The sequence below is a fragment of the Mus caroli genome, unplaced genomic scaffold (genome assembly GCF_978045245.1).
Source record: "Mus caroli unplaced genomic scaffold, Mus_caroli_1 scaffold_3, whole genome shotgun sequence".
Lineage (NCBI taxonomy): Eukaryota > Metazoa > Chordata > Mammalia > Rodentia > Muridae > Mus > Mus caroli.
This window is the reverse complement of record NW_028227258.1, coordinates 37,631,104-37,774,798: the sequence shown is the minus strand read 5'-3', so window position 1 is coordinate 37,774,798 and position 143,695 is coordinate 37,631,104. Positions and strand designations below refer to the sequence as shown.

The 143,695-nt window shown below is 47.0% G+C and overlaps 1 protein-coding gene across 2 annotated transcripts; it reads left to right on the top strand.

Moving 5' to 3' along the window:
- The first annotated feature begins 31,554 nt into the window (after window positions 1-31,554).
- On the top strand, window positions 31,555-142,750 carry Bcar3 (BCAR3 adaptor protein, NSP family member). 2 transcript variants are annotated; one of them, XM_021157545.3, is made up of 12 exons: window positions 31,555-31,991; window positions 38,331-38,640; window positions 66,692-66,731; window positions 117,785-117,913; window positions 120,880-121,325; window positions 124,046-124,149; window positions 125,189-125,841; window positions 131,558-131,673; window positions 135,672-135,843; window positions 137,513-137,624; window positions 137,876-138,088; window positions 142,131-142,750. In XM_021157545.3, exons 2-12 carry the CDS (start codon window positions 38,342-38,344, stop codon window positions 142,307-142,309), a joined length of 2,463 nt encoding a protein of 820 aa, XP_021013204.1. In that variant the 5' UTR covers window positions 31,555-31,991; window positions 38,331-38,341; the 3' UTR covers window positions 142,310-142,750. The 2 variants fall into 2 exon arrangements, with proteins under 2 accessions (XP_021013204.1, XP_021013206.1); XM_021157547.3 differs by lacking the exons at window positions 31,555-31,991; window positions 38,331-38,640; window positions 66,692-66,731 and adding an exon at window positions 95,492-96,219.
- The last annotated feature ends 945 nt before the right edge of the window (window positions 142,751-143,695 follow it).

The following is a 143,695-nucleotide window of genomic DNA, read 5'->3' as shown; positions in this document are numbered from 1 at the left end:
AGTCCCTGAAGTTGTGTGTCTCAGCTAGTCTCAGGATATGCCAGAATCCCAAAGAAATGGTCTCTAATGGCAGTGGAGGAATGCACTTGTCAGACACCGAGGGCAAGCAGGCAAAGAGAGCAAGTTTCTTCCTCCTGAGTCCTTTACATAGCCCAGGTTAAAGGTGGATCTTCCCACCTTTAAAGACAGGGATTAAAAGTAGCTCTTCTCACTTCAAACGATTTAGTAAAGAAAATCACTCACAGGGGTACCCTGTTAGTTCCAGATGTAGTCAAGATAACAACCAAAACTAGCCGTCACACTTACTGTATCCTATTTTATTTATCTTTAGATGCCGGCTTGTCATCTATAGAGAGGCAGAAAGGGGGTGGAACAGGAGGGGAGGTGGGGAGGAAGTGGAAGGAGCAGAGGAAGGGGAAACCATAATCAAAATATATTGCATGAAAAAAAAAAACAAACCTCACCCCATTTTCAATAAAAGAAGAAAGGGTTCACGGGATGGAGCAGCCATTGCTATATTTTGGATAAGTATTTCTCCTAGTTCTGTATGTTGAGTTTGTTCCTCAGTCAAGATATGTTGTAGGAAATGCTCAAAGGATTAATAAAAGTATTATAGGTTTTTGTTTGTTTGTTTATCTTTAAATGTCTGGTCTCTGGCTGGACCTATTGGGAGCCTGTGACATAAGAGGTGAAGCCTGCTGGGAGTTCCCTCTATCACTGAGGACAGGCTGTTGCATGGACTGAGACTCTGGGACTCCAGCTTCTTTCTCTTTCCTTTTGCCTTCTGGCCATGGGGTGAGTGACTGCCCTGCCTTCTATTTCCACCAGGGTGTGCTACTATGAGCTGAAAAAACATGGCGGCCCACGGGTCAACGTCTCCTGTATGGAGAGCCAGAATTACCCTAATCTCGGGGGTTTGTTCTTTTTTTTTTTTTTTAAGATATTTTCTTTATTTACATTTCAAATGCTATCCTGAAAGTTCCCTATTACCCCACCACCACCCACTCCCCTACCCACCCACTCCCCTACCCACCCACTCCCATTTCTTGGCCCTGGCGTTCCCCTGTACTGAGGCATATAAAGTATACCAATGGGCCTCTCTTCCCAATGATGGCCAACTAGGCCATCTTCTGCTACATATGCAGCTAGAGACACGAGCTCCGGGGTTACTGGTTAGTTCATAATGTTGTTCCACCTATAGGGTTGCAGACCCCTTCAGCTCCTTGGGTGCTTTCTCTAGCTCCTCCATTGGAGGCCCTGTGTTCCATCCAATAGCTGACTGTGAGCATCCACTTCTGTATTTGCCAGGCACTGGCATAGCCTCACTCAAGACAGCTATATCAGGGTCCTTTCAGCAAAATCTTGCTGGCATATGCAATAGTGTCTGGGTTTGGTGGCTGATGGGGGTCTGTTCTACAGGTAAAAAAACTAGTAGTCACTTTGGAAAACAGGAAGGCTGAAAACAAGAAATTAAGTGGGGTTAGAGGAACATCTGGTAGAGATCTGGCCAGCAGTCATGAGTTACGGGACTGAAAGGCCCTAAGCTCACAAGCCTCCACTGAGGATGCTGTGAGCTTACAGCCTGAGGGAATTTTGTGAGCTTTGGGGAGGAATGGTGAGCTTGGTGGTTAGAGTGCTGGCAGTGTGTTGGGTGTGGGGAAATGCTCAGTAGGATCTCTGAGGTACTGAGTTTTCTGATTACTCTGGGCTAAGATAAAGCCTCTCCTTGCCAGGGTTCCAAATGAGTATCTGCTGGGCTCTAGTTTTCCCCTCTTAGAGGTATCCTTCAAGACCTCTGAGGAAGGGAACAGAAAGGGTCAGTAGTAACATAGCAGGAGCAAAGCTTCCCCCGCTCTAGCTGTGTGCTGGGAGGAGCAAAATTGTACCTCCCAGGCTTTCCAGATCCAGGGACTCCAGGATGCAAAGGCAGAAGGAAAAGGCTGCTTGTTTAGAGAAAGAGCCTGCCCCTTGGCCAGCCTTTCTTGGTTTCTGTCTTCCCACTTCCCAATCCCTATCCTTCCAGGAATGCATGTGTATGGTTTCCTGAATTCTGAGACACTTAGACTGTTAATTAAGTTGGCCTAGCTTTGCTTTTCTATCTAAATGTATCTAAAGCTGCACGTATAACCCTCAAGGCATCCAGCAGGTTCACTTACTCTGATTTGACCATAGAAAGATCATTTATATATAACCCCCTTTCTCAAAACTGCATTACTTATTTAAAGTAGATATGTGAGTTAATTACACAATGGCCCATCAAGGGAAAAGAGTCTACTGTGATGTCATGGTCCCCTTCTAAAAAGAAACAGAGGGGAGGGTTGACTACTGAGCCATTAATCCTAAATTAATACCACTAGTTTAAGACATCCACATACAGGATGCTTTCATCTGTTTTCTGCTACCATCACTGAATACCCCAAGGCTAAGAAATTTATAAAGAACAGAGACTAACTTATCTCACAGCTCTGAAGGTGGGCAGGACAAATGCCTCTATCTTCTTGCCATGTTATGATAGGGCCGGAGGCATCACGTGGGAAGAGAGCGCTTGTGCTAGCTCAGGCTTCTCTTTCTCTTCTAATGAAGTCACAGAAGCCTGGTCCTTCACTACTGCACCTATTTCTAATTACTCTCAAGTGCCCTCTATTCAGATACCATTAACAAATGAATGTGAGGCTCAACTCCCCAACCCAGTGTTTGGGTAGACACATTCAAGCCAAAGCCCGAGGTAAGCTATTCTAAGAGAGACGGTTCCATGTTCAGGGCCACGGGTGAACACCTGTGTAGACCACAGCCTGGACTCCCTGAAGCTCAAGAGAGCAACTTTAAGACAGAGTTTAGAACTTACCATTTGCTCAAAACCACTTCCCAGCCCGGCAGACTCCTTGGTCCCAACTGTCCTGGTGGGTATGTTTTGAACAGACCACAGTCTGGGAACGACCAGAGGAAGAGAAAGACAATGTGACACAAAACAGGGTGGGCTCATGAACACTGGTGGTCACAGGATCTCCACTTCCCAGGCCTGGTGTTACCACTAGTGCCCAGTGTTTCCAACCCTTCTCTTTTGGCATCTGTAGACTCCTTGTTCTTTTTTTCTGCCGCATGAACCACATGCTTGTGAAGAGAAATAGCTCTGACGTCATCACACCCCCCCATTTCCGAACAAAGATTATCAATGATTTTTCAGAAGAAATATCTTCTTAAAAGATACCCTCCGTTCCCCTGATAGAAGACCTTCGATCCTTGCCTTTGCAAGACTGAGGCTTAGAAGCAGATCCTAATAGGCAGCAATAGAATTGCTGTCATCACTGTCCCCTCTCCCGGAGAAATAGAACAGCCACCTACCTCCTGCCTGAGCCTTGGGCTGTCCCCTGTAGAGCAAAGGCCACCCCAGACACCATTTTTCTTTGGGAAGAAATAAGTGATTCCAGCCAATTCAGGTGTTTGAGAGATTCTCATGATGGCCTTTTCAAATAGAGTTACCACTGCAGTCTGAGACCCCAATAAACTGTACAGGGGTAGGGCCCTGTGGCCCTGACACTTGAAAGCAGGAAATGAAACCAATTCCTGCCCTTTTACTTTCTTCCAAATTTTCTAGCATTTAATTTTCTTCCAAAGCTCCTCACATCTATTGGGTGTAATGGGATGCCGGGGAGAGAGAGTTATGAGCTGAACGTGCAGAGAAGAAAAAGATGATGACGCCTCTCAAAGGACCCACTCTGGTTTGGATTGCAGAAATGGGGGGCATAAGACAAGTGTCAGAGGAAGCAAGGGAGGCAAAGCAAAGCCAGGATGTTGGCAATGAGGTGCATGTCTTCTGGATCTCCCCCGCCCCCCATGCCTGTTCTCTGGTCGACATAGGCTTCCATGTAACGCTAGTCACATCTCTCTGAAGCCTTGATGCTGGGTGCATGGCGTCTTACTTATTTGCAAGTTGGCTCCAGATGTAGCGTTCTAGCATCTCTGGTATCCAGCAGTTGGGGGTTGGTGCTCTTTCCAGATTCCAGGTACCTGGAGTTAGGGTGAGAAGTGACTTGCTAAAGCTGGTGGTTCGGGAGCAGCTCTTGCCTTACCTCTCCCCATTCGCATTCTCCACAAGTGAGCATGGGATTCGATGCTTATCTCCTTCCTTTATTTCGCTAGCCCCCAGGCTTGCATTTCCTCCTTGAAACCTCTGAGTCAGTGGCTAGTGGAATGCTACCCCACCCTGTCCTGTCCTGCCTGCACTCAGAACTCTTGTGACTCCCTCTTCACGCACCGCCTTGCTCAGCCCTTTGCTTTTACGCATGTGGGTCAGCTGTTGCTGAGGTAAGATTCAAGTCTGACTCTGTAGGTAAAGCTGGCCTCTGACTGTTCCACAGAAAACAGGTAGTGCGATGTAACAAATTCCCAAGGACATTTAATACTATAGATTTTTTTCTTTTTGATGGTAGTATTTAATTTCTCTAAAGCATCTGATGCTGACCATGGCTTAGCTTCACAGGTACCCTCAATGTTCCAGGACCCTGAGGGATCATGCTGATATGATTTTAAAGCATGATAGGTTCATCTGGATTCTGCAATCTACTACATTTGAATTCTTTCTGAATAACTTTTATTGTTTTTTTAATTACCTATGTAATATATAAAGACTACAAGGGATTTGGAAAACAGAAATATCCTTTTGGCATATAGTAAAAGTACATAATTTAATATTTTCATTTCAGTGGGTTTCTTTCTTTCTTTAAAGATTTCCCGGGTCTCTGTGCGCATATGGGCATGTGTGTGCAAGTGCTCATGAAAGCAGAGGGGTATTGAATCCCTTGGAGCTGGAGTTCGAGGTGTCTGTGAGCTGCCCGATGCAGGTGCTCTGGACCTCTCAGAAAAGTTAGCGTTAAGTGCAGAGCCCTCTTTCCGGTTCTAGATTCATTTTCTTTTTTTAGTGTATATACTGTGCCATTTTAAAAAACAAGTTTCACTTAGATCATGAATGTATATCCAAGCTACCATGGAGATTTTAATGACTATGTAGAGTTTACATAGCCAGTTCCCCATTATTGGAGCTTATATGTCAAATACTTTATATATTATATATTATATATTATATATTATATATTATATATTATATATTATATATTATATATTATATATAAAGTATATATGTATGCTTTCTATGTGTCAGGCACCTATAGATAGCAACTCATTTAGCCCTTGATGTGTTTATAAAAAGATAAAGAGGTATAAGATATGTTCTATGGGGGTGTGGTGAGGTATGGGGGAAGGGAATGTCTCAGCAGGCCCATGCTGAGGCATCTCCCCCCTCCCCCCCCCCCCCCCCCCCGCCCAGCAGGGACCGGCCACACGATGGTATAGTATAGAATAGAGTTTATTCAGGGCATGGGGAGGGGAGTTAAGGGGGTAGTAGAGGCAGAGAGAGGGAGGGAGGGAGAGGGAGAAAGTAGAGAAGTAGAGGCCAGCCATGGTCATGAGCACATGGAGAGAGGGGGGGAAGGGAAGAGCCCAAGAAGGCAAGAAAGAAGCAATAGGGAAGCAAGAGTAAGAGAGGGAGGAGGGGGGCAAATAGCCCTTTTTATAGTGGGCCAGGTCTACCTGACTGTTGCCAGGTAACTGTGGGGAGGAGCATACCTGGCTGTTGCCAGGTAACTGTGGGGAGGAGCATACCTGGCTGTTGCCAGGTAACTGTGGGGAGGAGCATACCTGGCTGTTGCCAAGTAACTGTAGGGAGGAGCATACCTGGCTGTTGCCAGGTAACTGTGGGGTGGAGTTTGGACAGTAGGCTAACAGCCCTCATCACAACCTAGCATATAAGTCCTACTATTAACACCATCTTGCAAACAAGGACACAGTAACAGAGAGGTTAAATAGCTTGTCCCCAGTCAATCCTCACATTGGAAGTAGGGGATCCAGATGCAAACCCAGACGGTGTGGCTCCTCATCTGTGCTCAGAACAAACTCCAAGCCACCCTCTACCATGTCAGAAAGTAAAGGCTCCATTACCTGGGGATTGCTTACTCGACACCAGACTTCCCCGGAACATAAGAAAATGGTTATGAGTCACTGTTAGAGTAAATTCATCAGCTTTTGAGGCCAAAGGCAAAGAAGCAGCTGGGCCAGATGGGTGTTGGGAAGACAAGCCCAAGGAAGGCCACAGTCAGCCAAGGAAGCCAAGAAACTTGACCCCCAGATTACTTGCCGCCAGGCAGAACCAGAGCGAGCACAGCTAACCCTACTGAGGCTAACTTCCTGATACAGAAAAGTTTCTTTTTTCTTTTACATTTTGCATAGGAGCTGCTGCTTCTGACCCAGCCAGCTGGCTGGAGGCCGGTGACATGGAGAGGAAGTAGGCTGGCTGGCGGCTGCTTTGCTGAGCCAGCAGGCATTGCAGTGGGCCTGTGTCTGTGCTCATTTAGCCTCTGGGTGACTTCTGGCACGGCTTCTGGAGCTTATGAAAACCTTCCGGCTAACCTGTGGGGGACTTTGGGGGTACAGGGATCCTTACTCAACGCTGGCCTTGAGACTGGGTTAGAAATATGGCCACCTCCATTCCTTGCCTCTCTTTTTAGTACTGATAATATGACATCGTTGTTGACCATGATAATGCTTGTTTGGCTCCATTAATTTTACCTTAACTTCTTTAATTCCCACAACAGTGCTAAGAAATAGAATAGCCCTTATCAACAATTAATCTCATTTTAGTAATAAAGAAAGGCTACCCCAGAGAGACTAAATATCCTGACATAAATAGGGAAGGGTAGCCAGGTATGGAGATACACACTTCACTATGACCATTCAGAAGGCCAAAACAGAACGATTACAGAGGGTTAAGGTTAACTTGGGCTACATAGTGAGATCCTGTCTCAAACAACACCAACCAACCAACCAAGCAATAGAAGAAAGGGTATAGGTATAGACAGGATTGCAGAGTTACAACCTTGATGCAAGCCTATACCCAGACACAGGCTTCCATAGAAGTAGCTATGGCTAGCAGGGAGATGATGATTGAACTGTCTGCCCATCACTAGTAGAAGAGAATTGAAGAGACACTTGGGATTGATCAGGGAACGTTGTTGAGACAGGGTCTCGTGTAACTCAGAGTAGTGGATCCTATCTCCCTAAAGGCTTGCTTCAAACTCCCAGTCTTCCTCCTAACTTCCAAGTGCTGGGATAATGGGCTTGTGCCATTAAGCCCAACCAGAAGTTCTTTTTATTTAAGCAACCTAGGCAATCATGTATAGAGGCCGGGAGTGGAGTAATATAAAATAACACTCCAGTTTCTCTCTCAGGAGGTTCGTCAATTTCATTACCTCATTTCTTCGTTTACAAGAAAAGCTGAAGCGCCCAGACCTGCATGTAAAGTGAGGGTTGTGTTGTAGGATGAGTTGGTCTGGAGAGCAACCAACTTTTAGGGGTGTGTGTGTGTGCTTTTGTTGAAGACATAAATTGTTTATTTTTCTGTAGCTCTTGATGTAAATGCTAAAAAGCCAAAAGTTTAATATCTAGACTGTAAATCCAAGACCATTCTGGGATGCTGAATGAGACCATTTCATAAACAAAGCAATAAACCAAAAGTTTAAAAGAAAAACAAACTGAAGAGTTGCTAGCTGCAGCCAAGGCAAGTATGGCCCCAGATAGTAGTAGACGTAGTCCCTGGCATGGTTCTCTGCCGTCTATTCTTCCTACTGTGAATAGATGCTTTCAAAACTTGCAGTGACCCCTATATCCTACCAGTGGCCACACCTCCAGCTGGACTCTAGTCTGCTCCTTCACTGGCTGTGTAACTTCGGCAGTGTGTATCCTCTGGATCTTACTGGTCCTGCCTATTTGACAACGGTATCCACATACTGGTCCTGCTGTCACAGAGTGAGCACTTAGTAACTGTCACCTGTACTTTATAACCCCAAGTTCATTACACTTCAACCACGCCAATCTCTCTGCTCCCTGACTTTCACAAACTTGTGCCTACATTTCTCAGTATAGTGTCTGGTTGTCCATACCTACCATCAGCCCTGCTTATCTTAGTCAGTGTCCTATTTGCAGTGATGAGTCACCATGACAACTCTTATAAAGGAAATCATTTAAGAGGGCTAGCTTACAGTTTCAGAGGTCTAGTCCATTTTTATCCTGGCAGGGAGCATGGCACCGGAGACAGAGTTGGGTGTTCTACATCCATATCCACAGGCAACAAGAAGAGAGGGAGACACTGGGATTAGTTTGAGCTTTTGTCACTTCCAGCGACACACTTCCTTCCAAAGGGCCACACCTCTTAGTCCTTCTCAAGTAGTGTCACTCTCTGATACCCAAGCTGCTAGCACTTGGCATGCATCTGGCTGAACCTGAGAGGTATGCTTGTTTTAGGTCATTTAGTAGGTCAGACTTAGACTTAACTCTTTAAAACTTTTTTTTTATTGATTCTTTGTATCACATCATGCATCCCAGTCCTGCTCATCTCCCCATCCCTTCATATCCACCCTTCATCCTTGCAATGCCCCCCCCCCAATAAAACACACACATATACCACAAACAAACCACAAAAACAAAGCCTAGAAAACATCTCATCCTAGAAGCTGTGGTGTGTCACAGTGTGTTCCACAGTACAGCCCTCTGTCCACTCATCTTCACTTGCAGATGTTCGTTGCAGAGTCATTGGTCTGGTTCGAGATCTCTGGCTTCTCTGACACCATTAATATTGGATCCTCATCAGAACTCCTGCCGGTTATCCTGTAGCTGTCCTGTGTCGTGGAGATCCTGCAGCTTTGGAACAGCAGCAGAGGTCCTTTCACATGTCCCAACCATTCACAGATGATATAGATTTTGGGGTGGGCCATCTCAGAGCCCTGGATCTGGGCCTGGGTGGTAGCTGAGCTGCTCAGCTTCTGGCTTTTTCTTATCCACACCACCAGGGTGAACTCTCCAGCATTGCCCCTGCTAGGCCACCCAATGAGGCAGCTCTCTTGCTTTCATGCTCTTGGACCGGCTCATCCACACCCATGCCTCCAGAGCCAGCTCGACTGTGCTGCCTAGTCAAGTCTCAGGCCTACTCTCCCAAGTGCTACAGCCTATGAGGGGCTGGGCCAGTTCTCCTGCTCTCCCACCCTCAGGGCTGGCTCACCAGTGCCTTCATCACTAGGGCCAGCTCCACTGTACTGCCCACGTGAGGTGCAGGGCACACTCTCCCTAGTGCTAAAGCCACTGTCAGTGGAGGGGGCAGAGCTAGCTCTCTCACTGTCATGCCCCCAAGGCCAGCTCTCCCTAGTGCTACTGATGGTGAGCAGTGATTGGGCCAGCTCTCCAGAGCACTGCATGGGGCAGGGCCAGTTATGCACAACCCCTGGGCATCCATGTGGTCCCCAGTAGCTTCCCTGACCAGGGACATTCCTATATTCTCTAGCAGTAATAGGAGCTATGGACATCAACACCAACCCCTGCCACTGAGTAGCCAAGGACTCAGATATGGCCCTCAGCAGCACCTGGGGCTGGGACCTCACCATGGCCCCATGAAGCAGGGCTGACCACTCAGGCTACTCCTCTCCACCCTCAAGTCTTCAGTTCCATCTCTTTTCATAAGGCTTAAGCTGTTCCACTTCTCTTTCTCTCCCATCCGACCACCACATACCTAATTTTCACACTCCAGTGGCTCCCACTGTAGGCTGGCCAAGCAGGGGGTGGGCCCCTGGGCGATATCCTCCATCTGTGCTGGGTAGCATAGCAGCAAGCAGGTGTCTACAGCTCTCCTGTGGCTTGCCGTCCACGGGTCTCTGTCTGACTTCCTCCTCCAGCACTGTGCTGCCTTTGATTTGATGTGACTTTTATGAGTCCTAAGCATAAGACTGCTTTGCCACCAAGCCAAGCATCAAGCTAGGATGAACAAAGGACTGCCATCTGTTCTTCCCTTGACCGATGTAAGAACAACACTAACAAGGTGTCTCTTTGCCCACTGTCAGGGGTGTCAGACTTAAATTTTTTTATTAGATATTTTCTTTATTTACATTTCAAATGTTATCCCCTTTCCTAGTTTCCCCTCCAAAAAATCCCCTATTCTCTACCCCGTTCCCTGGCTCCCCAACCCACCCACTCCCACTTTCTGGCCCTTGTATTCCCCTATACTGGGGCATAGAATTTTCACAGGACCAAGGGCTTCTCCTCCCATTGATGACCGACTAGGCCATCCTCTGCTACATATATAGCTAGAGCCACAAGTTCCACCATGTGTTTTCTTTGATTGGTGGTTTAGTCCCAGGGAGCTCTGGGGGTACTGGTTAGTTTATGAAACTCAAGAAGAAGGAAGACCAAAATGTGGATACTTCGATCCTTCTTAGAAGGGGGAACAAAATACCCATGGAAGGAGTTACAGAGACAAAGTTCGGAGCAGAGACTGAAGGAACAACCATCCAGAGACTGCCCCACCTGGGGATTCATCCCATAAACAACCACCAAACCCAGACACTATTGCAGATGCCAACAAGAGCTTGCTGACAGGACCCTGATATAGCTGTTTCCTGAGAGACTCTGCTAGTAACTGACAAATACAGAAGTGGATGCTCACAGCCATCCATCCCAATGAAGGAGCCAGAGAAAGGACCCAAGGAGCTGAAGGGGTTTGCAGCCCCATAGGAGGAACAGACTTAAATTTAAGTGAACACCTGTAGCTTTCTGATGGACAGCAGAGCACCATTCCAGCCGCAGCCAGACTTTCTAGTCCTCATAACACCAACCACTCTCTGAGCTCATCATCTGTTGAGTGCACTCTGTCCACTCTGTCCACCCTAGCTGAGGTAAAGGCAATAGAAGTATGTGTGTGTGTGTGTGTGTGTGTACGCATTGGCAGGGGTCAGGCCCTACCCGTATTGCTCGCAGCTGTGATGTCCTGTGCCTAGAATAGAGTCTTGGTCTTTGTCAATACACAAATGAATGCACACCCGTAGAAGCACTTTAGAAAATCAAAGTACAGGCCGGAGAGATGGCTCAGAGGTTAAGAGCACCGACTGCTCTTCCAGAGGTCTTGACTTCCAATTCTCAGCAACCACATGGTGGCTCACAACCATCTGTAATGAGATCCAATGCCCTCTCCTTGCCTGCAGGTATACATGCAGGCAGAATGCTGTATTAAATAATAAATAAATCTTAAAGAAAAAAAGGGAAATCAAAGTACATCTCATACCTGCACCATATGTTTTCATTTACATATTTATAGTTAAAAAGCCACAGAGGACTTTTGCTTTATATAATAAAATCACACACACACACACACACACACACACACACACACACACACAAGCTAGTTGTTAAGAGCCGATCATTTGAGAGTACTTGACATTTTGGGCCAGGTGAGCTGTCTCAGCCATAGCAGTGCTTGCTACCAAGTCTGACTGAAAACCTAGCTTTCATCCCTGGGACTCACACAGTGAAAGAAGAGAACTGGCTGCCAACCCTTTGAGGATCAAACAAGTCTCTTACTAGGATCGCAGATCAGATATTTTTATTACAATTCATAGCAAAATTACAGTTATGAAGTGGCAACAAGATAATTTTACAGTTGGGGGTCACCACAACATGGGAAACTGTATTAAAGGGTCACAGTGTTAGGAAGGCTGAGGACCTCTGGCCTGGAGCAAGTTGTCCTCTGACCTCCACACATGCACTGTGCCATTTGGGCATCTCATTCCTGTACACGAGTAATTAATCAGTTATAAAATGAAACTTTATATTTCCCTGTTTATGAATGCATTTTTTTATTTCTCCTAATAAGACTCCACATTTTTCAAACTGCACATACTACCTACCTCCTCTCTACATCTTAAAGGCCTGGCCTGGCCACAGTTCTATTGCTAGGTAACTTTTAGGCAGCCCATCTTCTCCCTGAGGCAGAACACACCTAATAGATCAGACCACCAAGAGCAGCTGCCTTCACTGGTCTCAGCCCATTTACCTACTGCCCAGAGAATTCAGCAATGGGTGTGGCCAGGGTCAAGTTCAAGGCCTCTGAAGTGCCTGGGCAGCCGCCTCTGTGACTACCACAGTGACATGATTATTCCTAACGCAGTATTGTGGAAACCAAGAAACAAGGCGGCTCTCCTTCCTGTGGGAACAGTGAAGTGGAGTTGCCTTGAAAGACAAGGCTGGTGCACCCAGGAGGGCTAGAACCTGCTGATTCCAGGCCACAGGGAGATGAATGGTTTCTAGAGGGGGCTTGGTTGTGATCTGACCTTCTGTCTTTATGACATGTTTTGGGTTCGGGTCTGCTGAAAGCAATCTGTGACCAAAGCAATAGAAATCTAGTCAGAGACACAGGACAGCCCCACCATGCAGGTTCTCTCTCTCTCTCTCTCTCTCTCTCTCTCTCTCTCTCTCTCTCTCTCTCTCTCTGCAGAATCAGTGCAGAACACAGCCACACCAGAACAGGGCCTAGTGACCATCGGAGCTATTTTGTACGGCTCAAGTGTAGATGCTGTGTCTGGGAACCTGGAGCAGGTTGCTGCACCCAAGTGTCCTGGTCCTAAGCTGTTTGGCACAGACCTGTTGAGACTCTTTTTAAGACTCCTTCATGATCAATGGGCTTGACTTTCTTGTCAACACCCCTCTTCCTGTGTACTTACCTTACCTCTAGACATAACCAGAGATTGGGATCCTGGAAATTTTAAAGCCGTGGGGGGGGGGGGGGTCTTAGCTTCAGAAATTGGTCTATTGCCAGGGCTAAAGTTGCCTGAGAAGAGGCACGTGTGTGAGGATGGTTATCTCCTCCAGGTGTGTCCAACCTGCAGCCTAGGGGCCACATGTAGCCAAAGATAGCTAAGAATGTGGCCCAGAACAACACTTAACTTTATATAAAACATGAGCTTTTTTTTTTTTTTGTAACACAATTATGGTGGGTTTAAATATAAACTTTGTAGATGACAATGGCATGTTGTGAGTAGACATCCTTGCTGGATTTCTCTCCTTGGGGGGGCCAGTGGGATGGCCCCTGCCTATTTTAGAAAGGTTATATCACTTTCCTGAAGAATATATCAGGACCACTGTGCCCTCTCTGATTCCGTCTACAGGCAAGAGCACGGCACAGGTTCCTCAGCTGTTGGCACCCAGGCCACTGTCTACAGCCTCAGTCCAGGCTCTATGCTGTCCCTCAGGTACTTTTGAAACAAACCTGAAGGTGGGCATCCTCTAGGATGCCTGGCTGCTCAGAGCACAGGAAATGCCTCCTATGTCTCAGGTACCTGCTGTCTCACAGCTGAGTCACTTGGAGTATGCTGGGCCCCGGGGCAAGCCTGTTTAACAAGGACTGTAGGTGCCATGGTCAAAGACAAAATCCTGTTTGCCCATCAGCCCTGGAGCCTGGGCCTGAAAGTAGATAAAGCGAGGACAGAGAATCCCTCTGTAATCCTGTTCTCTGCCACACTCTGCTCCTCCCTATAGTCTGGTTTTACCCCAGTGGCTTTATGCTTTTTTCTAGTTTGTGCAAACACTTCCTAATTTGTCCATGTCTTTTTTGAAGCGATAATCTGTCTTCATGAATGTATGACTTGAGGAAGGAGTCTCTGGGCCTTCCTTCCCCGTGGGTAGACAGACATGGGTAAGGGAGTCCTCCACGTCCTCATCTGGTAAAATGAGCCCCAATTTCAGTGGCAACAAATAAGACCTGTGTCGTGGAGCACTGGTCACTAAGGCCTTTCCCGCCATTCCTGGAGGGGCTTTGGGGGTGGAGAGGACCCTGGGTACCCCTGAGGAAAGTTCAATAAGGGACCCCTATGGTGGACCCACTGGGCTCCTTTTAAGGCAAGTAGAGCATCTCAGGCTGACTGTGTGTCCCTGTGCCCCATGCTTACATGGCTTCACCGTGTCTTATCCTCAAGGGCTGATCTGAGAGCTGAGCCCTGATAGGATCCCATTTCACAGTAGGGAGACGGAGGAGCAGAGAAAGCGAAAGGATTTGGCTAAGATCACTCTGTCTGAAGCAGCAGAAGCAGCCCTCACAACTCTGGTGAGGCAGCCTTCATGGCTGTGCCTAGCCACCATACTGTGACCTTTCCCTGGCTGCTGTCCCCCTCCTGCCTACCCTGTGTCAGGAGCTAGAGGACACCACAGACACCCCAGGACACCCCCCCCCCCGCTGTCTTCTATGTGTACCTGAGAGTTATCCATCTCCCTCCTCCACAGTCAAGAGGCTCCAATCCCTCTCCTGATGTCATGTTTCTTCCTGTGGATTCTGAGAGATGATGGCTCCCGACTGTGTCCATTTGTTCAGTGCAGGAGAATCCTGTTGGGGGAAAGATTATCAAAATATTTGCCATCTTCACAGGGAGTGTTTACAGTTATTGCTGGAGCTCTGTTGGATGTGTGAGGCGCCATGGTTCCTCCTGGCTTCTGTCTGCATCCGCCAGCTGGGGGGTGGGAGGGGGGAGTGAAGTCTATATTTAACCCATAGGTGGAGGCTATATTTAGCCTCTGAGCTGGTTAGGGATGCTCCGGTGCAGAGCAGATGTCTGCCGCTGGCACATCCAGACGAATATGCATTTAGGAGTTGTCTGCTTTGAAGAATTAGGTGAGAGCAAACTCTGTGTTAATTAGCATAGTGCTGGAGTCTTAGCTACTCTGAGACCCTCTGAGATGCAGGAAAGGCATTTCTACTGGCTCTGACCTTGACCTGAGCTTGTAAAACGGAGAGGGGGCAGCAGGAGAGATGACCCTTGAATGGCAGGGAAGCCATGAACAGGTTGTCCAAGTTCCTTCCCTTCACAAGAGATGAAAGACCCCATATGAGTTTCACTTACCTTCTATGTGTTTGTGAGTAGGCACACATGTATATGCTGTGTCTGTGCATGTGTCCCTATGTGTGTAAAGTGTGTTTGTGTGTAGAATGTGCCTGTGCGTATGTGTCTGAGTGTATGTCTATCTGTAAGTTTGTGTATACTGTGTGTGTAGTTTGTGTAGTGTGTATGTATATTTGCCTGTGTGTATTCGTCTGTGTGTAGTGTGTCTGTGTGTTTATGTCTGTGTCTGTGTGTGTGTATTTATGTGTGTACATGGTATATGTGTAGTTTGTGTGTGTGTATTTGTCTGTGTGTATATATGCCTGTGTGTATAGTGTGTCTGTGTGTATAGTGTGTCTCTGTGTGTATGTCTGTGTCTATGTGTGTGTATGTGGTGTGTGTATAGTTTGTGTGTGTATGCATCTGTGTATGTGGTGTGTGTGTGTAGTTTGTGAGTATATGTATGTGTGTATGTGGTGTGTGTGTAGTTTGTGTGTGAGTTTGTGTGTGTGTACATTTGTCTGTGTCTATGTGTGGATGTATGTGTGTGTAGTGTGTATGTAGATTGTGTATGTATTTGTGTGTGTATGTGTCTTTGTGTGTGTAGTGTGTCTGTGTATGTGACTGCATGTATAGTGTACCTGTATGTAAAGTGTGTCTGTGTGTCTCTGTGTGTGGTGTAGTGTGGTATGTAGTGCCTCTGAGGCAGTGCTTGGCTATGATACACAAGCGTTCAGTGAACATGGCTGTCGTTTTGTCCCTACAAACTCTGGAGTTTTATGTGTAGGTCTTGGCAGTCATTCTCGTAGGGATGATGCTTTGTTTGAACAATGGACTGAGAAATTGGCTGGAAGAAAAGAAGATTCTTCCAGGGATTTAAAACTGGGGAGGGGAGGGCTAGGAATCACTGAGGCCATGTGCCGTATGCTTGTGAGCATCTTCTGTCAGCCCTTCTGAGCCTCCCGGGTACAATCCTTAGTGCAGTAACGTCACCTGCACGGAAGTCCTCAAGGAAGGGTGAGAGGCAGGGAGTCTAGCTTTCTACAGAGCCTAGCTTCCCTCAAGTTGGCTTGAAGAGATCATCAGGGTGGGGAGAGATAGCAGGAAGAGTGGCTTCAGTTACTCAGGGGAACTCCACAGATGTTTTCTGCTCCTTTCAACTATCTTGTGTATCTTCCTCCCAGAGAAGGTATTTTGCATGTGACCCAGTATGAGTGAAAAACGAACAAGCAGACTGACAAACAAGAAAATCAGCCAGAAACCGTGTCCCAGCTAGTCAGCTTGGGGTTTCAGATAGAAATTCCCCGCGGCTCAAACTGGCCAAGGATGTTTCTTCACGGCAAGGTTCAGTGTCTTCATCTGCAGAATAGAAGAGCGAGACTTCCTCTCTGGGGTGTTGTGGGACTGAGGATCCCCACATACAGCATAGCACAGGCCTCCCCTTCCTGCTGTACTGGAGAGGGCATTCTCCTTCCCCATCTACATTCTGTACCACACCAAAAGGCAGAGAACAGGGATTCCTCCTGTTAGATGCTGCTCTCTTTCAGAGCAAGGCTGTAATCTTCCTAGAGGTTGTGGGCAGGTTAGAACCTGTGGGCTGTCATCAACAGTGGATGCTGCTGAAGAGAAGCTATAAATAGGAAAGAACCCGAGGGGGAAAACTAGATAGTCCCTTCTCACCTGGTCTTCTGCCACAAAGTGGTGGCTTGGGGACAAACAACAGGGGCAGTCAGTGGTAGGCTAAGGATGGCTCTTCTTATCCAAGGTGTCTTCCACCCTCTTCAGAAAAGGGAGCCCCACTTGCTCTCTTAGCTGGGCACCCTCATCCAGTCAGCAGTACTCATAATTATTGGGCAATAATTATGCTTCCCACTCTATGCTTATTAATCACACCGTTCTTGAGCCGTCTCTCCTGAACCCTCTGATGCCTTTCCTATCTGCAAGGTCAGCTTTATAGTTGGCAAAGATGGCTCAACATCGTTTGTTTCCAAGACCACTTTTGAAGTGGCTGATGACCCATTCCAGGCGTTGGACATCTATAGAGCCCCACAGAATGTAGCTCAGTAGCTCAACAAAATCTTTCTAACAGCAGCCAATACTCCAGAACAGATAAAGGTCTACTTGGTCTCCCATAGGAAAACATTTACAAGAGTCCCCTCTCTTACCCAGAGACTGAGGGCAGCATCTCCTCAATTGTAGGAAGATTTGTGCAGCCCAGAGTCATGGAAGTGTTGCTATCCACCCTGGGCTGTTCATCTTTTCACCTAGAGGAGCTTTTTAGGTGGTTTGTAACTTGTCCTCTTGAAGACCTGTTGGGATGCCCCAGTGTTCCCAAGGTGGGTGGCTAAGCAGATTACTGCCCACCTCCCACCCAAGCTGTCCCCCCACCGATGATGACCTGGCTTCTGGGGCACAGGGTGGTCTGAAAACGTGACGTTTGTGTGATTCTATCTCTTCCCCTTTTGAAGCTCACAGTTCCTGTCAGAGTCTCTGGACCACCTGTTTAGACGTGAATGATTTGAAGCCAAGTTTCTGGTAGCTTTGCCAATAACCAGGAGGGCCACTCCCCCAAGGAACATAGCTGGAGCAGGGCTGATTCCTGGGTGGTCCTAAGGCTTCACTGTGAGAGGCCCAGGGAGGGGGTGGTTGGTGTCAGACCCCATCTTCCTAGGAGCAAGGAGGAGCCAGCTCTAGACACTGATAACAACCAGGACTGGGGGAGGATATAACAATGAAAAGAATTCCACAAACATTCAGTTCATGCTACGTTCACCCCTAGAACCCAGTCATTGAAGGTAGTTACAAAACACCTTTGAGGAGCACAACCTTAGGTAGATGGAGCCAGAGAAGGACTGGTGTGTGTGTGTGTGTGTGTGTGTGTGTGTGTGTGTGTGATGCCAGAGTGAGGGAGAGGGATAGAAGCAACAGTGGCTCCTAGGATGAGTGCTGAGTTAAGGGGACACTCTAACGTGTTTGAGTTTCAGCCTGTGGGCACAAGAAGCACTTGAAGAGCTTTACCAAGTAGAGGTGGAAACTGGGCCCGCACCTTAGAAACATCACCTGGGTGACTGCGTAAAAGATAGATTGAAGCTGGGCAGGGCAGGAGAAGAGATTAGCTGGGAAGCCACGGACAGCCTAGGTGAGAGGGGATGAATGCTTGTACTGAAAGAGATATAAGAGCAAGGGAAGAGGCCCTGTTTTTGAGGACTAATTGGGGATAAAAATACTCAGGCTTTTAGTGAACAATTTAAGGGAGGAAAATATGGTGTTGGTGGGGCTGGGGTTATATGTATGTAGAGGGGTGGTGTGTGTGTGTGTGTGTGTGTGTAGGTAATGGGGGTAGGGTGTATGCATGTAGGGTGGTGGTGGTGGTGGTTGTGGTGGTGCTGTGTGTGTGTCTGTGTTTGTACACAGAGATGGAGTGAAGGTAGGATTTAGAGAACTCAGGAGTTCCAGCTTGGAACTAGCTGGATGGAGAACCCATTCTGGCATAGGGAAGTACAACTAGTTTTGGGTGAGTTGGGTTTAAGATGTGCCAATTTTGAACTGTCTGTGCCATCATCGACATTTCCCAGACCTCTTGAATATTAAAAACTAAACCTCAGAAAGCAATTTTATTAACACTATGGACATGTCTGTGGTGACCAGAGACAGTGGGGCCGAGTTCAGGACCAGATATGCTCGCTCGCAATAGGGTTGGGGAAAAAGGACCCAGGAGGAAACCAAACTGGAAACTCTTGATTCTCCTGAGGAAACAGTGCCTCAAAGTCACAAGATGAAGAAGATTCACAAGGGAGGAAGTGAGCAGCAGTGCTCAGTGAAGCGGACACACCAGGTGGTCCAGTTCTGCACTGCAGAACTAACTCACCCAGGGCGATTCTGCAGGGCTGAAAGTCTCAGGGCCTTTATCAGGCAAAAGGAGACAGGAGAGAAAAGCAGTAAGCAGAGGGAGACAGTGACTAAAGCAAGACATCCAGGGTGCAGGAAGCCTGCCAGCATACATGGCTGAACTGAGCTAGCTAACTGAGGAGGAGAAATCATAGCCACAGAAGGGGTGGGGGAAGGCTGATAGGGCAAGGTAGGATGTAGGTAGATACATTGATGTACAACATCAGGAGTGAAGCCTGGTCCTCTAAGGTGGGAGGAGCATGTGGGAAGGATAACTGTGCTGTTGGGTCTACTGTGGGGGGAAAGAGGATGAAAAGTAGAGGGCCTACTGGACTCAACTTCTAGATGAAGTAGGGCTCAGCTGGGGTTGTAGATCTTGGATTTGTGGTAGACTAAGCTTGCAGGATTGTGAAGCCTCGCCAGTGATCTTCAAGTTCTGGAGAAGACGAAGGAATCCGAGGCTGTTGGAGAAATATAGCAGGAGGGTTTGGATGAGCTCACACTGGCAAAAGGACTAGCTCATATGCTCAACCATGAATTTCAATGCCCAGAAAAGGAATAAGGAAGCTCAGGATGGGAGAGATAGGCCATGAGGATGCCTGTGCATGGAGGAACAGCAAGCAGGGGTGAGGGAATGTGAATGGACGTGGGCAAAAGGAGGTGATTGCAGAGCCAGGTGATAACAAGGTCCAGGTGGGGCCATGTGTAAGGAACACAGACATAGGTTGCAGGATTTGGGAGTGAGTTTCCACTAAGGTTGGAGCTTTGGGAGATGTTGTTACAGGCTGGGAGGAGATGCCTTTTGAAGACTACAGCCACCTTCAGGTGGAAGAGTGGTAGCATTTAGATCAGACCAGTAGTCCACAAATGTGGGATCTTGTCAAATGCAGGGTCTGCAGTCGGATCTCTCAGTTTAGATATCTAGGAGAGGAGCCTAGGAATCTGCATATTCAAGCTCCCCATTGGCTTCCATGACCCAGTGAGTGTGAAACTATAGCTATGAGAAAGAGGAAAGCCTCCAAGTCAGGATAATTGGGCTGGGTATAAGAGTGGATGGAGAAGGGTGGAAGTGTAGGGAGAAGAGAGCAGGAGAGGTGTGGGTGGGTTAGAGAGGGCACCCATGCCCTCAGGATGGGAGCAAGGATAACAGAAGTAAGAAGCACTCTGGGGTCACGATTGGGCTATCACCAGGCTCCAATGATGAGGGAGACACTGTCAGTCCCTGGAGAGTTCTGCTGTGAAAGAATAGCAGGGAGCTCAATTGCATGGTATTCTCATGGGGCAGGCTGACTGTGTGCCCTTGAACAAGTAAGGGTTGAGTTATTTGTGGCTTGGGGTCCTTTGTTCTCTGAGGAGCTGTCTCATGTGTGAGTAGGGTAGTTAACACTTGGTCAAACTCCATTCACACTGTTTCTTTGAACACCTCCTTTTTCTGTGCCCTCATTCTCCTGGTTCCCATGAACAAATGGCCAGTACCCATGGCACCAGTCTTTAGTCTTGGCTTTTAGTGACTCATGAGAGATGAGGAATCAAGGAATCAAGGAATCTGGCAATAGATGGACACTTACGTGGAGTGGACAGTGATCAGGGTGGTGTGACGTACATGCACCAAGGAAACCCTGTCTTCTCCTCTACTCTCCATATACATCCCTTCCCTCAATCCCAGAGTTGAAACAACTTAGCACTGGGAGATAGACCTGAATTGGAGCATCTGTGTCTGATCTGCATTCTAACCAACACTGTTCAGACATACACGTTCTCAGAGCTTCCATTCTCTCATCCATAAGAGAGAGATAATAACACCCAGCTCAAGCTGTCTCAAGGGTTAAGGAGGCAAAGCATATGGGATGCCTGTAATCTGTGCTGAAGCAATGGACTGAGCCATGATCATGGAGCCAACATTATAGTGCACTCTGCACTGGGAGCCTGGAATAAATGGGGTCAATCAGAAAGAAAGTAGGTTAGGGTCCTGGAACTGCTGTTGAATTCTTTCCCCAGGGTTAGCACACTCACAGCATCAATGTCTCCAGAGGCACCTTACCTGTCCTGTGTTTTGATTTTGTAAGCAGTGTGGTAACAGCCTATTTTTGTACCGAGTGCTTCAAGGTCAGAGACCGCCTTGCACACAGGGGGACACGACTTAAGTTTTATGAGTCGGATACTCAGAGTGAAGAAACAGAAACTAGAAATTTAATCATCCGACCCACAATCCTCTGTGAGTCACTGCAGAATGTGTGGGGATTGTTCATTGCCTTCCTTCCATTGGTCACCGAGGAAGTAGGCTCTCACTCCCTCCGTGTTCATGAACCCGAGACATACAAGGTCACATGGAGATCACACAGGGGGTTAGCCTTCCCGGAAATGCTGACAACTGAGAAGTCTGCCTCCCACACCCACTGGGACAGTGGGTCTGTGAGGGGGCAGAGGCTTGGGTGGAGGTACTTTCTGTCTCCAAGTGCAGGAAGAAGGACTTTCCCTCCTGCGGCCTGAGGTGATGACTGGGACATTCCTTCACAGAACAGAACATGACCAAGCCCTGGCAGTGCCACTTAGCACAACTCACCTGGGACATTGCTGACATGCAGGTTCTTGGGCAGTGCCCCTGGGTGTGGCTGGGCCTTGGCATCTCTGACGAATGCCTGGGGGGATGGAGGTTGACTGCTAGGGAGCTGCTTCGTTGTGCTTGGGGGAACAACAGGCCAGAGAGTCACCTCTGTGAGCCATCTATGTGCTATGCGGCGTCTACCACAGAGGAGGCTTGGGTGAGGTTCTGACCATTAGATTCAAGGCTCTCCCACCTCACCCTACCCAACCCCACTCCTGTCTAAACCCCCTTTAAAAAGTTCTGTTTACAAATATTACCGAGTCCTTCGCAAGCATCGTGCACTTTGCAAATGAATGATCTCTCTGCCCAGTTCATTTCAGTTTTAGTGCTGGGGTTGGACCTCAGCACTGTGTAAGAGGAACACGTTGTCACTGAGTTAGATCCTCATGCTGCTAGACTCTTTGAAGAATCACTTTGCCATTCCACATGCTACTCAGGGCTTTTAAACAGAACTCTGCTCCCTCTGAAGAGCAAGGACTCCCACAGAGCGACAGTGAAGTACAGAGTCAGGCAGTGCAGTTTGGGGACCTCTGATCCCAGCTATGTTGGGACTGGTCACTTGGCCTTTTTTGTGCCTGTATTTTCCCAACTTTGAAACAGGCTTCATTAACTCCTCCTTCACACCTCACTGGATACCTGCAAAGACCGATGAGGTGGTCCGTGCTAAGGTCTGAGTTCACTGATGGTAAACACAGCTGTCATTCGCACATCTTCCCACAGGACCTTCGACGCTCTTCTCCTCGTTGCACACATGTAGAGTGTGACATGTAGAGTGTGACATGTAGAGTGTGACATGTAGAGTGTGACATTCTAAGAATGACACTCTGTGCATCCGACTCTGTAATCCTTTGGAAACGTTAGTACTGTCCAAATGGCCACCACCTAAGAGGAGTGTCCCACACAAACTCGAGTGTACATGTATGCTCACCCACGCACACTTGTGATGAGAAGGGAAGGGTTCCTATGAGGAAGAGACCAGAGAGGAAAAGATCTAATTGGTGACCTTACCCAGGCTTCCCACCTGCTGCCTCAGTTGTACTGGCACTGGCACCTTGGCACTTACAACAAAGCACCCCAGGCTAAAAATCATTATTCTTTGGGAAATTCATGCACTCATACAATGAAGACTTATTTTTAAAAAAATGAATTAGGAGACACAACAGTGTCTCCACCCCAATGCCATTCCGCTCACTTGGCTTTTTTTTTTTTTTTTAACATTTATGTTAACTTTTCATTGTGGCATCTTCAAAGCTTATTCAAAAAAGATCGCCGGGCAGTGGTGGCACACGCCTTTAGTCCTAGCACTTGGGAGGCAGAGGCAGGCAGATTTCTGAGTTCGAGGTCAGCCTGGTCTACAAAGTGAGTTCCTGGATAGCCAGGGCTACACAGAGAAACCCTGTCTCGAAAAATAAAAAAAAAAAAAGAAAAGAAAAAGAAAAAAGATCACAATAAACTTTTTATCCCGGGAGGATTTTGTTTTATTTATGTGAGTGGGTGTTTTGATTGCATGTCGGTCTGTGCCACACTTGGATGCCTGGTGCCTGCAGAGGCCAGAAGAGAACACATTATTTCCTGGGACTAGAGTTCTGGATGGTTGTGAGCCACTATGTGGGTACTGGGAACTGAACTCGGGTCCTCTGAAAGGGCAGTGAATGAATGCTCTCAAGGGTGACACTCATCTTTCCAGGTCCCTAGAATGACCTTAAAACTCATCAAGTGTCATTTTACTGCCTTAACTAGACTGGTTTTAGATTAAACTATGGGATGGGATCATTTGCCATTCCTGCTTTCTAGGTCATATCCCTCTTTCCCAGAGCAGTATCTGTGAATTCACTTCTTTAAGTATTTCAAACACTGTGTGTTGGGGGCAAGGCTGGGTACATAACAGCCTGGGAACCTCAGGGGCCCACATACGCTTACACTTGTTCCTTCATAGGACACCACAGAGATGTTCATAGGGATGGCCGTTAGGGTATTATGAGTGAATGACAGAGGTGAAGGATGCTCTTTGTGCCCTGGGATTGAATCTTGTGGTGCTTACATTGAATCTTATGTGCTTTATTGGAGAAAAGGGCTGAAGACTCTGGGACTCCCAGACCCCAGCGAGGTGTTAATTCTGCATCTCCTTTTTACTTGGTCACATCCATTGTTTTCCCAACCCCGTTTCTACTCATGCTTGAAGCACCAGATGTCAGGCTATCCATCAAAAAAAAAAAAAAGTCAATGAAATTAATGTGTCAAAGAGGTAATAAATAGTTCAATTCAAATGGAGAAAACAGACTGTCGAATGCTCACTAACTAGCATTGAAGATGTCATAAGAGTGTCACAAAGGATGTGACGATTGTCACCATGTTATCGATGGGGAAACTGAGGAGAAGTAAGGAAGTCACTAAGAATTCCATAGCTGCAGATCCTAGGATTCAAAACCAGATGTGTCCAGTTTTGAAAGCAGTGTTATTGTTTACTTAATCATCCTGAGACCTTACAACCTAGTCATTTAAGGGCACAAAGTCTGAGCCTCATAGCTTCCGTTCAAAGTTCAGTGTCTTTGCCTTCTGCTGTGATACCTGGGAAGAAAAATGTCCCTGGCTCAGAGGAGGGGACAACACTACTTCTGCCTCACCAGGACAGGTGGTGCAGGCTAGATACTCAGGAGACTGAGGCAGGGGGATCACAAATTCAAGGTCTGCTCCAGGTACAGAGCTAGTTCATGGCCAGCAAAATAACTTGGATGGATCCTCCATCATAAAAATGGGGAGAGGGCTCTGTCTCTAAGAGGTAAAGCACTTGGGCAGCAACTCAGGGGATATTTTCATAATCCAATGAGTTAATTTATTCAAGGCTCTTAGAACAGTATCTGTGCAAGGTACATTATGTGCATTATATTTAATTATGAGAGCAACTGGTATTCATTGTGGGGAGGAATCAAACAGCCTAGAAAATTTTGAAGGAACTAGGAAAGTCCCTTTCACCCTCTCAGTGACTTGGCTTTCTCAGACTCTCTGATGGGAAGACTTCTCAGGCTATCTGAATATCTAGATGCACTTTGCATACTCCCACCCAAGTGCACACCCATATAGAAATTTGATTTTTAGATATTAAAAAGGCATTTAGAAAAATAAGATGGAGTCTTGCTATATTCTTGAGGTACACTTTAAAACTGGGTTCAAGTTAGCATCCTGCCTCTGCCTGTCAAGTAGATGGAATTACAGATATGTATTAGATAGCCCCCTGGATAGCCCTGGACAGCCCTGGATAGCCCTGGATAGCCCCTGGTCTGAGAAGGCAATGCCTTTCTGTCTTCTTTGCTTTTCACTTCGTGCTTCGTGACTGACTCTCCTCACTGCACTCCCGTCGGCTGCAGTCCGAGCCAGTGTGCGGATGAACGGTAATTTCATCATTGCAGACACTCTGCCAATGAAGCTGCTGTCAATCACTGCAAATTCAAACCCTAGTGTGCTCAGGTAAGGGGACACTTCAACTTCGCTCTTGAGTGCCTACCTCTACACAGATCAGGGGTGTTGCTGTCAGCCTGACTGTATTAGTCTGCTGGCTGCGGTTCCCCCAGCTACCCATATCCCTTCTGCCTCAGGACTAAGCAGCTCATCTCATTCCCATACACCCTGTCTTCCCACGGGGTAACTCAGGGTTTAAACTGAGCCCTTCCCCGTCAGATGCTCAAGTGCGGCACAGAGTCTCCCTACATTTGTTCCTCTGATTTTCCATAGTTATGTGGATATATACATCCATATTATATGCATATCTGAAATTCCATCCTCTCCTTCTTTGTCATGAGCATCACTGGTCTCTTGATGTAGCCCTGAGTCCTACATTACAGGGATCCTCTGCTGGAACCCTTTTCCTTCTCGCTGTGGATCTACACTGCTTCTAGACAGGAAGTCCTGGTAACTGTTTCCACCTTCCTACGTCCCAGGCTAGAAATGCCTACCGATGGAATATGAACAATGAATTTGCTTCTTAAGTAATGTTTCAAATAAAAATGCTTACTAGAAGAGAAAAAAATTAAAAAGGGAGGGCTATATAAAAGAAAAAGTTTAAGGCATTTGGAATTCCATAATTACCCAGAGACATTTTTATTTTATTTCCCTTCTAAATATTGATTAGTTAAGAAGCAAATTAATAAAAAGACCAAGACAGTAAAAGATAACCCTGTGTGGGGGTGAGTGTTCATAACCCCAGCCCTCAGGAGGCTAAAGCAGGAAGATCATGTGTTCAGGTTAGCCTGGGCTATTTAGCAAGATTATATCTCAAAACAAACAGCAATGAGAGAGAGGGAGAGGGGAGAGGGGGAGGGGAGAGAGAGAGGGGGGAGAGGGAAAGAGGGGGAGAGGGAAAGAGAGGGAGAGGGAAAGAGACGGGGGGGGGGGGTAGGGGGAGAGGAGGGGGAGAGGGAGGGGGAGAGGGAGAGGGGAGAGCAGGATGCAGACTTTGGTGATGAGGACAAGTCCTGAAGCGACCGGGTCAAATACGGACAAGCAGGTTTAAATGGACCTTTAATAGAAAATAAGCCTGTGTTGCTAGGCACATTTTTTTCACCCTCTCACTATTCAGCAAGTGCTGAGCAGGGCCCATTAAACCATAGCCCTCATGCCATGAATTCTCCAGCCAATGTGGCAACGAGTAAACAGCTGTTCTGCCAGCCTCTTGGACGCAGACTGCCTGCCTGCCCGCCTGCCTGCCCAGCTTACTAGCCGGGATTGCCACGACACCAAACCCATGGCAGGAACCTCGAGGGGAATGTTCAGGAAAACACTGCAAGCCTTCCTGCCATGGTCTGCCTCAGGAGCTGATATGCCTGGACCACTGATTTATTGTACATTAACTTCAAGGGCTTCTCTGGCTCTCGTTCTTTCTGCAGCTGCGCACGCTCAGGTTTTTTTCTGGTTGGGTCTCATCGTCACAGCTGCGTGCCACTCTTGTTCCTTTTGTTTCTTGGTTGGGACTCTGCAGAGCTGAAACTTCAGGCACCCTTCTAGCTTAATGTGCAGTTTGCCCCGTGCCTGCTGCAGCTGCCAGTCAACACATGATGTCAGTGGGACAGGACTCAACACATTCCTTTGTGAATCCACAAAGTTGTGGATCGACTCCTGGCTGAGTACTCCCTGACCCAGCTTCCTGCTCAGCCCTGAAGTGATTAGGAGGGCTGTCCTTTCATACATTGGCTGGACCAAGTTAGCGAAGGGCTTCCCTGTCTAAAACTGCAAGTAAAGGCTAGCACACAGCCTGAAGAAAGATGAATCTTAAGACTGTTTATGGCACAACCAACACAGCATTCCATTTATTTAGCCTGCAGGGAGCTTCAGTACAGGGAATAAGGATAAAAGGCCAAAGGACCTGGAGGTCTGGAGTTCATTTATTCATTTAGCAAGTACTGGGTAATAATTCTATGCCAGGCCCCTTACTAAGAACAAAACAAAGGCCAATCCAAACAAGGCATACATTCTATAGAGCAATAAATATTAAACAGCAATAACTAAGACAAATGTATGATTAGCAACAGCAGCAAATACAAGAGGAACAGGGGACCTTGTGCATGTGTGACCCAGGGAAAGAGCAAAGGAAGGCTTTCTGCAGAGCAGGGCATCTGAGCTGAGACCTATTTATTTAATCTGCTTTCACATCGGCAACAAGGGGGCAATGACACCACCCCCTTGGACCCACAGAAATGCAGGGAGAATGATCAGGGAACAAACTTTTGAAAACCACCCAGTGTTCCTAAAACTCAGCACATGTCTCCATGGCCAGAGGCAGCTGTTCCCCGGCGTCTGCATCTGTCATCAGGCTAGATGACAAGACAAAGTCAAGGAGACTTTGATCATTTTCCTTTCCCCTGCCAGGAGCTGGGGTTGGGCAGATGAGGGGTTAGGCTCTTTTGGCTGTGTACCTCCCACGTGGGCTTCAGCAACTCATTTGAGTGCTAAACCTAACCTTTCTGCAATCCCAAACGGATCGGGAACAGGACCAGATCAGGGTCCAAGGCTTCCGAAGCTCTCCGAACAGCATTTGGGTGTTGTCGCCCCTAAGCCCATCGTAGCTGTGACCATGACAGATTACCGATGCCTGCCAGTTTATCTCTTGGTAATAACTTTGTCCCCTCACTCTTCTTTCCACTGCCACCAGCCAAGTGGAAGCCCTTATCATGTAACAGTAAGCCCAGTGCCTCCCTGATCAGCATCCACCCCTTGGCTGCATAGTCTAAGTGCTGCTGATATGGGCTCCTGAAAGCACTGTGTTCTGCTTGCATCCCATTGGTAAAAGGTTCTCAGAGAAAACATTTACAGCTCATCCCATGAAAGCGAAACTTCTCAGTATGGAAAGAGACCCTAGAAAACTGATAGGAAAAGACCCCACAGGTGGAATTTTTAATGGAAATGTAAGGATCTGGAGAGCTGTTGGCTTGGCACCTAAAAGCTCCTGTTGCTCTTGCAGAGGACCTGGGTTCAATTCCCGGCACCCTCTTCAGGGCTTTTAACTCCAGTTCCAGGGCATCTAACACCCTCTCTCTGACCTCCTTGAGCACCAGGATGCACATGGTGCACAGACAAACACTCAATACACGTAAAATAACTCTTTTTTTTTTAAAAAAGGGAAATATAAACTCAAACAGAAAAACAAGATTAGAAAACACGAAAATATAAGCAGCCTCATTTCTTGTAAGAGAAATGCAAATTAGAAATTACTTCAATTCATATTTTACTTGATAAGTTGATGAAAATCCCAGAGTTAAATAACATCTGATCAGGCTGGCATTTTCTGTCATTTATAAATTGACATAATTCCTATGGAAAACAAATTGCCATTACTTATGACAATTAAAAAACAAAACAAAACATATACTCTTTGAATCAGTAATTTCTAATTGTGGAAATTTATTTCGTGGATAAACTTGCATATTTTATCCATTGCAGTATTCTTTGTTCCAGGTGAGACTTGGAAACAAGAGAAATGCTCAGGAAATCCAGTGCTTTCTTCCGATCTATCAGAGCACCAGACATAAACACGATGCACATACAGACATGCAGGCAAAGGTTTCATATACATAATATATGTAAACCTTTAAGATTTAAGAAAGAAATGCATCTGGGTGCGTTAAGGATGTGCTCACTGGGAGATTTCTTGTCTGGCAGGCACAAACCCCTGCATCCAATCCCCAATCTTGTGTAAACCAGGCACGGTGGTGCACACCTGTAACCCCAGCACCAACTGGGAGGCAGGATCTCACATAGTAAACTCCAAGCCAGCCTGGACTACATGAGTCCCTGTCTTTAGAAAAAAGAATCTGTAGTTAGGAAGTAGGAGGGACCAGTGGAAAGTAAAGGGTTAAAGGGGGAGGTGAATGTGATTATTATATTCACATATGAAAATATAATAAAGTTCATTATTTTATATAATATATGCTAATAGAGTAAATGAGAATGTGTCATTCTCTTAGGAATACAACTTAAGTATATACATAACATTTACATTATACTAGGTATATAAGCTATAGAAGATTTGGAGCACACAGTGATATATGTAAATAGCATACCATTTTCTATAAGGGACTTGAGCATCTATGGATTTGGTGTTTGTGGATTTTCTTAGAGTGTTTCCTCACTTGGGTAGTGAGGAACAATTGTGTGTGTTTGTGTGTGTGTGTGTGTGTGTGTGGTATATAAGACAGAGACAGAGAGACTGAGAGACACAGAGACAGGGAGAGACAGAAAGACGCATAGTTTTAATTGTGGCTTAGGTGAATACTAACTAACCAAAAAATGATATTACTCTTTCATTCCGTTAAACTGCACTCTTACTAATTTCTGTTACCATGTAGTAATCCACACATATTCACACTAGATGAATGGGAAACTTCTAATCAATAAAACATTCTTATAGTTTGAAGGGAAAAGAAAACTTGACAAAGAAAGATAAAAGGCCTCTGTAAAGTCTTACGAAATGGTATTCACATCTTTGAGGCCAGTCAGTTGACACTTAGCCAGACAGTTGCCATGTGATCCTACAGTCAGCTCCAGTTTGTTTGTCAGAAAACAGTAAACAAAATAAAAGGTCTCTGCTCCAGCAGGAGCTTGGAGCTCAGCAGAGCTGAGCAGGGTTCCTGCAGTCAGCTGATAGTGCATTGTGACTGCTGTAGTGCGGTCTTGGGAGAGCTTACTGTCGTGACTCTGCTGTTACACGTGGCTGTTTACGAGCTTGCACCCACAGACAAGACCAGAGCTTTTGAATATTGTGCGATAACTTCTTCTGCCGGCTCAGACTCAGAATCCACTGGAACAAACTTAATGTTCTGGAACCAGGTCACTTTTTAAAGGCGACTTCAAAACAAAACTAAACCAGTGACTCTTTCACCAGTGACATCGGTGAAGGGTTAAGCGGGGTCATTGTGAAGGTAATATGCACACAAGCACAGGTCAGGGCTCTGCTTTTAAAGTCTGTAGTTGTATTTATTCGGTTAGCGTTCTCTGGGCTCCAAGGGTCAGGGTGTTCCTTTCTTAGTTCAGATCCAGGACATTTTCTTCCCCTGCCTCTTTCTCTGCTCTTCCCAGAATGCCCAAGATGCAAATATAATGGTTCATTGATGGTGTTGCATCAACTGATAGACTTTCTTTTTTCTTTCTTTCTTTCTTTCTTTCTTTCTTTCTTTCTTTCTTTCTTTCTTTCTTTCTTTTCAAAAAACACAAAGTTCCTCAAATTTACTGATTTTTTTTTTTAATACTTTGTTGTTAAAGCCGTCTGTGGATGTTTTTACTTTGGCCATTCTGTAGCTGCAGTCTTTTGATTCGTTTAAAGATATATCCTGTTTGCTTTCCTTGGCCCATCCAGTTGCCTGTGGTGGCTAATTTTGTCAGTTTGAACACTCTAGAGCAGTGGCAGGTTCTCCCGCTTTAATACAGTGGCTGTGGTGACCCCCCCCCCCAGCCATAAAATTGTTTTTGTTGCTACTTCATAACTGTAATGTTGCTGCTGTTATGAATCATGATGTAAATACCTGGTATTTATTTACATCATATCTGTATATATAGGGTATCTGATATGTGACCTCTGTGAAAGAGTCCTTAGGCCCCCTCACCGCCACCCCTCAAGGGGGTTGTAACCCACTTACCTGCCGGGGGCATGGTGGCGCATGCCTTTAAACCCAGCACTCTGGAGGCAGAGGCAGGATGATTTCTGAGTTCAAGGACAGCCTGGTCTACAAAGTGAGCTCCAGGACAGCTAGGGCTACACAGAGAAACCCTATCTTGAAAAACCAAAAAAAAAAAAAAAAAAAAAAAAAGCCACTGACCTAGAGTCACCTAGGAAGAGGGAACCTATCGCCTCCATCAGATTGGCCTGTGAGCATGTGAGAGAGGTATTTTCTTGGTTAATGTTTGATGTGGGAAGGCTCGACCCACTGTGGGTGGTGCCAGCCCTGGGCAGGTGGGCCCAGATTGCATAAAGAAGCTGAGGAAACCTTGAAGAGCAAGTCAGTGAGCTCTGTTCCTTCACTGGCTCTGCTTGAGTTCCTGCCTTGGCTTCGCCCAATGATGCATTGTAACTTGTAAGCCAAACAAACACTTTCTGAAGTTGCTCTCGGTCATAGCGTTCATCTCAGCAACAGAGAAGCAAAGCAGGACACTGTGTAAATAAAAATACCTGGGCTGTTCCCTGTGGAACCTTCTGTCTTAACCATCTGATCCGAAGGTGTTCCTTATATAGTTTCTATACATTTCCTTTATCGGCTGCATGAATTGCTTATAGGAGCTCTTAATGTCAATTATGTTAACAAGCGGGTTTCCTTTGGCGTTAGTGCTTCGTGTATTTAATTAAGGAATCTTTATAGCACTTTTTTGTTTTTGTTTTTCGTTTTATTGTTTGTTGCTTGGTTTTGCTTTTGGTTTTTGTTTGATAATTTCTTTAGTGTTACCGTTTTACCTTTTATATGTAGATCTGAAGTCCTCAGGATTTGATTTGGGGTGTGGTGTGGGGTGGGCATCATGATTCTATGACCTGGTATCATGTACTGAACTGTGTACTGTTCTCCCACCGTACCACAGCAATCTTTGGCATAAACCAAGCCACCAGATAGTGCAGAGGTGACTTTATAACTAGGTTTTGATAAACAGTTAGCATATGTAGGTTCAGGAAGCCATCTAGTTCTGCGTGCACGTGTGAGAGTGATAAGTTTTGCGGGTTCCCGGCTCCTTCGCAGTGGTTACCTTGGTCTTTGTCCCATGAAAGCCTTTTAAATTGAAAGCCAGCCAGGTGTCTGCAGAGCGGGCGGGTCTGCTGCGTAATTAAATAACGCCGGGAAGGAGGAGGAGTGGATTAGGCGAGGCTGTCCGGTTGAGTGAGGTTCAGTAAGGAAGAGGTTGAGCTACTCTTGAAGTGTAGCTTCTCGGGGGGAGATAAGGGGGAGTCAAAACTCTCAAATCCGGGCGGAGGAAAGCCAGACGAGGTCACCGAATGTAAATGTCGTGGGGGTTCGGCTCAGCCCGGCGAATCGGCTGGGCGGGGTGGGGCCGCGAAGCCGCAAATCACCAGTTGAGGGCCAGAGAGCGCGCCGCCGGCTCAGAGCTGAGCCTGCAGCCGCCGGGCCAGGCAGCAGCCGGAGCGGGACAGCCGCGCACACCCGCCAGCCGCACCGGCCTCTTGGCGGACGCCCGCGGACCATGAGCCGCCCGAGCTCCGGGAGCAGCTGCGGTGAGGTGAGAGCAGCCCGGCGCTGAACCGCAACCCCGGACCCCGAACGCGGCGCGGGGAGGTGAGTGTGCCCCGTGCGTTCCTGTTCAATCTCCTGAGCTCCCTCGGCCGGACTGAGACAGGACTGAGAAGTTCTTTAGAGAAAAGTTAAGCATGGGGAAGAGAGCAGCCCCCGTCTGTTTGTACCCCCGAACCCCCGCAAACTAGACGTGGGAGTGGGGGTGGCCAAAGTGTGTGTGTGTGGGGGGGGGAGGATGAGACTTGTGCCCTCGGGGGTCCTCGGATCCCGGGACTCTGGGGAGTGGAGCGTGGTGATGTGCCTCGAGCATCCCCATCTACTCTTGGGCTCCGGAGAGGAATCTTCCCGGGTTCTGGTTTCTGGACCCCTCCGAACCCTCCTACTAGTCCAGTTCGGTTTTGCCCAAGGCCGCTCTAAGCTGGGTAGACGAGCTGGCCCAGACGCCTCTGCTGGAAGCCCGAGGCTTTCCTCCACTAATCTCTTGGGAAGTTTGCAAAGAAAGTGAAGGAGCCTGCCCAGTAACTGTTGACAACATCTCCCTCCCCTCGCCTTCCCTTTGTTGAGAAAGAATGAATAGTTGGTTGTGTGCTTCCCCCTGAGTCGGAGAGGGGAAAGCAAAAGGAGGGAGGGACGGGTCGCAGCCCATCTTCCTTTACTCGCTTAGCCTGTGGCCACTTAAAAACTTTAATCAGGTGTAGACTCTCTTTGGAGGGCAGGTGGCAAAGGCAGCGAGCCGGTGCTGTGGGGCAGCCCGTCGCAGGACTAAGGTTTAACGGTTGTTTAAGGCAAGGTGAAAGGGGGAGTAGCCCGAGTCTAGTTTTTCTGTTTTGTTTTTCCCTACAGCAGTTAGGGATGGAAAGTAGAGCCCGGAGTTCAGAGAGTCTTTTAAACCTTGACTCTTATCTCCCAAGGTTCCACAGACCTCTCTATGGCAAGTACGTTGGCCCAGGGAAGGTAGTTTGGAAGCTGATTATCTAATTCTTTGTCGTCCCCCGCTTCCCCTGGTGGAGGCGAGATCCTGAAGGGGGCTCCGTCACTCTTCGGGAGGCCCACTGGCTAAGCCGTTTGCCCACCCTCGAGTGTGCCAGGAAGCCTCCCCAGTACCAGGACAGCCAGGGCTATACAGAGAAACCCTGTCTCGAAAAACCAAAAAAAAAAAAAAAAAAAAAAAAAAGAAAACAGTTTACCACGCCAAACACCAACTCACTCACAAGTGCTGTTAAAAAACCTGACATTTCCAAGATGAGTAACCAAAGATCTCAGTTCCTATTGATAAAGAACTGCTTTGTCAGATGGGTCCTAATCCTAAGAACCTTACCCCATCAATCCTTCACTGTATTGCTTGAAATACAATCCATGGAAGAATTATTCATACTTCAATCGGTTGGCTAGACTTCATAAGGTTACTTCAAAAGGATACCCTCGGTTCCTAAAGCCAAGCACAAGTTCTAAGTGGATCAGCCAATTTTATCTGTGGAATAGTTCCCTCTGCCCCTCACTGTCTGATTTTGCAAAGAAGATGAGAGAAGTATAGATTTGAATTGCAAATTCTCTCTCATGGCCTAGGTGAGGGCAGCTGGGGTAGTTTGAAATATACAAGTTCTTAAGGCCCTTCCTTCAGATTACCATGTGTGAATGTAACTTAAAAATATCCCTTTTCAGTAAACAGAGACGACTGGGAAGCAAGTGGGGCAGTCTATCTCCACCTCCTCTTGCAAGGTCGTCAGGTTTTGTAGTATTGTTTTGGTCATCAACAAGTGAGTTAGTTGGACAGAGGTCATAAACTTTTCAAATGCTCAGCCGCTAACTAGGAAGGCAGGTGGGCGGCAAGGCTGCTGGAGTTTGTCATGAGGTTCACTCACACACTCAGAGTTCCAGACTCTCAAACTTTCCTATCACTGGATCGTCTGACCTTTGTATGTATTTCAGGATCTGACAGTAGAGGCGGATGGTCAAAGTCTTCACTGGTGTTTGTTTGAAAGTATGGTTCACTTGGAGTCTATGCCCTTTAGTGTCTTTGTCCTCTGGGCTTGGTGTGTTTATATCTGTTGTAGGTTGAAACATCACCCTCCTCAGCCTCCCTAGCTTCCAAAGGTTCTTTTTTTTTTTAATGTGAACTCCCACTTCAGTAGGGACACAGTAAACAATCTAGGCAACCTTGGCTCCTGCACGGTTGGAGGAGATACTATTGCTTGCTGTGCAAGCAAGTCATGAACTTCATGCCTATAATCACATTTAATTTCCACAACAACCCATGAAGACAGGATCGTTGACACCTTTCACGAATGACCCACTGACTCTCAGAGTGTGCTGTGACGTGTCCCAGACCTCATAGCTACTACGCCAGAGGCAGGGTAGAGCTTGGAAGCAGTAAATACTGGCTCCAGGACCCTGATTCTGAGTCATACTCTTTTTTTTTTTTTCTTTTTCCCGAAGACCAAATGGTACACAGAAGTGTGTAGGGGCAAGCGGCCTTGGCATAGAAGCATCTGCAAGAGAAGACTAAAGCTCTGGGCAGTCACTCTAGCCACTCATTCCCAGGCTGGTTGCACTGGAATCTTTCCCCTGGCTGGAGCTGCCTTCAGATCTTCCCATGCCTGATCCCTTATCTTTTTCCCCCTTAGATCTTGTGTCCTTGTAAGCGAAAGACCAGCGTATCATCAAAAAGTTATCTTTTTCTCCAGCCAGCATCTTTATTTATCATGTCACTCTGTTTTGTTCTGTTTTGGATTCTTTGGGGTACTTACAACTTGGGTGTTGCCTGGTTTATTGTCTTGTTTATGTGGTTTTGTTGGACTCCGTATGCCTCAGTTTTAGGCTTCCTGAGAGCAGAGCCCTATGATAGCTTCGTTTTTAGTGCTCTGTAAGCCTTCACAGAAAGTATGTCAAGTGAACGAACATGAGTCCTCTGAACTGGGGAAATGAAATTGGACTACCAGCATTAAACACTGAATAAAAAGAGTATTTTTTAAAAAATAATTATTTTTAAAAATTTTTATGTGCATAATGGTGTTTGGCCTGCATATATGTCTGTATGAAGGTGTCAGATCTCCTGGAACTGGAGTTGCAGACAGTCATGAGCTGCCATGTAGGTGTTGGGATTTGAATCCAGGTCTTCTGGAAGAGTGACTAGTGCTCTTAATTACTGAGCCATCCCTCCATTCCCCAACATTTACTCTTACTGTAAGCTTCCTCTATAAAAGAGTTAACCTTGTAAGGTCTAGATCACCTCATATTGTTTGTTTTTGTTTTGAAGACCTAGTACAGTGTCCACCATATTTGAGGCCTTGCCCCATTTGATTCTGATACCCAGGTAGACAATTTAAGTGAAAGATGCTTGCTACCCAAGAGAATCCCCCAATGCTGTCTTCTCAATCCTGGGTCAAGACTGGGCAGTGCCATAGAGCTTTAAAAATGCTGATGCGGTGTCTTCCCCACAGAGATTCTGATTTTAGCATCTGGGCTGTGGTTGAGCCTCACAGTAAATAATCCGTATAGAATTTTTACACACAACCAGGCTGAGCCATGGGTTTCTGTGTGTTCAGAACTTCTTCTCTACTTTGGTCCTGACAGGCTTGAGGCAGCCGTGGTGAAAGGTAGGGATGCAGTTCATGTTCTGTTGGTGGTTCCTGGTAGTGTGGGCGATACTTTCATATCCACTATCATAGGCGGTACTACTAAGTGTTCTGACCTATGCCCTCCGTGTTGGTGACTCCTTCTAGAACCACGTCTCACATAACGGACTCTAACCTCTGTCTTCACTGACCTGCCCCCTGGTACCTCACACACAGTTCTAGTTGGTGAGCTTATCTTCCTCCTGCATGGATCCCTTCTGAAACCTCTTGTGCATAGTAGCATCATGCTGTCTTCCCGTGGCCATGGCTTCCTTCCTTCCTTTCAACTATGGACCTTGAGCCGCTAATGACTCTACACTCTGTCCTGTCCTTTTTTTTCCAGCCACTTCCTGAGTTCGAAGTTCTTCATTGTTCTTCATGGTTTACTGCCATCTGTCCCAGTGATGCCCCTGGCTTCCTTTTCCAGAATTACCACAGCCACCATCAATATACAGACTGGATCCCTCTCATATAGTAGACCTTCCCTGGCACTCACCAGACAAGTCCAGACACTTTGACAGAGCCTTTAAGACTCCTTGTCCTAAGTTGTAGGTCTTTCAGGAAACATTTCTCAACTTCTCAAGCCACTAGCCATGGCCTGAAATGTGCTCAGAGCGTGGGGATACTTCCATACCATCATGGCTCTGGTGTTACAGTGTCCTCTTAGAGGGCTTTTCCTGACACATTCAATATGTATTTGTCTCTTGCCTTCTCCCCAATCTCTAGGAGTATTTCTGTCAAAAGTAACTGTTGTTCCTTCCAACATAGGGGTTGGTTGCTGCTTATGAGTTCTAGGTTTGAGCTCTCTACATCTTATAGACAGTGGTACTTAAATGTTTGTCAAATTAAAAATGGGGAAAAGAAGACTTTAACAGACTTTGTTTTCAGAGAATAAGTTGAGACTCCGGGTACGCGAGAGGGCATTTTAGAGTCTTAATGAGCGCAATCTCAAACTCAACTCCAGCTCAGACTTGGATGTGCAGAGAAGATGTTGTCACTTTTGCTCCCCGTGGCTCTTAGAAATAGACTTGATCAACAGTGTGGCCTTTACACATGAAGATGTCTTGCATGGTACCGATAGCATATGCTGTCTCACTCCCTACTAGTTTGAGATGGCACAGACCTGTCAATGAAGAAGGAGGACGATGATTGCTTGACCAGAGGCAGTTCACAGCTGTGTGGATGGCTGGTGGATGGGAGTAGGGTTGGGGACTGCTAGTTGGTCAGGTAGAGGGCTAGGAATTTTTTTCCTAAATAACAATGATTTTAAATAACAATGATTAACATTGAAAGTAAGTGCTGACAGAGTGCCAGGAACTGGCCAGGACGGGGAGGGCCCCTCCCAGGACTCACCACCCTGTTTTTCTATATCCCTTGTGCGCCAAGCTTTCTATGTTGTCTCACGTACGGCAGACAAGCTTCTGAATTATCAAGGCTGGCAAAGAACAGAGGACAGGGTTAGGACTTTATTCCTAAGTATATTCTACCCAGTTCTCAGAACTCACACATGTCTCTCTGATGCGTGTAGTAGTAGATTTGTGTGGCTTCGCATACAAAGTGTGTTTTCCTTGTCAACTCTTTGTCCCACCACCACCTCCGAGAGCTCACAGGGTGGGTGGTTAAGCCAAGTCCACAATGCCTATGTAGAGCCAGCTCTGCAAGGGTGCTATCCCTTCAAGCTCCTTTCCCCTGACCAGGCTGGTGAGTTAAGAAATGGACACTGTGAGTTTGAGAACAGGCTGTGGACTTCAGCTGTCCCATGGTGATGTGCAAACCCTAGTTGGATGTCGAAGGCAATGTAGGGCATCTTCTGGGACTTCAGGTATCCAGAGAATTGTTACTTTTTTTTTTTTTTAACTAGGGCTCCTGTTTGATGTGTATGTTGGCCTTGATAGGTCATATATAATTTGACTTGGGTCAAATTCTAGTTTAGTTTGAAGCCTAAGTATTGTTTGGGGCAAATGACTGCCAGCCACCCCTGGGAACCACAGGCCACAGTTGTTGGCTGCTGCTGCTACTGCTACCTCCCTGGCCATTGCCCTCTTTTCCTGTGTCCCTCCCTTACTCTTTCCCTCTAACCTTTTTCTTCTTCCCTGACTTTACATGTACCTGTGGGCATTGCTTACCCCTGCTGCTGGCTGGCAGGCTCCAGTCTCCTCTTGGAAATAGTCTATAGGGTGGTACCACCTGATGGCTTCCTGGTGGAACTGAGCCTGCTGATGCATGGAAGAGAGGGTCACCCCTGACCCTTGACCCCCTGACCCTTGGTTAATTAGAGTACAGCGATTTATTTATAAGCCTCAAGCCTTTGCCAGAAAGGCTGCCCTATCATTGTGTCTAGCACAATTTTGGTCTGGCACTGCAGAAATTCCGGCAGCTAAAGAATTCCAATCATCTCTGAGCGTTTCATCATTTGCTGGGTGGTGGATCGCTGTAGCAATCATCCGACAATTTACAGTATTTTTCCTGGTGTTTATTACCTTCGATAACAGTCTTTTCCCTTTAATTTTGTCCTCCCCTTCCATAATGCTAAAGTGGCTCCCATGCCTCTAACAACCTGGGATTGTGTTCACCTGTTTGGATTTGCTACCCATCCAGCTGAATTTTTCTACAGAATCCTCAAGGAGAGAGAGAGAGAGACTCTCCACTCATACGAGGTTCCACTAATAATGCCTTTAGACAGTATTTATCTTTTGACATCTCCGGACTGTTTCCAGTTTCTTGTATCTGTCTTACCTTTGTCCTTCTGTCTCTTTTCCCTCCTCAGAGTTAAGAATCATGGCTGCCGGAAAGTTTGCAAGCCTCCCCAGAAACATGCCTGTGAATCACCAGTTCCCCTTGGCCTCATCCATGGACCTCCTGAGCAGCAAGTCCCCTCTTGCTGATCGTCGCACAGATGCCTATCAAGACGTGTCTATACATGGCACTCTTCCACGGAAGAAAAAGGGCCCTCCTTCCATCCGGTCCTGTGACAATGCTGGCCACTCCAAATCCCCACGACAGAGCTCACCTCTGACCCAGGACATCATCCAGGAAAACCCACTGCAAGACCGGAAAGGGGAAAACTTCATCTTCAGGTAACTCCTGTCACGTCCTGCGAGAAAAGTCATCTTCCTCAAGGGCTTTATGTTAAATGTATGCGAAGCTATATGAGTCCCACCTTTCCTTCCTGTCTTCCTTCTGTCCATCCTTCCTTCTGGTGTATGTAAAGCCCCAGGTCCTCTACCCTAGAAGGAAGGATGGACCAAAAGACCCTGGGCTTTATAGACGTGAGGCCAGTGCTTGGCCACTGAGCTGCATCCGTAGCCCTAGAGAATAGCGTGGCCTCTGTAAAGCCATCCCTGCACCTTAGCAGCCACCAGCTGATCCAGCCAGTCCTATTTTACCTTTATTTCTCCCTCTCTTCTGCCTTCAGTATTAGTGAAGAGAGCCACAAGTCTCATTTTCTAATAAACTCATTTTATCTAAACATATTTCCGCATGTGCCTTTTAAGGATAAGGATTCTGGTTTAAGCTGTATGCAGCCACAGCATAAGTATGTTCTTTTAAACATTTCTTATCTAATACTTGAGATTTTAAAAATCCAGCTTGCTGCAATAAGACCCTTCAAAGAAAACACATTAAAGAGACAATTCTAGGACTGACTTCTGAACTATGTCCGCTTAATTCTGTAGCAGTACCAAGGCATATTATATAAGTTAGGACCCATATTTCCTTTAGTTGTCAATATGCCATGATAAAATTTTTGTGTGTGGCTGCATTACCAAGTCAGCTTCATGGCATTGCTGGGGACAACTGATTTTCCCCTGCTGAAGGCCAGGACTCTGGGTAAGCCGGCATCACAGCTGCAAACGGTTGCTGGGTTCATCATGGCTGGTCTGCCATTGGCTTCTGCTCATTAGGGCCTGTAGATCGGCACCCCGTGATGGTATCAGGTGAAGAACAGGGTGGTTTCTGCCCTTCTCTTTCTTGTTATCTCACTTTATAGCCAACAAAGCTACTCTGCTCCTGGCTCCCTGTTTTGGTTCTATCTATGCATTGAACACCTACGTTCATTAAAGTATATTGATTTTTTAAATAGGCCCCAGGGTTTCACTAGGAAAATTCTCCCCAGTCCTTTTGAGTACTTAAAGAGTTGGTCCAGCATTGAAGATACTCAGATCAGCCAAAGTATTACAGCAATCTGCTTTTGTCCTTTTACATCGGAAGCAACTCCTTTTCTGAACTGCATTTCCGTGAGAGGTCAGATACAAGGAATTAAGTAAGACAACTGAATACTAGACGCTGTAGAAGAAACAGGTGGACGGGCTGGTTCCTACGAGCATGGGCGGTTATTGCTTTGTATTTGTAACGGTCTTTAAAGAGGTGTTTGGATCTAAGATGACGACTTAATGAGTGTGGGCTCTCCTAAAGGCAAAGAGCTGGGGCGAGAGCAGGTTTGGTGTGTTTGCACACCCCAAAGAAAGCTGGAGTGGCCTATAACTGGACTAGGTTGAGAAGTGAATAGTAGGTTAATCAGGGGAGGGGGAGTTAGGCAGAAGTATTTCTAATGTCAAATCTCAGATGCTTCTCCTGGGGGCTGGAAAGCCGTGGAGCACCTCTGGGAAATCCAGAGGTGTAGCTTCCTAGCATAAAGAGCCTTCAGGCAGCCTGCTGCTGAAGTGAACAGATATAGATTTGGGGGAGGGGAGATGCTTTTTGTTACTATGGCATCATTGGTATCCAGTAGGCAAGGGTGACAAAGATGACTGCCAGAAGCAAGCACCAATCAGTGTCAGGCGGCAAGATGCAGATAAACCGGCTGTTACGATTGGCTTACCGGGTAGCACATTTTCTTAGCTAATCTCTTCCTGAGCTAGGTATCTAGCGGGTACCAGACACAGACAGTGCGCAGAGCCACACCTTAAAGCTGTGAGGTCCTCCCTGACCTCTCTCTCTCTCTCTCTCTCACACACACACACACACACACACACACACACACACACACAGGGGAGGACTGGAGAGCGGGGCTGATGGGTTGTAGGTAGCAGTGGTGTCTCCTCCTATCTCCAGGAAATTCTTCATAAACACCCACAATCCAAACTGCCAACCTGCCTGGAGTTCAAAGCTCTTTTATTGGAAAATTGACTTGGACAGAGGTCAGAGCTCTGGAAGAGATCATATCAGAGCGTGGCTGTGGGGCCTCAGGTTGAAGTCCTGGCTGCAGAAGAATTAACAAGTCCCACTTGTTTACTGTTCACGGCCTCACTAATCTAAATTCATATTTTTTTCTTCACTCAAAAAACCCATTTAAGGTAAATACAAGGAGTTCCAGATGTACAAATCGCACAGAGCGGGAAGGCTGTGTGGTGTGCCAAAGGCTCACGAAGTCTGACCAGTTTAGACTCATTAGCAACAGATTCATTTTCCAATATGTTTTTCTTGATTTTTAAGAGTTCAGAGTACATGATTTTTTTTCTTCTTTTAAAAATATTCCAGTAAGATAATGAACTACCTCAATTCACTTTTGAAATAAACCATGATATGAGGAAAGATTTTATACGGGAGAGATCAGAGCTGAGGAGCAGCAACGAGAACCCAAGGTTCTGGAGAGACCGGCTTTACTGGAAGTGTCATGACAGACACACAGTGAGCAGTAGTACTCCTGCAGTGGATTCAGCTTGGACTGGAAGGGAGCTGGGCAAACACCTGCCGCCCACCATTCATTTCAGTTCACAGTAACCTGGCCAGATGCAGAGTATGTCAACTCTCTCCTCACACGCACTGTGGACATGGCAATGGCAGGTGTGCGTGGACATCCTAGAACCCGTTCCTGTGAACCCCACCTACTCATAGAAGGCAATGATGCAGACAAGTGTCTCCTCTGTGTCTTGTAAATTCTTTATCTGAACTCTTACTTTCAGTTACCCACTACCAGCTGTTAGCTAAAATATTAAATGGAACATTCTAGAAATAATTCATGAATTGTCAGTGTGAGCCATTATGTGGCATGAAGAAACCTCACTATGTTCTGATCTGTTCCACTCAGGGCAAGAATCATGTCCTGGTGTAGCGTACCCAAACTATATATACTACCCGCCTCCCCCCAGAATTAGACGCCATTTTGACTGTTATGGTGTGGTGTTTGTGTTCAGGAAGCCTTCACTTTAACTTCATAGTCGTGCCAAACATAAGAGTAGTGGTGTTGGCAATCCTGATATGCCAAAGAGCAGCTCTGAAGAGCTTCTTAAAAGTGAGGATTGAAAGTTTTTAATTAAAAAAAAGTTGTATGTTGAAGTTGCCAAGATACGCCATACATTATTATTATGATGCTTGTAACAATTGGATATTGCTGTTATTCTCTTACTATGACTGATTTGTAAATTGTACTTGACCAAAGCTGTGTGTCTAGGACAAAGCAGCACACACAGAGTCCAGTACTATCTGTAATTTCAAACACCATTGGGAGATAAGGAGACAACTGTATTCTGAATTGTTGCAGAATTTACCATTTTTCCAGCGAACATGCTTAGCTTATTAATCATTGAACTGTGACTTTTACGGCAATTGAAAATGAATTGAACAGCCATCCTATGAGAGGCCTTCAACAAAGTAGACAGAGTCTCCCTTGAGACCTCAAAGTTTACACTTCTTAAGCTGACATATCTACATATATCATATCCTCCCTTTTATGAACAAGGGTATTATTTAGAGCTCTTACATTTTATAGCTTTAAAATATCTTAAAGGACTTAGTGGTATATCAGGTGGACCTCTGAATTTGATCCAGTGCTATGCAGCGAAACCCTGTCTCAAAACCTAAGCCCAAACCAAACAAAATCTTAAAAGCATTTATCCATATTCTTATTGGAACATCAAAACCCTGACTAGGACATGGCAAATCTCTTCCTCCTCTTGCTCTTCTTCCTCCCCTCCTCCTCAACATCACCATCACCACCACTGCCATCAGTTGAGAGCTACTGAGGCACCTGAGCATATACCCTAGTGGATAACTGAGTTTGGGGAGAAGGAAGGGATGGTGCTTGCTGGCCATTCTCCAGACACTGCTCCACAGCCTCCATGACCTTGGTGCAGCTGTCGGCACCCCTGAACTGTCTGCTTGAATGGAAGAGAGGAGTCTCCCATCTAACACTCTAACACCTCAGACATCAGCTTTGGGGAGAACGGAGCCTGGGTTGCCAAGAGTCAGAAGGCCAGCCTGGAAAAGGAAGTTGCTCTTCTCTTTCGTAGCCCATATCTCTTAGCTTTCTTGTTGTGTTGGCTGCCCTTGGATGTACTTGCGGTTTTGAAAAGCGGCCAAAGCCAGAAGCCAGAGAGTCCTTAAGCCTGTTGCTTGATGTCATAGGGGAGCCTTTGTTCCAGATGCACAGCCAGGCTTCTCCAAGAGGCCTGCAGACAGGATTTCCTTTGACATTAGCGTCATTAGGTGGCTGTCCCTTTGATTCATTGGCCTTCATGGATGGATTTGTGTTTGGATCTAGAACTCTCCTTGAGCTGAGAGCAGCCCAGTTCCTCTGGGGATGTCTGTGTTGCCAGGATAGCTTAGAGATCGGGGCCTGGGCCCTTCTCCTGCCTGTGGGTATGTGGAGGCATACATTCCTGGGAACAGCTGTGAGAGACTAATTCCTTCCCCATCTTGTGCTGTGCGCACATGTGGCGGGACAATGTGGGGTTTCATGAGTTTGTGTGAAGGATTGTGACTGACTTGGCACAAGTGTTGTCACTGACAGTGGCCACAAAATCAGCACCATTATTCCTGGTGGAAAACCAGCTTGCTTTCCCAGGCAGAGACTAACCCTCTGCCATCACATAGCTCTTTAGAGGGTGGAGGGGAGGGGATCAAGCCCAGAATCCATGCAGATTTTTCTCTGAAAATCATTTCAAACCCCTGACTTGGGCTGTCAGTACCCTCGTCTGAAACATTCTCTTAACTATGGCTTTCTCCTCCACAAAGCAAGATGCTGGCCTAGGCATGATGGGAACTGGAAGATCCGTAGTGCAAGGCAAGGCACCATATGCTGGTGCCTATAGTTTGTGCCTGCTGGTTGCAGACTTTCCGTATGCAGGGGGAAAACTGGTTTTTGAGTTTTGAGTTTTAAGAATATTTTTATGTTTGTTTTTTTTTTTTGTTTTTTTTTTTTTGTTTTTTTTTTTTAGCAGCTCTAAGCATAAGAATGTCTCTAGAGAAGAGTAGCCAGTGGGTGGAGTTTTCCTAGCTTCTGGAGGTGCCTCCTTGATATGGGTCAATGCAGCTGTAGTGGATGGACTACTGAGATCCCAGAAATGGTACATGGCCTGGCTCTGGTCTCTGGTGTGTTGAGACTAGGAGCAGCTGGGTCAGAGGTGGTGAGCCTGGTCCCCTATCTCGCTTCTATCTTGAAGGAGACCAGAGAAAGAGCTGCCTGGAGGTTGACTAGCTGCCTGACTGTAGTCCTAAATTCTGTCCTGACAAGAAACTGAGGGGCTGAGACCTGTGCATTCCCAGCTGTTCTGGGAGAAAGGAAAGGTTTGTTTTTTTTTTTTTTTTAACTAATTGTCAACCACAACCAAGAAAATGTCCAGAGAGTGACAGAATGCAGTCCTTGTCTAGTGGGGCTTCTTAGGTCTCACCCTTCCTCCGAGGCAGACCTGCTCTAACTCAGACTTTCCCTAGCCTCGTCCATGCTATTTGGGAAGGATCAGGCTTTCCTCTTAATTGTTTTATCTCCCACAGTATCTGCTAAGGCACTGTAAATAGATCCGCAGCTATGCCAGTGAGTCTGCCAACCATGCCAGCCTGGCCAGGATAGGCACACCAGAGAATTCCTAGTTGTTCTTGTTCACTGGGGAGAGCAATTGTCTTCCAGGGACCTGGCCTGGGTGGCCTGCACCCCCTGGGATCACAGCCATTCTGCAGGTTGTAACAGTCATCACCCGGTCTAGCCTATAGAATTGGAAGCAGAATAGCAAACGCTCTCTCTTTAGGTGCCCCAAAGACAAGCTCATATTGCCTCGTTGAAGGGTTGCATTTATAAGCGTAAACTATGGAGGGCTGAGGAACCTTCTAGCCTGTGAGATCTAGAGGTAGAGATTCCCCTGCAAATAGATATCAGATCAGAGTGATTCTTGTAGTCAGAATAACCCCTAACAGGGACGAACTAGAGGCCTCCGTTCAGATCCCTACTTCTGCCAAGTATTAGCCACATGACTGGAGGAAATTTTAAATTATGAAATTGGTTTGAAAATAATCCACCCTGGGACATGCTGTGATGGTTAGTTGGTCCCAAAAAACGTGTCCCTAAACATCAGCCTCCTAGCTTTCCGCAGTGAAGCCTGGGCCACCCGCTGGGCACCTGCTTTGAGTAGGTCACAGACACTCTTAGCTCTCACCTAGTCACTAGCAGCCAATTCCTTGACTGCTCTGCACTCCTGGGACATCTGACCCAGAGGATCGCTGGGAAGTTCATGTTACCCTGACAGTCAAAGCTGCCAGGGATCTTGACAAAGATTCCAGCAGCCAGACCTGGTAGCCTTGTGACATTAGGTACTCGACTTTACTCTTCTGAATTACCACATTCCTATTGGGTAGCTCAAAGCCGGTTTGGAGGAGGAGGGGCTCTGGCTGGTTAATTTCCTTCCTTCCTCCTGGAAGGCAGAGCAGGGAGGCTCCTAATCCCTCTGTGTAACCAGAGATCTGTGTAAACAGAGATCCCTTGCCTGCAGCTATAGTGGGAGAAAGTTTCCCACATATTGATAGTGGCTGCTGGGATTCCATTATCTATCCTGTTTGAGGGTCTAGCAGTCATACAGGGTGGTAGAATTCTAGCATACCATTGCATTCATACCCTAAACAGGGCCTGGCTGACCCCAGTGGACTGAAGCAGCCCCTGGCTGATTGTTCTTGTACTTAATGTTAGTCTGCTGTTCATTAGTTCGTGCATTTTTATTGAGCTGGTTTTATTTGAGGTATTGTGTTGGGGACCAGTGGCCAGTGGAGAATGAAATAGATGCCGCTGGTGCCTGTCCTTAGAGAGCACCCAGTTTAGGGGTCCTGGGAGAAATGCATTGATACAAAGAAAGTGCAAAAGGGAGTCTTATCAGGAGTATACCATCAGAGGACCCTGGCTTAGGTGGGTGGTGACAGCTTCTCTAGGGAGGGAACACTTGGAGTTAAAAACGTAAAGGAAACATAAAATACTTCACTCGTAGTTTTTATGTTACCATGTATTGAAAGGTAACATCTTTGAAATGGGCAAAATCAAAACACCACTAAAACTAATTTTACTTGTTGTTTTTTTTTAACTTAACTATTAGGAAACATTCAATTACCTATGTGATATACGGGGGTGTTTTCACTGGACAGCACTGATCCAGACTTTAGCTAAAGAGTTTAGATTTCCTCTGCTTGCAGAGGGGAACTTTTGAAAGGCACAGCATGATCAGAGTGGGGTTGTAGAAGACTCCTGCCCACCCCTACCTACCATGCCCCCGTGCCCCATCTGTGGAGGAGTGGCTTATGGGGAAGAGATTGGGAGGCAGGAGGTGGTTTTGCTCTTGAATATCAAAGGAGACAGAGAGGGTGGATTCAAGATACATTTAAAGTCTGAAGAGTTAGCATAAGTCTGTAATCCCAGCCCTTGGGAGGCTGAAGCAGGAAGATCTTAACTTTAAAGCCAGTCAGATGGTAACATTTTATCTAAAACGAAACAAACAAACAAAAATACATTCTTGTGTGTAGAGTCTGGCAAGTGTACTGCGGTCTGAATGAGGTAGGAGTTGGGAAGGAAGAATAGTCAGGTATGACTTTGGCAGTGGGAGGGTTAGGGTGGGGGTGGGGGATGGGCTCATTACTCTGATGGCAGATGTAGGAGGGAAGGGTCATCATTTTGGTTGGGTGCTTTTCTTTTTTTTTTTTTAAAGATTTATTTATTTATTGTATGTAAGTACACTGTAGCTGTCTTCAGACACTCCAGAAGAGGGCGCCAGATCTCGTTACGGATGGTTGTGAGCCACCATGTGGTTGCTGGGATTTGAACTCTGGACCTTCAGAAGAGCAGTCGGGTGCTCTTACCCACTGAGCCATCTCGCCAGCCCCGGTTGGGTGCTTTTCTTTTGGGAAGGTGGTGGCTGACCTCTAAGAATGGAAACTTCTGTTTGGGGTGCGCCATATTGGAGACATGGAGATGGTGAACTTTCTCATTAGACAGGCAGATGGCATTATGAACCTGAAGCTGTGGAGAAGGGTGTCATCTGAAAATGTCCACACTGAATTGAAATTAAAGCAGCCACAAGAGTAGGTGGATACTGTCACCAAGGGAAAAACCTCAGATGGGAGGTCCTGGGACCCAGTACACTAGCATACTGCATCCTGGTATCAGCGAAGGAAGCTGAGTTTGTGGACAGAAATGACTTAGGATCTAGAGAGGGAATTCAAAGTAAGACGCACCTCCCCTTTTTAAGAAAAAAAATTAATAGGAAGAGATGAATTCATTTTTTTTTTCTATTCTGTAGCTCTGACTGTCCTGGAACTTGGTGTGTAGCTCAGGCTGGCCTCAAACTCACAGAGATTTGCCTGTCTCTGCCTCTGGTTTAAGAGGTATGAACTACCATGCCTGGCTCAAGATTCAGTCTTAATAAGCTTTTTGATAAAATAAAGTACACTATTTTAATTGATTTTTCCCTCAATAAACATCTCTTATTTGGTTAAAGCAGACACACCTCCAGGGGTCGCCACACCCTTGGACCTGTGTCTGTATCTCAGTGAGTATTCAGTGGCCCTAGCTATTCAAGCCGATCCTCCCAGATGGCCCAGATGTGTCTGTGCATGCTGCAGCCAAGGACAATCCAGAGGACGACCCAATATAAAACCATAAACTTACTTAAAAACACGATGACTGTTTGCTTGGATAACTAGATTGTTTAATTGGGCATCGTAGATGACAACAGTGTCATGATTATTGTGGGAAGGTCAGACGTGCCTGTGTTGGTGCTCAGGATTTGGAAGGAAGAGTGACAGCTGCCTTCCCAAGGACTCAAAGGTCAGACCCTTGAGAACAGTTGTCTACTCTAGAAGGCGGGTCTATATCTGCTCAGATGGAACTCTTTTTCTGAGAGGCCTTGACATTAATTAAATCTCTTAGCACTTTTATTCTGCCTTTGGATTACTTAAGAGGAAACTGAAGCAAAGCTACTCTTGTAGGAGGGTGTGGGGAGAAGGGAAGGATGGGGGCAGAGCGAATGGGACAGGGAGGGAGGACAGACAGATACCAGCCAACCAGAGCCTCTGCTTTCATCAAAGGTGCTGTGTTTGGGCTTTGATAGCCTGACCAGTCCCCAATGCCAGACCTTGTGTGCCTGCCAAGAGACATATTGGCCTTGGTACGGTACGTCTGTCATTCTTTTCTCTCTTTTTCTCTTTCTCTCTTTTGTTTTGTTTTTGTTCTTACTCTATTCAGTCGGGAGACCTCCAGTTTAAAATTTCAGCAGTGACCTTTAGCTTAATGCTCTCCCTGGGGTTCTGCTAGGCACAAGCTAGCCCCAGCTTGGTGGTTTATACACTAGTACCTATTTAGTATCAGCCTTGGATTCCGGTGTCAATTCACTGTAGTAGAGGGCACAGGAAACACAGCTGGCTGTTGGAACTAGGTTTTTTTTTTTTTTTTTTTTTTCTTACTCAGGCCTTGCTACACTTTTTGATGAGCTAGAAACCGACTTAAGTAGAAGTTGGCTCGTTGAGAGAAAAAAGCAGTTTTAGAACTCCCCAGGCCTCTCATCCTTCCAAGGAGAGGGACATGTGCCCACATCCCCAGTCTCTCCAGACTGTAGAAAGAAAGATGCTCAAGGTTGAAAGTGATGGTAGGCATGGTCCCGTGGATGCAGGCTCAGTACAGGAAACTGTTTAGAGAAACTAAAATAAAAGCCCTCTGGCCCAGAGAGAGGGAGGAGAGGCACGTGATCTTCCAGGTGTCTCTTCCATCTAAGAATCTGTATAAAAAGGTCACTTCCAGTCAGCATTTACTGGTTTAAAGGAATGAATTATTCATGCTTTTCTGGTCAGTATGCATAGTACACATGTGTATGCGCATACACATACACACACACTGGCAGCAAGAAGCCCATATTTAGTCTGCTTGCATGGTTTTTTCCTAGTCTAGGTTTCCTTTCTCTCTCTCTCTCTCTCTCTCTCTCTCTCTCTCTCTCTCTCTCACACACACACACACACACACACACACAGAGGGGGGGTGGGTGGGGGAGAGGGAGAGAGAGTGTGTTAGAGTTGAACCAGACAACCAGAGTCCCTTCCTGTTTTCATTCATAGCCTATTGAACCACCACCATCAGATGCCAGGCATTGGCCAGGGACTGGAGGTCCATAGAGAGGCCAAGTCTTTGTCTCAAGGAGTTCACAGGTCATAGAGCAAGCAACGCTGCTCTTGAGCCCTCTGACTTTCCCATGCTGTTCTCTCCATCCTCTTTGCTTGCTGACCTAGCTTCCTACCGACCAGAAGCCCTTTGTGTCACTCAATTAATCCTTCCGACCTCTGACCCTAACATCTGTCCAGGTATCCCACAAACACACCCCAGCATGGTGTGGAGATAGTATCTAATAGATAGCCTTTTCTTACGGGCCTGCCTCTTCTGTGCTACCACTTGTGCTGTGGCATCCCAACCTTGGACCAGGATGCCCGGAAAGGTCAGGCCATGCGACCAAGGACCGTAGCAGAGGTGTCACCGGTTGGAAAGAAATGGAGTGCAGAGCTAGCAGGCTGTGAAAAAGGCCAGGGGCAACAAAGGAGCTTTCAGAGGTGACATTTGGAACCATCAGAGCCCGGAGAGGGAGGCAAGGGAGAAACCAAATAGTTGGCTTCTGTTCTGCTCACTTGCAAGCGTGGGTTCAGGAAATAACTGCTCTGATTGGAAAGGGAGCGGGTGGGAAATGTAAAGGTAGAATTGCTGGTCTGGAATCCATGAGGCCAGAATAATAAAAGGTCCCAGGGATCACGGAGACAGAATAGGAGCTGAAGCCACCACACAAGCACTGTTACTGCAGGGAATATTAGGATGACAAAAAAATTGCAGGAAAAAACCAATGGATAGTTTTTACTATTATTATTATTATTGTCTTATAAAGAAGGGAAAGAGTTAAAATTACTCTACAAACTGTGCTGAGGTTTTCATAAGATGGGGGGAAGAGGAGACACATTCCAGGTGTGACCTGGGCAGCAGGGAGAGGACCAGTTACTGAGAGGGGAAAAGGAGGGAGAGGCCCTAGCTTTGTTGGGAGATTTTCCTTGGGGGAGATGGTGGTGGCTAGACTGTAAGAACGAAGACTTCATGTTTGGGGTGTGACAAGTTGGAGAGGCACATATGTCTCAGGGAACTTCCTTTTAATAAAGTCAGCAGGATTGTTTTATGCTTGCTGGGATGAAAGTGTCTGGGTATACTGAGAAGGCCTGCAGTCATATGCCAGCCATCGGTGCCATCCTTACAGGGAGAGACTCAGGCTCCAAGATCGTATGTGAGACCTTTGTACTCAGCCCCATTTCCATCAATTTACAAAAAGGCATTTAGGCAATAGCATTGGACTAGCAGTCACCTGGGTGCCTGATGCAAATTTTGGAGGCCTGAGAAGGATGTCCGATGACAGATATGAGACAAAAAGAAAAGCATGATCATATTCTGAAACAGCACACCAAATTTAATTAGCAAAAACTTTTTAGGGAAAGACAAAGACTTACACTGGAAGTCCAAAAACATTAACTACAAAGGAAAACTATGGGGTTCAGATTAACTGCTTGCCCTGAAAAATATCCTAGGAGTTGGGTCACTGTGGCCTCAGAATGAATCACTGGCATGTTATGGTTGTCAAAGAACATTACTGTGATTTTAGGGGCAAATTGAAGCTCGGATATTCAGACCAAGGGAGGTTGTCACACAGGGCTGCCCAGATCACATATGGTGGATGGCTTTAACTCTGACCTTAAAGATGCAAGGTGATTCCCTCACCTGGAGCGTCAGGCCGTTCTGCTGTAAAGACCTGCTGATTTAATCTTTAAGTAGACCTTACATCCTTTGGTATTGGTTACAAGGTAATTCTGGTGCCATGTGTTAACACAATGAGAATATTAAAATGTCCTCACTTGAATCCTGTCAACAGCTGGTGTTACACACAGTAGTACCATGAGTAAGCACGGTGAGACAGAGAAGAACAAGTCTCTTCTCATTTGTTTTTTGCAAACTGTTGTGACAAAGATATCTCTGTGTATCAGTCCTTGTGCCAACAGCTGCATCCATTTTGAAGTTTGCAACGGCCAATTCAGATAATATCTCCTGGTACCATCATTATTTCTCAGTATAATAATCTCACTATCAGAAGAATAAAATAGAAAAAAAAAAAAAAACAACCTTGTTAGTCTGGGCACAGCTAATATTTCCTCCAAGTTGCCATTACCTCCCTCCCAGGTCAGGGCTAGATTTGTTCTTTTGTTAAGAGAGTTGCTACAAAGTCCCAAGTTGGCCTTGACCTCATGATCATCTGTTCCCAGCCTTCCAAATGCTTGGATCACACGTGCACATCACCATAGGCAGCACCTGCCCTCTATGAAACACCTGTTTCTCCTTATTTTCTCAGTCAACAGATGGAAATTATCCCATAGTAAACTCTGTCTTTTGGGTTATCACCCCAGTTAATGTCCTCCTCATCCTCCCTGGCATTTTAAACATGCCCAGAGATACTGGAGCTGAGTAGGAGCAGCCTGTCAACATCACCTCAGGAGCATCTGGCCTGTGGTGTGGGGAGGAGGCAAGTCTCTGGACTTGGGATGGATATTCTACTGCTGAGGGAGCTGTCTGAAGCCGTCACACCCCAGTCCCAGGCCCATGGCTCAGTGATCTTAAAGGTAATTCTCCTAAGTCCATGGACACTTTTATTTGATGCTCTCTTTCCCTTGGTGAACCCACTGCATGTGGTGAAAGAGAAGGTTTGGGGTATAGGCCATCTGCACAGTGCAGGACACACACATACACACTCCTGCAAACAAACCAACATTTATTGAGCAGCCTTGCCCTAGAGATGCAACGGTGTGGAGAGTATGGAGCCTGTGCTCAGTGTGTTCTCAGTCCAGTAAGAGAGACAGGGCACAGAGAATACATTAAATTATTCTTAAGCTTCAAGATGTGGGGCTGGTAGGATGGCTCAATGGTTAATAGCTCTCGCCGCTCTTCTAGAGGACACAGGTTTGATTCCCAGCACCCACATGGTGTCATTTGTGACTCCTGTTCCAGGGGATCTGATGCCCACTTATGACCTCTGTGGGCACCAAGCTTGCTCGTGGTGCACATACATACACGAAGCAAACACTCATACACATAAAATAAATACATTTAGAAGATTAAAAACGTCATACTTCATAAGGAAAGTGAACTGGGAGGTTGCTGATTCTTTGAGTCGTAGTTGTGTCAGAGCAAAGGAAAAAAAACCAGTCATAAAAGTTGGGGACATCTACTCTGTTATGCTTGCAGACAGGAGCCTCATATAACTGTCATCAGAGGCTTCACCCAGCAGCTGATGGAAACAGATGCAGAGACCCACGGCCAAACATTAGGTGGAGCTTGGGGAATCCTACGGAAGAGGGGGAAGAAGGATTGTAGGAGCCAGAGGGGTCAAGGACACCACAAGAAAAACAACAGAATCAACTAACCTGGGCCCATTGGGGCTCCCAGAGACTGAACCATCAACCAGGGACCGTGCATGGAGCTGACCTAAACTCTACACATATGTTACAGTTGTCCCTACAGTTGCTTGGTCTTCATGTAGGATTCCTAGTAGGGGGAGCAGGATTGTCTCTGACTCTGTTGCCTGCCTTTGGGACCCTTTCCTCCTCTGAGCTTCCTCTTCTAAGCCTCAATAGGAGAGGATGCACCTAGTCCTACTGCAGCCTGATATGCCCAGGCCGGTTGACATCCATGGGAGCCTCCCCTTTTCTGAAGAGAAAGGGGAGAGGAGTAGATGGGGGTGGGCAAGAACTGGAAGGAAAGGAGAGAGAGGAAGCTGTGGTCAGGAGGTAAAGTAAATTAAAAGAAAGGAAGAAGATAGAGAAGTAGGTTCAGAGAATTTGGATTTATTGGCGTTGTGAAGAGATAAGGCCGGCAGGATGGACAGGAACTGGGGGTCTCAGATAGCATCTAGTGCAATAGAAAAGAACAGGATGGACTTTTGTATAGATGAATCTCGTCTAATTGCGTGCTATAATGAAGAATGCTGTATAGTTCCATGCAATGTACAATTCTATGATAGTGGAAGGAAGACTAGTAGGTTTACAGTCTGTTGCTGTCTCATCCTTTCTCCCACCCCCTTTTTCCCAGGCAAGATTCTGAGAGGTCAGTGGAGCGTCTTGGTGGAGAACAAGAGATTCTACTAATCTGAGGTGCAGAAGCCAGCAGGTAGCCAGTGGAAAACAGGCTTCGTTCTTAGTTGTTGGGTCTTTTCCTTGATTTTTGTGACATACCCCAGTTGCAGGGGTTGGTTCAGAAAGTACCTGGTGGACCTCAGGTTTGAAGGATTGCTCCTTTTGGGGCTCGTGAGTTTAGGTAAAATAGACTCAGCCTACTGGCGACACTTAAGTCTTCTTGTATTACAATCTAACCCAGTGTTCTAGGAATGTGTTAATTTTTGTGATCAATAAACCACCCACCAAGCAAGGACTCTATCTTGGGTTTATAAACCTTCTGGTTCCTGCCCTCAGGAAGTTCTAATTCTAAGATTTCATGTAGGGCTTTAATGTAGACCCTTGCCCTACTTCCAATATCTTTGTAGACTTCCTTTGGGTTCTGTGCAGACAGTAATACAGCACCTTTCTCGTAGTTGTCACAAAGTATTTGACTGATACCTTAAAGAGGGAAAGGCTTTTGTTGTCTCATGGCTTCAGATGGGGTTGGTCCACCAGGGTGGGGGAAGCATGACCCAGCACTCAGAACATGAGAGTCTGTGGCTCTTCTCTTTTCACACCATGATGGATCAGGAGCCAAGGAGGTATGACCTTCAATGGCTTGCCTCTCGATACTTAGGTCTGCCAGCCAGGTCCCACCACCTCAAGGTTCCACAGCCTCTCAGGATTCAAATCATGAGCCCGTGGGGGACATTTTCCATTCATGTCCTAACATCTTTTGTGAATTGTGACGTTTGAGTTGCCCTTTGCCAGGTCTTGTACCTTTATTTCTTTTGCTTATTGAATACCCACGAGACAGCGGCATACAGAAGCAGTAACTGGGGGTGTCGTTTCCTCGTTTCTGACTGGTTGCTGGGATGAATGACTGACGCTTCCCATACTTTATAAGTAAGGCTGATGCTTTCCCGTGGAGACCTCCATCAGATATTTCTAGTTCAAACATGTTACCTCAGGCAAAGATGATTTTTAAAAGTATATTGCCAATCAACTGGATGCCCCAAATTATTCAACACATGAATGTGGAAAGTTATATCAATAGATCCTCTCTTATTAAATTGGCAATACCCCTGAAGCAAATCTAACTTGATTGTATTTTTTCATTCACATATGGCTTTGGTCTATCTTTTTTTTTTTTTTTTTTTTTTGGTTTTTTGAGACAGGGTTTCTCTGTGTAGTCCTGGCTGTCCTGGAACTCACTTTGTAGACCAGGCTGGCCTCGAACTCAGAAATCTGCCTGCCTCTGCCTCCCAAGTGCTGGGATTAAAGGTGTGCACCACCACCGCCTGGCTGGTCTATCAATTTTTTGCTTAGATTTTTTTTTTTTCTGTACAATGTGTGAAATTTAACTTTTTTTTTTCCTTTTAATGACTTTGCTTTTGTTATCAAATTCATAGCATCTTCTTTGACATGTCCCTTGGGGAGTTTTTATAGTTTTCTAAGAAGAAATCATTCAGTTTGGCAGAACTGGGTATGTAGTATAAGCTGTCGAGCCTAGAGACATCTTGCTGGGGGCATTGAGCCTCTAATTCTGGGTTTTAGATGGTTGTAGGAGTGGGGTGTTCCCTTCCTTCTTGGAGTCTGTTTTGCCCCCTGCACATTTGTTTGGCGTTCCTCAGCGTCTACACTGTGTTTATATTATACTCCATTTCATTCCTGCTGTGTCCCCTGCCGCCCCCACTCCCACTCTCTCTGTCAGGGGTCTGTCCCAGCATCTCTGGGAGGTGCCAGGCTTGCTTGCTGTCACTTCATAGGATCATTGTTTACTGTTTAGTTTCTGCTCAATCTTTATCTCCTTTGTTCTATTTTATATTTATCCTGTTGCATTGACTTAAACCAAACCACTAACTAATTCCCAGTCTGTCATTCCAAAAACAGGCACTTAAGGGCACATACTTCTTTCTAAACACCATGATAACTGGGTCCTTCTTGTACCGTATCCCGTATTCTGAAATATGCCTTGTGAGTTCAACTTTGTTGCAGTGTCTGTGTTTTATAGTATAGTGTATTTATACCTGCCTCTTATTCTTATTCTTGTTCTTATTCTTGTTCTTATTCTTATTCTAGAATTCTCTATTATTCATGACCTGAAAAATGTGGATTTTTGTTATTGCTTTATTTTGCATTTTTTAAAGAAATATTCAATGCCTGAGCATGTGGCATGGGGCTTGAGAGGAAAAGGCAGGCAGACCTGAGAGTTGCAGCTCAGCCAGAGCTGCACAGTGAGATCCTGGCTCAAAAAACACAAAGGAAGGAAGGAAGGACATGATGAGTTCCACCCCGTTCATGTAGGAGGCTACCTGTAAACACCTTTAGATTACATCACGGAACAGCGGCAAGCAATGCCTGTGCTTGTCCTGAGCCTTCGAACACCAACACTGGTCACTTTCCTCTTGACATTTATATCATTATTGACCCATATTTTAGGAGTTTTATTTGTAAAAACTATGTGAAAATAATGCATGCTGCAAACAAGTTCACCACTCTTAGTATAATATTACATTTGTTTTAACTAACACAGTAAAAACTTAAGAACTGTATATGTTAATTGGATCATGTGATTTTATATATATACACACACACACATACATACATTGTATAATGATTGAATCAGGTTGAACACTCTGGGCTGGGAAGATGGCTCTGGGGCTGACATGCTTGCTCTGCAAGCTCTCCGATCCAAGTTTGAATCCTTAGCATCTGTGTAAGAAAAGCCAGGTATGGCAGTAGTCCATGGAACTGCAGCATTGGGAAGGCAAACACAGGTGGATTATGGGAGCTCAAGTGCCAGCCAGCCAGGTGAAAATGGAGAGTTTAAGGTCAGTGAGAGTCGGTGCTAGGGGAATAAGGTGTATTACAATAAAGGCACCAATAACTTCCACAGGTATACACACCTGCACACACCTGCACATACCTGCACACATCTGCACACACCTACACACACACATGCTGTCTTAGGGTTTTGCTGCTGCGAACAGATACCATGACCAAGGCAACTCTTGTAAAGAACAACATTTAACTGGGGCTGGCTTACAGGTTCAGGGGTTCAGTCCATTATGATAAAGGCGGGAACATGGCAGTATGCACAGGAGGAGCTGAGACTTCTACATCTTCATCTGAAGGCTGCTAGCAGAATACTGGTTTCCAGGCAGCTAGGATGAGGGTCTTAAAGCCCATGCCCACAGTAACACTCCTATTCTAACAAGGTCACACCTCCAACAGGGCCATACCTTCTAATAGTGCCACTCCCTGGGCCAAGAATATGTAAACCATCACACATGCATACACATGCATACACCACACACACAAACCACATGTTGTTATCTCTGCATTCCCTTACAGTGGGGGTCTAAGGATTTCGAGTCTAACCCTTTGAGCTTTCTGACATACAGAGCAGTTAGTTATCTGCACTTCCCTCACTGGATCTTGCTGCTGTTCTCATTGGTGATTTAGTATTTATTCCTCACCCTGTCCGCAGCCTCTGCTCCAGCCTGCTCGCCCAGCCTCTTCGAGCATTGCTCTGCTCTCTGCTCTCCACACACAGTGCCCCTTGTTGATTCTATGTGAGGTCAGATGTAGTAAATGTCTCTCTGTAGCTGATTTAATTCTTAGCCGTGGCTAAGTACGTCAGTAAGTGCCTCCGCGTTGTTATGCAGCCATTTTCCAGGATGCTCTTCACCTTACAGTATGGATGCTCTACACCTTACAGTATGGATGCTTTTCACCTTACAGTTTGGATGCTCTGTACTCTTAACTCTCCCTTCTCTCTTCCCCGTCAGAATAGACAACATGGTTCTACTCGCTGTCTCTCTGAATTTGCCTACCCTTGGTACCTCGTGTAAGTACAATCAGACGGGACTTGACCTCCTGTTACTGGCTTATTCCTCACAGCATCATGTGCTCAAGGTTTAGCCATGCTGTGGCCTATGTCAGAAATGCCTTCTTAAAGGCTAAATGAGATTCCATTGGACGTGTGTGCCAATCTTTGCTGGCCTTGCCACTCATTGGTACATAGGGGAATGTCTACATTTTGGGCTTTGTAAGTGATGCTCCTATGAAGATGGATACACAAGTATGCAAGCTCGTGCTTTTGCGTCAGCAACAGGATCCCTCACTTAGGCCTGTTCTCAAGCCTCCTCTGGCTCATGACTATATTTTAAAGTAAACCAAATTGGGACCTTCATTCTGTCCTCAAAAATCCCTTCCCAGGAGCACCCAGGTTTGTGCTTGATTGACACCTGCTGGGAGGGGCGGGTGTCTTTAGGGGTGAGATTGCTGAGCTTTCTGGCATTGTTACAAACAGGTTCTTAGGCCATGGGTAAGATGCAGGGTCCCAGGATGCTGAGTCGGGAAGGGTCTCTGCTACTGTGTGGTGAGAACGTTACAGAGCCAGGGGTTGGGGGGGGTGCAGAGGTGGGGGGGGTGGACAAGGGAGGTCACTGCTGGAGCCCAACAAGATGAGGAGGTGCCAGTGGCCAAGATGGAAGGCATGCTAACTCTTAAACAGCTTGCAGTTCCCCAGACATACTGTGTCCTCTCGTGCCCGTGACTCTGTACACACATGTCCTCTCGCCTGGAACATTTCTCATTGCCCTGTGACTTCTTCACCAAACTGCTCAGGCCTCAGATATAGCCTGTGTGCTGTTGCCAGGCTCTGCAGGGCTTCCCCTGCCCCCACACTCTCACCTACTGAAGCTGAGCCTGGCCTCTCACTCTGTCCTCTCCGTTTGCCAGAGACCTCCCTGAAATTGAGAATTTTGTGAGCGTTCCTTTGTGTGTGGCACACGGTAGGAAGATGCTCCAGGACGTGTGTGGGGTCAGTTCAGTGAAGTGTGGGAGATGCTCTGAGCGCGAGACAGGCATGGCGTTCCTTTTGGGGACTGGCCATGTGCAGGGAGTAAGGACGCAGCCACATGGATATATACAGTGAACGGCTGAGCACTGCGTGACACGCACAGAGTGGGGGGCCAGCTCTGCAGATTTTGGGTACATGTGGAGTTATCTCATTCTGGAATGGTCTGACTACCCACGTTCTTCTCTCTCTCATATACAATTATTATCCTAATAGAGGTGATTCATTTTGTTGTTGCATCTCAAAAGATACCTGTTTGGTGACACTGTTAGCCACTAATTATACATTATTATTATTATTTTCAAAAGCTCAATCTTTAAGACATTTTGTAAGTGGGCAGATCTCGGTGAGTTCAAGGTGAAACTGGTCTACATAGCAAGTTCCAGGCCAGCCAAGGCTACATCATGAGACCCTCGCTCAAAACACACATTCTGTGACTTAGAACAGACAGAGAGCTTCTCTATCTGTATTCTAGCCCCTCACGAAAAGAGAGGAAGCCTCTTTCAGTGAAATACTCCTGAAGAGGTGTAACTCAGAATATCGAACGCTCAGATCGATTTTGAGGGGAAGGAAATGATCAATCTGCTTTGAATGAGAAAGTAAATTGTAAGTGTATCATTTCCGTGACCCAGACATTCCTGAAGCTGAAACTTTAAAAGTGAGATGCTTCTTAAATGACTTAGCAGAGTGGGCAGTGGTGTTATCTGCGATTTAATCAACTTAAAAATAAAATAACACCAGGGTCTGGTTTCACCCTGCTGCCTTCCCTGCTGACCTTCTTGGTGTGCCAGCCTGCCCACCCACCAGGAGGGACCGCAGTGCCTGCCAGACTCTGTTTGTAATTAGAGATGCCACCGAGCTGGGATTCATGATTAGCACAAGCCAAAAATATTGTTTTTACCCCTGCCCCCTTCGTTTATATTGCTAGGACCCTCTGTTTGTTTTCTAGTGATCTCTCTTGGAGAATACAAATCTGTGATCCGAGACTTCTTGCTACAGTCTTATGTGAATACTCGAGAGATTCTATTTCAAGTTAGAGGCAGGTCTCTAAGGCCAACTGCCATGCTGTCTGGCCCATTGGGGAGGGCATTTGTGCAGGAGAATATTCGTTCTTTTCTGGTGAGCGGAGTTCAAGTGGCTGGCCGAGAAAAGCATAGACACAGCCTTCTGTGTGTAAATAAGTATCTTTAAAAGTTGTTTTCATTTGCTTTGGGGTGTGTTCTCATGGGGGCGAGGGTTTGAGCCCAGTGTCACGTACATATTGCCACTGAGCTATAGTCCCAGCCCTAACCAGCTTGGTTTTCTGTCTCTGTCCTTAACCTTCTATCCCATATATGCCCAGCTAGGAGACTGGTTAGGGAGTCTTGGTGCTTGACTGCTTGGTGCTTGAGCTACTGGGCTCACCTCCCGGTACAGAATGTAAGGCCTTGCTGGGTTCATTTGAGGACATGGCCAAGGGGGACTTTGGTTGTATTCTCTCTTTGCTTTCAAGACCTTTCCGAGGAGGAAAGCAGGGGAATCCAACTGACTGCCAGATCCCACGCCCTCTAGAAGATCCTCCAAGCAACGAGCCGGGCTTTCCTTTCCATTTTACTCCCAGTGTCTTCCAGTCCTTCCACGACAAGAAGCGTGAGCTGGCGTGACCTGTGCTGCTGTCCTCCAAGTGCCAACTCAGAGCCAGGTCAACAAGGGCTTGGGAGATTTACACTGATTTCCTAAAAGCCAAGCCTCGACTTTTGTAGGAGAATCAGGAAGGCAAGCCAGGGTGTCACACAATTCTGATGCGCATGCCTCCCTTGGCCTCCACTGTCTCCAGTCAGTGGCACAACTGACTTCTTGAAGCCACTGTTTTTGGAGTAGGGGTTATATGTAGGCACTCTGCTAGATGCTATTTGATAGTATTATCAGTTAGAGTTTCAAACAAAGCCCCCCCACCTCCTTCTGCTCCTCCTCCTTCTGCTCCTCTTCCCCCTCCTCCTATCTGGTGCTCTCTAATATCTGTAAGTTGTGGAAGGCTTGCTTCACAACTTCACAGGAGTATGCTTAAATATTACAGCTTCTTCCTGCCTGCCTGCCTGCCTGCCTTCCTGCCTGCCTGCCTGCCTGCCTGCCTGCCTTCCTGCCTTCCTGCCTTCCTGCCTTCCTGCCTTCCTGCCTTCCTGCCTTCCTGCCTTCCTGCCTTCCTGCCTTCCTGCCTTCCTGCCTTCCTGCCTTCCTGCCTTCCTGCCTTCCTGCCTTCCTGCCTTCCTGCCTTCTGACATGGTTTCATTACTGCTCCATGTCGATGAAGTTAGCCTCAAATTCTCAGATCTGCTTGCCTCTGCCTCCCGGAATGCTGAAGTCAGGGTGTGAATCATCACGCCTGAATCCCTTGAAATATTTTAGCACAAGATAAATGCTTTGTTTTATAAAGAAGACAGTCCCCAGCCTTTTGCCCTTGATTTTCTGCCTGGAAGAGAACTGCCCCACCCTCAGCTCTGACAAATGACCACCGCCCTTCCCTCTTGTGTCTCAGGAAGGTGTCTCTCCCCCACCCCACACCCATTTTAAAATGGTCTTGATGATTGAAAAGCCCTTCCTTAAGGGAGACTGACCGCTTCCTACGGGTCCATCCCTCCCCCTTATTTAAATAGGATATTTGCTCTTCCTTGTGTGGAGAACTTGAACTGTGAGGGACACTAGCTTGCCCACCCTCTCTTCAAGCCCCTTCTTGACAGGCTAAATATCTCATTGGTCAGGCCTTCTGCTTTCCTCGGGGCTGGCTTTGCTGGCTGGCCTCAATAGGCCAGCATTCCAGTTATCACTGTCGTATCACCTCCAGAGTATTAGTGAAGATTCCAGACCTGTTCTGACAAGCAGCCCCTACCTCCCTTCTGTCCCGTGTTTAACCTAACAACATAGCCTAGGATCCCTCCTGATCCTTAATAACCAGTCTCATCTCTCTATCTCATGATCAAAATATGATCGTCTGAACTTGCTGGTGACAAAGTTTCCATCTTTTCTACCACCTATTTATGTGAGTATGGTTTTTAAAATTAGAAGTTAAAATTGTCTCCATTCATTTTATTTGGTTATGTTTTTATCCTTCACTTAAACTATTGGTGGGGAAGACAGGGAACCTAGTTAATGCAATCTGGCCATTGCTCACACTCTATATGACTTCATGAGTCAGGCGCTGTCTAAAATACTTTGATAAATTAACTTTACCCTTATTTGCTCTTCACGACTCTTACGATCTAGGGGCTATTATTATTTCCACATTACAGATGACAAAACTGAGACGTGGATTTGTTCACATGGCAAACTGGGCCCAGGTTCTCACAGTTCACAGCGTGTGTGCGCATGAAACCCTTAGCATGCTGTCTGTCCCATGAACTAGCCCTGCTGGGTTTCCTTCATGTCCCATTGACCGCTGTGCTGGCACGCTACCGTGTCGGTGTGACTAGCGTGGTGCCTGGGCTGGAGCACTTCATCTGGTTCTAGGTGATCAGGGCTTGCTTTGGTTTTAACAGGATGCTGTTGGTTAAGTTTGAAGTACTGGTTTTCCTGTGAGCTGTTTTGTCATAGTGATATTATGCTGTCTCAGTTCCCTTGATAAAATCCACATAGAACTTAACAATTGCATTCTCAGACCAGCTCAGCTAGTTAGCGTATCACACAGGGAAATACAGCTCTGGGCTGTGATTGAAGCTCTTTCCTTTAAATGGAACTTACCGTTACCCAGAACCATCCCTTCCCATCGTATCTGGCTATAAAATTCCTTTCTTTCCTCACTTGGCGCTGAAACATTCTTTTCTCCCACCATGTGTGTTGCTAGTCACAGCATCCCAAATCTCCAATCCTCCTGGGAAAAGGGGTGCTTAACCAGTTTTTCTTCTACCAGGTGCTGTGCCCCTGTGGCTCCGGAGCTAGCACCAGCTGCCGTGTCCTCAAAGAAATGTGGTCACCCAGGTGCCGAGTGGCCTGTGCTTTTTCCTTCAGCCCAGACTCAGTCAAAATGCCTCTTTAATACAGCAGGGGGAATGTTGAGTGGCCATCGAGAATACCATACAGCAGTGGTGTGGGCTGAGCGACCCGAGGCCAGGCTCATCTAGGGCCTCTTCCTGTGGGAAGGACTCAAGTGAGAAGGTTCTCAGCTGAACCATGCCTGGGGAGAGCAAGTCTTGGCCAGAGTAACAACTGACTGACTCAGGAAGGGGTTCCTTAAGTAACGTGGGGTTTTTAAATCTGCCTCCAGGACACCAACTGGAGCACCAGAGAGACTGTGATGAATTAGGAGTTTTCCTGGTGTGAAGGGAATCAAAGGAAGCATTCACAGATGCTGTCAGAGAGGAGAGGAAAGCAAACCTCCAACCGGTCCAGCCTGCTCAGGGGAAACGGCTCAGCTCTCGGTTTCCTTTTCTGTACCTCCTCCAGTGGAAGCCTTACTTGTTGAAGAGTAGCCGTTGGGATTCTGTACATTAAGGCTCCTGGAAGAGCATCCCTCTTCAGTCTCCACTGCAGGTCTTACACTTGTCAAGAGCAGCTTCGAGGAACACATCTAGTCCTACGGTAGCGCCTCATCCCTGTTCTAACTCTTGTTAAGTAGACCTGAACTCTGAACCTCCGAAGCCTTCACTGTATTGCAGACGTTTGCAGGGAATGACCCTCTGGCTGGCTCTTGTGTGATCTCTACTGAATCTAAACTGTTCGGGCCCTGCTATAGAATGTTCGAATGACTTAACGCTAGTTTTCACATCTAAAATAGTTCACAGACATGAAAATATTTCAGGGCCTTGGGAAGATCATTTTAAAAGTCAATTTCCAAAAACTAATACACAGGATCCTTGCTATGCTGCTGGCCTGTGACATGTGAGTGTCTGGGGAGATGCTACAAGTAACTGTACCTCAAATTTCCAGTGCCAATCTAGTCAGTAAATCATGACTAGGAGTAACAAAGGAAGTCGCTTTGGGAGATGGACGTCCTTCCATTTGGAAGTGTTTTGTAGAGCAACACTCACTGCATTAGAACTTGGGGGTGGCAGAACCCATCTGTAATTGGGATGTGCAGGACTGGAACTATTGACCATACACAGCTATTGAGCACATTGTCCATTTTACTTAACTTTAATAGGAAATAGTGCATCGAACAGCGAGGGGGTAGCAGGAAGTCACTGGGCTGTGGGGTAGTTCTCTGGTAGAGCACTTACTTGCTTAGCAAACACAAGGCCCCAAACTCAGTCCCCAGCACCATAAAAAACAGAAGTGGTGGAGAGGGAGAGGAGAAGGAGAGGGGAAATAATTTACATTACATAGATGACTTTAAGGGGCTGGGGACATGGCTCAGTAGTTAAGAGCATTTGCTGCCCTTCTAGAAGACAACTCAATTCCCAGCACCACATGGGCATCTCACAACTCTCCGCAGCCTCGTGCCAGTGGATCCGCGCCGCCTTCTAACCTCCACAGATACTGCATGCACATGGTGCACACACAAACGCACAGGCAAACATTCATAGACAACATAAAAAAATTAATCTTGCATAGGTGAATTTTATCTCCTAGAGAACAAGTACATGGTGATAGCAAGTAGAGGTTGTATTTTTAAAGATGTTTGTTGCTTTTATTGCCTGATTTAAAATGCCAGCTTGTTAATTCAGAATGAGAAATTCAGAAGACCTTTCATGTAGGAACTTCCTGCTCAGAGATGTTCTAAGCCCATGAAGCTGGACCTGGCTCTATCCAGGGTTTGCTGATGGCTTGGGTCCTGGTCATCTGTACTCTCTTCCATGATGTTTGTCTTTAACAGGTCAGAGAGGCATGGGCAGGCTCCACTGGGTGGTGAAGATGGTGTGTGATGTGTGTGAATGTGTGTGTGTATGTATATGTGTGTATATGTGTGTGAATGCATGCCACATATGTGCGGTGTCTTTGGGAGCCAGAAAAGGTTCTGTAAATCTCCTGAAGCTAAAGTCACAGGTGGTTGTGAGCTGCCCCATGTGGGTTCTGGAAACCCGGGGCAAGCAGCAAGGCCATTGCCCAGCCTCTAGGCCTCCGCTTGTATTTACTGTATCAAATCACCTTCTCATATTTACTGAAACAAGACAGGAAGCAGGTGGCACAGCCCCTTCCAATAGAGTCTGAGGTTTAGCTTGAGGCCCGGCTGTGAGTGAAGGGAGTTTTCACTGTACATTTCTAGAAAGGGATGCTGCTGCTTCCAACGGTAAGGGCATCACCAAAGAGGGGTAGGAAGGGCAGAGATGCCAGACACAATTCTAAGCAAAATTATGAAATGGACTGGGGCCTAAAACATTTCATCACCACAGCACAGTTTGAAAAAAGCTGGAATCACAAATCATGACCTGATGGGCTTGGTTTTTGACAGATATTTTCCTGAAAGTGAACGACGATGACCAAGGAAAACATTTGATACCGCCAATGATGTGGGGAGGGAGAAAACAAAAAACCAAAAAGGAAAATCCATCTTTCAAGTGAAAACGAAAAGGTTTGAAAACTTTCACCATGAGCTTGATACTCATACCCTGGTACTTAAGTTCTCCAGTGAGATCAGTGGTCATGTTAACAAACATATATAGTGTGCGTGTGTGTGTGTGTGTGTGTGTGCGCGCGCATGCATGTGTGACAAGTGTGTGTGTGCATGTGTATGTATGTGTGTGTGTGTGCTCGTGTGCATGTGTATGTGCACCACAGTGAACATACACAGGTCAGAGGAAAGATTTGGAGAGTCATTTCTTTCCTTCCACCTTTTTTATATGTTCCTAGCATTGAACCCAGGTCTTTAGGCCTTTGCTGCAAGCTCCTTTACCCTTTAAGCCATCTCACTGGTCCATCTCACTGGTCCTGTAATGGATGTTTCCCTTCTCTTCTCTCTCTTTCTCTCTGTCTGTCTCTTGTCTCTGTCTCTCTCTTTCAACATTGTCTCTTTCTAGAGATCTGGCTGTCCTAGATGGACTTTCTCAATTTGAAATATATTTTTTTAAAGTTTCTCAGGTTTAGTTTCTAATATCGATAATTAATAGATATGACAGAGACAAGTACCAAGGTCCAAAAGTTTGAAAGCCATCAATTTCGACAATACACACCAGTATGTTGTTTGTTTGTTTCTTTGTCTAATGCATGCTTTAGGGTGTGTGTGTGTGTGAAATAAAATTTAAAATGTACATAAAATAGAAGTGGAGAGAATTTCACTCAGCACTGCAGTGGTTCTGACTCCCAGGGTTGAGACACTGGGCTTGGAAGCGCCAAATGAATGAAACCAAAGTTTTAAGATCTTAAATGGGGGATCGCAAGCCAAATGTTGCTGACAGTTTTGGTCTCTGCTGGGTATTTTCATGGAACTAAGGCTTGATGACATGGGCACACTCCAGAGCATGACACTTTCCTGAGTGGGCCTAGCTCTGACCTTACAGAGACCTGCAGGAGGATATACTGATGTCACAGCGGGTAGAGTCGAGACGCCTGCAAGAGAGCACCCCCTACCCCACCACCCTACCCCTCTGGACATAGGCAGAATGTGTTCCTCTGCTGCAGGCTTTGAGAGGTTTGAGGTCGTACCCTTTTCAATGGGAGCATACTGTATCACTGTAAGCTTAGGCCCCGCTTGGACTCTTTGAACCCCTACAAATGTCTCATGTCTGATCCTATTTGCCTGCCTTTGCAGCACCTAGAATGCCAGTCTTCATCTGCTCCCAACAACTCTAAGTGCTGCCCTCTGTGCCCGTGTGCTCCGAGCAGCCCTAAGTCGGGGACAGTCATCACAGCAGTGTGAGGATCGCTTATGAGTAGGAGCCATCTTCACAACAGGGTCATCATGTCCTTGATCTGTGGGATGGAACACTTTGTATCCCACACAGTGGCCGAGCTAAAGTTACTCATGGCCTAGGCCTTGGGATGAGCTCACCCTCCTCAGACGGCAGCTGTCAGTGGGTTTCCTATCTGTCCGTCTCTGTGTTGGAACCCTGCCTACTCTTCAGAGACTGGCCTTGCTGGCTCCAGAGCCTTTCTGTTCTCTGTAAGTGATCTATCTGTCGGACCATGTTGCTCTTTTGAAGTTTAAGTCTGTGACACAGGTGTCCTTTTCACACTGTGTCATGCTCAGACTGTATGAGCTTAGAACCACTAGGTCTGATGTCTCCCCTTCCTTTTGCTCTTTCCCTCTGTAGTAAGTCACCCTCCACAATGCCTCCCCTACTGTCTACTCCTGAGCATCTGGGCAACCCTTGGAGGATGTTGGTAGACACAGAGTGTGCAATAGATGGAGAGATATACTAGGGCACTAAAAGATGTTCACCTGAGCCCCTCAGGTTTACACATGTGGGAGGGAGAAGCATTAGCGATAAGAAGAAAAAGATGTGCTCGAGAAGCAGCTGTGCACGAGGACTTGGGGCGCTGCCAGGGATTCTGTTTTCTTAGTGTCAAAGTGGGCCACAGCACAGCCTGCTGCGGTTGTCTGAGTGTTAGTGCTGGAGAGAGCTGCATGTGTTGAGCATTCCACGTTGCTCCTCTCTCATCTTGCTCCTTCAGAGTCCTGCTTTCAAACTTGAGGCTAGTTTTTTAAAATGTTTGTGCACACTTAGATTCACTACATATAAAATACTGTAACCTCCCGAGGCCTGAGTTTTGGCTGGAAAGTGTGACACGTCTGGACCGAGCTCCTGATAGCGCTCTCTCATCATGAGAAGAATCTGGCTTCGTTCTGGCCCCCTTACCTGTCTTTGGGTATACTGTCTGGGAATTTGGGGGTGGGGGACAGCTCAGAAGTTGAATGAACAGAGGGAAACAATGTGACTGCATTTCACTCTGTGTCAGAGTTCATTGTCCCTAACCGACTCGTGTTTATCCCTCTTTTCTCTCTTCAGGGATCCATATCTTCTGGACCCAACTCTGGAATATGTGAAGGTAAGAAAACATGGTGGAGCACGGAGTTATGAGTCTGGGTAACTGACTTCCCAGACACTGCCTGCAGGCTGCCTCGTGGAGAGAACTGGCTGCAGCACCTGAAATGGCAGGTAGAAATTTGGCTTGCATGGGCCCTTGGTAAGCATGGTAAAGGTCTCGAATGATCCTGTTAAAGTCTATGGTCTTTGCCCCGTGCGGACCAAATGTGTTTTAAAGTTTGGAGTCATGGGTTTGTTTTTGTTTTTGTTTGGTAAGTTCTGGCTTACGCACTGCAATACCTCCAAAGAGGTCTGGAGTCTGCACCATATAATCAGACTCATTACCGTGGCGCTGACATCGAATATTCACACCGGGTAAACAGATAACAGAGGGCTTTATGCATCCAAGTCACATTTTGGTTTTGCTGCTAACTGAGGTCATTCTTTTCTGTTGCTGGGTGAATTCTTTTTTTTTTTTTGATCTCTCAGTTTTCAGATTTGGGGGGACGGGGTGGGGATTTGGGCAGGAATTTCAAGTAGGAATGGTGGGCAGAGCTTCATCTTGGGTAGAAGGATGAAGGCGCTGGGCCTTTCAGAAGCTGTCCTTTCCTTTCTCGTGGCCCCCTTCCCCTCAGTAGCTAACTTGGGGCCAAACAGAAACCCTGCTGCTCGGTGGGGCTCACGGTCAGTGCTGTTCAGCTGCCCTGCCCTTCTAAACTGTCTGTCCTTTATTTCTTCCTTCTGTCCTCTTCCCACTTTGGGGTGTGGATATTGGCTTTATTGTATTTTACTTTTCAGCTATAATTAAATAAGGTCCCTCCCACCAGAAGAGAGGCATGGCCTGCCACACTTGGCTTTGTGACAATGGCTCTTGCTGTGTTTTAGGAGGAATCATGGCACCGAGTTAGGGTCGGTTGTATGATCGCTTCTTGAGGACACATGGCCTACCTTCCATATTCAAAGCATATATGCCTGCTGCTTCTATGGTTCCAGCATCCCCCCTCTCCCCTTTAGACCAGAGGGTAGATGGGAGAGGAGAAATTTCTAGTCAATAGCCTGGTCCTATGGAACATTGTAACGGAGTGTGTGTTGATGAAGGTGCGAATATTACTCCCCCTTTCCTATTCCTGAATAATGTCTGAACTATTGGAACTGTGGCAAGCGAGTGAGCCTAATCCAGCAGGGCCACCATACCACATCTGGTCAGAGGTTTATAAACTGTGTGTCTGCCCCACTCCTGTATGCAGCATATCTATTTTCATACACGTTGTGCACTGCTAAGCATTCATGATACGCATACAGGCTGTGGTCTGATTGGACTGTAGCAAGAAATAACAGCGTGCTAGGATGATGCAATTCCTTCCTTAAACATTACTCAATTCCATGGTGCAGAGGTTGGTTATCTCCTACCAGAGCCTCAGTCCCTCTGTTCACCAAGTATAACCCTGATCCTTGCTCCAGTGACACATCTCCCCCATTTTGTAAAATGCTAAACCCCTTAGACAAGAATCCCATGATGAATGTTGCTAAAGATGGGCCGTTTTAGGATGGTCTGTTTTAGTACAGTAGCCCTCGTGTCTCTGTGATTTTACCTAAAGATACTAAATGAAAAGTTTCAGAAATAAGCAGTTTGCCACTTCTTAAGTTATATGTGGTTCTGTGGAGCATCTTGAAATCTTGCTGTGTGCTGCTCATCTTTTGGTGTATCCGCACTGTATACGCTGCCGTTCCATTAGTCACACAGTAGCAGATGATTGTCACAGTACTGCAGTGCTGGTGTTAAGTAATTGTCACAGTACTGCAGTGCTTGTGTTAAATGGTCCTTACTTTCTTGATGGGTTCCAGAGCATAGAAGAGTGATATGAAGACAGCACTGGGTGTTACACAAGAAAAGCTGGATTGGCTCTGTTTCCATGGTAACCCTGCAGGGCACCTAGGATAAAGCCTAGTATGGTATCTATAGACTATGTTGTTATCTGTGATTTCAGTCATCCACTGAGCGTCTTGGAATATATCCCTGAGGATAAGGGAAGGACTATTTTATTATCTTGAGTTATTGCAACTCGTTCACCAATGCCAAACACTGTGCGTTGAGCTGTTTAGCTTAAGAGGCTGTATAGTGGATTTCAGCATCTTCTGTTTATCCTTGCTTCCCCTGCCTTCTCCTGGCAAGATGGATGGAACTGCCCTTTGGAGTCTTGAAGAGTCTTTTTCCAATAGAATTTTGTTTTGTTTAGGGGGAGGGAGGCCTGGTGTTCAGGAATGTATGGTGAGCTTTCTCCCTTCCCTGATCTGAATCCTGTCAAGCTTTAAACTGTGATCGCAGCCTTGATTGCTGAACAAAGCTTTTCTTTTCTTTTTTGTCCCTGCCGTGTGTGTGTGTGTGTGTGTGTGTGTGTGTGTGTGTGTCCTGAGGAGACCAGAAGAGAACATCAGATCTCCTGGAGCTGTGGGTACAGATGTATTGATCCACACCCAGTCCTCTGGAAGAGCAACAAGTGCTCCTAACCACTGAGCATCTCTCCAGTGCTCAGCTTTTATCATTTTCTTACTTTCCCTTGGTCTAAAGAGACCAAAGAAGAAGGTTGAGCCATTATAGAATACGTCATGGTCTCAATGGCCCAGAAAGCCCCAACATAACATTGAGGGAGGGTCTCTCTGAGCACAAGGTCCCAAGGATGCCACCTGTCAATCTTCCTGAGTCAGCTCTGCCCATCACAGCACCTCTCTGATAGGACTGTCCCTCAGAGCCAGGCCAACAGTGTCAAAAAGACCTGACTCACGGAACTGCCCCTGTGATTGGATAGTGGCTGAAGAGAGGTGGAGGCAGAGGAGAGAGAAGCATGGACAAAGGGAGGCGTGGTCTGGCTCCAGCTTTGAGCTGCTCCCTCTCTACAATCTCTGGGAGCATTCAGTGTCTTTGGGGCATCTAGAAAAAAGAAATTCTACATTAAGCATGTTGTGCCTTGAAGGGCCCTTCTGATGGGTCCCCCATTGGCCTAGAGAGCAAGAGGCAAGGAGGCCAGAGTCCTTGTTGAGGGGCTTAATCAGTGGCCAAGCCTCATCTGAACAGAAGCATCCACCTTGTGGCAAGGCAGAGCATCTCCCTGTCTTCCCTCTGAAGCTGCCCTCTGCCTCCCCAGCCTGAGTCTGACCCCATAGCTGGTGGCTGGTCTGCAGTGTCAAGACAGACAGGGCTAAAGGGAGAGAGGATCTAAACTTCTGCTCTGCCCAGTTCTGTGTCCTGCTCACACCTGAGGGTTTGTATCTATGGCACATTAACATGGCACAAAAGAGGACAGGATCACAGATGCCTTGGGATGCCTAAGTTCTTTGCATATGAAATGGAAGGAAATCCACCTGGCTGAGAAGCCTCGGGGTGGTTGGTGGGGTTGCAGCTGGGCCTCCCACCTATACTCTAGAGGCTGCATTTGATAAGTGGATGGGTCAGGAAAATAAATGGATGATCTGAAGTATCCTCCTACCCCTGGGGGCGGAGTTGGCGGCTCCTTCCTCACCGATTTTGGGTTTGCTCTGCCCTTGGAGAGTGTTTTTTTTTTTTTTTTTCTCTTTTCTACTCTCCTTGCTTCATGAATATTCCCCCTCACATTTTCCCCTCCTGTAATAGCTCAGAAGGCTGTCATCTTGACAGTTGGACCCATAGCTGTCTTATATAATCACAGAGCCTTTTCTGTAGTCAAATATAGCCACGTCTCACTACACCTCACTGAGATCGGAATGTACACATCTTAGCGGCCCCACCTTTCCTGCTGCCTACCGTGTGGTCGCTGACTCGGTGAGGGCTGAACAGCTCTGGAATTTTCCTCTCCATATCTGGCATACCTGATGCTAGATAAAAACCAACCTTTAAAAAAAAAAATAGAAGTAAATAGCTCTGAGAGGTAGTAAGTAGCCCTGGGCTTGGCTGTAGAGTTTCGTGCCCACCTCTTTCCTGCCTGGTCTTGTCATATGCATAGCCCTGTCAAGACATAGTCACTCTGTGTCCGGTCTCTTGACATGTGAGATGGTTGCTTAGAATGTTTGATCAAGTTTGCTAATGATGCTAAAGCCATTAGTAATAGTTGAGTGTGATGTCCTTCCAACGGGAACTGGGTGATATGTAACGTCGGTCTCCCCCGGTCTCCCCCACAGAGGGGAGTTTGGTCCACACTTGGGTTTTAATTAATAGTGTAACCCTGAACTTATACTTTCTCTATGGAGTCCTTCTTCCCCATAAATGAGAATGCTGGGAAAGGTCTTGTTGTTCTAATTTTAACATTTTAGGGATCTCTGTGTCTATGAGAGACCGGAGAGAAAGACATCTTTTTTAGGAAGTGGTAGGAATTCTTATGTTGTCTCTGTGGTTTGTTGTTGTTTGAGAAAGATTATGTCACCAAGGCTAGCCACAAACTCACTATGTAGCCCAGGCTGGCAAGCTGGACATTTGTAATCCTTTTGCCTCAGCCTCCTGAGAGCCCGTATTATAGATGTGTGCCACCTCCTACCGCCTATGCTCGCCCTCTTGATCATAAAATTGCCATATTATTTGGACCTCGGGAAGCATTCCAAGTTGTATCTCTGATACCAGGACCAAGGGTGTAATGGACAATGATCAGCTACTGCTTCTGTCCCTTCCGAAGACTGGAGATTCACACTATTTACTTTATGATCCATTATGTTGCACTTATAAAAAACATTCCTGCTGTTCCTAGATGATCTATATTCTATTTATTTATTTATTTTTGTGTGTGCGTGCATATGTGTGGAAATCAGGATAACTTGCAGAAGTCAGTCCTCACCTTCCACGTTTCATGGGTCCCAGGGATTAAAACTCAGGCTGTCAGGGTTGGCAGCAATCACCTTTGCTGCTGAGCCATCTCAGTCCTGGGTCATTTTTGTAACCCCTTTATAAACTTAATTTTATACCTACTCTTGTGTACTTCAATAGTCAGCCCATCTTCTTGCACTAAATTCCATAGGCTTATATTACTTTCCCTCCCTCCCTCTTCCTTCCTTCCTTCCTTCCTTCCTTCCTTCCTTCCCCCTTCCTTTCTCTCTCTGCCCCTCTCTCTTTCTTTTTAGTGTATCTTCCTTTTGTGATTAAAATTTTTAAATAGTATATAATTACATTGCTTCCTTTCTTCTCCTCTTCCCAACCCCTCCCATCCCTGCCCCAAATCCCTCTCAAACTGATGGCCTCCTTTTGAGTATTATCGGAAAACACACATCCACATATGCATAAATATATAAGTATAGCCTGCTGGGTTTGTTCAGCATGGTTTGTGTGTATATGGTTTTAGGGCCGACCACAGTGTATTAGCTAGCCAATTAGGGCGCTCATTCCCTGGGAGGCTAATGGCTAATTCTCTCCCCCCCCCAACCCCCCATTAGCCGTCAATCCCTGCCTGTAGTTAGTTCTCTGTCTAGACATGGTAGACATGGGTCTCCTGAGCTTTCCCCCTTCCTCAGCACTGTGCCTGTTGATATCACCATTGCTCGGGTCTTGTTTAGGCTGCTACATTGTGGAATTATCTTGGGTGAGTATTCCTGTCATTTCTAAGAGAGAGGATCTCACAGCAGACTTCCTGGTCCTCTGGCTCTTAGCAACCTTTCCATCCCCTTAAAAGATTACTTTTTAAGGAAGGTAAATTAGAAAGCTTGGTGCAGCAGAAAGCGTGGGCTGCCTGCATTTCCAAGTTAGCAATGAAGAGGCAAGTGTCCTCCAGTGCCCAGGCTGTGGACAGCACAATGTGGCCAGAAGACAAAAGCCTGCTCTTCAGGGACCACCTAAGGAAGTGTCAGGACAGGATGCAGCCTTTGTTCCTGGCTGGGTTCCTAGCTGTCAGCCTTGGCGGATTCTTGTTGCTCACTTGTGAACCTTAATAAAACTTGCCATCGCCAAGCCTGCTTTGCAGGTTAGAAGAAATGTCATGACACTGGAGCTATTGTGCTGAATGAAGGCCTCTGGAGCCCAGGGGGCGTCCAGAGAGGCTCAGAAAGCCATCCTTTGTGGGGTTAATGCCTGTTCCCAGAGGGTCTTCTAAGCCTATAGACGTTAGCCTGCCCAAGGCTCAGATCTCAGCGAGGCCATTTCCCGTAGTAGGATTGGGATACCTCAGGTCACCCAGCAGATGAAAAGAGAAAAATAATAATGCAAACTCCAGCACCGAAAATAAGCAGCCTGGCTGTGGGAGGCTTGGGCAGAAGAGGGGGCAGCCGGGCCTCAGCTCCCTTTTGTACTCTACATGGCTGCAGCCATGGTCACGGCTAAATAGCTGTCTTTGAGGGAAGTGCTTTCTTCCAGCAGGAAAACAGGCGAGTCTGCTCTGAATTAGCCAGCTCACAAAGTCATGAAAGGGACTCACAGAGACAATGGCACGCTGTACATTCCGTGAGATTCTAACAAGTTATATGAACCAGATAATGGCCCAATTGGCTGGCTCTGCAGGTTTTTGCCTGAGTGTGCACATCCGCAGAGAGCCCGCGCTGTCCCCTGTGGGACCAGATCAAACGGGTGCCAGCCGAGAATGCAGGCTAACTCTGGGCCCATGTTCAGTTTCGCCCACTCTGCCCACAATGTGCCCTGTCGCTATTCTTAGGAAGTTTTGTGTTACTACAGTTTAGAACACTGCAGCCACTGGGTAGGAAGACAGACAGACAAATAGGTTAGAAAACAGCCCCTCACCCAGCAGAATCTTATCCTTTGAGCTTACAGAAATATGGACACTTAAAAAAAAAACTTATCACAAAATATATGCTCATATGAAAGTCTCTGTGTATACGCTTATATATGACATTATTTAACATCATTCACCATTGATGAATTAGAAACAGCCCGAATGTCTGCTTCAGCCATGAACAAACCATGGAGATCCACATGGTGGCATACCGTTCAGCTACAGAAAGAAGCGGACGCGCAAAACCACTGGTGCATTGAAAGCACAGTACACTTCCTGAAAAGATAGTCTCAGACGGCTGCCAGCAGGGCTGGAGAGATGGCTCTGCAGTTAAGGCCATGCATAGTTCTTATAGGGGCCCTAGAGTCCCAGCACCTATGTTGGATGGTTCCTAATCACCCTGTAACTCCAGCTTCCGGGGATCTGACACGGTTGGCCTGCCATGGTCACCTGTACCCACATCACAAACCCCACACAGACACGTGCATGCACATAATTAAAAAAAAAAAAAACACACAACATTTTTTTTTAAATCTTTCAAAGCCTACCAGCTCTAATCACATCTCTGGTGACAGAAATGAGTCCATGGTTGAAAGGGGTAAGTGAGGGTACCTCTAAAAGGGGACTTTGAGAGTATGACAGGGGAATGTCTTTGATTGTAGAAATAATTACTCAACTGATCATTTGTCAAAGCTCACAGGATTGTACTGAAAAGGGAGACATGTACTGAATGCAAATTAGCCTGGCCTTTAAATGGAAACGAAAATCTCCTCTTTTGGCCTTTGGGGACTGCCACCTCAATAGGGCAAGTTTCCGGTTTGAGATGGGCTGCTCCGTGAGGACAGACCTCCCAGCAGATGGAGACAGTGCTCTTAGAGACTCCGTGGAGGTTCACTCATGCCGCAGATGTTTTCCAAGTCTCTCTTGTGCACTCACCGTGTTGTTGGAGGGGCGGGGGCGGATGAGGGGAAACTGACATGGAGTGTTTACCTCAGGGAGTGGCAGTGGCCACAGCGAGGCCAGGTGTCACCGGAGGCCATTTGGAGGGAGAATTAGAAGCCGTTTTATTCAAGCAGGCCAGCAGATCCTGGCAGGACTTGAATGGAGCAGGTGACGGAAGGGAAGCTGGGGGCAGTTCAAGTTCACATGAGGGCCTGGGATCTTGCCAGAAGCTGGTGAGCTTGTGAGAAGGAAGGAGAGCCCCAAGTAGAAACCTTGTTACCACCATTGTAAATCAACCACCCAGCGAGCGTTTGAAGCTATGTTTAGAGCAAGGGTAAGGAAACTCCCACTCAAAGCCAAGTCTGGCTCACCCCCTACTCTTACACCCCCCCCCCAAGTTTTCATTGGCTAAAAGTGGCCTTTTTAGTTTAAAGGGTTTCTTTCCCTTAATCAAAAAAGTGGCAAAATTATACAGAATTCATATTTTGATGTATTAACGTTTTATTGGGATCCATAGACCTGTACTATGTATTGCCTGTGGCTGCTTTTGTGTTCTCCTGGTGCGGCGGCATAGCCTAGCGGAACCCTTCACAGGGAGGCTTGCTGAGTCCTACTTTAGCCTGCGGATTCCACCCTCCCTGCCTGCATCTCTGATGATGTGTTGCGGGCTTCCAAGAGAAAATTCTGTCAGCTCATGCTGACATCACCATTGTGCAATGTCACCTCACCTGGATCACCCGTATCTTGCCTCATGACCAAGCTGTGAGTCCCTGTGCCAGGCCTGCAATCTCACAGATGCAATGCATTGCCACATCAGCAGCATCCTGTAGACAGGCTGGCTTCGAGCAGCATAGCTTTGCTGATCCCGCCGGCTCTGTCTGGATAAAGAGATGTGCGTGGACATCCTGGTGTTTGAGGCCTGACTGCTCTGACTGGATCTTATCTAGATGATTTCACAGGTCAGACACTCCTCTGCCAGGACAGCCCGAGGGTCTGGTCTGACCAGTGAATGGAATAAAACAAAGATGAATTCCTTGGGAGTTTACAGTCCTCGCAAGCTTCAGCCGTGAAGCTGAAGTGCAGGTAGCCCTCTCTGGCTTACGGTGGCTTTTCTGAAACTACCTAGATCAGTGGTTCTCAACCTTCCTAATGCTGTGACCCTTTAATGCAGTTTCTCATGTGGTGACTCTCCCCCCCCCCAACCATAAAATTATTTTCTTTGCTACTACATAAATGTTATTTTGCTAATGTTATGAATTGTAATGTGAATATCTGATATGTGACCCCTGTGAAAAGGTCACAGGCGTTTCAACCCACAGGTTGAGGTCCACTGACTTAGATTCCATAAGGTGGAGAAGTCACTAGGAAACGGACAGAGAGGCAAGAATCAGGCCTGTGGCTTCTTTTAGAGTCTGCTCCATGGTTGGGCCTAAAACCCCCTGGGGTCAGTCTGCTTCTAACCTCATGTCGTCCTGTCCTCTTCCTTACTCTTTAAATTCCACCATCGTCCCTCCTGCTGTCCCCAGGCCTGCACCTTCCCCTTGTTCTCTTTAAACTCCACCATCCTGCCCCTCCTGCTGTCCCCAGGCCTGCACCTTCCCCTTGTCCTATACGGTTTTGAGATAGAACCGTTGAGTGGCTTGAAGCTGGTACAATGATTTCAATTTGGGTTAAACTGTGTTCACTGATAAAACTACATTGAAAATGTAACGTCTAGTACACTACACCCTGGGCATGTGACCTTATTTATACAGAAGGTTTTATAGGCATAATCAAGTCAGGAGAAGCTCCTCCAGGAAATAATAGCTAATTATTTCCTCCAGGAAATAATAACCAATCTCAGTATTTGCGAATGAAACCGTATTTGGAGGTTGTCTCTTTTTGCAGATCAGTTGACCAAATTGAGATGATGCTGTACGGGTAGAGAGATGGCTCGGTCGAGAAGCTTGAAGACCCAAGTCTGGACCCCTAGCAGCCTTTTAAAAGGGGTATATCAGCACGTGCCTGTAATCTCAGCATTGGGGAGGCAGACAGGCTGACCCCTAAGGGGTCACTGGCCAGCCAGGGTGACCTAATCAGCGAGCTCTAGGTTCAGTGAGAGACCCCGTCTTAAAACTATGGCAGAGTACTTACCCAGCAGGGGGTAGCCAGTGACCAAAGAGATGGTTTTCCTAGGGCGAGGCTCCAACATTATACTTGGGGTTTGCTGACCCCCCGTGACCACTCCGAATGCAGGACCTTACACTTTGTGATAGAGAGGGACTGCATTTGTGTTCTTCCCTGGGCATACGAAGAATGTGGAGAGGCTGATTTCAGTGGAGAGTCTGCGAGTCTGCACTGTCCCTCATTCAAGCACCTGCTCTTGGTGTTCCCTGGGCGCTTTAGGGAGAGTGTGGCATTGAGGATATCTGGAAACTATGAAAGAATACTTCTTTTTTTTTTTTTTAAGCAGGGTTTTGCTGTGTACCCAAGGCTGGCTTTGAATTCAATATGTAGCCAAGGCTGGCCTTAAACTTCAGGGCTTGTCCCCCTTCAGCTCCCAAGTGTTGGTCTTATAAGAATGCACCACCACACCCGGTTTTATTTGAAAGCCACAGAGTATGTGCTTATTGTCACAGTCATACTGGTAAGTAAGCACGCATGCCAGATTGGTTCTTGCTAGCCATATTTTTAGGCATTGACTGAAATTCCCAGTAAGTGGAGGAATCTGGGGTTAAATGAGTTAATATATGTAAAGTTCTTAGTTTAGAACCTAGGATGTGATTGGTACCCTGTAAATAAGAGGTAGCAGCTGCCGTTCTAGCTCCCTGTCTGTGCACTGGGCTCACCTTGCCTCAGACTCCCTGCCTTGGACCTTCCCCAGATCCTGTAGACAACCTTGAGGGTCACTCTTGGGTCACTCTGTGAACACTCTGCTCATGGCTGTGCGTTTTAAACAGCTCGACTCTGAAGCTAGGGGACTCTTCTTGTTCTCTTAATAATATTAATAATAATATTTGGTGCCTGAATGATATGCGACTGGATTCAAGGTACATCTAAATGAGGGTCCGTGGAGCCCAGGCTACCTGAATCATTATCCTCCTGACTTAGCTTTCTCACATGTTGGAATTACATGTGTGTGCCTGCCCCTAAGCCATACATTCCAAAAATCTTTTTTTTTTTTTTTTTTTTTTTTTGGTTTTTCGAGTCATGGTTTCTCTGTGTAGCCCTGGCTGTCCTGGAACCACTCTGTAGACCAGGCTGGCCTAGAACTCAGAAATTCTCCTGCCTCTGCCTCTCAAGTGCTGGGATTAAAGGTGTGCACCACCATGCCTGGCTCATTCCAAAAATCGTTATGTTCCCCAAAGCAAATAAGACTTATGTCTGTAAGAATGTCCCAGAATATCGCTTCTCGGCCTTTTGGCTAAGATCAAGTGAAGAATGTCCCAGAATTTCCTGAGAGTATCAGTTTTGAGATGGTTAAGCAGTTCCTAAATGCAGCCTTGGTCTGCCGCCTTCTCTTGCTAACCTACTGTTCAAGATGAAAACTGGTGTCACTTTTTGTTGTCCTAAATACTCACATATTTAGTAAGAGGTGTCCTAAATTTTTAGAGATGTAAATCTGTAACTTTTTAGAGATGCAGTTCTGGCATCCTCTGTGACTTAGATCTATCTACTTAGGAGATCTTGCTTTCTCCATACCCTAGCACTTAGCATCCAAAGAGGCCAGGATTTCAGCCCTGGAGTTGTTTGCTATTAAACTCTACCCTCTAGTGGTCACTCCATGTCACAGCAATGCAGCATTTGGCTATAGCTGTTTCTGAACACTATGGGAGCTTTTAAGATGAAATGTAATAACATAGCACATTATAGTTCAACTTCAGAAAGAGGGCCTGTGTTGGCTCCATTCAAGGTGTGTGAAGTCATGGAGCCTTTTGTCACTAGCGTATTGTCTGCGTTGTTTGGGTGGAACCGATTAGGGTTGGCCTGAAGTTTTACGCACATTAAACTTTCCTTGGAAAGACTTGCATTTACATTGTGATCTGACAGTTGATAAGACTGACGCTTTGTCAGGAAGGGTGCTTGATTTAGCAAGGCAGAAAATAGCTATCAGTACTTTGAAGACTGATAGAGAATTTTCCACCCCTGTGGACAATGGGTGCACTCAGCCTGGCAGGAGCAGGAGAGAGTAACTGGAAGCCACGTTACGCAGAGATTTCTTGAGCTGGGGAGCTGGGGAATCCATGTTGTTGGGAAATTCTGAGAAGACGCTCACACAGAAGGAATTTTATTTATCTATTATCAAAATAATATATCATCAAATACTTCTTTGTGACTTGTCTTGTTGGCTGTGCATTACTCTGTGTTGAACTCATGAGTCGGATCTTCCTTTGGTGCAGGCTAAGTGTCCAGAATGCGAGATCTGAGATCCAGCGCATACTTCCTAACCTGTAAACTTTCCAATCATCAACTTTGAGCCGCAATAGGAGCGTCCATACCATGCAACTTTGTTTCATAAGCAAAGTTATTAAAATATTGCATAAATTATCTTCGGTCCGTGCATATAGACTATTACTTGGGGCATAAATTAATTTCATGTTTAAACTTCGCACTCCTAAGATTTCTAACTCTTCTTTTTCCCTCTCTCTGTATTTGTGTGTGTGTGTGTGTGTGTGTGTGTGTGTGTGGTGTGTGTGCAGGTTTTTTAAAAATCTGAAATCTAAAACATTCGAGTATTTCAGATATCAGATACCCAACCTGAATTTCTTTATAAGAAAATGTCCTTATGACATTTGGGCTTTCCCAGTCCCCTCTTGTTTAAAACAGCGCATAGTCATTTCATAGCCTGTGTTATCTACCACTTGTCAACTCTCTAAGGGTTCGGATACAACACTGAACAAATTCCTGGACCTTCTATTCTGGAGGTGGCAGATGGGATGACCTGGCCTGAGGAAGGACAACCAAATCGTGATTCATGCAAAGGCAGAAAGGCTCAGCAGGGAGGGAGCTGGGAGATGTTAGCATAAAGGAGCTGGGCAGAGAATGGGACTTTAGTGTGGAAGGGCCTGGCAGCAGAGGTCAAATGAAGCAATGGGGGCTAGCTCGGAGGTCAGAGTACACCTCTGCTCTGGGAGAACAGTAGGGAGGCCGCCAGGCCTGCTGAGAGCAGCAAAGTAAGCTGCCATGGGGTCCAGCCACTGACAGAGAGCTGGAAGAAGGTGATTGGGCAGGTTGCACAGGGCCTGCATCTCAGGGGAAGGACTGGAATCTCTACAGTTGCCTGGGGTTCACTTTGGATTCCTTGTTGCTAGGGGACAGAAAGGAAAAGAGGGCAGAAGGGAGGAGGGGGTGTGTGCACACAATGCACACGAGTGTTCAGGTGATAGGGGCTGGGGGTTTGGACCTGCCAGGTAGCAGGGGGAAGACGGGGAATTGGATGAGTAACTCGAAGCTAGAGCTAGATTACCTGGTGGACTGGCTGTGAGGGTGGAGGGGAGAGGGGTCAGAGCACTGGAAGAGCAGTGAGGTCACAGTTGAGAAGAAGGGGGGGGTAGTATATTCTTCCGTGAATTTCAGGTAAGATAAACCCCTGGGGACTGGAGGTGTGGACCAGTGGTTAAGAACAGTTGTTATTCTCTCAGGGGACCTGGGTTCTCTTCCCAGCACTCACACCAGACAGCTCACACCTGCCTATAAATCCAGTTCCAGGGACTCTGATGCCCTCTTTTGACCCCCCATGAACACTGCCATCCAGTGGCAGAATAGCTAAGTGTGAATAACATTTAAGTCAAAATAAATTCTCCTGGCAATTAAAGGGATGTTTCTGTTTTGTTTTGCTTTTTGCTTTTCACATTTCTCTCAGTTTACACATTTTTCTCTAATATACATATAATACTCGTATATAAAAAAATAAAACACTCCTCCCCAACCCTCCTTTGGTTTTTAGTGTCAAGGTTTCTCTGTGTAGTCCTGGCTGTCCTGGAATCACTGTTGACCAGGCTGGCCTTGAATTTAGAGACCTGCCTGCCTCTGCCTCCTGACTGCTGGGGTTAAAGGCATGTATATTACTGCCACCACCACGCTAAAACACTTCCTTTTTTATACCATAGTTCATGGATACACTAAAAATTTGTGGGTTGATCCAAATTATCTCAAACAAACTATAAATATATTAGAGAAAAATTCCTAAACTTCTGTGTCAAGACCTTTTTACATTGTTAAAAATTGAGAATCCTTTTAAAAAATCCTTTAGTTATATGAGCTATAACTATTAATAATCGTTGTGTTGGAGATTAAAATGAAGAAATTACTTGCATGTGTGTGTGTGTGTGTGTGTGTGTGGTACATGCATGTCCACATGTATGTGGTTCATATGTCTCTGGTGATATGTGTTCTATGTGTTTGTGTGTGTGTGGTACATGCATGTCCACATGTATGTGGTTCATATGTCTCTGGTGATATGTGTTCTATGTGTTTGTGTGTGTGTGGTACATGCATGTCCACATATGTGGGGTTCATATGTGTCTGGTGATATGTGGTGTGTATGTATGTGTGTATGTGTGTGTATGTATGTATGTGTGTATATGTGTATGTATTTGTATGTGTGTATGTGTTATATGTATATGCACTTGTAGAGGCTCAAGGTACATATTGAATGTCTTCCTAGATTTCCCCTCACGTTACATATGGAGGCAGGATCTCTTGGTGAACTGGTTTGGCTAGTCTGGCTGGCCAATTTACCCCAGGGACCCCCAGCCTCTTGGATTATAGGCAGGCTGCCCTGTACAGCCAGCTTTTACATGGGTTCTGGGGTTGACCTCTGTGGTAACCCTCAGCCAACAATGGGAGGATTTTAAACATGTTCTTTATTCTATTTTATGACATTTTATGTTTCCTTAGTGTGTTCATTTAAAATGAACAGTGCATAAATATGAAGTGCATATGTTTATGAAAAGGTGGTCATTTTTCCAAGACAAACCCATCCAGGGGTAAGGACGCATTGCTTTACCGTTTTGCAAGTCTCTTTACTGTCTGGCCGAAGAGAGCACAACTTCTCCTGTGTGTGCTTTTGGCGGTCAGTTTACTGGGTCGTTTTGGTTAGATGCCTAAGAGACCCAGCCTCCACTGGTATGTGGTTTAAAAGGGCAGACTTTAGTAAGCAACTGTGTAAGATAATTACTGCTATCCTGCGATGCTAATCTAGACCTTGGAGGGTGCCTCGCCTGAGAGGTTAGACTCTGAAACCTCACCTGGCATCTCTTCGTCTCCGGTCTTTAAGGCCCATCTGTCTGTCTTGCAGTTTGAGTAGTGCTGTCGTGTGTAGGATATTTGAAGAATGTTGGTTCAAGGAGTTAGGTGGATCTCTCAAATGTTCACATGTCTCTGCATCCAATCAAAATGTGTTAGCCGATAGGCATCACTAACCTTCCCAGAAAAGTCATGAACGTGTAGATAAGCTATGAACTTCTTGGTGGTGAATACAAGTCCTTCAAAAATCCTAGTGTTCGAGCGACAGCTCAAATCTTTGCTTCGGTAACAAACACTATTGGTTGTTTTCTTTGAAGAAACAGACCACTCTGTTCATCCCTACCCCATCCCCCAAAATGTCTGCCAATTAAGTCCTCAAGTGGGAATAACCACAGGTTGTTAGATGTCTTTGTTAACTAAAGAATGCCGTTCCACGAGAGAGCGCGGCTCTTCAGTGGGTGATGCAGACCATTGGTTCCAGGCAGTCGCCGTGCCCGTATTCGGTGAGCCTTGACTCAGTAAAGAGAGTAAGTACTCCTCACAGTGTTGTTTACATCTTTTCTTACATACTGTGTGCTCGGGATGGTCAGGAGTGGAAGGAGACAGGATCAGTATAGCTGGTCCCTCTGCCTTGCATCCTCTTAAGGAACCTGTTTCACCCAGCATAGGTTTCCCCCATCCGCGTGACTTGTTGACACAGCGTAACAGGCGACGAAAGTCTCAGTATTATGAAAAGAAGCTTCAGTCTCCTGGACCTTGGGCGGCACTTAAGAACTATAGAAATACTAAAACACAAATAGCTCTTTGCTATTTATCTAAGTTGCCCCACACCCCATCTCAGCCTTAACTAACAATTGCGTTTATATTTAAAAACTGATTATTGCCGGGCGTGGTGGCGCACGCCTTTAATCCCAGCACTCGGGAGGCAGAGGCAGGCGGATTTCTGAGTTCGAGGCCAGCCTGGTCTACAAAGTGAGTTCCAGGACAGCCAGGGCTACACAGAGAAACCCTGTCTCGAAAAACCAAAAAAAAAAAAAAAAAAAAAAAACTGATTATTAACATAGAGAGATACTAAATTTTTATTTAAAAATGAGAATATATTATGGAAATAATAGCTCTCAGACAGGGGCCTGTTCCTTACCACAGGGTGAGCTGTGAACCCTGTATAGCTCCTAACAGCTGAACATAGCTAAATCATTAATCACTATAGACTGCAAAGGGCTGGGCCAGAAGCCGTTGCTAATCTGTAATTACTTTATATTAAAGCTGTGCAAACCCAACTTTAGATGAGGCCAAGGCCCGATTTACAAAGATTCTATGCTTGGAGTGAAAGTGCAGGCAAGGGATAAATTCATTTAGGGGGATGGATTTACGTGGGGCGGGCTGGAAAGGCACACTCTCCTGACCCATCCGTTTTTTTATCAGCTGCCCAAGTGCATGCTTTCTCACTCCGTATGTGGATGAGCTGGCCAGCCTCCATGCCTTCCTCTCTGGGAATGAGATAAGGATGTTTCAGACCCTGGGAATGAGAACATACTGTTTGGTCCTCTGAGGCAATTTCCCAGTTCTCTCCAGATGGCATCTAATTGTTTCTTGAATGACCTCAGTGTCCAGGCGGCAGGAACCTGGTCCGAGAGGCCATTCCACATATTTATTAGCTTGTGGATGAGAACTTACTACATAAAGCCTCCATTCACCCTCTCCAAAGAGCTTTCTGTGCAGAAGAAGCTGCGAAGCTGATGGACCACTTCCTGTGCCCCAAGGCTCCAGCTGGGCTCTGGTCTTTCCCAGGCCCAGGTGGCTGTGTTAGAAACGGGTCTGTGTGCTCAGTTGAATCCATCCTGCGTGGGCTCTCATCTCTGTGTCCTCCTGGTCTTTACAGAAGCCGCCTGGACCTGAGCAGAGCCAAGGCGGTGCGAGCTGAGAATCACCTCATTTTGCCTCGCTTCCTCCCAGTTTGGAATCCCAGGTTGCTTGCGGACTAAGAGACCAAGATGATTATTTGGATTAAAATGAGAAAAGTCTGCCTTGGTTTCCTGTCTGCTGTTGAGATAAAACACTCTGGCTGAAATCGGCTTAGGAGAGAAAGGTTTCATTTGACTTACAATGCCAGTTTATAGTCCGCTATTTCCAGGAAATCAAGGCAAGAATTTAGAGGCAGCTGGTCACAACATGTCCAAGAACTGATAAAAAATAAAAAAATGCACACATGCCCACTTTCTCTCTACTCTTATACAATACAGGACCCAAATCCAAGGAGTGGTCCTGTCCACAGTGGGCTAGGCCTCCTACCTCAATTAATTTAATGAAGACAGTCCCCTCCAGGGATGGAGAGATGGCTCAGCGGTGAGGAGTGATTGCTGCCCTTGGCAGAGACTCAGGTTCAGTTCCCACCACTCACACAGCGGCTCTCAACAGCCTTCACTCCAGATCCAGGGGATCTTGCATCGTCTTTGGCCTGCTGTGATCACTATATGCATGCGGCACATATACATAACATACATCCAGACAGAACGCCCACACCCATGAAATAAAAATAAATAATAAAACTCTAAAAATGGAAGAGAGACTCCCAGAGACATACATGCCTCCGAGCAACCCAATGTAGCCAAACCTCATTAATCCTGACTTTCATCCCAGGTGATTTTAGAATGTATCAAGTTAACAACTCTGTCACAAGTTCTAATCCAAACAGAGGATGGCAAAGCTGGCTCATTTTGTGTGTGTGTGTGTGTGTGTGTGTGTGTGTGTGTTGGGGGTGGGTATTGCGCCATTTTTCATGCCTGTGTGGGTGACAATTTGGGGAGCAGAGGATAGGTTCCCTACTTTTCTACATCTAAGATGAGTAAAAACCACATCTCCAGAAATACATGTGCACGATTCTTATACATCCGTCTGCCAAGGTGTCCATGAACTTCAGTTTGAGAATCTCTACACAGCACTCAGCGTTTCCTGGGCCCCTATTATATTTAGACGCCGCGCTGAATGTTGTAGGGACTGTGAAGAAGAGATGGTTTCAAAGCGTATCAGTCATTCTAACAGCTGTGCCTGGGAGGCAGGGTGGAAGCTGGAGCTCGGAGCTGGGCATAAGGAAAGCCGTGGAGGGAGAAGGAACTCCCCAACGGCCATGACGACTGAAAACCGGGGCTTCCAAGCCCTGTAACCCCGGCTGCAGAACACATCTAAGGGGTATCTGAATGTGTGTGGAGATGGTGTCAATTTCATGCCTTCAAGTTTTCCTCTTAGGTTTGACCACCAGAGGGGCTCCTGGCTTCTGGAAGTGGGTGGCTTTGCAAGATCTCTGAATCTGGTCCAATAGCCAAACGGCCTTTAAGAAATGTCCTCAAGAATTTTTAAGATAGTAGATCATGCCAGGGCCTGCTAAGGGGAAGTTGTAAGATGTTGGTTCACAGTTGCCCCTAGGCTGGGAGGGTGCTGTGCATGGCTCAAAGGTCACACTCATACTCAGTGACACAGAACATCCTAGTTCCAATCTCCTTCTCCTACCCCCTAAAGGCAAACCATGTCTTCTCTATCCCAGAAAACTCAGGACAACTCAGTTCTTCCACGTGTAAGTCCCTGGAGCAGACTGAGGAAGACCGCTCATTTCCACCTGCTGCTGACTCGAATAACAGCGAAGAGCCCTGTTATTAACCGGGAAAATCATATACGTGGCTTCATGCAGCGTCAGCCCGTGTCGGCTCCTTTTTAGCGTCTCTCAGACGCAGAGATGGCACACAAGCCTGCAGCGGTGTACCCAACACAGTGTGCTAGCGAACACCTTGAACTTAAGCTCGACTTCATTGTCATTGACATTTTAAGAAAATATTTTAGGAAAACAAGTTTTTTTTTTTTTTTTTTTTTTTTTTGGTTTTTCGAGACAGGGTTTCTCTGTGTAGCCCTGGCTGTCCTGGAACTCACTTTGTAGACCAGGCTGGCCTCGAACTCGGAAATCCGCCTGCCTCTGCCTCCCGAGTGCTGGGATTAAAGGCGTGCGCCACCACGCCCGGCTGGAAAACAAGTTTTAAGGAGACACCATTCCATCTCCTTTACTCCCAAGCTTGATAAAGGGACCGGTGATTGGGTTAATCTCAAATTTGAATCTCAGGATAAGCGATCCTGTAAACTTAACCTGTTGATACAAAGTAGTGAACTTCCTTCTGGGAAGGGCCGGGTGGAGCAGTTGTCTTTGCCGCTGCTCCTTCTGGGAAGTAGAACACCCAAGGCTGCTGGTCTCTTGTGTCTGCCTCTCTGTGCAGAAGCTGTGTTTTCTCAGGTCAGCTTTGTGCACAGAGCACACACGGGAAGCCTAACCTTCCAGTCTTCCCATTCAAAAGGAAAGGAGAGCTTCCTCCTCAATTCCAGTTTGAAAAATCCCAGGGAAGCTCTCAGGTTCATCTCAGGTTGACCATATGTTCACCCTTAGACAGCTCACTGTCCAGTACTCTGACTGGATTACATACACATCCATCTCGCAAGGGTGAAGACACCTGCTATCCAGTAGCGCTGAGCTATTGAGAAGCACTGAATTAGATTGTTAGGTCTGCTCTCAATAAGCAGTCACTGATAAGCAGGAGGCAGGAGACACACCCCCACCCCCACTCTCTAGGGCTGCCAGCTCTGAGAGTTATAAGGTTACAGGAAGTCTGCTAAGTGACTGAGCCCACATCAGAAAGGGGGCAGGTTTATTCATCAGTTCAGCCAATGGGAGAAAAGGACAGGAAGTTCTAGTCAGGGAACTTCTAAAGATGCCCTTTTAATCCAAATCAACGCACCAGTCGTCTCTGCCCTTTCTCTGCTGTGTCTCCCTGTCTGCAGCATTATATATTAAAAAACGGCTTCATTCTCACTAGTCTCTTGAATTTGTTATGATCATATTTCCAACACCACCATCTGGTATTTACACATTTCCCCATAAATGTTTAGGATCATAGTAGGCTATTTTTCTAATTATCTCTGTCTTCTTGGGATACACACATACTGTGTTGACACATGACTGCTAAACTCTGCAGATATGCCTCCCCATACCCTTTTCCATCTTCTTAAAACCTGTACACAGCTCTCTGCAGTTTCACTCTCTTTGGTTTATTTATGGGCTGGATAGTTTCGTGGTGGCCGCTGTGACAGAGGAGGTAGAAGTGGGCCCTTGGGAGAGCTGTGTATCACCTGATTATCACCTGTGTGGCCTTGGAAAGATTTCTACATCTGTTCTCGCAAGTGACCCAGCCCTAAGACACAGTGTTCCAGATAATGATCCAGACTCTCCAGACCCATTCCTGCTGCTCACCCTGGTACCTCCCCCTTCCCCCGCCCAGCCCTCCCACCTACTTGGGAAGGAGCGCTGTAAGGTGCATAGGGACAGGGTGGGGGTTGGTGGCATTCTACTAGCCTTTGAACACTGGCAAAAACAACCCATTGTCCTCACCCTAGGCACCAAGTAAAGAAAATATTGACCTTTTAGATGTCACTTCTGAAGACATCGGTGTACTTGGCAGCCATCAAGGAAGTGAAGACATTGGCTGCCGATCAATGCAGTCTCTCACAGAGAGCCTTCGGATCCGGCCTTTCCCCACCAAGGGCACAGGAGGTCTATACACAGAGAGGTGTTCCTGGCTTGCGCTCAACACCTGAGGCTTGCTGCCTCCTGATCCAGAGATTCTGTTCTCAGCATCCCCAGTCTATGAGCTACACTTCCCTGCCAGTCATATGTTGTCCAGTATCCCTGACATTGCGGATGAACCCTCAACCTGTGCTGCTGGACTATCTGTGGCTGGATGAGGGGAGGTCTGCCTCCTGGGTTTGCTTTAGATTAGAGTGTTCTGGTCCTGGCAGTCAGGTGTGATGCTTCTATTAGCACATCAGATAAAGCAGGTTCTGGCTTGCTCTCATTACTCACTCTAAGAACTACTGCTTGCTGCCCAGACCATGGTGATAATGATGCCCGCCTCCTAGTGTGCTAAACGAGACACTGGTAGAATTCTCAGCAGAAATTCTGGCCCTTGGGAACATCGCACACTAGGAAATGAGGTTGAGAGATGTGGATGACCGCCGTGGCCTTTCTAGATGCACTCCCCAGATGTGTGGCTGCCAAGGGGCTGCTGAGATCAGACTTGTATATATTCCACATTTACTGTGACACACAAGGCCCTCCCACCAGAGGAGGGCCAGGGCTTGTCCCCTCTCACAGGGGAAAGCTACTTCACAGCCGTAAGGGGTCTCAACACTGCTTGCCTGCCTCCTCCTCTTACCAGGCACAGCCCTGCTAAGCCAACCGGTGTCCATGGCAACCAGACCAGTGTTTTACCGGTCCAGTCATGATCACTAGGCTATTTTGCTCACTTCCTTTCTACTGGCTATTGAAAGCCTTTCTGAATCTTAGACTGGTGACCTGACTCAGCAGGTAAAGGTACCTGCCATGAAGCCTGCTGACCTGAGTTTGATTCTTCAGAACCCACAGGGTGAAGGAGACAATAGATTCCCACATGGAAGCTTGGACATGCGTGCATGCATACACACAGACACTTTATCTATTAATTAAGTTACTTTTTTAAAAGTGGATAACCAATCAGTGGGGACTTCTAGGTCCCCTAAGTGTTTGGGAATTGAGTATAAGCTCTAACCTATTTCTCCAGTGAGCACATTATCACCCAGTGGTTTGTATGGATCATAGAAGCCAAACTTCACCTCCCAGTTAAGAGCTCCTAATACAGACTGATTTTCAGTGCTATTTTGGCAGAATGCAGGATTAATCACTGCATTATTCAGATGATAATAGCCAGGTTGTTTCTGACATGACAAAAGACCATTTTTCTACTGAAGTGTTTTTCATTCAGGTGGCTAAACTTTATTGCGAAGGGATTAATTCCACTGTTTTCTGTCACGGTTGGAATGAGTGTGGTCTCCCTCTGTGCCTGCCTGCCCTGTGCCTAAGCAATCCTCATGGCGACTGGCGGATTCCTGCTGTTGCAGGCTTAAGGGGAGGCAGAGAATAGTTTCTCAGGGGAATACAGACAGGCAGTATAAATTAGAACAGCATGGATGGTGGGGGGAGGACATGGCACAATCTTCATGAGGCTAGACACAACGTGACTCTAGAAATAAGTTAAAATCAGACAGTCCAGAAATATGGACCAGAGCAGTATGAAGAAATTAGGCACCTGGGAGATGGTTCTCAGGGCACTCTAAGCTGAAGCCAAAGATCTGTTGTCATGGCAACAGCCACCCAGCATGGAGGTGTTGGAGGAGTGAGATTGGCAGGACAGCAGGTCAGAACATAGACTAAAGTCTAATTTTGCAGCCAGAGACAGGGACAATGACAGGGGGATAGGGGTGGGTATCACCCAGATCTCACGGATTACCCATAGGTACTCAGTCAGGTTAGCTGGAGCAGGGGTGTCCAATAGTAGACGGGCTTTGGGGTGAGCATGGAGACAGATACTGTGGCTTTGTGTCCTGCCTGTTTCCATCAACAGCTCATCAGATAACAATGATGCAGGGGACCCTCTGAGACATCTGAGCAAGTGTGATTAAAGACCCTTCATATGTCTTCTGATTATCAAGTTTTGAAGTTGAGGATTAAAATATACTTTTAATGCTAAATATTCTTGACCATCTCTCTCCTCTTTAGTTCTAGTTTTAAAAACTCAGAAGGGTCCTCAGCACCAGCTGCAGTCAGGCAGTGACTCAGTCATTGTCCACCTTCTCTGAGGACAGAGGTCTGGGTCGCCCAGCATCTGAGAGTTGGCTGCGGCAGAGGATGGTTTCTAGTGCCTTTCTTCAAAGAGGAATGGAAACTCACATTTGCAGACGGTGCCTTGCATGTATTGGGGATCAGGCTTTATAATGTTATCATTCGTTGCCTGTAATCACCTGGTATGTTTGGGGAGCCGCTTGAGGTTTGGAGAAGTCAAATTATTTCCCAAGGTCACTTCAGCTAACTACTGGCGCAGCATTGCCCTCTGGAACATGTTCGGAGTCTCTTTAGAGCCACGTGGATGTCTGTCTCCCAGCTCAGTTTTGGAAGGTGCCAATTTGCAGAAGTGCCTGTAAGATGGGAAAGAGCTCAGTTGGTCCTGATGGGGGTGGGGCGCTCCCCGAAGGCTCCTCTGCACAGAGGGACCGCTGTGCCACTTCTGTAGTCGTTGCCTGTCAGCTCTTTATGTTGTTCTCACTAAAAGTAGGAGGGAAAGAAAAGGCAGTGTGTACAGCAGAGAAAACCCAGAAGGAGAGATGACGGAAACGAGCTTTGCTCTGCATGTGATGTCTGCATGGTTACTGTGGAATGGAAGGCAGCCTGGCAAAGGAGGCGCTGAACCACCCTGGATGGATTAGACTCCCAGGGACTTACAGGGGATCTATAGGAGTCCCCTGAAATGTTATATCAAGGATCATGATTCTGCCTTTTGACCTGGGAAGATGGCCCATGGCTTTCTACTAAAAGATGCCCAAGCCTGCCAGGTAGTCTGAGACTGTTTGAGAAGTTGAAATCCCTACATCTTATACTCTTCTTCTTCCTCTTCCTCTTCTTCCTCCTCCTCCTCCTTCTCCTCCTTTTGAGACAGGAACTGGGATACATGAGATCCTAGACCGATGACCTTGCACTTGTATCCTCTTAGGTGTTGGGAGTATAGGAGAATACTACACAGCCAGTGTATGCAGTGCTGGGGTATGAAAGCCAGGTCTTCATTTGTGCTATGCAAGTACGTTGCCAACTGAGTTACAGCCCCAGCCTGTGTGCATATTCTTTTAATTTTTACTGTAATGCCATGGTATAGAAACAGAAGCATGTGAAATACAGCATTTCCAAGGGGATACTGGGAGATGCTAGGTGTTTGTGATAGAGTGATATCTAGGGTAGAATTATAAAACATAACAGTATGAAAGAAAACTCAAGGCTGCCTATTGCTTCACGTTATTCAGCTATGCAATTTTAATAGCTGTTTGGAGAATCATAAAATTGTTGGGGGGGAGGTGCAGGGACCTGATGTCCAATAGAAAGGAATCTATTTGTGAAGACTGTACTTAGTCTTTGTGTTGGGCAGATCGATACTGTTTCCTGAAAGAGACCATTTAACAGCCATCATCCCTCATCCCCCTTGAGAAATCTGGGGAAACTGTCAACCTGAGATGCAGATGCCTGACTGTCTGTCACACTGGAGAGCCTGCTTCTAGAGACTCTGCATCCGCCAGGGCACAGCAGGTGCTTGTGAACCCAGAGCAGCAAAGATCTCAACAGCACATCCTACTCTCTGCCCACCTAGTCTGGCTTACATCCCTTTTTGAAGCAAGAACTGAATCTGATTTGCCCAGTGGGTAATGTGTTGGACTATCTTCAACAATCTTAGCTGCTCTGCCTAGCTTCTTCTCCAGCCTTATCCTTTCTCGGTGGTATCTGAGGCCAGCTCTGTTCCATCAGGCCCTGTGGCTCTTTGTGTGGAGGTGTATGTGGCAATCACATCAGCTTCTTCTGCCCTGCAGATGCTCCTCAACTCTGAACAGGGTGACGGAGCTGACCAGAAATTGAAACAATTCTAACACGAAGAGGAACTTAATAACATACCTGTCCTTCCAGGCATCCCAGCTTAGTCCAGCCTGCCCTGGATATTCAGAGCAGTTAGCCTACAGCACGGAGAAATCCTTGACACAGACTGTTTTATAAGAACGTGTCCAATGTCTCAAGCAATTAACTGACAGATCTTTTGCAAGTGAAATGCAGAGTGGATGCTGTCTGTGCTCACTCTGGGACATTTGGAAGTGGGAGACTCCTGTGTCTGTTCAGAAGCAGGCAGGTGCAGAGCAGACATCTTGGGAAGCAGACCTGCCTCCATTTCCCAGGCATGTGCCTCACAGATAGACCCTCAGGGAATGAAACTCTGCACAGTGTCACACTGCAAAGCCAAGTTACCTTTCCCTTTTTGTAGGGACACCAAAGGCAGAGAGCTGGCTTCTTTGGTTTTATTCCGTAGCTCATTAAAGATGCCTTCGTTCACCAAAATCCAGGTCACTAGGATTTGGTGGAAAACAAAAACAAACCACAAGCCAGAAAGAATTGGTATGTGCAGGAGGAGAGACCTTCAGTGGTGTGTGTGTGTGTGTCTGTGTCTGTGTCTGTGTGTGTCTTTCTGTGTGTGTCTGTGTGTATCTGTGTGTGTGTGTCTCTGTGTGTATGTCTGTGTGTATGTATGTGTGTGGGTGGGTGTCTCTCTCTCTGTGTCTGTATGTATCCATATGTCTGTGTGCATCTGTGTCTGTGTGTGTCTGTGTGTGTGTCTGTATGTGTGTCTGTGTGTGTGTATGTGTGTGTGTTTCTGTGTGTGTGTCTGTGTATGTATGTGTCTGTGTGTGTGTCTGTGTGTCTGTTTGTGTGTCTGTGTGTGTCTGTGTGTGTGTCTGTATGTATCTGTGTGTGTGTCTGTGTATGTGTGTGTGTGTCTGTCTGTGTGTCTATGTGTGTCTGTGTGTGTGTCTGTGTATCTTATGTGTGTATCCATGTGTGTCTGTGTGTCTTATGTGTGTATCCATGTGTGTCTGTGTGTGTCTGTATGTCTGTGTGTGTGTCTGTGTGTCTGTGTGTGTGTCTGTGTGTGTCTGTATGTGTGTCTGTGTATGTGTGTCTGTGTGTGTCTGTGTGTATGTATGTGTGTGTGTCTGTGTGTGTGTCTGTGTGTGTGTGTGTGTGTGTCTGTATGTCTGTGTGTGTGTATGTGTCTGTGTGTGTGTTGTAAAGAGAGGCACACAGACAGGAATCTCATCATCCCTGTGAGAAGCTCAGCTCTTTTGATCACAGTGACTGATGTTCATCCCAGTTGATACTCAGGACAGGGATTATTAGCTGGACCTTGCAGCCCTAGACAGTGTCTTCCAGTTCACTGATGGCCAACAGTGAACCACAGGACGGCTTGACTCAGAGCAGCTCCGTGACTTGATGGTGAGGTGGTGAAGGGTTGGAGGCTACAGGTAGTATTTCCCCTGATGTCCTGAACAGTGAAAGACAGCTGCTTCCCCCCACCATGCCCCACCAGCGAGAGTGTCAGTCATTACTGGGGGCCCTGCTTCTACTTGGGGTGGAAAGGAGCCAATGCCAACAGGAAGTATGCCTCTGTTGAACATGGCTGGCAGGAGGCTCCAGTTTCCATGGTTACTGTGTAGGATGGGTTAGTTAGTAGGGCTACTTAAGGGAAGCCTGGCTTTGAGGACAGAAATTTGGTGTGTTTGGTGGGGTCTGGGGGATGTCCCTTTGCCAGCTGTAGCCTTTATTTTGAATGGGGTTGGACAGTGTTTGACTTCAGGAATGGGGAATTCCTGCAAGAGTCCACATGGCTGCCTGGCTTAGCCTTACCACCTACCAGCGATTTCCCTTGGTATAAAGATGCAAGCCTCTTGGGCGGCCTGAAGGGAGTGCTTTGGAGCACCCCAAAGCCACCCTTCCTACGGTTCTGCCCACTGGCTCCTTCCTTCTAGGGTTCTATTGGGAGCTATAGGATTCCATTCCCACTTTGCAGAAAGGCGTGGTGCTTAGAAAACCCTGAGTCTGAACTGATTTTAAATTTCACGTACCAAAGCATCTGTGAGAACCACTTCTCCAGGTGTCAACATTTTCGTGTGGTTACACAAATGACAGGTTTAATTACGCAGCTCTATAAAATCTTTTCTTTTGGCCTCCATGTGATCAGCTAAGTGGGTTCTGCAGTCCAAAGCTGGAGTCTCTGGTCCTTTGTTCTCTGCAGAATGACAGTCCATTCTGGTCCTCTGTTTCTTTGCAACTAGAATAGAAGACTCATTGTGAAGAGAATAGGGTGATTGATCACTGTGGATAGGAGACATTTAAACCCATAACCAGACACTGAAGGGCACTTTGGAATCTCATGCAATTAGCATCTTTAGTGGCGAGAATACATTATTTTAGTCTCTCCTTGGCCATTTTAGAAGAAAATAAAGATTTCTTTTTTAAAGTGCTGCTTCAGAAATTATTTTCTTTTGCGTGTGGAACAAAAGCATTAAGTGTTCAGGAAACAGTTACCACCTGTTCTTGAATACAGATAAAACATCTTTGGCCATTTTGGTAGACCGTTCTTAGCTAGGAAAATCCTTAGGTGACAGCAGTGACTCTGTAGTGACCTGAATGGCATTATTCTGTTCTTATTTGACTCTGAGCATTGGCTATATATGAAGCACATATATAATTCTGTGTAATTTATGTATACAGTATTTACAGATTTGCTTTCAAGAATATATTTCTAGGGCTGGCAAGAGGGTTTCGTGAAGGAGCTTACCATCTAAGCTTGGTGCCCTGGGTGTGATCCGAAGAACCTACTTAAAGCTGGAAGAAGAGAGCAAATCTCACGGCGTTTCCTCCAAGCTGTGTGCACGCACTGTGACACAGCATGCTCCACTGCCGACATCAGAGACACACAGTACTATATATTTTTGAAGAATACACTCTCTTTTTGCTGGAGTTCAGATGCGCTTTGCCAACTGGTCTTACTGAGTCTCTGGGCAGGAGTGAGGAAGCTCCTTTTCCTGGGCCCAGGAAGTATTTTTCCAGCCATTGGAGAGGTTTTTAGCCAAAGGGAGCTTGTCATTTCCTGCCAAGGGAATCATGTCGGCGAACTCGGCCCCTTGGGCCCCTTCGGTAGTGACTCTTGGCCTGGCTGATGAGTCACTGCAGCAAAGGTACCCTGGGGACTTACCCTTTGAACCCATCTGACAGAAACGATAGCAAATAGAAAATGCTTCCTTTCTGGGTGCAAGATATGGACCCTAAAGGACAATATTGACCTGCCGACTGCGCAAACGCTGGGCTCAGCCATCTCAGGTGCCAGTTTGAGACTCCCCTAACCATTTGATGGCTCAGGTAGACTTTATAGGGCTTAGGAGATCTCGGGGACAGCCAAGCCCCTCTCCAATGCAGCACATGGGAGGGAGGGAGGATAGCTCATGCAAGGAGAAATGAAACCAGCTTCCCTGGCCCTGCTTCCCAAGCCTGGAGAGCCTTCATCAGATCTCTGAGCCCATGCTGGACGCGTCCTAGATAGACCCCCTGCCTCTTCTGGAGCGTGGGAGGCCTGTGGCTGATCAAATATAGAAGCTGCTCACTGGGCACTAGACAAACAATTCCCCATTTTTATAGGCGGTTCTGACCTAGACGGAAGGCCATGGCCTCGGAGGCTTTGCCACTAATCCCGCTGGATATTTCTCATACCTCTCTCATGCCTCATCCGGTGTCGTTCCTTGCTGGAATGAATAGGTTCTGTTTCTCCCTGCCTTGTTACAAGTTTCTCTGCCTGGGTGAGGCTTTAGGAAACTTCAGGACACGTCCTGCTTTTGAAAGGGGCTGGAGCCGCCGAGAGCAAGCTCTGCCGTGGAATGGCAGGAGAAGGGAGAGTTAGGTGGCCAAAACCTGGGTTTGATTTTCAAACCAAACCAACCAACCAACCAACCAACCAACTACAAAACAAAACAAAACAAAACCAAAATAATAAAAAAAAATGGCAGAATAGTTGAGTGTCCACTCTAACTGCCAAGAATGAGGGAAATTACAGGTGTCCCTCCCCCTCACGATGTTCTGAGGGTCCGAGTAGGCCTCTTTCTCTAGAGTCTTCTAGAAAGACCTTCCTTTGGTGGTGGTGGTGGTGGTGGTGGTGGTGGTGGTGGTGGTGGTGGTGGTGGTGGTGGTGGTGGTGAATGCAGGGTTTGTGTGTTGAAGGGGGGCTAGGCAATGAAGTGAAGGACTTAGAGGGAGGACGACAAATAGCTGGGTCAGGAGGGAGCAATCCATCCCTCCCCTCCCTCCGGCTGCACGGCCAGGTGGGGAGGACATAGGCCCTTCTGGGTGTTTGCCTACAGACTTGCTAATTACACACCAAAAGGCAATAGTGCTTTGCTAATAATGAGGGACTGTGCCAGTGTTATCAGCTGCAAACGTACTGCCAGGAGCAGTAATTAAAAGTAAACAGCTCTGGAGGTGGGCATGGAGCTCCAGATCCCGCCTGATTGCTTAGAACTTCTAAGATGACTCTCAGGGAAAGCCACAGCCTGATCACTTGTGGGCCACCTTTCCTCAAAGGAACCACTGTCTCACACGAAGATGGTGTGATGCGCACAGCTCGCCCTGCTTCTAAAAAAGCCCTGAGTGCCGGGGTGAGAAGCAAACAAAGCCACTGGGAGCTGATTGCCAGTGCTCTCTTCCAGCCCTGAAGAGGGAAGGCTGCCCAGAGTGGGGGCTGGGGGTGGGTATAACGATTTCTGCCTGGCCTCTGAATTAGGGGACAGCTAAAAGCTAAAGCACAAGCCCTCTTCTAAGAGGGGTTAGAATTTCATCAAGTCTGGTCACATGAGAATTTCTGGCACCGTGTGATGGCAGGCTGGACACAAGCCGGCCAGAATTGAGCGAGTGGATCGTATTGGCTTCAGAGGAGGGGAAAAGTCACAGACCGGCCTGAGAGAAGGAGCTGGCGACTCACTCCCTTGGCTGCTGGCTGTACACAGGAGCAGCAGAGCCTGGGACTGGGACTCCACCATCCAGTGCCCCCTTCCTTTTAACTTTGATGAAGGTGTGTGGTGTCTGGGACTGAAGACAGGATGCCTAAGGAATGCAGTGCCTTCCACGCCCTCTCTGCAGCCCTGTGCTGTTTCTATCAGCGCAAGTCTTTCTTTGGAGTCAAGGTAGGTGTGGCTTGGAGATGGGATGTGCGCATCTCTAAGCCTTTTGGGGCTCCCAAAGACACTGGCTTTCTAGGGGGCACTAGAGGAAGTTTGCATTTTATAAATCCCATTTGGTCTGAGGGCTCTTCCAGTGGAATCAGGCCGGCTGCAGAGAAGAGGGCTCCTTTTCTGTTTGGGACAAAACTCTGTTGTTTGTGACACTTTCAGGCTCCCTGAGATGATATTGCATGCTGAAGTCACCAAATATGACAAAGCCGTTTTTCCTTCTTTCTCTTTGTCTCTCTGTCTCTTTCCCCATGTTCAGAGTGAGTTCGAGGTGGCTGAGTCCCCTGGCTCTGTTTAACCTCAGAGTCCATTATATGCTAGCCATTATATATAATGGACAGAAACCACAAAATCTCTTCTTTAGAATTGCAGCAAGCTTCCAAAACATTTCAGGGATCAGAAATGTGTTTCTCTCTACCGCTTGCACTTTAACCTTTGGGACAAGACATCAGTGCCAATGGCTTTTGCATAACAATGTCAATAGACTATGTGGGTGACCTGACTTGTTTAAACCAAGCTCTGCATTCTGTGCCGCCTGCCCACGATGTACTAACAATTAGTATGAACACAGGCTTTCACCAATCTGGAGATCTGTCAGCCTTGGGAAGACCCCCACCAGCTCCGGAATAACTGCAGACCTCAGTTATTCCAGGGAAATTGGAGAGTCAAAGCTCTTCAGGAATCCCACCCTGAAGCCGAGATGCCTCTTCCCAGGGGACTGAGAAGCCACAGTGGGGCTATGACACTCTGTTTCCTTCTTGCTACACAAAAGCTAAACCTTGGGAAAGTGACCTATTACAGGGAGAAAGACCCAACCGTAGAAACACACACAGTGGATGAGATGTGAGTAGATTTCCTCTGGCTCTGCTGCCTGGTTTCAGTGTTCGGAGTTACCTCTCAGCTACCCTGCAAATTGATTTCCGTGCCGCTCTGCCCAGAGCTTTTGAGGAGAGCACCGAGGTGCGGGTTGAACATGGTCCTCCTTGACTTACTGCGGAGCTCTGTGTTACCCCAGAGCCCAGCGGGTGCTGTGGTTTTCGACCTAAATATGGACTGTTCTGGAATGGGGTAGATGATGTCATGCCATTAACAGTATTTTTGAGTTGACAAAGATAGACTGGGAAGGTCCCAAAGGACTTCATACACTTCGGGGATTGGCAGTAAGTTCTCCCTCAAATAGAAATCCATCCGTGAGCCAATTGCTGTTAATTCAGGATGAACTTAGCATTTGGTATAAAAGAAATCAACGCATGGATGTCTGGGTCCCAGTGAGCTGTTTGGATGTTCCCAAAGTGTACCCAGAAGGGACCACAGAGTGGGCTAAGTTGGTCCATCTGTCCTACCTCCCCACCATAGGCAATCAGTGGACACTTCTTAGTAGAAATGGCGTCCCTTCTGTCCAGGTTTCCCACCCCACCCAGTTATGCTGAAGCTCTTTATAACAGGAAGAAAGGCTCTGACCTGTTCACACACTTTCCAGTCCCTTCCTATGGCTCCCAGATGGACCCTCCAGATGAGTTTTCCTGTTTTGTTTTGCTTAGCTGGTTACCTAGGGAGGAAATCTGCTTGTACGTCCTTCTTTGTGGTACCAGTGTTACCCCAACGATAACACAGACTCCTTTTATTGACCTTCACTTTAATTAGGGGGTTCAAGTCATGCTGCTCATAATTAGCTTCTGTTGCAATTAGAATTTCAAAATTAAATTGGGATTGATTGCTTTGATAACAAGGCGGAAATGCTGTTCCAGTTTGACCATGTATGCTGTTTCCCTTGGTGTGAATTTCTCATACCCAAAATAACACTGCGGTAGCCATGGTAACTTTCCATTTGGTCTAATCCATATCATCTCAGGAGAAAGCAGAGGGTTATTAATAGTGTTGGTTGTATGGGAAGAAAACTAAAAATATGAAGGTTCCTTGGTTGCATAGGAGACCAATCACACAATTGCACTCTGGGAATATCTTACTTGCAGAGGTCTCACTGAATTTAGCATGTAGTTAGGAGCCTCATGGATTTGTATACGGAGACTCTGGGAAGGAATGATATGGGAGGTCAAAGCAGAGAGAATGATCAGCGTTGAACATACATTGCTGGTCCCCATTAAGAGATGTTCCAGCCACACTCAGTATCACAACTCTAACATCCCAAAGCAGTTCATAGTAGGTGCCCATTTCAGAAGAGACAGGGACTCTTCAGCCTGCATTTTAAAAAAGCCTTTTGCTGAAGCAAAAGGATCCAGTGGAGGAAATCTGGTACCAAAGAGATTCCAGATCATTGAGATCAAAAAGGCACACTCCAAATTTAAAAGTCCTTGAATTTTGGAGCCCCACCCATGCCCATTCAATTGAGGTGTAATTCCCAAGTTCAAAAGATTCGCCACAAGAATGCTAGATGATAATGTCATTTGGTTACATCTGCAATGGTCTTTCCAACGTCTTAATGATTCATGGGTTGCTTCCTCAGAGTAAGTTCTACAAACGGGGCAGAGTGTGATAGTTTACGTTTTCCATAGAGTAGAGGCTGAGCCTCAGAAGCAACCTCAACTGCAATCAATCTGTCGGCCACCAGGAAGGGAAGCCAGATGTTCTAAGCATGTACCTAATATTCTTTCTACAAAGCCATATTAGGAGACTTGGAGTCTGAACCAGGATTCTTTCATGTACATTAATACTTCATTTTACATTGTAGTTGGGAAAGATTTCAAGGGGGTGGTGTTGGGTGCATGGGATGTGTGTGTGTGTTTAGAGGAGATAATTCTTTTTTTTTTAAAAAAAGATATTTTTAGTGACTCAGGATTTAGGTGGATGAAGAAGAGGATGGGATGGGGAAGGCGTTCCAGTCTGGGAGAGTAGACTTCCTTCCTAGCTCAAAGTATAAAAGATGTTAGCAGAAGCCAGGCTTAGTCAGAGCAGAATGCTCACACAGAGAGAGGCTCAGTTCATAACAGGGCAGGAAACGGCCATGAGCATGAGCAGCTCCAGCTCTGAGCTGCTCTGCTAGGAGTTCAGTGCTCGCACATCTCCGCACTGGCTTTTTATCCTGCTTGCGTCCTTAGTTCAGCTAAGCAGTAATTGATCGTGGTACCTTTGTGTGTCTTGCCTTTGCCAGCTGCTCCGGCCCTGGTAGTTAGGACCCAGTCCTTACTCGGAGGAAGGTTTCAATCCGTTTGGACTGCTGTGCTGCAGTGCTGGTCAGGTGTATCTTGACCAGCTGAAAGGAAGCCTCTTTTGCCAGTGATTTGGTAAAAGATGCCTTGGCTCTCCGCGAAGGAGCAGGCCTGGTATAGTCTGAGCAGTGGAGCACTTCCTCGGGAGACAGGCTTAGCTTAGAAGAGTTAGTAGAGGGTATCCTGAGAGGAAATGACATTCTGGGTAGAGGAAGGGGTAGCCACAAAAACCTAGACATGACAGCCAGGTATGGGCAGGGAGCCAGGCAGCAGCAAATAGCACACTACGTCCCTTAGGAAGCTGCAGAAGGACTTTGGTTAAGAGAGGATGAACGAAGCGGAAGCCGGGCGTGGTGGCGCACGCTTTTGATCCCAGCACTCGGGAGGCAGAGGCAGGCGGATTTCTGAGTTCGAGGCCAGCCTGGTCTACAAAGTGAGTTCCAGGACAGCCAGGGCTATACAGAGAAACCCTGTCATGAAAATCCAAAAGAGAAAAAAAAGAAAAACCATTTCTAAAAAAAACAAAAACAAACAAACAAACAAAAAACCAAAAAACAAACAAACAAAAAACCCCATGAATGACCTGATTTTGGAGGCTGGTAGTGGGTTCCCATTACTTCTGGTCCTTCTGTCTCTGATTATTGATATGTGTGTGTCTGTGTCTGTGTGTCTGTCTCTGTGTGTGTGTATGAAAGGGAGGGAGAGGAAGGGGGAGGGGAAAGGATGGAGGAGGGGGAAGAAAGAGCTGAAATTCCTCATCAGACAAGCATCTCATCCCTAGGGAAGGGCGGTGTGATTGTATTGGAGAAATCTGAGAGAGAGAAACTTCCATACATGTATTGAAATGCTGCCTGACCCAAACGGCACAAACAAAAAGGTGGGATACAGAAAGTATGTGGATAAATGGAGCAGAAAGGCTTGATTCAGTCCCTCCCATGAGCTGCCACACTTAGGAAGACTCACAAGTAGATTCTTCCATGCTAGGATTGAGCTGTCTCTGCAGTCATTAAGGGCTACCATATAGCAAAAAGATCTTGAACTGTGTTAGGGTGTTTTATTTGGATTGACATTCTTTTGTCTCCGCCCCAACCCCCAAGGGGGGGTGGGGGAGGAGATTTAGAGCTTGTTGAATCCACCCTGTGTCAGGTCTTTGGCACTTGGTTTCATTAGAAACTGCCTTTCTCCTGTGAAGAGTGTGGTGGAGGGAAGGTCCCACCCATGTTCCCTGTACCTGCTCCTTTGGCCTATGTTATAAGTGACAAATCCTGGCAATGGCAGTGGCCCAGTTGCCTTTGTATGGGTGCAGACACACTGTCAGCAAAAGGTGGGAAAAGCCATATGGAAGAATCTTTCCAAGAGACTCAGCCCCTCCTCCTGGTGGGGGTTAGTTGCTCATTCATTGCCTCCAGGCCCTAAACTAAAAAGCCCAGCATAGCTTCTTTGTGAAAAGAGCCCTTTAAGTGCATTCCATTGGCATCTGAGAGCTGTGGGGATCTGGCTTCAATATCAGGACGTGGCTGACAGAGACTGTATCCCTGAGCTCCCTGACCAACTTCACAGCTTAGAGTCCAGCCAAAGACTTCTTTTGTTGGAGAAACCAAAAGGGGATCAGGGGCAGGGTTGGGACTCTCAGAAACTGCCTGTAGATTCAGCACTTGCTGGATTGCAAAGTTGGTGTGTGTGTGTGTGTGTGTGTGTGTGTGTATGCGTGTATGCATTCAGGGAAAGAACGTCAGCCTAGAACTTTTAGCAGAAGTTCTAAGAACTAAGACTCAGGTTAGAACAGTGGACAGGCTTCTCTGCCATGGCTTGGGTGGGTTAGAGGTCACCAGGACAGGCATGGCAGAGCCTTGGGCCCTGCCACTAGGGTTAAAGACATGGCTGAGGATGACCCAGTACCTTTTAGCTAAAAGGAAAGAAATGTGTCATAGGGTTGGATGCCACAGTGGCATCTCAGTCATCAACTGTCATAGCCCCAGGAGCTATTGTTCCTCTCTGGCTCTGGTCACAAGAATGTGCCGACTTACTGTCTAGCTCATGAAACCTTTAATCAGTATGTTAATTTTTGTGACTAAGAATTTCTTTTCTGGTTTCTACTACAGTTACGTGTATTTTATAATGATGGTTACACGTAAAGGAATGACTATTCCGGATCCTGGCTTCTCTTTAAGGGACTGGAGGAGCCATCTGCAAGCTCCTACCCTGAGCTCATGGGTCCCTTCCAGCCCCACATACCCATTGCATCGAGACCTAGAGTGCACTGGGGACAAGGAGGGTAGGAGTCTCACCTAGAAGGAGCATCTCTATGGACACTGGGACATGGCTACACCGCCATTTCTCTCTGTACCTATGGTAGATGTGAAGAAAGGAAGAGAGAAGGAGGATACCCCAACACAGCTTATTGTGACATCCTAGAGGCCTTTAATGCTAGCCCCAGCCAGAGACCTTCCCAGAAGAGATAATTGTAGGAGCACACACGAGAGGCAGAAAAATGTCAGTCTAAAACATTGAGTGAAAAGGAGGAGATCAGATCGGGGAGGGTGGAGAAAAGTTGGGGGGATGGTGGAGCACGCAGGCTTGTATGCTGGGAAGCTGAAGGACACACATACCCCTGAGCAGCTGGGATGAGGAGTCGGATGAAGGTTTGAAGGTGGTCACAGTGCGTGGGGCCCCTCCTGCCTTCCATCAGTTCTGTGTCCTTGGCTCAGTTCACACTGATGCTACCCACATCAAAATATGGTTTCTTTCGTGGAAGTAGCCGTCAACCACCCTGCAAGATGTTGCCTGCCTCCCTTCCATCACACTGTCCCCTCAAATTCCAGCTCTTCCCACGCCTCACTTCATTCCTGCCGCTTGTGAGGATGAAGTCCCCTGTTCCTGACGCAGGGCTGCCCTGTCACCTATGCTCCTATCCCGTGTTTCCTCCTCTCCCTAGGAGATCATACTGCCTCCTCTACTGTCTCCTAGCTTAGAAATAAGCTCTGATCTTCTCTATTCTAAAAACTATCATTACCTCCACACAGAAGCCACCCGGCCCTCTTTTACCAATGGCCTGTATGTGATCAAATCCAGGGGTTTCTCTCTAACTGATCTGATTGGAACTCCCTGCAGCACTTGACAGTGACAGTTATTTCTTCCCGCAGCTCTTCTCTGCCAACCTCCAGGAGCCGGAGCCCTCCTTGATCTGGGCCCTTCTTAGCCAGTCTCACAATGTCCACTTGGGTTTCTTTCTGGTTTGCCTCTTAAAAACCAGCGTCCCCAGCTCTCTTCTCATGCTGTCTTCCATTTCTGAGGTGGGAGCTGAGATGGGCTCTTATAATACATGGAGGCTCCCCATGTTGTATTATTATCTAGTCAGCCCATCTCCACAGTGCCCCATGGCCCAGTGAAGAACCCTATTTAGATGTCACAGCAGAACCCCAGCCTCTCTGCCTTCTTCCACAAACCTGTTAGCCTCACTCTTGTGTTTCAACCCTGGGTGACTCACGCATCCTTTCAGGATACTTATACCTCTTTCCTTATTCACTTTCTACATGCAATCACCCACTAAGGTTTCACCACCTAAACATAGCTCTTGTTGGTTTCTTCCCTTCTGTTTCCGCTGCCACTGTGTTAATTCAGGCCTCGTTATCTCCTGCCAGACTCCCTCAGTGGCTTTCCAACTGGTCTCCTAAGCCTTCACAGAACGTTGACATTTCTAGAGGAGGTGGTGCATTCCCACATTGGGATAAATCTAAGTGCTAGATTCTACAGGGTCCCATCTTGTTTGGCTCAAAAAAAAAAAAAAAATCTCTGCAGCTTCAACATATTCCTGGTTTTGGTGAGGTGGGAATTCTGACTGCCCAATACACAGTCCCCCCTCCAGATTGTGAGCAGGTCTATTCTGAGGATGCAGGAGCTGATGTAAATGGACACCTAGAAACAAGGGGAAGAGAAAATCTGGAAGGGTTTCTGGGGAGTTAAGTCAAGAATATTTGACCTGTCATCTTGTGATGTACCAGCCCCAGGAACTCTCAGGAGCTTCCAGCTGCTCTCACGGTTCCCTAAGTGTTTTGGATAGGCTAAGCATTTCCAGTTGTAGTCTTTATAGCTACTTTGGATGACTTTCATTCTAGATGTCAGACAACCTTCACTAATTACGTCTGAGCAAAGCATGGAACACAAGCATGCTTCCTCTCGTGATACACAACTACTCTCATGAGCACTTAGCGCCCCGGCATGTTGTGGGGCTCCATGTGATCTTAGCTGCATTATATTACCTGTCTTGTCCACTCGAACAGCACAAATCCCATTTCTCTGTTTCTTTTCACAACATCTAGTGCAGTGTTTATGTCTTTAAAATGCTTCATTAAACAAGGGTTGTGGGTGTCAAGTGGCCGGAGCTCCCCTGGGAGACACACACCTTTAAGTGATCAGTGAAAGTAGTGGAGTTGCCATTGGGCCTAGACCCATCTTGTGAGTAATAATTTGGTTTTCCTGAAAGCCTACTATGTGCTCAGCACGGACATAGTGTGTCCTATCCCAGAGCAGGGTTCATCATAGTGCTATTTTGGAGAAAGAGTTTGAAAGTCATTCATTCCATATCCGATAATAGAAGACCATCGGAGTCATTCATTCCATATCCGATAATAGAAGACCATCGGAACCCCCCCCCCTTCCTCTTTCTGCGTTGGCTCAGTTTTGCTTCTAATTACATCTAATCACCTCTATCACAATGGTGATACTTTTCACTGATTCATCAAACACTCCATTCAAGGTGAATCAAGAAAAGGATGGTGTTAGAATTAAATTGATTTTGATTTTCTGACATTCCTTATTGAAGGACAAATAGGACATCTATTTTGGTTAAAAGCCTATGTTCCAAATCATTTATAATTTACATTAAGATGTTGAATCAATGAGGTTGAATTACCACTGATCAAAAGTTCTGGCTTAGATCTTCTGCTCCGGGTTCTGGTCACCTGGATCCTTGTGTCACGCTGTCCACCCCAACCCAGCACTTTTTTGTTCCTCTGTAGATCTTTACTGGGAACTGCTATTTCTAATGCAAATCTCTCTGATTAGTGATTGATGTCTCACTTTTACTGTCTCTTTCATCATATGCACCAACCCTGTATGAGGGAGAGGTTATTATGGAAGTCTCTAGAGGGCATGGTGAAAGAGGCCAAAATGATTTAGAGTTGGTTTGTAGGCCGAACTGGTACTCAGTTTTTATCTCAAGCCCATTTTGTCATCGGTCCGTCATATGATTAAGTGACCTCTGACCATAAATGTGACGCTGGATCTCTCAGTGGGAGTCAGAATGCAGGGCTGCCTCACAGGGAGATTCGGGTGTCCACTCCACTTCAGGCTGCTCCTGGAATCACCATCTAAATTTAATGTATGTAGAAGGTCCACCCTGCTGACTGGAGCAGGGCACTATGTTTCAGCCTATTGAAAAATCTAGTTATTTATTGGTTAATAGAGAAAGGTGAGACACCACCACCTCGGACCCTAGCTCTCCGTAGCCCATAATACTTCGTCAAAAGTAAGCCACACAATTGGTCCACCTTTAGGGACCAAAGTGGAAGGAGATCTTAGAGCCGATGAATTCAGTTTTTCCCAGTGCATGGAAGAAATAAGCCGTGCTTGTCTCTTTTGGGTTTAGTGCATTTTCTAAAGCTTAGCTGCCCCAGTCTTCAGTCTGAAATCAGTCTCCTTCAGTTTGAAAAGAAAAAGGGGGGCAAGGAAGAGCTTTTCAGTCCCTTGGTGTTTCATCAAAATAAAATGAGCAGCTAGAGCAATAGCTTCCTGATCCGGCAGGGTGGGAACGCAGAGAGGAGACCTTGCCCAGAGGATGGATGTGAATGAAAGGCAGAGGCAGTCTGGCATCAAAGGGAGCCGTGGGCTCCGATCAGAGGGACTCTAATGTAATTAGTTTGGATGTAGGATTAAGTTCCTGCTTGCAGGGTGCTCTACTTCAAAATGCCAATCCGAAAAAATTGCAATTAAATTAGTCCCTTTCGTCCACACACGGGAGCGGAATTTTAATGGGTGATTCTCAGAAGCTCTGACAAGCAGAGAAGAGCTCCGGAGAGCGTCTCTTTCCTAATTCCTATTCATGGCGTCTGAGCCTCTTTTGATAAGAGTTTGATAAGTTTGGGTAATGAATAAAATGAAATCTCTTGGACTTGGGGCTCTCTGGGGTTTTGATGGTTTTCCTGTCTGCGAGAACATCTGATGGCCCTCGTAATCACCGTGCGTCTGAGAAAGGGAAAGTCGAGTACAGGAGGAAAGCGAAGCATCTTAATTTAGCTGAAAACTGCAAATCAGTTTTTAATGGCACTGGAGTGGGAATCTGCTCTGTGGGATGATGGATTGCATCGTCTGAATTACCACACGGGGAATGGGAAGAGCCTGTCTCTGCAGGATTTGTCCAAGATGAGATTTTTGGGGATTCAGAAGAGAGAGAGTGATGCCAAGGTGCTTCAATGTTAGCAGCACATTAACGAAAGTGAGTTGCTAAAACGAGTCTTTTCCATACTGATCCCTTTCTCAGAGAGACCAGAAACCAATCTCATAAAACAGAGACTCCGGGGGGCGTCTGCAGTACCGTTGACCATTTTTCAAATGCCTCGTCTCCTCAAAGAGGCAGTGACCACTTCCAGGCATGCGTCTCTCTCAAATCTAGGTAGGAAGACAGCAGGACTAGCAGGCACACTCTGGGGCCTGGGTTTGGATGAAGGCAGAGGGCTGAAGACTACCAAACTGTTTTAAAGTGACCTGTTTGCTTCTGTACAGTTGTAGCCTGCAGGGTGGCGTGCATGAAGCTGCTTATGGAGGCTGAATTACAGAGCTATAAAGGGAGCATCCGAAGGAGAGGCGCAAAAGTAGGGGACCTAAGTAAGGCGGGGGTGACCAGCACTTGGAGTGTGACAGGGCCACCGGGACATGCTCATAGAGTGTCCTGGGTAAGCTATAATAGGCACCCTTTCCTTAAGGCCCTCCAAAGCTATCTTCCAGGCAACAGTTGCTGTTAATAGACAAATCTGCCCTGGCTGTAGGACCAGTACCTGCTTCAACACACTGGCACTGTACTGTCCGCATTTTGAACCATAAGCCAAGCTTATGTGCCCACCGGGCTAAAGGAGGTGGGATGCTTAGGGGCTTTCTGTCCTAAACAGAGAAGTAGAATTTGAATGAGCTCTTTTTTCTCTTTGAGTTTTTCTTTTCAGAGTTAACTGTTGATTTAAGTAAGAGCTTTGGCATTGCCCACCATTATGAACATAGGGAACTTCTCTGGGCCTAGAGGCTGTATCTGTGCACCTGGTTCAAAAGTAGGCGTGGTTGACTTACCACTTTCATGGTTTATCTTTGGATCTTTATTTCCTTGGAGGGCGGGCAGTAGGCGTGTACATACCATGGCACATGAGTGGAGATCAGAGGGCAACTTGGGGAGAGGTCAGTTCTCTCCTACCACGTTGGAACTCAAGTCATCAGTGATGACCTATCCCCTCTGAGCCCTGCTGAATTACAATAAAGCACATTTAGATAAACCTCAGAGGCAGCCGGGGTCCACAGATGGCTCTCCGTTCTATTGCAGATGGACACATCCAAAGGCTTGAACTGAAAACGACCAGTCCTGGAATCTGTAGATCTAGATCTTTTTAAGAGTTGTGGAAGTAGTTGAGATGTATTTGTTTAGGGGAGTTTATGACCCATTCAGGCACGGTTTTGATTGTAAAATACCATCTGGGTCTTTAAGTCATTTATGGGGCTGGAGAGACAGCTCAGCTGTTAGACGCTAAGCTCACGACTGAGTCATTTACGTGTACGCTTTGGAATTTGGCTTTAAACTTGGCCAGTTTGAAATTCAACAAAGGAAAGGGGTTCTAGAGAGCTGGGTTTCTGAATTCTACAAGGAACATCATGTTTTGGTGGAGTTCTCCTAAGATGATTTCAAAAATCAGCATATTTCAGAGCGATTTGTGGGCTGGCTAGTCAAGTCACACTTTCATGGAAGTTCGAGCTTTTTTCCATTTGTTTGAGACATTTATCAGGGATAGTGACATTTTTGTTCCATGTCACATTGGGTCTTGTCAGAGTTCAGAGGATCTGAGATGAGTCTGTCATCTTGAATCTCTGCCTTGCCCCAGTTTATGTGGCCCAGTCCAGCATCCACCAGGCCCGAGGATTCCTCTCTGAGCTCCAGGAAGACAGATTTCACTTTGAAATTAGACCAGTTTTACATGATGAGCCAGAACTCCAGTCAGACTTATAAATTTGTGAGCATAATTTCTGTGTATGATTTCTTTAAAAAAAAAAACAAACAAAAAACAACAACAACAAAAAATGGCCTATGGAGTTGTTTGGTACAACTTGATAAGAGGCCTCTCCTGTTGTTGATGGCTCCCTTAATCTAATAAACTGTTCCAAGGCAGAAGAAAGGAAGCTTTTGTGTGAGATCTTTGATGGCATTCTGGGTGTTGTGGCCAGACACTGAAAAGAGAAGAGTCCAGCCGCCTGCCTGCTTGTGCTTTTCCTGGTCTTCACCTCTCTTCCTGCCCCTCTTCCCTCCCCTCTTTCTCGCCCCCCACCCCCAACTTTCCCTGCATGCACATAATCCCTTCTCCTTTGTTTCTAGTAACTTAGCTTTCAGCCTTGATCATAAATTGAATGGCCAAAAATCTATCTTGTTTGTGAAAATTCAGTAAGATTTTTCTCTTTTCTCTTCTTTCCTCTTCTTTTGACCAACTAAATGTTCAAGGTCAGGAGAAGGCACAATCTAGTAAAGGCGCTCTCAGTTGTGAGGCTCTGCCACCCGTGTATCTGCGCCCTTACCAGACACCTGGGGCCAACTGTACGCACACATTAAGGTTGAAACCTGAGAGTCAGGGTGCTCATCTCCGAGCATGCCTTCCACGAGTGGCCAGCTTCATCCGAATAGAGAGAATGGTTACTGACCCTCGCCCCCGACCAAGCCCCAGGAATTGCTGGCTTTGAACTTGAACAAATAGACTAAATAAAGTTGTGCATAAGTAGAGGTTATGTTGTGCAACAGCTGGTTTTTATTCTTTAATTCCATTAGAACTAATTTTCTCGGAGGCCAGAGAGATGGCTCACTGGGTGAAGGTGCTTGCTGCCAAGCCTGACAACTTGAGTTTGGTCTCCAGAAACCCACACAGTGAACGGAGGGACCAAGTTGTCCTCTGACTCCTACAGAATTCACGTAATTAAAAAAAAAAAACATTTTAATAATCTCTTAAGGGCCAGATCTCTAAAACTTCCTGGTAGATTTTATTCATAGTTTTATGTTCTACGTTTTATGGTAAAAAGAAACTTTTCACATTCAGTGCCAAGGATCACCTTGGTTTGAGCAAGTGCCTACCCATGCCACTTATGGAACTGAGTTCTTCGTGAGTATTAGGTTGTTCTGTGAGAGGTGAACTCTCATCCCTGAGTGCCAGAGAAAAAGTCAGAATGTGCCTAAGGTTATTCGTCTTTGACCAGCCTGCAAACTCTCTTCTCTACACTCAGTAGTGAGAGAAAGAAAGAAAGAAAGAAAGAAAGAAAGAAAGAAAGAGAGAGAGAGAGAGAGAGAGAGAGAGAGAGAGAGAGAGAGAGAGAGAGAGGAAGGAAGGAAGGAAGGAAGGAAGGAAGGAAGGAAGGAAAAAGCTACCACGTGGCAGGTGAGCTGATGGGCGTGATTCTGTCTCTGGCAGAAAGTGTCTGGCAGAAAGGCACAGCTGTGTGTGAGGCACTGGGCAAGGCTCTGGGACTCAGCGGCGAAGAAGGCCTGATGACCATATTCCCTAAAGACCAAATATCCTGAGGCCTTTCATACAGCTGCCTGCAGTCTTTGAGTAGACTCCTCTCAGATCGTTAGCTTAAGCTTCAGACCCATCCTATACCTTGTCTGGCTCCCCTCTGGCTGCTTTCCAGTCCCCAGCCAGGCTACAGAGTCAGCACCTCTCCAGGTCTGTCTGTCTTTCCATCCACACTACCGAGACACAGAGGAGGACACAGGACAACATATTCAGAGCCATAGAACAGGGTCCATGCATGAGGACTTTATAGCAAGTTAGTTTGGGTCTTTGTGGTGGAAAAAGCTTGGCTTTCTCTGTAGGTGGCCGTGAGCCCTTGGGAACAAGTCCAGTATTTCCCAGGCCTTGACAACTCATAGACTAATGAGAGCCTGAGGATTTTATACAAACTTGTGGGCTCTGAGACCCCAATTGTCACTCATAACCTTCTTCCCCGCCCTTAAGTCCTCTATCCTCAGTATTCATGGTCCTTTTGTGGTCTGGGTCTCCCGACAAGGTCAGAAGGTTAGCAGGGTCAGTGTATGGCTTCAGTTTGTGGAGCTGTTAGAAGAATGGGTTGGGGCAGGGTGGGGTGTGGGCCCCTGGTCCTCATGGGCAGGAGCCAGAGAATTCTTTGTGTTAGAAGCCCATTAATTAGGGCGTAAGCAGAAAAACATTCTGGATCTCGCCTTAGCTGGGTGCAACTGTGACTAAAATCTCTTGGCAGAAGAGTGATATAGAGTCCTGTGGCATTGTGGGTGGCCAGTTGTAGAGGTGAAGCCAGGAGGTAGAAAATCATAGAAAGTGGCTACTGCAGAGGTCTTAGAAGGAGAGTTAAGTTCAAATGGGGAGCACGTGGGGGCGTTGTAGGAGACAGCATTGGGAATTGTTTTCCGTCAACAAAAGGTGGTTCTGAGGGCCATTTGGGGAATGAGGTCAGAGGAGATGCCAGGGGTCAGGAATGAGTGATTCTTTCTGAGTCAGCTACTCCCTGTAAGGAGTGGAAATGGAGTCTTGAACCTTCAGCACATTTCAAATGACTGCACTGGCCTTGTGGCTCGGAGCACTGCTCCACCCGGAGTTCTGCCCACTGCAGTCCACTCATACCTCAAAAGCAGCTTTGCGTGTCATTTTCAGTGACATTATCCTCAGAAGGAAGATCTGACCCTCAGCTTCCTGTGCCAGGTCCCTTGTGTCTGTTTCTGGGCTTCCTCAATTAGAACAGCCATGAGACCCAGCTCATACCAGCTAAGTCACAGGATTTGTGCTTAGAGACTTGCGTGTTACAGAGGCCTCAGCCATCCCTTGTTCCTCTTCCTTTTGAGTGCTGGTTTCATCGTCTAAGCCACATTGGTCCTTCTGGAAAAACACCCCCACCCTACCAACAAATAAGAGAGAAAACATGGTGGGGTGAAGTAACCACCAGGCTACAAGTCTCATGATATTTTTACCAGAATGGGTTAGAGTATCTTCTTCCAGGATGGGTGAGGGGCCCTCTCCCAGGCCAGTGGTGGCCAGGAAGACGTTTCCTACCATATGCCTGTAGTGAAGATGGAAGCAAGGGTGGGAGGAGGGGACTGGCGGTAGGGGTGAGGTGCTGGAGACACAGGTGTGTATCACACCCACACTTACACCTTTGCAGGTTTCTGTCCTGTGTCTCCCGACCCAAACCTCCAGGCCATTGTTCCCAGCGACTCATTATTTCCCCTAGCTATGATGCCTTACTCTTCGTGATTCAGTTCTGCTGCTCCAGCCCTTCCCTCACCCCGCCCAAACCCCAGTGAAACTGTCTGAGAACAGCCCTGGGCCACAGTGTTTCTCATTTTGACAGAGGAGAAAACTCGAAGACAAAGAGGCAAAGTAACTCACCCAGGCTGCAGATCGGGAAAAGGCGGGGTTGGATGGCTAGGCAGTGTGTCTATCCCCAGAGCTTGGTGGCGTTGAACTGTGTGTGTGTGTGTGTGGTCTTCCCAAAGAATGTGCCCCTCTGGAGCCGCCATCCCTGCTTGCTGTTCCATGTTCCCTTCGGCATGAATGTTAGTTCTTAGTGATCTGTACAGTGTCACACCCTTCAGGAGTGGGAAGCTCTCCTTGCAGCCTGGGGTAGACTTAAGCAAATATTAATGGTAATGCCGATGCCATCTTTCTCAGAGTCTCCTGTCTCCTTCATGCAAATGAGAGTCTGGTGCATCCTCTGGGGGACTCTAATAGATGCCCCCTACTGTCCCTCCGCTGCTGGCCTAGGAATTCCCGCTGTCTGCACGTCCAGGCCCATTCTTGTACTTAATGTGAACTGTAGGCTCAGGTGCTCACACAGGAAACCCAGGGTCCCACTCCTCCCGAGTTAGATTAGCTTTTTTTTTCTTCCTTGGAGAGCTGTTGAAATATGGGTTTCCACAGTAATGGGGGTCCCCATCACATTCTAGGAGCTGGCCCTGAGCCTCCAGAATCCCTTTTCCAACATTTCCTGGGCTCTGGCTACTACAGCTTGTTCAGACCAGACTTGTAAGACAAGTTACAGAAACACTCTTTCTATAGTTAGAGGGATGGCCGTGGTTTTCAGAGCCATGCCCAGACAGCTGGTATCAGTTCTGGCTGAGGAAACTGTTATTGAGTTCTCTCAAGAGGACTGAAGAAGCCTAGGAGAGAGAAGTTCCTTTCCCTATCTGCTTTCTTCCCAAACCCCAGCCTCTCTCTGCCTCCTGCACCAGACCCTCGGTACTGAGTCTGCTCTTATTTTACAGGCCTAGATTAATAGCGTCTGGATGTAATTATAATGACAGCTAACATTAGCGCCGATTCCCCTGCTAGAGTGCGTTCCAAGTCCTTACAGATACCCACTCATTTGGTCCTTATTAACATCATGTGCCATATTATCCCCGCTTAGCAGACAAGGAACCCAAGGTTCCACAAAGAATTAACGTCACTTGCCCAAGACCGCACAGCTGTTCAGAATTACTGTGGGCCTCTGCATGGAGGTGGTCAACTGGCCCAAGCTGTGAAACACTGCTGTAACAGCTCTTAATATCGAGACATAGTGACAAAGCCACACGTGGTGGCATATGCCTGTAACCCCAGCACTTGGGAGGCAGAGGCAGGAAGTCCAGGTAGACAAATCCACCCTTAGCTACATGATTCCACATCAGCCTGGGCAGCATTAATCTCATCTCAAACAGCAACAACAAAATGCTAATGATGAGAAAGATGATGAGAAAGAAACTAGACTCAGATTCCCCCAAAAGCATCACTTTATAGTGATTTATGAATTTTATAGCCAGCCTCCAGTTTAGGTGGACAACTGTGGGTCTCACCTACCTTCTCCAGATGCTCAGACATCAGCTCTTTGCATCTCATCTCAGACTCTATGTTGACGATAGGACTCGGATGCTAAGTTGCACATGGATTTGGGCTAGAGGGTGACTTTGCTCTAGGAGTTACTAACTCTGTTTAAAGTTAGGAAAACCATGGGGTAGATGGTATGGGTCCCGCCTGCCCCTGCCTTCGTCCTATAGGATTGTGGATGGTTTTGGCTCCTGGAATGAAGCTACAGGACTTAGTCCAGAACCGAGTAACGTCCTTTTGTTAGGAGGTTGAGCCCAACTTAGTTGTGGTTGGCATGATCGATAGCTGGGCTCTATACCAGGCCTCTATCTCCTTCTCCTCCAGACAAGATGGAGAGGCATGCTGTGAGAAGCTGTCCTTTGGACATGGCATGACTGCTGGACACATGAACCCAGCAGCAATGGTCACCTACGGAAGACCTGCACAAAATTAGGCTGGTTAAAAAGTCCAGTATGGAGGGCCAGGAGTGGTGGTACATACCTTTAATCCGAGCAATTGACAGGCAGAGCTTTGAGTTTGAGGCTAGGCAGATCTAGCAAGCTCAGGGCTACATCAAGGGCCCATACAGAAAAAAACTATATCTAATTAATTAATTAATTAATTGCAAAAGACTAGCACAGAGGAGGGAGGGTTCCCGAGGCCCCACCCCTAGCTGAAGAGCCATTGACGGCTGATGGCTGCTGAGGGAGAGTCACTTTTCTTTAAGAATTTTCTTGCTGTCACTTTCCTTCTGGCAGCAGAGGAGCCTGCACCTCAAAGGGCTGGTGCGCACTTTATGCACGCCCAGTGAACTAAGCGAGCCAGCAGGCCGGGTGTACTGCTGTCGAAAGCAAAGCCTGCTGTCCCATGCTGATAGAAGGGATGAGGATGACGTAGGTCCAGCCCTCTTTGAGATGCATCAAATGCAAGCTGGATACGGTGGCTCGTGCCTATAATCCCAGCCCTTGAGAGGCAGAAGCAGCAGGAGGATCAGGAATCCAAGGTCATCCTTGGCTACAGAGTCAGTTTGAGGCTAGCCTGGGCTACATAAGACCTGTCTCTAACAGCAAGCTTCATTAATTCATTATGTGATTAAACAGTAAGAGTTTTAGAGGGTACCCACTCCCTCCCAAAAACAGACACCAGCTACTCATGAGGTGGCCCTCAGGGTGATCTTGCGACATCCCCTTTGGAACCTGAGAGTCATTGCATAGATTCCCCACAACAGTGTATGGTCTGTGTTTTTTAAAGTCTGGTCTCCATCTCAAGCTACTAGGGAGGGCACAGGTCAACACTCTCCTTTCCTCTCCTCTCTGGGTTGTCATCCTGTCACCTCTATCTCCTGTAGCACCCAATTACAGCCTGTTTGTAAACACAGAAGGAAATAGCAGTAACTATGGATTTTCCTCTAAGGAGTTGGGACAAAAGTCACGGAAGAGCCAGCTGAGTTTGTAGTTAGGATAGCAAGTAAGAGTGTGTGATGCTTTAAAGGAAAACGTACATTGTAGCCAACACTGAGAAGGGTGTGTGTGGGGAGCAGGGGTCTGGATATTGGGACTTGAGTGAGGAGAACACAGCAGCACATAGGGGAATAGCTTTCTGGGTGTGAGCAAATAAAATTTCTGAGGAGTATAGTAGAGCTGGCTGTACATGTTCAGATCTCCTACATTGTCCCTGCCCGGACCTAGCAGAGAGCCTAGGGTATGGCGAAAGAGGTGTGAATGAGTCCGCTAGTCTGGGTGACTTACGAGGAACGACATTCACAATAGAGGTTAGGATTCAGTACAGCTACCTTGAGAGAAAGCCCCCGAATTATAGGCTTCATGAAGCTTGACAGTGACATAGAAAATGGGGACCAAGCTGGGTGGTGGTGGCACACGGCTTTAATCCCAGGACTTGGGAGGCAGAGGCAGGCGGATTTCTGAGTTTGAGGCCAGCCTGGTCTACAGAGAAACCCTGTCTCCAAAAAAAAAAAAAGAAACTGGGAACCAGTTGTTCTCCTGCTGGTGTGTGGGCCCCATGGGTATCAGAGCCCCAGCCTGGTTCCTGCCTTCTCGGCTGTTGTTTCTCGTTATGGCTTCCCCCTCATGGTCCAGGATATCATCGAGCTGCTGGTTGTCACATGCCACCCCAGAAGTCCTTCCAACTCAGTCTTCTAAGGGTAGATCTCAGTGCAGCATTTTATAAAACACAAACCGCCGGGAAGGCCGTCTTTGAGCTGAAGGGTGGTGACGCACTTGTAAAATCGAACTGCAGACTATCTGGGAGAAGAGCTGCAGACATCTCCCTCTGGGACGTTTGTTCCTGCAGTGTGGCTGAGTTCTTGAGGTGTTCAGGCCCTGCCTGAGGTGCTGCTGTAGGGAAAAGGGGAAAAGGTTCTTTTCCCATGAAACTTAAGAGTCTAGCAGGAAGCGAGACAGATAATAGGCAGCCATCAGCTGTCAGCTTGCCATTCATACATGAGTCTTCAGATGTAACTTTGCATAATTCAATGCCCAGAGCTGCTAGCGTCAAACACTTACCGTGTGAGGCCCACAAGAGTCATGGCAGTCAGCCTTTGCACACTTTTGATATAAATTCCACTATCAGATGTCCCTCCCTAGGCATAGTGGCCCACACCTTTAATCCCAGTACTCTGGAGGCAGAAGCAAAAGCATTGCTGTGGTGGAAAGGCCAGCCTGGATCATGTAGTGAATTCTAGGCTAGCCTGGGTTATAGTGTGAGACCCTGTCTCACTGAGCAAACTGAATGATTGAAACCATTGCCTTTGTCTGTCTGTCCTGAGAGCAGAGGAGGAGGGTAGGGAGAGGAGAGGAAGAAGTGAAGGTCCACCCTGAAATCCACCTATACCACATCAGCCAGCACTGTGAAGAGAGGCGTGCATAGTTAATCCTCAGTCTGAATCCTTTGTTTGGGGCGGGGGTCGGGGGAGACTTGGGGATCTTTCTCTCCTTGCTAAGCAGTGTGTGAGGAGTAATTCTGGGGCTTTTCGAGGCATCTGGAGGACACACTGGGGAACTTAGGGAAGCACAGACACCTGGCCTTCCCCTTCTCACATAACCTTCAGTGAGTGGTACCCAAACCTGGTTTCTCTAGGAACCCAGGAGGGGTGGTGTTCAGTGTGTTTGTACAAGGCTGAGTGATGCTAAATCCAACCTGGAGCCAGTGTCACCTGCCTAGAAGGCCTGCAGCTGTTGCCATGCCACGTTCTCAAGCTGTTTGGGGTGAAGGACCAGTTTTCCCCTTTAAGTTTGGTTCCCAGTCTGCCTTAAAAATGAAGTAGTGCATTAGAAAAATTAAACCAAAAAGAAAAGGTGTTATTCAATCTGGATGTCTTAGTTAGGGCTTCTGTTGCTGCAATGAAACACTCGACCAAAAATGACTTGGGAAGGAAAGGGTTTATTTTGCTGACTCTTCCATATCACAGTTCATCATCAAAGGAAGTCAGGGCAGGGACTCAAGCAGTGCAGGAACCTGAAGGCAGGAGCTGAGCTGATGCAGAGGCCATGGAGGGATGCTGCTTACTGCCTTGCTCCTCGAGTCTTGCTCAGCCTGCTTTCTTATAGAACCCAGGACCACCAGCCCAGGGATGGCACCGCCCACAATGGACTGCGCCTTCTTACATCAACCACCAATTAAGAAAATGCCCTACCATCTTGCTTGTAGCTCAGTCTTTCTTTCTTTCTTTCTTTCTTTCTTTCTTTCTTTCTTGATTTATTTATTTTATGTATATGAGTATACCATTGCTGTCTTCAGACACACCAGAAGAGGGTATCAGATCCCATTACAGATAATAATGAGCTACCATGTGGTTGCTGGGATTTGAACTCAGGTCCTCTGGAAGAGCAGTCGGCGCTCTTAACCACTGAGCCATCTCTCCAGCCCCCAGTCTTTATTTTTAATTGCAGTTCCCTTCTCTCAGATGACTATAGCTTGTGTCAAGTTGATATAAAAACTAGCCAGCACACTGGGCATAAGTAATAATATATGTCTATAATCCCAGCACTTGAGAGGCTGAGGCAGGAGGATTATTAATTCAAACGTAGCCAAGGTTATGCAGACAGCAAGGCCCATGTCTCAGACAAAACGAAGCAAACAATAAATCAGACTGGGGTAAGATTAGTAGATACAGTTCTTGCCACGCAGGCATGAGGCGAACCAAAGTTTGGATTCCCAGAACTCCACAAAAGCAGGTTGGTATGGTAACCTGTATGAGAGGCAGAGACTGGGGATTCCTGGAGCCAGCTGCTAGTCAGACTAGTCAAAACAGTAAGTTCCAGAGTTAGTCAGAGACCCTACCAATATATACGGTAGGGAATATATAATGGAAATCAAGGATTTTACCCAATATCAACCTGAGGCCCCTCCAGACACCCATGTGTGCATCCATCCACATGTAAGCTTGAACATTCACACACATACACAGAAATTATCTATAACTCAAGGGCTGCACAGATGACTCCGCTGTTAAGAGCACTGTTGCTCTTACAGAGGACCCGTTTCTGGTTCCCAGCACACACGGGGTGGCTCATAACCACCTGTAACTCCAAGCCCAGAGGATTTGACGCCCTCTTCTCGCCTCTACAGGTATTGTATACACATGATAGACAAACATGCAGGCAACATACCCATAGGAATACAATGACAACAAACAGAAGCTTAAAAAAAACAAATATTTTAAACATTATTTCAAAGAGTATGTCTAACTCAGGCATCTATTTTAGATTTAGGGGGCATGAAATTGCTCCATCTGCTTAGAAATCTTTTATAAGCTAACTTAATTCCTGCCTGGAGTTTGTCTACAGGAAACCAAAAAAAAAAAAAAAAACTAGGAAAGAAATTCAGAGGCTTTGCTACCAGCCTCGAGGACTGTGTTTTGGGCTATACTGCCCCTGAGGCCCAGGGTCAAAGGCCACTGGGGAACTGCTGTCCTTCCCAGCTCCACATTAGGGCAATTATAAAAGAGAACAAGGAAGCTCCCACAGGAAGAGAGCCTCCTGGCCTTGTTCCTCTGTCTCTGCTTCGGGAGCAATTTCCCTGCGAGAGCTCTTATGAGCTCTACCTGCAGCTGGAGAAGCAAGAGGTCACGGCTAATTGTAGTCTCCAGTTCCCTTTCTGAACGCAGCTTTGGGCCTGCGCGCACTCATCTGCTCAGTGAAGCAGAGGACCAGCGAAACGGTGGTCATCTGCGGCTGGCATGGCCTGGCCTGGCCCGGGGAAGGTGAGGTCACTGAGGGCTCTGTGTTGCAGTTCTCCAAGGAGAGGCACATCATGGACAGGACCCCTGAGAGGCTGAAAAAGGAACTGGAGGAGGAGCTGCTGCTGAGCAGTGAGGACCTACGCAGCCACGCCTGGTACCACGGCCGGATCCCCCGACAGGTATGCGCTCTGCTCTGTTCCGCTCAGGGACTCGCACACTGATGGTCTGTTGAGTCCTGCTCAAAGACCACAGAACGCTAGTGCTAGAAAGTGACTTAACTTAGAACCGTCTCTAAAGAGTCCTTTGGAAGAACCAAAGGTTGGACTCCAAATATATTTCCAGCCATGAGGGAAAGGACAGTGCTCCTGGGGTCCATATACATGGCGCAGAACCAGCTGCCAGAAGTACCTAGATGCCTGGAGTTCAGATAATTAAGCTCTTGGCCAGTGGTCAGAGCCTCCTACTACTTGGACCCTTTTCTGAAGGCAGTGACTTATCTCAGAGAAGTTCCTATGCCACAGGGCAGGAGACACAGACTGACAAGGCCACCCCTGCTTCAATGGGGCAAGCGAGTGTCCACTGTCTTCTGTCCTTCACTGAGTCCTGTGACCCAAAAGATGGGGAGGAAGGGGGATTAGCCCAGGGCCCAGGCTCATCCTTAATGGCTCAGGAGATTTCACGTAGTTGTGATAAGTCATGTTGTTGTTTGATACTGTAAGAATTAAAAATAGGCTGAGTTTGCAGAATTGAAGTGTAAAGTTACCTATGGGATTTTATTATAAGCATAACTGGCCAGTCATTAATCAAGGTCAGCATAACAGGAAATGCATACCTAGGTCTAAGGCAGGTGGCGGCATGTTGTAAATACTGTCTTTAGGGTAACGAATTTCACTTTTTAAAATTATTATTTCGTGCTGGGTGGTGGTGGTGCACACCAGCCCTTGGGAGGCAGAGGCAGGTGGATTTCTGAGTTCAAGGCCAGCCTGATCTACAGAGTGAGTTCCAGGACAGCCAAGACTACACAGAGAAACCCTGTCTCAAAAAACCAAAAAAGAAAAAAAAATTATTATTTTGTTTATTTATTTATTGCGCGTGTGTGGAGTGTGCCACAGCACACAGGTGGATATCAAAAGACAAAGGGATCTGAACTCAAGCCATTAAGGCTTGGCAACAACCGCCTTTACCTGCTAAGCCATCTTACCAGCCCTATTTTTTTTTAACACTTATCAAAGAAATCATTTTTATTCTGATCTTGAGATATTTTTTTTGTAACCTTAAAACTGATGGTAGAAGATCCAGATAAGAAGAGAGAAAATCCAACTCCTATCCCTAATTGTCTCCCCTGGAGGTGGTTGTTATAAGCATTCTCGTATATATCCCTCCAGACCTCTTCAATCAAAACAGAGATCTTCCTGCTTTCTGTGGCCCACTCGCCTCACTTAATGGTGTGCCCTGGGAATTGGCTCCGGCTGTAAACTCTTCGGCTGCCCCAGCACACACTGTGTATATGGCTATCACATACACACACATCACAATTTATGGGGTACTTAGAGCGTTTCTAGCAGCCTGAGCAACATCCTGTATGATAACTACCACGTTCAGACCTATAATTCTTTCTACTGGCTCAATTCCAGGAAATGGAATTTCTGCATGAAAATGTATTTTTAAGGCAAAGAGGCAGTTTTAAAGTAACCATGGCAGCACACTATTCTGAGCTCGCAGAAGTATAGCGTCACTTGGATGTTAGAATATCCTAGGGGAACAATGTCATCACTGCTGTCCTTGTTAGCGCGCCCGCCAGAAGGGCGAGCTCTCAGAACATCATTCTGGACGCTAACTGGAACCCGATGGCAATGGAAGCCGGGTGCCAACACTGTCCCTTTGAAGGTTTCAGCCACTCTATAAGCAACAGCATTATCTACATCTTATAGATGATGTAACCGAACCACAAGGCGCTTATGTAATTTGTCTAGTCACACAGCTAGGGCAGATTGCAAACCTAGGTGGTCAGGCTCCAGCATGATGTACTGGATGGCTGGCAACATCAGCACCATAGTGGCTACCTGTGGGGCTGTCCACCGCATTACAGGCATTGTACTCCTCGTGCTTTGCCTAGTTCTCATATGCAAACGGATTATCTTTACAATAACTTTGTGGGGTGAGGAAACCTCAAGTGTCTTTTTTTTTCCCTAGCCTCCTAGGTTGTCCAGAATCCACTGTGCCATCCCTGGGTTCATCCTGCTCTGTAAACAGAAATCTTAGGAGCATAATTAGGGGACCCAGACCCAGATAGCCTCTTCCTCTTCCCTTTGAAAAAAAAAATCAGACCCAATGAGCATACAACCTCATTTCGTCCCGTTGCTTTACATTCTCTAAGTCTGTGTAAATGTCCTCTTCTTGGGACATCTTCCTGGTCACCCTCATTTGAACAATAACCCTTCCAAGTAGCCCATCTCCCTTCCAAAGTTTTTCTTTCCGTAGCTTCACAATATTCAGACTCACCATACTTGCAGCTGTCTGTCCCGAGAGTGCTACACCAAACACACACACACACACACACACCACAAAGCCCCCGAGGGAGCACACTTAGTCATTGCTGTGTCTCCTGAGTCTGCAGTAGTGCTGGGCATGTAGAAGAAGGTCCATAAATAGTTTGGGTGTTTTGTTTTGCATTTGAGAGGGGGATGACTTCAAATGAATTATGTATTCCAGGCTGGCTTCAGACTTACAGTCCTCCTGTCTTAGTTTCCTGAGCGCATTGATCACCCGTGTGCAGAGCCATACCCAGCTAGGATACAGTCCTTGAGTGTGTCATTTAACAAACTAAAGACATGACTAAAAAAAAGGGAGTGCTAGGAGATGGCTCGGTTGGTAAAATAGTCATCTTGCAAGCACAAGGATCAGGGTTCGATCCCCAGAACCCACATTAAAAACAAAACAAAAACAAAAATCAGGAGAGCCAGGCGTGGTAACACATGCAGTGGAGAGGCAGATCCCTGGGTTGTGGGAGATCGATTGTGCCTAAGGAAAGATGCCTTTGGTCTCTGCACGCATGCGCACACGGATCAGACATAACAGCTCTGTCTTCTGGAAGTTCTTGAGTATGTTTGCCTTTCCTGCTCCTCATTCACCATTTTGACTACAGGTGTCTGAAAACCTTGTGCAGCGGGATGGCGACTTCCTGGTTCGCGACTCCCTGTCGAGCCCCGGAAATTATGTCCTGACCTGTCAGTGGAAGAACCTCGCTCAGCACTTTAAGATCAACCGGACTGTCCTGCGGCTCAGCGAGGCCTACAGCCGTGTGCAGTACCAATTCGAGATGGAGAGCTTTGACTCCATCCCGGGGCTGGTCCGCTGCTACGTGGGCAACCGGCGACCCATCTCCCAACAGAGTGGTGCCATCATCTTCCAGCCCATCAATAGGACAGTGCCCCTCTGGTGTCTGGAGGAGCGTTATGGCACCTCCCCGGGCCGAGGCCGGGAGGGCAGCCTGGCTGAGGGAAGGCCAGATGTGGTGAAGAGGCTGAGCCTCACCACAGGCAGCAGCATCCAGGCTCGGGAACACAGCCTGCCCCGAGGAAACCTCCTCAGGTAGGTCTGTGGAGTGCTGGGGCCTCGCTCAGGCTAAGGGGAGGAGAGGGTTTTAGAACACTCACCGTCAGTGGACAGTGGTCACAAGTGTGCATGATTAGTCCCCGCTTAAAGAGCATCAAAAGCAAGTGGTGGAGCTAGATGCTTAAAGAGCATCAAAAGCAAGTGGTGGAGCTAGATGCGAGATGCGTGTGGGTAATCTCAGTGCTTTGAGGCTGAAATGGGGCGAGTGCCCCAAGTTCAAGGCCATCCTTGACTACAAAATGAGATCCCCATCTCTAAAACAAAAACAACAACAGGGTCTGAGCAGGGGATATTTGGGGGACACTGCAAAGAAGAGGGGGTTCCAGGGACTTAATGTGAGACGTTCAAGGGCCAGAGGAGCCTGGAGGGTTGATTGGCCAGGCTAAAGTAGAGGGTCTGTGTAAGGGAGGGATGGGGTTAGGAGGAATCCAACCGCACCCCACCGCTGCTGGTGGTGGAGGCTTTGTGCCTGGCTATAAAAGTTTGGCACAGTGAACAGCAGATCTTGAAGCAGAACTGGGCAGCATTAGGCACAGAGTGGGGGGAGAAACGGAAGCAGGGGAGCCAGCACATGCTTCAGCAAGGGCCCAGGCTGGACAGGGGAGATGGGGTCGACTTCTGAGGTTTTCAGGGTTAGAGGAAAAAACCCACCTAGGCGGTATACTATGGGGAGGGCAGGGACTGTGGACATGCTGTGTGTCAGCGTCCAGCAGGGGTCAGTGCTGAGGCTAGGGACTGGCCTTGTGGAAAATGATTGGCCTGGAGGGAAACAGATGGGGTTTGAAGGACTGGAAGCGTAGAAGGAGGAAACTGGACTCCCGTGCCCCTTGGGCTGAAGAGAAGTGTTCAGAGAATAGGCAGGCAAGGCTGAGAAGCGAGCTCTGTATTTGCATAGGACTTAGCTTCCAGAGATGAGACGCCTTTTCAGGGCCAATTGCTGGGGAGGAAAGCTGAGATGTAGCCTGGACCCCTTTATTGCCCTGCCCGCCAACCCCCACCCCCACCCCCCACACGCACGCTCCTGGCGTCTCAGCTCCCACATATAAATAAGCGTGTCTATTCACCTCTCTGCTTTCCTGTCTGGGCCAAGAGAAAATATAAACTATAATTTCTTTACTGCAAACGCCTTATGAAATACAGGACTATGTAAGTAACATAAACTGTAGCTGTTGCCTGGTATGTATTAGTCAGCCACTGACTCAGAACCTGTGGCTCCACGCTGGTTCCCATGTGGCTAGCTGTGCAACCCTGGGCAGACACCGTCAACCTCTCTGGGGCTCCCTTCCTTGGTCTGGAAGCATAGAAGCCTAGGGCCCTGCATAGCCACTTCCAGAGTGAGTGAGGGTGCAGGAAGTGGACCTTGTTTACTCTCACAGCAAGAGCTGGTATTCCTGGGAGCTGTTTTTCTCTGCAGGGGAGGCAAAAGTCAGACTTAGGGGCAGGCAGGGAGGCAAGGAAGGGTCTGGGAGGTGCTCTTCTGATTGGCCTTTGGAATGTAGAGGCTCTGGGACAGCTTCCCACAGGAAGCGGCCAACACACTTCAGGTGGGGGAAGGGCGACCTCACCATGACCAGTGTGGCCTTAATGGGCTAGTCACCCTACCCTGCTGCCCTTCAGTGACTTTCCCACGTCAGCTTTGGCCCACTGCCATCTGCTGCCTGCCTGGCAGCCTGGGGCCCTGGGCAAAGGTGTGCATTTTCAGGCACTCTGCTTCCCACCTATCTAGCCGCCCCTGGGCCCCTGGACTAATCTGATGGGTTGATTGTTGATCATGGCGGACACGCCTCAAACATCAGTTCTCCAAAGTCATTTCCTTTAGTAATTTGCTGCTTATCTTTGAGTGGTTGCTGGAAGGTTTTGTTTGCTTGTTTCCAAACGTAGGGAAGATCTTCCGGTTTGTGTGACACTGGGTTATGTTTCCAGAGGACCTGTGTATCACAGCCTGGCTGGTAGAGTGTATCTCTTCCTCTGTCAACAGAATACAGTCTACCGCCGCCTGTAGTTAGAACGACCCCCAGTTAATCAGAATGGACAGAGGGAGTGTGGGAGAAAGTGCCTCCAAGTCACCCTCTACCTTTCCCTGGCTGGTTGTGCGCTGTGCCTTCCAGTTGACCCTACCGGCCACTTTTGCTTCTAACTCAGCAGTTAGAGATCACCTGTGGGTGTGCCCCAAGCCCAGCCAGGAAGATAGGGATGACCGCCACCTCTGACCTGTGCAGCGCTAATCTGTACATAGAGATAGAAAGTGACCCCCAGCTTCCTCCCAGTTGACATTGATCCATTGTGGAAAAGTCGTGTTAGTTAAATAAGCCATTCCCCCAGGGAGTGAGAATCATTTAAAGTTTTTTTTTTTTTTTTTTTTTAAGAAGTATACACATTCCAGTTCATCAGATGCCTTCCCACTACTCCCCAGAGGATGGTGACCCATTCAGCACGGTCTTTTCAACAGGATGGAAGGGCTGAGGAAACAGCCTAGGACTCAGCTGCTCTGGCCCTGGGGACTCTGGCACACCCAGTCAGTTCAGTTGCTCCTCCTCTGCGGCCTTTCCTTTACTGTGAGCGTATGCGCTGCTGCTGCTGCTGCTGCGTTCATTCCGGGAGTTTTCTTTTCTTAACTTTCCGTGAGTGAGTGACGTAGCCTGAAGGAGGGTTTTACTACTTAATAACACGATTCTGCCTGGTCTCTCTGGCTTCAGGAATAAAGAGAAGAGTGGCAGCCAGCCTGCCTGCCTGGATCACGTGCAAGACAGGAAGGCCTTAACCCTCAAAGCTCACCAGTCGGAGAGTCACCTGCCGATAGGTAGGTGTCGGGGAGTGTCAGGCAAGAAGGTGGTGGTGTGACCCTGGGGGGTCCTCAAACTTTTTCTGCCTCAAACAAGCCACGGGGTGTGAAGATCCCATATCCTCAGCCTGGCAGGGAGGTTGGCGGAACTGTTTGGTTATGGTACACTAAGCTTAATACTTTATGCATCCAAACATTTAAGTCTCATAAGCAGCCTTCAAAGTGGGCACAGTTATTCCCATTTTGCAGCTGTGGAAACTGAGGAGTTAAAGTACTGAGTAAGAGGGTCACCTAGCCTTTGTACCCAGGATTTTACATTGCAAGCCCTGTTGATATGTGGTGGTCATTGTGATAGCAGAACTCACTCCTTAGCTGCCCCCTGCCCCACCAGTGGCTCAGATAGTCTGGGGGCTGCTAACGGAGCGGCTGTCCACAGACACCTTGCTGTTTCTCTGTGTTCTGTCCATGGCCAGAAGAGTGGTGGGGCATGGAACTTGGGAACTCTGTAAGCATTTAGTGCCAGTGGGAGGATTTTTCATTTCTTTTAATAAATAACCTTCCACAGGGCCACAAAGTGACTTTCCCCAGTGCTCCTTTGTAAAATGTTTGTTTGGCTTATCTCCGTGTGTCTGTCTATCTTCCTTGCATCTCTTGCTCTCTCTTTAGTGCTGCCTGAGATCCACCCTGACTTTGTGACTCAGAGCCCTTCATGCTATGTGGCTGAAGGTTTCTGTTTCTTCTGGCGGGATTGTGCTGTTCACTGCCCAAGACGTGTTTCCCTGTTCTGACTGTCCCAACCTGCTATGACCATAAAATGGTGTTAGAGCCCGCCCCTGGGATTTAGAGTCACCTCTAGAGTGAGGTGGAGCCAGGGACGCCTTCACAGTGTTCTCGACTGCCACAAACCAGACCTGATGTGAGAAAGTCACAGTGTTTTCTTTTGTGGCAAAGAGGAGAACCCAAGGGCATAGGGTGAGAGCTGGGAGCGGTTACTCCCATTTTGTTTTCTGTCCTCCAGACAACTGAGCTTTCTCTGACCTTCTTTTCTCCTCCACAGGCTGCAAGCTGCCCCCCCAGTCTCCGAGTATGGACACAAGCCCTTGCCCCAACTCTCCCGTGTTCAGGACTGGCAGCGAGCCCACTCTGAGTCCTGCACTGGTACGAAGGTTCTCTTCAGATGCTAGGACAGGGGAGGCGCTTCGGGGATCAGACAGCCAGCTGTGCCCCAAGCCACCCCCAAAGCCCTGCAAGGTGCCCTTCCTCAAGGCTCCCCCCTCTCCATCTCCCTGGCTCAACTCAGAGGCCAACTACTGTGAACTGAACCCTGCTTTTGCTGTGGGCTGTGACAGGGGAGCCAAGCTTCCCACACAAGCCCACGACAGCCACGAGATGCTGCTGACAGCCAAACAGAATGGGCCATCGGGTCCCCGGAACTCTGGCATCAACTACATGATCCTTGACGGGGATGACCAAGCGAGACATTGGGATCCACTGGCAGCGCAGACGGATGAGGGTCAGGAGGACAAGACCAAGTTTGTGCCACCTCTCATGGAGACCGTGTCGTCATTCAGACCCAATGACTTTGAGTCCAAGCTTCTTCCTCCAGAGAACAAGCCCCTGGAAACGGCCATGCTGAAGCACGCGAAAGAACTGTTCACCAACCACGATGCCAGGGTCATTGCGCAGCACATGCTGAGCGTGGACTGCAAGGTTAGTGTTCTGTGGCTGTCCGCTTCCATTACTTTTAAGGACGTCTGCCTGGCCACACCGCACCTTGCTGGGTCGATACTTCGTCATAGGGGAAAAAGCCAGACAGTAACGCAGGTGTGGGATTTATTTGCAGGGTGGGAACCACCAGTCAGAGCAACCTTTGCCCAGCAGGAAACTGGTAAACTTCACCTAGGACAGAGGGAGGGAAGACCTGCCCCTGAACCCAACCTGCTAAAGATAAGCACCTCTGTGACTCCTCCTCCTACCTCCTTAGTTAAGAACTCCCCTCAGCCCTGTCAGAACTGGAACAGTTGGGGGCGAAGGAGGATCACAGAAAGCCTGGCTGCTGGAGTGGCAGGGCCCTTGCTATTTTATTCTATTATACATTATACTCATACACATGGTATATTTATTTAGTTTCTGATATGATCTTTATGATAATCATCTTCAACTTGATTTTTTTTTTAAATTGTTCAAGTTAAAAAAATTGTAAGATGCAGATTAGAAGAAAAGATAAAATCTGACAAAATAAAGTTTCTGGGGTCAGTGAGATGGCTTATCGAGTATATACAGCTGGCTGACAAGCCAAAACCTGAATCCATTCCCCAGAACCCATATGGTTGAAAGAGGGCCCAGCCTCTGCAAGTTATCCTCTGACTGTACACACATTGTGACATATATACATATATACACACATACACATACACACACATACACACACATACAATGAATTTAAAATATCTCAAAACTCAGGCTAGAGGAATGGCTCAGTGGTTAAGAGCACTGGCTGCTCTTTCACAGGACCCCAGCTTGATTCTCAGTACCTACATGGCAGCTTTCAACCATCTATAACTCCAGGTCCAGGGCATCTAATACCCCTTTCTGGTGTCTTTGGCACCACCCACACATGCATTTCATAGACATACATGCAGGCAAAACACACATACACATAAAATAAAATAGAAGAGTAAAAGCTAATTTTAGAAACTCCCGCTTCCCTAATGCTCACCGCTGACAATGCTTGGGATGTGGAATATCAGGCTTATTAGCATTTGAGAACAAAACTGTTTGTTATACATAGATACAATTCCAAGCCTGACTCTCATTCCATATCTATGTACATTCTTATCATTTTGGGTTTTTTTTCCTTAAAGATTTATTTATTTATTTTATGTATATGAGTGTTGTTTTCATGCACAGCAGAAGAGGGCATCAGATTCTACTCCAGATGGTTGTGAGCCACCATGTGGTTGCTGGGAATTGAACTCAGGACCTCTGGAATAGCAGCCAGTGCTCTTAACTGCTGAGCCATCTCTCCAACCCCATTCTCATTTTTAATAGGGGCATTTGCTTCAGGAGCAGGTGATCTGTGTATATAAGCTCTTGGTATCCCTTAGACAACGGGCATCTTGGGCTTAGCCCACCTTCCTGGTATATAGCAGTTGATACGTGGGCATTTGAGTGATAGATAAAACCTCAGTGAAATCTAAAGCCCTGTTTCATTCAGCTCAGAGAAGGCCACGAGTTTTAAAGGTTAGATTTATTCAAAAGCTGCATTTTCCTTCCTGTGTCAGGAATCCTGGCTGTAAATCTAATCTCCTAGCCATACCCCAGGGGGGTTGGGGACTGAAAAAAGACTTCCAGGATGAACTGGAGGGTCACCGAATAACCTCAGTAGAAAGAGCTCTTTTCCTGACTCCAGGACTGGAAGGCTAACTAGATGACCAGTGTAGGTCAGAGCCTGTGGCCGAGGGTGTCACCCCTGCTTGTAGAAGAAGGAGGGCATGTCCCTGCTAAGCAGGCTCCAAGGGAAAGAACAGGACTTGTTACTCTGCTGGCTGGACAGCCTTGTGCAGAACACACAGGCAGGCAGAGAATTTGCCATGTTAAATCCGTACCTATTGTCAAGAGAGGACTGAGAGTTCCTGTCCCAGCAAGCCAGTCAGGCTGGGCCCTGGGTCTGAGCATTCAGCACCATGCCAGTAGGCCTGAGGTGAGTGAGATTCACACCGAGTGTGAGCCCGCCCACCCACAAGCCTCAGGAGGGAACTCTTTGTACACACAGGGGTCTGCAGTTGCAGAAGAGCTCCTTTTCTGGGGGGCAGTGGCCCCTTGGCTGTCTATGAGGGCTTGAGAGTTTAGGAGAGAAAGGGAAGCTGCCTGCCCACTCCTTACAGGTCTGGAAGCTTCCCACTGCCGTTGACATCCTTTAGAAGAGAGCCCGAGTCTGATGTCATTTGACAAGTATGCAGCCCTCCTCCTGCATTTCCTGCCCTGAGCATTTTGTCCTTCGCCTGGGCCTCCTCCCTGGATCTGTCTTCAGGTTCCATTGAAAGACAGGTTGCTTGGGAGTCCCGAGCAAGCAGGGAGAAGGTAGCCTCGACTCTGTGCAGCCTAGCCTCACGGGCAAGGCTCTGTTCAGCTGTCTGCAGTCTTCCCTCTACCACCCGTGCCTTGATCTTCTCCCAGAACTGCTACCAGGCTGTGCCAGTGTCTCCAACAGGAAAACTCTTTCCCACTGTAAATCAATGAAATGGAGCCAAGTAGGAGGCAGAAGCAGGCACAGAGCAGCATCTGGGGCCCTGTGCCCATAGCACATGGTTCAGGAACAGCTGCTTATTCAGGGCATCAGGACAGTGGGTGGTTCTGAGCACACCGGAAGCTGCAGCCCATCAGTGTCCAGCACCCCAGCTCAGGGCCCGTGCCACCCACAGGTGGACACTGCTTGTGCCTCACTTGTCCTGGTGGAGCACAGCCACTCTGCCACCTACTGTCTTTGAATGTGGAAGTGAAGTCTCCCACGTGGCCTTTAGGGATGAGTCCAAATCCCACCATCGTCCATTAACAGCTGCATGGCCCACGTTCTCTCTCCATTTGTGGAATGGAACACTCCCTACCCAGATGGTCAGTAAAGACTGAGATAATATATCTGAAGCCTGGCACTTGGCCTGGTGCAGAGTAAAGCATGAAGTGTTGATGAGTGTTACGTGTTCAACCTTGATTGAGCACCAGCTGCGTGCCCGGCTCACTGGCATGTCTATCCTGGACGGACCTACTGTTTGGAGGGAATGGGATGAGAGGAGATGTGATACAGGAACTTGGTCCACAGCATGGCCAGGAAATGCTCTAGCAGGAGTGGCTGGACTCCCTAGGCTTGAGCAAGGGCTTGAAGCTAGAGATCATGGCCAACCCGAGATGACTTTGGAAGGCTGAGCAGTTGGCAAGGTGATTGCAGAACGTGTCTTGCAGGCTTGGAGGCACATGTGCTATTACAAGCTATGGGGACAGGGGTTGGTCTAAATGGGATTCATTTCTGGAACAAAGAAGAGGAACTTGGGGTGGGCTGGGATGGACCTGAGTGTTGTCCTCAGTGTTGCAAGTTTCTGCATCTGGGCTCACACAGGATCTTGCTGTTATAGCACTTTACTATTAAGCTAGGGCAACAAACTCATGTGCCTGTGGGCTCAGGTCTGAGTCCTCTGTGCTGGGGACAGCAGAGCCAGAACACCTAGTGATTGGACCTGGCAGTCTGATTGCATTTTAGGACTCTAGGTAGCTGAGAGGAGGGCCAGGCCTCAGGGGTCCTCAGGACACCACAGGGGTCTTGAACATAGAAGAATGGGTCCACAGAGTGGTGGCAAGTGGGACTTAGAGTGTCTTGCCTTAGGGCATTCCTGCCACCCTGTTCTGCCACAGTGAGCACACCCTCCTCCTAGAATCCCCAGCGGACTTAGCTTTGACCCCAGGGTTGGCTCAACATCCCGTAGTCTTCCAGCCCAGCCCTGGAAAGTATGTGTAGCTCAGGAAAGGGACCTGATGATGGGTGATTGACACTTAATTCTGACCAGGGGCTTCTTGCTCTCAGAATGCCTATTAGTGCTTCCAGAAGAAAAGTGTGTCAGTGGTGAGCCTTTGAGGCTTACTACGCAGAGGGTGTGGGCTGCAGTGCGTGTCAAAGAGGAACAGGGCTTAGAATCTCTGGCAGGATGATGGACTAAACATGTGAGATGTATGGAATGCCTTGCCATGGTCAAGGTGGACCTCTTTCCTGACATCTGGCCAGAATTGCCCCCTCCACATGGCCAATGACTCACAGCTTGTACTCTCAAACAGTCATTTGAATCCTTAGCAAAGCTCTTGAGAAAGGTGAGTCGTACCTGTAGTGGTGAGCCTAGAATGAATCCCGCATCCTGTCCTGGGCGCCACCACTGGACAGCCATGTCCTCAGCTCATCCCCCAGGGCTGACAGGGGTTGTCTTGCTCAGCTATGGAAGTTTCAGGTCAGGTTTAATAACTGCTGAACTTCCTGATCTTTTTGTGTGTGACATATTATGAAGATCTCTGCACTGCCTGGCATAGTTAGGGTAGAAGACAGCCCACCACAGGAAGCACAGAGCATCTGGTGCCTGCCACGTGTCCAGACTTGGTTAGACCCCTGACTCCCAGGGTCACACTGCAGTATGTCAGTGAGCTAGCATGGCCTCAGTTTAGAGATGCAGCTGACTCCGCTGTAACCTTTCAGTGTGCTGTAGACTAAGAAGCAGTCAGGTCTGACAGCCAGTTCCATTCAAATGTGGTTATGCACGTTAGAAATGAGATGGTAAAAAAGAAAAAAAAAATCACACTGTAAGAAACCGGAAGAACGAATTTAATCAATGAAGAGAAAAACAAAGAATTGGATTGCAGTGAGAGCTGACTTGAAGGAAGGAAGATTTTCTTTCAGGGAAACCTCTGTGGAGAAGCCGTGGGAGTGGTTTCCAATCACCACATATGTTTTTAATGGCTTCCAGCCGTAAGGTACACTTACTGCACCCAGGAGAGACGTAATTAAGGGCAATAGCAGCCAGCCGTGGCTGTTAAGTGAGAGCATGAATGGTAAGGCTCAGAGCAGAGGGGAGCTTGGACGACACTCTGCTTTTCCACTGAAGAGCCTGGTGGGCTTCACACACACACACACAGCCTCCACACACTCTCACACACACACACAGCTGAGGGGAGCTTGGACGACACTCTGCTTTTCCACTGAAGAGCCTGGTGGGCTACACACACACACACACACACACACACACACACACAGCCTTCTTGTTGGCAGCAAAACGTCTTGCCAGAATCCAGCCTGTGTCAGGCCAGAGCTGACTAAATGATAAGTTCCCTGGCTGGGCTTGAATGCGTACCAAGTCTGTAGGCTGTGCAGGCCGTTTAGGAGTTCCGTCAGTCCTTTGCCCACTAAACGTGTGTGTGTGTGTGTGTTCTTGTTCATGTATGAGATAGTACACCTCATGTGGAGGTGAGAGGACAACCCCTCAGGTGTCCTGAGGACCTGGAGCTTGTCACTAGGGCTGGCTCGAGAGCCCCGGGGATCCACCTATCTCTGCTCCTCAGCACTGATAATTAGGAGCCCACACAACCATGCCTGTCTTTTTACCTGGGCATTAGGAATCAAATTCCAGTTCTCATGCTCACACAGCCAGCAATGCATAGACCAAACTATTTTCCCCAGCCCCTCACCCAGTTTTATAGTTTATGATGTATATTAAGATCTTCAAATATCATATATAAGAAACATTTCGCATGCTGTCACTCAAAGAAATCCAGACACATTGCATCCTCAGCCGCAGTTCGCAGGTACTGTAGTTCTTTCTTTCCTCGCACTAAATGAACACGGGCCAACACACTTCCTGATCTAGCACCTTCCTCTCTCCTCGGCTCTGGACAGGTCGCTAGGATACTTGAAGTCTCTGAAGACAGGAAGAGGAGCATGGGCGTGAGCTCTGGACTGGAGCTCATTACCTTACCTCATGGACGCCAGCTGCGCCTGGACATCATCGAGAGGTGAGCATGCTGTCTCTACGTTCCCCACAGTGACGGCTCCTTGCAGGTATCCGTGCAGCAGGATAGGGGGGAGGAGAGAGAGGAGCAGCATCCGACTGTGACTCTCCTCAAGCCTGAGCTATGTCTGGGACATCACACCTCCCTTGCCCCATTCCCAAACAGTGGCTGGAGGGTGGCCTTGTTTGAAGCCGTGGCTGGCGTGGCTGCAGCCAGAACGCTGCACCTCCTGCTGCCTTCCTCCCCTCAGGAGCATCTCACAGTGTCTCTGAGCTTAAGACCTCCTGATGAATTAGGATCTGGAAAGACAGAGGAGAACAGATTCTGACCTCTTTCTTTAAGGGATGGACCAGAGGACTGGGGTTCCCCGGGTTCTGAAACCACACTGCCATTTTCCAGAAACGCTGCAGCCCCTGGGTACTTAGTGTCTTTCCTTGTCGCTGCACTAAGTCACCCTGGCAAAAGCATCCCAAGAAAGGGTTTATCTCAGTTCACAGCCCCTCATGGTGGGGAAGCCAAGACAGCAGGAACGTGAAGGATGTGGTCACACTGTGTCCTCAGTCAGGAATGCAAGCTTTTGCTCCGTGCACTTAGCAGGGTCCCAGCTGGGGAGTGCTGCTGCCTACAGGGCCCTGTCTTCCTACCTCAGCTAATAAAGTCCCCAGGGGCCCATCTACCGGCTGATTCTAGATTCTCTCACCGCCACACTAGGTGTTCATTAAAACACACGGGTATCTGTCACCTCAGGACTTGGGGGCTGGAGCAGGATGATTAAGTCCAGCCCAGGCTATAAATAAAGCCTTTTCGCAAACAATAAATAAACCATGAAACAAAGCCAAAGCATGCCCTTGAACATGGATCTTTAGAGATGAGACACACTTTTAATACAAGAAACACAAGACTTGATTTTCATATTAAAACAAAAGCTGACCTCTTTTCCCCTCCCTCCCTCCCTCCCTCCCTCCCTCTATCCCTCTCTCTTTCCCTTTCCCTCTCCCTCTCATTCTCACTAGTGTGCAAATTATCTCCCGGTCACCCTGACTGTTTTAGCTTCCATGATATTCTTGGGTACAGCCCTGGCCAGTTGAGTTTTCTATGGTGCAGGAATGTGCTCAAACCACTGACTGTTGTGGCTACTGTACATGGGTGGCAACGGGAACGGAGAGAGAAAAATTTTTAAATTTAAGTGTTAATACCCACTTGTGCAAGCAGCTGTTGGCCTCTGGGAATAAAGGCTGCATTCCACACAACTTTACAAATCTGAGTGTGGGGTGGCATTGTCTGTAACTCCAGCACTGGTAAAGCCGCGGGAAGGAGGATCACAATTTCCAGGCCAGTCTGTCATATACAGGGAGTCTATGTCATATATACAGGGAGTCTATGTCATATATACAGGGAGTCTATGTCATATATGCAGGGAGTCTATGTCATATATGCAGGGAGTCTATGTCATATATGCAGGGAGTCTGTCATATATGCAGGGAGTCTATGTCATATATACAGGGAGTCTATGTCATATATACAGGGAGTCTATGTCATGTGCAGGGAGTCTATGTCATATATGCAGGGAGTCTAGCCTAGGCTACATATGGAGACATGGTCATAACAAATAAAAACAACACAAAACAAATGGCTTTGAGGGAGTGAGGCGGAGGCTGGGGGGTGGCCAGGGGGGAGGACAGATGTGTTAGAAAATGAACCCCTAACTTTGTTCAGGCAAGCTTTGGGGAATTTCATGTCTGACTTCTGAGCCACCTGATCTTCCTGGCAAGACTTCTCACTTGAGCCTCCTCCCCTGCGGTTGTCTGGGTGGAGTGGTCGCCCTCACTTCCGCGTTCCGAGTAGACGCAGTGCAGTCTGGACTCTCCAGACACCCTTTCTTCCTGGCACCTAGAGGTGCGCTGGGGCCTGAGCTCTGGGCCGAAGCCCTGGCCAGCCTCGCTCTTGCTCGTCTTCTGACTTCAGCTCGGTCACGATCCCTCCCTTTTTGCTGCTTGCCTAGACTCTTGCACCCTCATTTGTTTCTATCTCTCTCTGACTGTGGGATCTACTCACAGAGCCTGGAGGATAGTTTGACTAGTTACAGTGTGTTAACTAAGTAAAGGCCAAGGTCTTAGGTGCCCTGAATTGAACAGTGACTTCATTTCCTTGTTCTGGAATCAAACACTGACTACCCCTGATGTCTAATTTACTACCTCATTCCAAAGCAGGCTAAGCTGGAAGCATTCATCTGATAAGAGGTGGATATGGCTAGCTGTGGCCACTGACACGTAAGCCACAGACTGAGTCAGCCCCACACAGCACCAGAAAGTCCCCAGCAGATGCTGAGCAAGTGATTGTCATTAGCCAGTTAGCCACTGATGGCACACCACAAGAACAAAGCAGGGGGAATCGGTTCCTTGTTAGTTGAAACACCTGGGGTGTAGGGCTGAATTAACATTGTTAATACTTTTACTAAGAGAGAGAACTCTTCCAACAAATATTCCAAGTTTATCTGGGAATCTGGTTGGATCCATTGGTTAGAAAGACAAGAAATCAGGAATGGGACATAGTTGGGAGAGAAGGAAAGAAATGGGACAGACAAAGTGAGTTAAGGTGGCCAGGTCTCATGGGGACAAGCCTGTCACTTATAGCTTATTCAGGAGACTGAGGCAGGAGGACCACAAGTTCAGTAACTGAGGAGGCAAATTGATGAGACCTTGACTCAAAGTTAAAGATTAAGATGGGCTAGGGACAGAAGTCAGGTGTAGAGGGCTTGCTTTGGATGTACAAGGCCCTGGGTTCAGTCCCCAGTGCCTTGGAGAGGGGGATGAGAGAAAGAAAGAGAGGGAAGGAGGTGGGGGTTGGGGCTTACAAATATAGATAGAGGTGATAAGTTATTTTTGTGTCCACAGTCTGTATTTTACAAACCTTGTCCCTGCTTTGCAAGTGAGTACTCCACACACACACACACACACACACACACACACACACACACACGACATTTAAAGACACCAGAGCCCATAACTCAGTTAACAGGTATTAGGAGAATTGGGAAGACTAGGCGAGCTCTGAGTCACTACCACCTCTGCTGAATAAGGGTGAGAACACAGTGGGGAACAACAGCCCCAGCGATGAGCTTTCAGAGAGTATGACCCTGGAGCTTCAAAGGCAAGGCGTGATAGCTACAATTAGGAATCATAGCTACAATTTTACTTCCAGTTCTTGCATAGTAGCCTGGAAGACTAAGACAATTTTAGCCCAGTGCAGTAAATTCCTGGGTTCAGATGGGGAAGGAACTGGTCACTGTCTGAGCTTCCTGCCAAGACAGACCCTGCACATAGGGTCCCATTGTTATGTGCAGAAAAGTCACCATGTTTCCTGCCTTAAGGCTCTTGAGTGTGACCCTTGCAATTTTGGGTGAGGAAAAAAGGAGAATTGGGGGTGGGGGAGTAGATCCTCTGTTTTATTGGGGTCTGACCTTACAGCAAATTCCTGCCTGTCTGTCAGTCTTTGTTTACCTCTTCAGTCTCTCGGGCGCCTGTGTTGGGGCTGCAGAACACTCTTCTTGCCTCCTCTCTTCTCTTGTTCCGATACCGGTGACATCTTGAATCAAGTTCATATTCTCCCTATCCCCCCTCCCAGTCTATGTCGCTCTCTCCCACTCACCCCTGTCTCTCCTTTTCTATTCCCACTAAGTGGAGCTCCAGTCTTCCTCAGAGGTAGCATCCCCTGTATGTTGGGAAACCTGGTATCTCCTCGTGCCTCTCATGGTAAGAGAGAGAACACGTACCTCTGAGGTCCTCCTGCCCTGCTGGTCCACCTCATGCTCCCATGTCCATGGTTGAGCCTGGTTCTGTTCGTGGTGCATTCTTTACCTGGTGTTAGATGGACTTTATTGAGATCAGCTTTCCAAACTGGCTCCCAGCCAGTGGCACACAAATAGCCCTTCTGGATGATTAAAGCCATTTTCTCCTCATCTTGTCGATCCGAGCCTGACCCTTTGGTCTTCTCCTACTTAGGCACAACACCATGGCCATTGGCATTGCTGTGGACATTCTGGGCTGCACAGGCACACTGGAGAACCGAGCGGGTACCCTCAATAAGATCATCCAGGTGGCGGTGGAACTGAAGGACGCCATGGGAGACCTCTATGCTTTCTCAGCCATCATGAAAGCCCTGGAGATGCCTCAGGTGAGATGCTGGCTTTGTGCAGCCTCCCACACAAGCATGCATTCAACACTCGTCAAAGAGTTCTATATGTCTCCACCATGCACATCTGACTGCTCTGGCCAACTTCTAAAGATAAACTAAATGTTAGTGAAAGCCACGCCGGGGACAGGCAACCGAGAGCACTGTCCTTAGCGCTTTGATTCTGTTTCTAAAAACACTGGTAATTGATCATAGTTCAATCTCTCATCTTTGATGCAAAATAACAAGAGTTAGCTTCACTGCTAACAAGCAGTATTCCTGAAGAACCAGTCAGGGCAAGACACCATGCTGGAGTCTGTGGTATGACAGAGGCTGCATCCACTTGGGTCAGCAGGGATGTGGCTAGTTGGGGTAATAAGTCGGGAAACCGAGGCATTTAAGGAACTTGTATCAGAGATTCCCTAGACCAGCGGTCCTCAATCTGTGGGTCCTGACTTCTTTGGGTGTCAAAGGGGTCACATGCCAGACATGTTACATATCAGACATGTACATTACAATCTGTAACAATAGCAAAGTAATAGTTATGAAGTGACATTTTATGGTTTGGGGGGTCACTGTGACAGGAGGAACTGTATTACAGGGCATTGTAGCATGAGGAAGGTTGAGAACCTCTGTGCTAGACTCAATTTGTCTCAAAGCATCTTCCCCAAGGTACTTCATTTAGGAAGTTGTCTCGCCGTCTCACTGATGCTGTAGCTCCTCGGCTAGAATATCTCAGGCAGGGTCTCTGCCTTTGTGTGCACTGGCGGATGCTGCACGCTTTCAGAAGACTGTCAAACACAATGGGCCTCCACTGTGAAGGAAGTGAGGTCCGCTGTCTCTACTGCTCAGGTCCGCTTTCCCTCATGTAGGTGCTTAAAGAACTTTGAGTGGTAGAGTCAGTCAGTCAAGCCAGGTTCGGCCAGCAGCATCTACACTGCTGGGTCTTTTATCTTGGCTGTTACCTACACACAGATTAGCTCCGAAATCCTGCCAGGTGCTCATAAATAGCCACCCTTCCCACAGAGGGATACAGCTGCAGTCATACGTCCTGGAAGTCAGAGCATACGTGGCACATACTTTTCTTCATTAAAAACAAACAACACACAACAAAGAATGACCACCTTAAATGCAAGATGCTGAACAGATTAAGGGCCCTTACCAGAAATTTCTTGGAGAACCGTGTGATGTCACTAGCCTGACCTACACATGAAATAACTACAATGAGATAGTTACTTTTAGGCATTTATTTTTTTTTTTAAGTATGTATAGAAACACACACGAAGCATTGTGGGATGGGTCATCAGGGCAGTGTAGACTAAGGTAGAGGCTGCGCCTCTTTTCCCTCACAGTGTAGACTAAGGTAGAGGCTGCGCCTCTTCTCCCTCACAGTGTAGACTAGGGTAGGGCTGCGCCTCCTCTCCCTCACAGTGTAGACTAGGGTAGGGCTGCGCCTCCTCTCCCTCACAGTGTAGACTAGGGCTGCGCCTCCTCTCCCTCACAGTGTAGACTAGGGTAGGGCTGTGCCTCCTCTCCCTCACAGCTGCTCTGACAGCTTCTTGCTCATCTGTCACCTGTTCCAAACTTAAGCAGAGAGGTTTTTTTGTTGTTGTTGTTGTTTTCTTTTTAAAAAAAAGAGCCTTTCTGAAACAATAACCTTTCCTTCTTGCAGATCACAAGGTTAGAGAAAACATGGACTGCTCTGAGGCACCACTACACGCAGACAGCCATCCTCTATGAAAAGCAGTTGAAGCCCTTTAGCAAAATCCTGCATGAAGGCAGAGGTGAGCACAGGAGGGCAGGGTGAATGTCGGGCTCCTTACGTCTCTCCTGGGTTAGCGGTTCCTGTTCTGTGTGTCGGAGCTTTAATGGGGCACATGCTAAGCCTCTGTCACCTGCAAGGCTGTTGATGGCTCACACAGTGGCCCTGCTCATATAGCTCTGCAGTGTGTCAGGGAACCCAGATGACCACTTAGAGGGTCTGTGACTGACTGCCAATAAAACATGATCTGGAACTTTCTTCCTCATTCCTCAGAGTCTACATATGTCCCAGCAAGCAATGTGTCAGTCCCTCTGCTGATGCCACTGGTGACCTTAATGGAACGCCAGGCTGTCACTTTTGAAGGGACCGACATGTGGGAAAACAATGACGAGAGCTGTGAAATTCTGCTGAATCACTTGGCAACAGCTAGGTTCATGGCTGAGGCTTCTGAAAGCTACAGGATGAATGCTGAGCGGATCCTGGCAGGTAGGGACTTGCTCCTGCAATCTTCTCTGCACAGGGATTAGGAAGAAGAAAAGAAAGGGGATGGATGCCCTCGGTCAGAAAAATGGCCACCAGAAAGGATTAAGGTGTAGACACTACATTTCCTACGCCATTGCTCATTTGATAATGTGTAAGAGCATACAAAGAAATGGGTTTCACTGTGGCGTGTGTGCATAAGTGTGTGCAGCTCGAGGTCAACTTCAGATGTCTTTCTTCAGGCACCATACATCTCTTTGAGTCAGCATCTCTCACTGGAACTTACCTTGGAGGCTAGGCTGGCTGGCCAACAAGTCCCAGGGACCCTTCTACCTGTCTCTCCATCCAGTGTGGGGATTAGAGGTACATATCATCTATGCCTCACTTTAAAAATACTATATTTTTCAAGCTAAGCAGTGATGGCACACACCTTTAATCTCAGTACTTGAGAGGCAGAAGCAGTTGGATCTCTGTGAGTTTGAGGCCAGCCTAGTCTACAGAGTGAATTTCAAGGCAGCCAAGTCTACACAGAGAAACTCTTGTCTTGAGAAATAGAAATTTTAAATATATACATATATACATTTTATATGTGTGTGTGTGTTTCTATGTAGGCATGTATACAACATGAGAGAAGGTGCACAGGGAGGCCAGAGGGATCACACTGTTGAGCGAGCTGTAGGCAGCTGTAGCCACCTGACATAGGTCCTAGCAGCCAAACTCAGGTCCTACGACAGCAGTACTCATTCTTAACTGCGAGCCACCTCTCAGGCAACCAAGACCAGCTTAAAAAATCAGTTATTGAGAATGTTGTACATGTGTACTGTATTTATGTAATTTCTACCATACACACTTTCACCTCCTGTGTCTCCCTATGTAGATCACTTTAATTATTGTTACATATATATATACACACAAACATGTATCTGCAAATATGACCTACTGAGTCAATTTCGTGTTGTTCATATGTGTGTATGTCAAGGGATGACCAACCAGGATTGGGTCCCTAGAGGAGACAGACTCTTCTCTTAGCAGCCATTAATTTCTATAGCACTTCATCTAGGGGTGGCGCCTTATAAAACTTGCTCCATCCTCTCTGGAATGTCAGCTGGTGTTGCCACTGTACAGGTCTTGTTTAGGTGACCATATTTCTGAGATTTCATGGGTTCAACTTTCTATCATATGCAGTACCTCATAGCATGTATCGTGGTCCTCTGGCCCTTAGTCTTTCCACACCCACTTTCTTCCTTGATGTTCCCTGAGCCTTAGGTGTAGAGACTGGATTGTAGATGTACCAGCTGGTGGGAGACAGGCAGCCCACAGTAAACTGTTCTCTGCATTCTGACCGTTGCGGATTTTCATTGATGGTCATTATCTGCTGCTTTGATAAGTGGCGAGAGCTGTAGCTCTCTGTGGATGTATGGGTAGATCCTTAGAGTGCAGTCGGGAATTACACTGGTGTAGACGAGTGGTGTAGAAGGCTCTCCCGTGACCTCATCAACCACAGGTATTTGACTAGGTTTACAGTACTAGGCACAAATTCCCTCCTATGAGTGTGCCTTTGATCCAAGTAGATGGCTGTTGGTTACCCCCAAGATATAAGTGCCACTCTGGCACCCTGAGAAATACCTTGCTATGATAGTCATAGTTGTGGCTCACAGGCTTTAAAGCTGAGCAGGACTTGGTATCCTGTAGAGCATCTACAGATGCTAGGAGAGCTAGTCCTCATAGAGGAGGCTTGTAGGTCACTTCCAGCTCCATTCATCCAGCAATAGGGTCTTACCTTCAAGTTCTGGGAGTCTCTTGAACCCCTTTGACCAAGATTGCAAGAGAGGGTTCCTCTGCCTGGCATTGAAGTTTCTCTTAGATTGATTATGACTATGGCATTTGGGAGGGAATATTATCACCCTAAGTGGCACAACTTGATTTAAATTAAATATATGTGTGCATATATACACACATATACATATACACACTCACACGTGCGTGTGCACACACACTCTAAGTAAATACAAAATATGTTTATAGTTTTTTTCAGTCATCCTTGGTGTGTGTGTGGGGGGGTTGTTTTTGTTTTAAAGCTGGTAGCAGTGGAGGGAGAGGGGGCAAAGCATCCCCCTTCATAGCCCCTGTGTCCTATTGTTCCTCTCTAGAGCTCCCCACATGACCCACCATGGTCCCTTGTCAGGAGGCATTCTTTCTGGATCTGGTTTACCCTCCTCAGAAAAGTATCTTCTAGTTCTATCCAGTTTCCTACAAAATTCATTATCTCACTTTCTTCACAGCTGAATAGTATTCCATGGTGTAGATATACCATTTTCCTTATGCATCCATCAGCCCAAGGACACTTAGGTCTATTCCCACTTCCTAGCTACTGTGCAGAGCACACATGTATCTGTGTAGTAGCGTGTCATGTCCTTGGGGTATATGCCAAGGAGTGGCATAGGTGGATCATATGCTGCGTGAGCATTAATCACACTAATCTCAAAGTGGCTGCTCCAGCTTACAATTCCACCAACAGTGAAGTGGTTCCCCTTTCCTCACATCCTTGCCGGCATCTGTAGTTTTCTTGATCTTAGCCACTCTGACTAAGGTAATGAGGTAAGATGAAATCTTAAAGTAGTTTTAATTTGCATTTTCCTAACTGCTAAGGCTGGTGAATACCTTTAAAGGTGTTTCTTAGCTACTTTTCTCTCTTTTGAGAACTCAATAGCACATTTTTAAAGTTGGGCTATTTGTCTTCGCTGTTTTTTGAGTTCTTCTAGGTATTAATCCTCTGTCAGCAGCTTGTTGTCAACTGTGTACGTGCAGTCCTTTAATGTGTACTCTGGAGATTGAAGTCAGGCCTCTGTGCTCACAAAGCAAACACTGACTGAGCTGTCTTCTCCAACCTGGAATTCTCATATGTCTAGGTCATTCTCACTACTCCAATTCATCCCCAGACTGTGTCCTGAAATTCCAGATGACCTCCGGGTCCTGTATCTCCTGTGCTCTACTCTGGGACAGAATAAATAAAAGGCAGAATCAAGAAGACTGTCCACCATTAGTACCTGGGAAGGCGTTTTCATCATTGTGTTCTTGCTCCAAGTGTCCACACGTACTAGAAAGTGCTGTGTAAAGGGAACTTTAAGCTTTGTAGTAAAAGCAAGCAGCTTCTTCAGAGTGATACATTCGCCCCAGGGTGTGCTGTGCTGTGCTGTGCTGTGCTGCATTAAGTAAGTGGGGATTCCCAAGGTGCTTAGAGAGAGGCATCTCAGCACACAGTGCGTAAGTGTAGTGTGTGATGGACCACTCAGGAAAAGTAACTGATTTGCTCAGAGAGGCAGCCTGTGAGGATGACTTCCAAACAAAACTCTACTGTTTTTAGTAACTGTGATACTGATTGTGAGGCAGGGTCTCATAGATTCAAAGCTGATCTTCAATTTGATGTATAGCCAAGGGGTGACCTTGAACTTCTTGATCCTCCTGCTCCACCTCCTGAGTGCCAGGATCACAGGTATATGTCACCAGCCTGATTTATGCTGGAGAGTGAACCCAGCGCTTCATGCGTGCTAGGCAGACATTCTGCTACGTGAGTTATGTCCATAGTCCCCATTGTTGATTCTTAAAAAGTCATTTGGCAGAAAGCAAAGCTGGGCTGACTTGGGAATTCTACTCAGACAGTAAGCCTGGCTGCCTGGAAGTATGAGGAAAGTAGCCTAGGACCACAGAAATTTACTACCATAAGTCAGACTTTTCAGCTAAGATAGTTGAGTCACGTGGTATGTAGGTGAATGATGTGACAGGTAAATTCTGCATCAGTCACACTGTTACAAACAGCTGCAGACGAGGCGCAGTCACCATGACTCCTCACAGCACCACAAGCCCACAGGGACACGGGCTTAGTGAGCTGACTGTGGGTTCTTTGAAGCTGGAAAATGCCCTACATCTTCCTTTAAGTGGTGTTTTTAGAGAGAGGACAGAGCCCATCTCAACTCTTCTTTAAAACATTCATGTTTACCTTTGAATTTGGGGCAGAAAGGACTGAACTTGCCCATTTTGTCTTGGTTAGATTTCCAACCAGATGAAGAAATGACTGAGATCTTAAGGACTGAGTTCCAGATGAGATTGTTATGGGGCAGCAAGGGCGCCGAAGTCAACCAGAATGAGAGATATGACAAGTTCAACCAGATCCTAACGGCCCTCTCACGGAAACTGGAACCTCCCTCAGGAAAGCAGGCCGAGCTGTGAGAACCAGCTGGAGGGCCTTGGGGCACTCCCTGGAGCTTCTCCAGTCGCACTGGGCATGCTCGTCGTCTGATAATAATGTGCAGATCCAATGGGATACAAGCCGCTAACATCCACAGGATAGTAAATGTGTAAACTGCACAGAGCACACTTATTTATGAATTGTTTAAAATTACTACTGATTTTTAAATGAATGGTAATTTATTATTAAGATAACTATTGCTAATGTTGATCAGCAAACTTAAGATGTAGCTATGTTGCTGGTTGTTTAATATCATGGCATTTGACCATCTTAGTTTTAATTCCTTGTCAGATAAATGTAAATAGAGGCATTTAAAAGAAAAGCATGAAACATGGAAGAAGGTATCAGTTATATGATATTCTTTGAATATGAAACTGTAAATAGTTATGAATGGAAATATATCTTTTTGTGAAATAATTGTATCCTGTCTCTTTATTATTGACTCAACTTAGCATGACAATTCTAATTCCTGGGTTCTAAGGAGCTTTCTCCCCTATCTCCATATTAAACCAAGTAACAAAAATGGTTTGCAAACATAGGGTTTCTTCTGCAAGAGACAGAACAACTACTGCTTCAAAAGACCTAGGTTCAAACCCGAGGGCAAGTTCTTGCTAAAAACCATACTGAACCCCAAGCTGTCAACTGCCATTTTATTTCATGACACAACGGTCTACGTGACACAACCGGTCTACGAGTTGGCTCTCCTGGAAAGCCCTTCCACGTACACTTGGACCAATGCTTTCCTAGTCAGGGTTCTTCTGGCATCTCTTAACCCATTTGTTGGTTACTTTCTGCAAAATCAACTTGGGGGAAAAACGGTTGATTTTGGCTTACCGTCCCAGAGGAACAGAGAACATCACAGCATGGAAGGTGGAGTCAGTCAAAGTATGTTTCATCTACACACGGGGACCAGAGTAAGAACAGGAAGTAGAGTCAGACCATAAAAACAGCCCAATCCCAGTGACAGATCTCAGCAAGACTCCACCTCCTAAATGTTCAAGGACCTGTGACCTTGCCAAACAGCACCACCAACTTGGGATGCAGTGTCCAAACACATGAGCTTTTAGGGGACATTTCCACCACACCAATCTCTGTGAGGAGGCAAACCCCAACACTTTTAGAGTATATAGTGTTTGCTATACTTTGAATCAACTAATATATAGAAAAAGCACGTGAAGAAACTGTTCCCTCTAGCTGGTAAATACACAAATCCCGCAGACTCATTTTCCAGGTTTCTGGCTTCCCCAAAATAATACTGTTTAGTGTTTAAACACTCTATTTTTGCAGTGTAAAAAGTTTAGAATACAAGATTTAAAAATATCCTGCCACCAACTATCAAAGACTTAGCTATTTGTCTTCCCATCATT

Excerpts from the sequence above, each read along its gene's own strand:
- Bcar3 (XM_021157545.3), top strand. The coding sequence starts at position 38,342 with ATGGCTGCCGGAAAGTTTGCAAGCCTCCCCAGAAACATGCCTGTGAAT. Across the intron at positions 121,326-124,045 it reads CCCCGAGGAAACCTCCTCAG|GAATAAAGAGAAGAGTGGCA; the intron begins GTAGGTCTGTGG and ends CTCTGGCTTCAG. Across the intron at positions 135,844-137,512 it reads AAGCCCTGGAGATGCCTCAG|ATCACAAGGTTAGAGAAAAC; the intron begins GTGAGATGCTGG and ends TCCTTCTTGCAG.